Source organism: Pseudorasbora parva, chromosome 6, assembly GCF_024679245.1.
Source record: "Pseudorasbora parva isolate DD20220531a chromosome 6, ASM2467924v1, whole genome shotgun sequence".
Lineage (NCBI taxonomy): Eukaryota > Metazoa > Chordata > Actinopteri > Cypriniformes > Gobionidae > Pseudorasbora > Pseudorasbora parva.
In genome coordinates, this window is record NC_090177.1 from 18,152,853 (window position 1) to 18,297,031 (window position 144,179).

Genomic DNA, 144,179 nt, shown 5'->3' on the forward strand with positions numbered 1-144,179 from the left:
ATTATTAAAAAAAGACTTTTCGGAGATATGCAGGATGCAATGCTACTCTATAGGTACTCAAGATTGACATGACACTGACTGAAACTGAGTGTTTCACCCCCCCTTTAATTTCAAACTATTTTTTTACAGTGAAAAATACATTGCAGAGCAAAGAGGACACTGACAACGCACTGACAGACATAACAGAGCAGGTTACTTTTGGAATGAAAAACTCTTCCCGTTAAAATTGAGCAATTTAAGAAATTCAAACAATACATTTTGTTGCTCTTTTATGGGACCGCTGAAGCACCTCAGTTCAAGTTGTATGTGAACCAATCGTCTCTTCCAACTAGTTATAGCACCAAAATAAATGAATGAACATCAGAAAGTATGTTGTTTCAACCATGGAAAGAGGCCAACGCACATAATTTTCAAGTTCAAGCCCACCAACGTTAATCTAGTAACTCTCCAGTCTGGTTTATTAGTTGACCCAAATGGTGGATTCTGCATTATGATTGATCAGATCGTATGTCAATCAAACTGAATTGGGCTAAACTGTTCACACAGCATTTGTATGATTGACTAAAAATAACTGGTTTTTAAGACTCATAAATTTGGGAATCTAACTACACTGGTTGCACTGCAATAGTTTTAAATCAATAATAAGAGTAATTTGCTCAGGGATCACACATATGAAGCTACTCATAATAAGTTGTTTTGTAATCATACAGCAAGAACATTTAACAGAACTGAAAATCATTTGGTTCTGTTTATTTCTGTTCCCAATGTTCAGAAAGATCTCAAACTCAAACAGTTCACGTTCAATACCAAACAACAAATATGCCAATATTTAATGATTGTTTAAATATTAATGATTGTTTCATTAGTTTCTACTTCTCATAGGAATTTTTGAGACAAACATCTAAGAAATGTTTAAAGGTCACATCTGAGATATGACGGTGCCATTTATGTTGTATAACAAAACAATAGTGTCTTTGAGTAACATTAACCACAAATTTAATTTTTAATCATTAATCAAACACAGTCACTCTAAAAACCCATTCAAAGTTCCTTAGGGAACACACAGCAAAATAGCCCTTCGGGTTGGCCTACTAACAACAGACGTCATGACTGAACAGCACTATACAGCATCTTTACTTTTTTTTTTTTTTTTTTTGTACTACAGTGCCCTCCAGTAATATTGGCACCCTTGGTAAATATGTGCAAAGGCTACTGTTAAAATAAATCTGCATTGTTAATCTTTTATTCAAAAAATTCTAAACTTCCATTGAAGTAAAACAATTGAATGGGTGGGGAAAGTCTCAATATGAAATAAATGTTTCTCTAGTGGCCACATTTATTGGCACCCAATTATTGCTACATCCTTTTCCCAAGATAACAGCTTTGTGTCTTCTCCTATAATGCCTAATCAGCTTGGAGAACATCTGACAAGAGATCCTTCAGATTCGCATCTCCATGTTGGTGCTTCTTCTCTTCAGGTCACCCCACTCATTTTCTATAGGGTTCTGGTTCAGGAAACTGGGACGGCCATGGCAGAAGCTTTATTTTGTGTTCAATGGCTCAATTTTGTGTTCAATGACTCAATTTTGATGTTCGTTTTGGATTGTTATCATGATAGAAGATCAAACTATGGCCCATAATGAGATTTCTAGCTGTCAGGTTGATTTTTTTATCTGTTGGTATTTGCTAGAATAAATGATACATCTGAATAAGATGTCCAGGACCTCCATAAAAAAAATAGGCCGACATCATTAAAGATCCAGAAGTCTATTTAACCCTGGGCATGAGGTACTTCTTATCCACGTTTTCACCAAACCCATCCCGTCTTTTTTTATCTGCCCACAGAACCAGGTCCCGTTTGAAGGTCCAGTCATGTCTGAATATTCAGGAGTTTGTTTTTGGATAAGTGAGGAGGATTTTTCTTGAAACCCTCCCAAACAACTTGTAGTTATGTAGGTGTTGTTTGATCTTTTTTTAGACTTTCTGACTCCAAGACTAATCTCTGCAATTCTCCACCTGTGACCCTTGTAGTCTTTGGCCAATTTAACTTTCCCACTGGCTTTTGTGTTCTCATATTTATACTCCGGTGAAACAGGAAGTCATGGCTGGATAATTCCATGAATGTGAATATACTTCAGAGATATTTTACTCATAAGAATTTCTAGGGGTGCCAATAATTGTGGCCAATGTGCATTGTATATATTTTATAATGTGATTTCCCCTCACTTTCAACTATTTGACTTTAATTAAAGGTTTGAATTTTGTTAATTTTTTTAACAAAAGATCAAAAAAAATAAACAATGCAGAATTATTTTTACAGCAGACTTTACTCTTATTTGCCAAGGGTGCCAAAATAAGTGTAGTATCAAACCATTTTAAATGTTATTAACAAACAATTTTTACCAAGGGTACCAATATTAGTGAATTTTATTATCTCTGTATTAGAATTTAAAATTGTATTATCTAAAAATTTTAGAACTTTGTATCACATAACTTTTTTATTGTCTCTTTAAGATGAACTGCTTGTGTTGCAGCATTCCTTTGAATCCCCATTGTATTAAAGCATCTGCTAAATGAATAAATGTAGCCTAGATGCAATATCAGTAATTATATTTCAATTATAACTTTGTGCACTACTAAAATGTGTTCACAGAGAGTTATGACTTGAGAAATACCAGCAAATTATAATGTCTTCCTCTTTGCTCCTCCAGAACTTCCAGGTCACATCACCAACACAGCTGTGAGACTGAGGAGGTGAATTGAATGGGACTGAAGGATGATGATAACAACATGGTCTTGTGGAAAGAGTAACAAAACAAGGAGAGTTTCAGCAGGCTGTTCGAGCGTCCTGAGCCCAGCACAGGAAACTGGGGTGTAACTCTAGTCATGGGTAGGAAGTGTTCGTGTCCTCTCAAGAGGTCTTTAAAATATACAGCAACATACAGCGAGGACTGTGGGGGTGGCCTTAAGGAAGTGTGGTCTGTCCAAACTCACAAAGAAAGGTAACACCTTTGGTTACACTGGAGTAATCTGTTCTTTGGAGTTGACATTGACCTAACACAGAATAATTTGACGCCATCTAACAAAGTTTCTTATAAAGTCAGTTCTCAGTCATTATTTGCTCACCCTCATGTTGTTCCAAACCCGTATGACTTACTTTCTTCTGTGGAACACAAAATATGTTTCTTTCCTTTTTTTTGTCCATGCAATGAAAAGCAAATGCTGTTTGGGATGGACCCCACTGAATTCAAATGCATTAATTTATTTTTAAATACAATTTTTTTTTATCTTTGTTGCTCTGAAGAAGGTCATAACTGTTTGGAAGAACATGAGTGTGAGTAAATGATGACTACATTTTGGGGTGAATATCCATTTAAAGCTAGCCTGACAAGCCAGACCCACATCAAGATGTTTGGTCTGGAAACTCACCATAGACAGCTCAATCCGAGGGGCAGGATAAACGGTTGTCTTTCAAACTCCGGGGTAGCGGGGTAGCGCTACACCAACCAGAGCAATGAAGGTGAAGCAGAGCTCGCTGACTGATTAAACATTCGCCGTATCCAGTCGGCTAAACTACGAACACATCTTTCCTTTTTAAGAAAGACTTCAGTGCCGTTCTTTGTTCTTTTCTCAGAGAAAAGCTTAACTCCAAGTCTTCCAGAGTCGCGGTCAGAGATGATTCGAAAGACCGCCGCCGTTTGCCAGTTTCTGTGTTTACTAGAAGCACGCAAACGCAACTCGGCCATCGTCAGTTCCTAGACGACACTTGCGGGCAAATTAAATTTGCTGCCGCTAGGGTGCGTCTAGATTTCTAGTCTAATTTAAAGCAGCACTTGGCAACTTTTGCTCTCGGAGTCCCCCTACAGTTGGGAAAAAAGTAATGTCCTCAACTACTGTCGTAAGCTCTGTCATCCTACAACAGGGGATGCCATCGCGTGTGCATTTGTTGACATGACAACCCTGATAGCCCTGAACCAGTAATGCGCGGGTCGTCTCATAACCCTCGGACCCCGTATGTCTATTTAATGGTCGCGGGTGCGGGGCGGGTTGTAAAAATATATACAGTGGTGCGGCGCGGGCCAAATAACTTCATAAAAGCGGCCCACGGGTTGGTGCAGCACTAACAGTTCCCCTGAACACTGCAGGAGGAGTTTACATGCAGGTGTTCTTCTGGCGGCGCGTGTGAAATGTCTTCATCCCAGGTACAGTCAGTGGCATATGTTTCAGCATGTCATATGAATATAATTTCATGGGTTTTATTTTTTTCAAACGCCAAATAATCACGATGCTCACGTTTACAAGCCAGCTTCATTATATTAGTCTATTGGTTACCCTCAGCTCACGCCAACGAGCAAACGCTGGTCACATGTTGATCCTCGTCCTGCCTTTAATCCCATAACTTTTTTGTTTCCTCTTATTGCTTTCCTCCAACAAAACCTTTTCTTTCTTATTTGTCTGTGCTGCTTCGGACATGACTATATTATCCGACGAACAAAGTTGGGCTCGCACGTCTGAATTAAGTAACGTGTTGGTGGAAGTGACGTATATGCTGTAAAGCAGTCGAATTTTGTAGTTCTTTTTGTTCTCTGGGTACTACCCGAAACCCAAAGTTTAAAAGTACGATTTAAAACGATACAGACCCCATCAAGCTATGGCAGACGTGTCATTCAACCTATTGTAAGTCGATGTATCATTACAAGAGTCTTGAAAATATATTATGAAGGTTGAAAAGTTACCTAGTGCTGATTTAAGCAAGCAATAAAATCCGAATGAAACTAAACCAAGATTTGAATTATCTGAAGAAAATGCGAGTGCTTCTAGCCCATGCAAAAGTCATCACCATGATGCTATTATGATATGGATGGTTGCCAGAGAATTGCTATGTGGTTACTAAGGTGTATGTAGTAAAGAAAATATTAAGCAAGCAGAAACATTACACTGTAAAAAAAAATCAGGTCTCCAATTGAAAATTTTCTAGTGACTGATCACATCTAAATTCAGTTGGCCAAATTTAATTACTGTGAATTAAATTTCATCAATTCACAGAAATTCAATTTGGCCAACTGAAAAATTTTAGATGGATGTGATCAGTCACTAGGAAAAAAAACACAGTGTAGAATAATAAAATAATAAACAACAGAAGCACATAGTAAAACTTAAATTAAAGGTGGTGTAAGTGCTTTCTGGTAACTAACTTATGTTGATATTTCAAATCACCAAAACATACACAACCCTATTTTTATAGCTCCTCCCCACACATACATAACCCAGGCAACAACTATGACAGAAAATGTATGTTACTATGGTAAACCAGGCCGAATATTCAATGAAAAAGTCATCCCTAAATAATTTTTCAGAAAAATGCCACACAAATCCATGTAGACTGCAATTTTGGATGTATTATTTGTGTCCCCTTCAAAAATTGCTTGAGATATTTTTTGTTTACTGTCTCCCCCAACTAATAGATGAAATTTATGCCCATGCATTGGCCGATGCTGTTCACGTGAGCTCGACACGTGTGTGATGCTGCTGACGCAGGAGCTGACCAACTTAAACTGCATAGGAGACTGACACAGATGTTAAGGCACATAATGAATCATCACATTAAGATCTAGCAGATGAAAATCAATATATGACCATGCACACGGCCTCATTCAGAAATCTATAGGGCTTTTCTGACTAGCAACCACTTGGTCATGATATCATATCTACTTCATGGATTTCCTGTCTCGTGGGACTGGTCCATATTTGAGCTGCGGCCCAGCTCAGTGTGATACTAAATAACCAGGGCTGAAACAAGAGCCAACTCAATCCGATTAATGCCTGATAATCAGTCAGTAAATGAGACCATGAGATTATTCACCTACATGCTGTTAAGTACAGAGTGGCATATCACTTCCAGTCAAACGGCAACCACATCCTTCCGCACAACACACGCGACAGCAGCGCTTTTAAAAATTTAACACAACTGAAATCTTTCTGTGAAATCAATGGGGGTCTGATAAAAAATACATCAACCTGGCCTGACACAGAGGAATCCATTACCGGGTAACCATTAGTTAAAACACAAGTGCTCTGTATGCAACGTGTGCTGAGGGTACTTAAAAGTGAATTCAATCCATCTGGAGCATTATTCCCAGTCTTCATTCATACGCTCCACTGACATCTTGTTAAACACATTAGGCTCATTTAATTTAAGATTAGGTTATCCAACAATCACACGCAGAAGCAGCAGTGCAGCAGAGGTAACTGGCACAAATTGGCCCTCAGAGAGATAGTGTTTGGGTGTCTGCCGCTGCTGCCGGTCCTCTAAGCTTTGAGCAAAGGTTTACAGGGGTATTAACGGACTGTGGCGGATGATATCAGAAGATATTATCAGAAGCAGCAGAATGTTGTTTATTATTATGGAGGACACACACAGTGGGGATCTATGGCAGTAATAGTGGGATTAGCGATGTTTATGTTGGACGGTGTAGGGCTAGTTATGATGTGATAATAAGAGGTGTGTCTCACCGTCCCAAAGTTCATAGGTTCATCTCATCACTAATCTGTAAATGTAAATGTTGACTAGCCCTCATTACAGAGGCCTAAGATAATTTCTTATGCATTTGAGATCTCGCAAGACTTGTGCTGGTTGGATTTCTTCCTGCTTCATGAATGGCTGAAGAATGAACAATGCAAGGCTGTCTAAAAATAATGTTTGCCGCATTTAGCTGCACACAAAATAAATCAACTCCCGCTGGGATGCATTTATGGTTCTGAAATGTGTCCAGATCCAAGTTGTGACTCATAATTTTGTAGTCTGCTCTGCATGCTAAAAGTCAAAGTATCATAGTTGCACTGTAAAGAAAAATGTGTTATATTTAATATTAGATATTTAAGTTGTAAATAAAACAAATAGGCTATTACTGGAGTGAAATATGTTTAAGTTAGCTAAAACATGCACACAACGCATTAAACATGCATGCTAGATCATGCTAGCAAAAATGTTAAGACATGCTAGCAAAGCATTTAAGATGCTAAATAATACTAGCAACATGTTAAATCATGCTAAAACATAAAAAATGCTTAAGTGCTAATTCATGTTAAAACATGATAGCAACACAACACAGTAATAAAAATGATAGCAACATGCTAACTTGACTAACTACTTCAAATTGAAAACCTTCAAACTTCAAGCTTTTAATTCTTTTTCAAACTATCTGGCTAGGCTTTTTCAAGCCAACTTAAAAGTTTGTCTAGGAACTTTACTGTCTAGTTATTTGCATAACATTTCTAGACATTTCGGAGTTAAAAGTAAACTGTTTGCTGCTTCACATTTTAACACAGAGCAGTCACAGAGAGCTTAGTAAATCATAGTAGCCTGGCTTTGAAGGTCAAACGTTGTTGTTCTCACAATCTGCTTCATGGATAGGTCACCGGGGCAAACTGAACACTCAATGCTCAGGTGTGACAAGAAAGCAACACTGTTAGTAAACTATCCTATGTTAACAGGAAAAGCAAGTTTTTTTGGAAGGTCATGCTAGAACACCAACATGTGTTGTGGTGTATATGGGAATTTAAAAGTCTGATGGAGGTGGCAGATCAATAGCCTCAGCTTTGTAGGATTAAAATGGCCTTCAAACTGAAATGGTGAAAAATGACCACAATCCCTTCTGCAGTGGAGCATCTCCATCCAAGACACATCACTAAACATCTGTGCCTATTTGTGTGTGTCTTTTGAGATCAAATGAGACAGTCATCTCTGAACCTCAATTAGGAATCCAAATACGCCTTATAACATGACATGGGAAGCCTAGATCAAATCCATCTATTTATCCATCCATGACATTGCACATAAGCAGATAATACAGCCGAACACTCTTTAAAGTCAACAAGGAATACCATTTACAAACCCTTTTACTTTCATAATGTAATGTTTTTCTGAACTAAGCAGGATATTAAGCGGGAAAAAAGAAATGCAGGGTGGAACTTGATTTTATCCATCAGGAAGTGATTGGATTGTGATAAGTATAGACGTTGCGTATTGAATGAAACCAAACCAAATGTTTGCTAAAATAATGCTATGCAGCTGTTTGGCTACTGGTTACCATTATGACTCTCTAATCATTTCAGAAGGAGAATTATAAAACCAAACCCTTTTTTTTTAATTTATTTTTTTATAAACAGCAACAATTTATAATGTCAAATAAATACAAAAATGTGCAATAAGAAACTGTAAAAAATAAGGATTGTTGCAAAGTTTTACACTAGACTTAATGATAAACAAAACAGAGGAAAGAAACATTGTTGGAAACAAAATTTCTTTCTCTAGATTTTTCCAGCCAATCAGAATCCACCGGATTTTAAAGACCTTGAAAAATTAAGCAACTAATCCATTCATGTTGGATGTCACTCACAAATAAGAAAGTGACAGTTCTGCCTGACAGCTGCAGGTTCACGGTCTTTCACTTCCCCTCAACTAACCTCAGTCTATTACTGGAGATTTTGAAGTGACAGAAAATGACTGAAACTTTGCTATACTAATGAGTTTGCAGTCTGAACAAATTAGGACCTGTGAGATGTTCATTGGATTTAAAGATTATGTTTGATGTCTTCCTTTGAACTGGTCAATACTGGTCAGTGTATGAGCACACATACCTGTCTAACATGGCAATCAATTTAATTAACGTAATTCTCCCCTCTGGGTGATAGGAGTGTGTGTTTGTTTTAGGTGCTGTCACCTTTTGAAAGATCAGACTGGCTTTGTCATGTCATGTTTTCTGTTACAATGCATCTGAAGACCAGGCCTTTCCTTCAAAAGGTTCAAACTCGAGGGAAACCAGAGCACAAATCACTGTCATGGAGTTACAACACAACACACTGTATTAGGAAACAACCATGATATATTTGCACCATGTGGGAGCATGCGACTCGAAGCATGCAACTGGAGTTGACCAAATTAGCTCTGTTGCAGTGCATGTGTGGTGCTATGGCAAGCCCTTTAACATTTATTCATTAAAACTAATATTTATTATGCTACTAGTACTTATTTTTAAATCTCTAGTACGTCATGAAAAATGACTGGTATCTTTTTCAATTTGACAAATAATTAGACACTAGTACTTTAATTATGACGAATTCATATATTAGTGGCGATCCTTTTTGCTGCCATTCATCTTAGTGATAAGTAACTCTTTCACTGTTATGGTTAAAAAGAAAACTGTTAATATTGAATTATATGGTCAGATGTGGTTCAGATAGGATAATTTAAAAGGTAAAGGAATAAATAGCAGTATGTAATCATTACAAGTGACTGATTTAAGAAATACTAGTCACTAGTATCAAATAAATAATATAATTCACACTTAAAATTGATAAATATATTAGACAATATTGGATTACTTACTACTAATTACTTACTAATTTAATTTAAGTACTTTTAACCATGAAAAGGCTAGTTAATTAGGATGCCGCCTTCAAGTGGACAAATAATTATATTGTGAACAGTAAAGACAAATAACTACACATCAATTCAAAATGATGAATAATTTTAATTTCTTAATCATGGTATTTATACATATCACATGGTAAACTATTTATGTACATAAATAAATCTGGGAAAGGTGGGTGTTTAATTTTAAACTATTCACGACAGACTTGTTTTCTGCAAATGATACATACATATTAATTTTAGATATTCATAGGCTATACAATATTATTTTCAGATCAATATTCCTTGCCATGTTTCAAATCCTGTTTCAAGTAGAATGTCCACTTGTAAATACAGCTACACATGATCATTCTGTGCTCGGAACTCGATATTTCCGACTAAGGGCACATAAATGTTATTACGGCTTGCCACAGCGGTGGTGGGTTCTGAGTCGAGCACACGCACCCGCGCAGGAACGCGCACTTCAGTACACTACACGGGTTCAAAGCAGGTGCCAGCAGCAACAATATAACAATGTAGCAACGTCACAACGAACACTCCAACGTTCTAAACGCTTTCCAGGTTTGACAGAGTATATAAGGCATGTGGCTGCCATAATGCTGAGTCGATGATGGGTGTGATCCCGGTTGTTGAGTAGCCTACTAACACACACTACAATATGAGAAAATCATAATTCCCCCTACTTACCCGAAATCCTGATCCATAGATTTGAAAAAGAATTTATAACTGTTGATCGGACGGTTGTTGAGGACATTTTTAAAATCCGCCAACGTGACTTTTTCTGGAGAAATCGTCAATTTCACTAAATAAGGGGTTTCTTCTTCGTCGATATGGTATATAATTTTGGTCTCCGCCATGAGTAGGCTTATATGGGTAGGACAATCATTGACAGAAGAAAGAGCAAGGGTTGCAGCAGCGCGATACAAAATATATTTGTAGACTATAACTCGTCAAGTGTCATATATGCGCTATAAGGCGACATTGCTGGTTGCCGGTTTCACGTAGGCAAACAAAAATCCTGGTCGTGGACGGAGCGAGCGGTTCCAGACATAATCGAAGCTTGCGCGTCTCTATCACGGCGTCAATGTTTCTCTGATCGCCAGTAAAACAGGAAGGGACGGTTCACATCCCTATGAGTTGGAGTTCAGGATATTTTACCATTTCAGGTTTCTCGTGGAGGTAGGCTGCTCTCTAGCGGTTGTCAGAGTCCGCGACAGTCAATTGACTGAGCTGCTGTGGCCTCTGCTGAGACAACAGCTGTTAAAACACTGGACTGTTACCTCATATTTCTTGTAAATAAGTTTGTAGGCCTACAACAGGGTTTTCAAACTCCTTAGTAAACAAAATTGCTGTCTGTATGGGACGGCACACTATTATAGATTTAGATAGCACCGAAAAAATTTTGTTTATTTATTTATTTTTGAGAGCCAAGCAAATTGTACAAAGAATACCCCAGGGGCTATAAATTGTACATTTCAAACAGGTGCATAGATTGTACGTTTTTCATATTGTTTTTCAAATATTTGTTGGTTTGTTTGTCAGTTATAAATTGGTTTTCCATTCCATTTGACTTTACATGAATATAATAAACGATTATAATAATTCAATCGAATATAAATACACTGTATTGTTGGTTTAACTTAAAAAAGTAAGTAACCTGGTTGCCTTAAAATGTTCAATTTATTGAAATAAAAATTTGAGTTGATACAATGAAGGAAATTGGTTAAATAAATAGAAACTCAAAATATTAATGTAGGCTTTATGAACCACATAAAAAAGTTATAAATCATTAAAATAGCACAATTTGGCATGTTGCATTCCGTTTTCACAAATAAAACACACACAATTACCCAATATGCTTACAACATCTTTTAATAATATTTGAAAAAAGGTTGTCAATTCTCAAACATTTTCATTGTATTAATTCAAATTTTTAATTTTAATGAACTCAAAATTTTACAGCAACCAGGTAACTTATTTTTGAAATAATGTTTTACAGTGTACTACATTTATATTACCATCTGATGAGAAAAACCTTATCATCTCATCAGCTTTATAAAATTAACAGCACACAAGACAATTGTGCATCTTAGAACATTCTCAAGATAAATGACTAATATAGTCTCAAAAGCATTTTTACAAAAAACAAAGAAATCTTTGTTTTACACATTAACTTTATTTTTATTTTATTTTATTACAATTTTAACACTATATTTGAATAGAACATAGAGCATAAAATTGATTAAAATAAAATATTATAAAATAAATATATAACTATTATAAGCATTTTAGAAAATATTTTTATAAATTTAAAATAGCTTGACCTGCCGAGGATGGTAATTAAGCCTCTTTTCACTTAACATTTGTTGAGAAAAGTAATTTCAGGGTCTATTTTGTACCCAGTATGTTAGCCACATCATTAATCTAATACAACCAATATACGATATACAGTACATTTAGCATTAGGCTTTATAAAGAAGCACTGAAACACATCAGACAGTATATTCTGTAGTTTTAATAAATGTGGCAAATCAGCAGCCTCAAATAAAAGACGTTTGCATACATAAAGAAGGAAAAAGAAATAGTAAATGAACACTAGTATTATCCAATATTTTGGCTAATTTATTGCATGCTGTCACAACCACCTTCTAGAATGTCCTTATAAAAACATACTCAGAAGACAGGAAAGTGTATAAAACTACACAAAATTACAATGTTCTGTAGTTTTGCAAGCCTGAAAGCATCTCCAGTTTCAGACATTTGAGATATTTTTTAACAGCAGGGGGCAGCACTCTCCTTCTCGATACTTCTTGTATTGTATTCCTGAAGTCATTTTTTATTTTAGGAAACGGATACAAAACAAGCCTACAAAAAGTAATGCAAACCAGACCCGAGTCCGAGTCAATTAGAATGAAATAATCCAACTGAACTCAATGCTCACACTTTGCCTCAATGCACATGAAACCTAGTGGAGTTCAGCAGCTATTTTAACACCACTGGCTGTGTCGTGGATTTCAGTCAAAAGATCTTTTTGCAAGGGACATTCTTTCACTTTGCTCAGTTTGTGCATAAATATTTGCCTCCTGAAACGCACTTCTCAACATAACTTAATTGTGGGTTGGAAGCCCTTGTGGGCTTTATAATAAACTTCCTATTGCAGTCAAATTTCTTAGTGTTCCACAATATTTTAGTATTATAAATGTTTTATATATATATATATATATATATATATATATATATATATATATATATATATATATAGATAGATAGATAGATAGATAGATAGATAGATAGATAGATAGATAGATAGATAGATAGATAGATAGATAGATAGATAGATAGATAGATAGATAGATAGATAGATAGATAGAGATATATATAGAGAGAGATATATATATAGAGATATATACACTTTAAAAAATTGTGGTTGTTTTTTTTTTTGGTTTAACTTAAAAAAGTAAGTAACCTGGTTGCCTTAAAATTTTGAGTTTATTGAAATTAAAATTTTGAGTTAATACAATGAAAGAAATTTGTTTAATAAATAGAAACTCAAAATATTATTGTATCTGAACCACATAAAAAAATTGATAAATCATGAAAATAGCACTATTTGCCATGTTTCACTGCGTCATCAGAAATAAAACACACACAATTACCCAATATGCTTAAAAAATCGTTTAATAATATTTTAATAAAGGTTGTCGAATCTCAAAAAATGTTCATTGTATTAACTCAAAAATTCAATTTCAATGAACTTAAAATTTTAAGGCAACCAGGTAACTTTTTTTCTAAATAACTTTTTACAGTGTATATATATACCGGTATTACATAAATTACATAAGACTGGTAAAACAAAAGTTTTTACTAAAAATATTAATATATTAGTAAAATGTTACTAGACAGACAGACAGACAGATAGACAGATAGATACAAAATATTTCATAATTAACTTTATTATATTTGTACATTGATTCTCTATACAAACATGATAATGTACTTCCATTTTAAAGATAAATGTACACTCCAGATCAAATAAATTTACTGCATAAATGCTTCATAACCTATGTAAATAAGAATTACTGACCAAAGAATATTGTTAGTAAGATGAAGAAAAATGCTAATATTACAAAAACAAATAAACTGCAACAGTGCCCTCTACATAATGCTGTGAATTATGCTGTGAATCAAAATATGAAAAAAGTCAATGGACCAAAAAAAGCCCTGGTCAATAGAACTCAAAATTCATAGGAAAAGCAACATATAGATACACATCAGAATAGCACAAACAATACATTTAATTGCCTTTGAAGTTCACTTGTTTATCATCTTTGAGTATTTAGACCTGAAGCTACAGCTATTTGTTTGCTTCCTGAGTTTTATAAGTAATTTCCATTGAGATTCAGACACTTACAGTGGTTTCTACCACACAGAATTTTAGAGTACCACCAAATGCTGAATTCAGCAAATTAACTTGCCACATTTTACATTTGTGTAACTTTAATTCAATAGATTACCCTTTTGAAACAATTATGGTACAATGTGGTTATGACAAGAAAATAATTTCAGTTTAATTGATTTTATAAAATCATGTAAGAAAGACAGTAATTGTAAATGTAACATCCTTGAATCTCTTCTCAATAAGTACACTCTGGACCAGCCAGCAGCGCAATACGAATCACTTCCATGACATTCTCTCCATTTCTTTAGGTGAGAGGAAGGAAGAAAGAGAAAGTGTGTGTAAATACATCACAATTTATCCGTCCAGAATGAGATTCACTAATTAAGACCACATTACCTCTGTTGAGATCAATATGTTTTGGAGAGTGATAGTTTGCCTCTGCTCTTCCTTTCATTATGTTGTTCTTGTAGTCTAAAGCAGCAGAAAAAAAAACAAGGTTTTCATCAATAAAAGCTGATGCAAATATGAGGCTATTATGAAAAAGTATATAATAAATCAGACTTGTTAATGCAGCCATAAACTGAGAAATCAAAATTTCCTTAAGCTTTTGAAATATATGAGATCATCAGACGACACTATAAGAATATCCTGTAAGTTTCAGAGCTGAAAACTTCCTTGTTCGCCCAAAACAGCTTTTATTGTTACCAAGCCCAGATAATGACTCATTGTGGTATGTGCCTATAGGCGAAAGACAACTTCTGCTGAAAAATGTACGTCTACTTCATTATTGCAACTTTGGCCCTGCCCACTGTCGTGTTAGTGACATGTCGAGGAGAGAAGAGTGATACAGGAGGAATACAAATAACATTATCTTCCAAATGTCTTATTTTATTTATTTTCAACAATGTGAATGTCTCAGTTGAGCATTATGTATTTGTATGCTGTACATTTCACCATGGATTGTTTGGTAAATCAGTCGCAGTTTTGGCACAGACTTTGCAAACCGACTTTTATGAGTCTACAGTAATGCAACAATATGTAAGTAACCGTGTTAATTCTAATGCCTGATCTATGACCAGTTATTTAATATAAGTAATGATTCATGTACAGTCAGATTATACAAAGAAAGCACACGCCCTTTACAATCACTGGAGCTGTCAATCAAACCGTGTGAGTTTATCAGTGACTGAATTATGGATTGTCACCAAAACTCCCGCTATAATCAACAAATCTCTGATTTACTTTGTTTTTGCACTTATGATTAAAGTATTTCGTTAGTGTGTAGAAATGAAGTTGTAATGACGAGATCGCTGCATTCATGCGCTCAACCTTTCATGCCACAAACTGAATATAATGCTATAATCAACACTTTTCACGATTAGTTAACCTTAAGAGCTGTTAAATAGTAAAAACGTGCTAAACGGTTTTGAGAGAGTTCCATATAATGCTTAGCTATTTCATATGCACAGATGTTAGACAATCACTACAGTGGGTGTTTAGACTGAAGTCTCACAGCAGACACACCCCTTCAAACAAAGCATCAAATCAGAGGGCTAAAATCAGAGTAGGAAAAATGCCTTTTATTTCTAAATTATGACAATTGATGTACAAATCATACTAACATTATAAATGCACCACAGGAAATATTATTAAACAATAATACAATGCAGTTCATGACCGCTTTAATAAATCATGCATTTGTCAGATCTGCGACACTCAGCTCTGAAAACGGATATTTTACTGGAAAAGGGAAACTCTTATTAAAAAACAATAATCAACCAATAAAAAAATCAGTCCGATGTCAACGTAGTGGTTGTTCTTGAGAATTTGATTTTAAAATATTTTCCTGGCAAAATATCAGCTCACATTCCTCAAAACTGTATAAAGTAACAGTATCTGTTATGGTTATTTTGCAAGTATTCATAAAGTTTAGATTCTTAAATGACCTACTTTAGCTTTAAAGGGGTAGTTCACCCAAATATTTAAATTCTGTCATCATTCACTCACCCTCCAGTTGTTCAAAACCTCAATGAATTTCTTCTGCTGAACACAAAAGATAATATTTTGAATAATTTCGGTAACCGTCATAACAGTTGATGGGCCATAGTATTTTTTTCCATGCTATGGAGGTCAATGGGGCCCGTAAACTGTTTGGTTACCGACATTGTTTAAAATATATATTTTTGAATTTAGCAGAAGAAAGAAATTCAGATAGGTTTTGAACAACTTGACAGTGAGTAAATGATGACAGAATTTTCCGTTTTTGGATGAACGATCCCTTTAAGTGAAACAGTTTGAAAAATTATGGAAAAAATGTGGTCACACTTACCCAGTCGCACATCTTCCTGATTGTAGGGTTGTAGTTCTGTGGCATCGAGCTCAATGGATGTCCTGCGACTACTTTCAAGTAAAACAAAAGTTTAGCTTTTCATGTATTAGTGTAAAATGACTATTGTGGGTCTTACTTTACTTAAAAACACTGGTGAACTTTAATAGTCTATTTTTAATCCTTACCTCTCATACCTTCGAACCTCAAACTCAAGCCCTAAAACAGATATAACATCCATTTTATTCAGGCAGTTTGCAGTTGGACTAAAAAGCCACACTAGTTCAATTTTCTTGTTTATAAACTCATCCACATGATCCTACCTTTCTTTCTGCAGTGCTTTGTGATCATAATGATGCCAAAGAGCATTAATAGAAGCAGCAGGAAGATTGCCAGGATGTAGCCCACTTGGTGCAGGAGATGAGTTTGATTCTCAGGCAGGATTACATTCAGGACGTGAGGTGCTTCCACCATGTTTGTACCTGCTCACCAAGGGCAAAAAGGAACACGAGAGGACCAGATGAATAAGAACTCTTAAATATTTGATATTAAAACACTTTATTAATTATTGCTGAACTAAAAGCCAAGAAACAAACCAGAAAAGCCAAAATGACTTGTTTGTTTTTCCCTTTTCACCCAGGACTAGCAGGCAAGGGGGAGAGGGACAAGATTTCAAGCTAGAATGGCCAAAACAGGCGTAATGAGTTCCAGACCTGATGTCATGCCGCAGCAATGGAGAAAAAACACAAACCACCAGAACTGGAAGCGATAGTGCAGGCGGAGAGAAATACCAGCACTTCATGGTCAGTCTGTCTGGAGACATTTTCCACTTATTTAGTGCCCCAAAACAACAGGGAAAATTCTCTGGGATTGCAAATCAGTAGTGCTCTTATGACAAAATAAACCAAACAAACTAACTGAATACCGCTGTTTGTGTATTACATGGCATTGGGAGTATTGTTTTTTGGCTTAACAACACAAAAAAAATCTTCACCTCAAAACTAACATTATGATTAATTCATGAGTCAGTATGTCTCATTGAAATAAGTCACATATGCTAAGACTGATCATAGGGTGAATTCAAGGTGGTTTGGGACACATTTTTCAAGTCACCTCAATGGCAAAAAGTGTCCCAATCAAACTGAATTCACTCTATTTGTGTAATAAGTGTTTAACATTTAACAATGCGAAATGTATCACAATACAACACATTAACAAATCAAAGACTGATTTTTTGGTAATTATTTATAGGACAACCAGAAAATAAAATTAAAAAAATTGGTAGAAGTGGGATTAGGATTCAACATGAGCCAAATTCAGAAGCTGCAATCCAATTTAAAGACATCATCCATTTGGCAAAATGCTTCACAACAGCGCAACAAAGGCTGTCCCAATCCGATGCCTCCTTCGAATGTGGCCTACAAATGCATCCTTTGGTTCCAGTGCCATGAAGGATAGAACGAGTGGATCCTTTGAAGCCTAACATACCCAAAACTCATATCCAAACTGGATTTTTTTTAGATAGAATGCTGGATTACACTTTTAAATGTATTGGGTTTCAAATTACGAATATCTAACAATACAAATGTTAAAAAACAAATAAATAAAAACTTAAAAGCAGTTTAAATGTTGACCTGTATCTCATAAAGATTCAATGTTATAGATCACAGACCACTGTGTTTGTTTTTAGACAGCTTAATATGACTTTCAAAAAAGTCCAGTACAAATGTTTCTGGCACTCGTCAACAGCAGTTGTCACAGTTGCTATAGATAAAGATAGCAATTCTTTGTAGGCTGGGTCCCATTAACGATGTTCGATTTTCATGGACTTCGAAGGCATGGCCTTTAAAGTCTGCGTCCTTTGAATGATGCAGTCACTGAATCAGGACACATCAAAAGCCATCAGTTAAATTGCTGCATGTGCAATAACTTCTTGATTACAGGTTGAAAAAAGAAAAATATTTTTTGCAGATTTTTAACCTATGCAGTGCCGCTTTGGAAAGTTTTCTTCACCACATCTTGTTATGCAGAAGACTTCTTAAATGTATTCAGAGTTTTATTTAAATTATTTTAAAATATGCCTTATTTAATTATGGTATTTTCACTAAAAATCCTGTGTTGGAAATGATTTGTTAATAAAAGGATGTGGAAAAAAACACCTGTTGTCTGTGTTCTGTATTTTGCTTAATGTATTTATGTTATGTTTTATGTCTTGAACTGTCACCTTATCGTGGTGGAGGGGTTTGAGAACCTGAATGATCCTAGGAGCTATGTTGTCCTGGGCTATATGCCCCTGGTAGGGTCTCCCAAGGCAAACGGGTCAGACTAAGAGCGGTTCAGAAGCCCACTATGATTAATATAACATCAATGACAGAGACGTTGCATGGAATGGTGTAGTGGGGGCCCCACCCTGGAGCAAGGCCTGGAGTAGAGGCTCGTATGTGAGCGCCTAGTGGCCGGGCTTTCACCCATGGGGCCCGGCCGGGCTCAGCCAGAATGAGTGACGTGGGGCCACCCTCCCGTGGCCTCACCACCTGAAGGAGGGATCATAAGGGGCCAGTACATAGTGGATGGGGGGACAGTCGAAGGGGAGGCCCCTGACGACCCGATCTCTGGACACGGAAACTGGCTTTAGGGACATGGAATGTCACCTCGCTGGCCAGGAAGGAGTCTGAGCTTGTGCGGGAGGTCGAGAGATACAGAGTAGAAATAGTCGGGGTCACCTCCACACATAGCTTGGGCTCTGGAACCACAGAGAGAGAGAGGTTGGACTCTCTACCACTCTGGAGTTGCCCATGGTGAGAGGTGGGCTGGAGTGGGTTTGTTTATAGACCCCAGCTCAGCCACCATGTGTTGGAGTTCACCCTGGTGAACAAGAGGGTCGCTTCCCTGCGCCTTCGAGTCGGGGTTAGGTCTCTCACTGTCGTATGTGCCTATGGGCCGAACGGCAGTGCAGAGTACCCAGCCCTCTTGGGGTCTCTGGGAGGGTTGCTGGAAAGTGCTCCGACTAGAGATTCCATTGAAATACTGGGGGACTTCAACGCCCACATGGGCAGTGACAGAGACACCTGGAGGGGTGTGATTGGGAGGAACGGCCCCCCTGATCTGAACCCGAGCGGTGTTCTGTTATTGGACTTCTGTGCTAACCATGGCTTGTCCATAACAAACACCATGTTCAAGCATAAGGGTGTCCATTAGTGCACATGGCACCAGGACACCTTAGGCAGAAGGTCGATGATCAACTTTGTGGTCATCTCATCTGACCTACGGCCATATGTCTTGGACACTCGGGTGAAGAGAGGAGCAGAGCTGTCAATCGATCACTACCTGGTGGTGTGTTGGAAGCTGGACAGACTAGGCAGACCCAAACATACTGTGAGGGTCTGTTGGGAACCTTTGGCTGAACCCCCTGTCAGAGAGATCTTCAACTCCCACCTCCAGCAGAGCTTCGACTGGATCCTGAGGCAGTCTGGAGATATTGAGTCCAAATAGACCATGTTCTCCACCTCCATTGTCGACACGGCCACTCTGAGCTGTGGCCATAAGTTCTACGATCCCTGAACCCGATCCCTGGAAATCGGAAGTAAGGAATAACGTCAAGCTGAAGAAGGAGTCATATCAGGCCTGGCTGGCTTGTGGGATTCCTGAAGCAACTGGCAGGTACCGGCAGGCCAAGCGGGCTGCAGCCCGGATAGTTGTGAAGGCAACAAAAAAAAATCGGGCCTGGGAGGAATTCGGTGGGGCCATGGAGAAAGACTATCAGTTGGCCTCAAAGAGATTCTGGCAAACCGTTTGATGCTTCAGGAGGGGGAAGCAATGCCCTACCAACATTGTCTACAGTGGAGATGGGCAGCTGTTGACCTCAACTGGGGATATTCTTGGACGGTGGAAGGAATACTTTGAAGATCTCCTCAATCCCACCAACACGTCTTCCTTTGAGGAAGCAGTGGCTGAGGACTCAGAGGGGGACTCGTCCATCAACCGGGCTGAAGTCATCCTCTGTGGCAAGGCTCCGGGGGTGGATGAGATTCGCCATGAGTACCTTAAGTCTCTGGATGTTGTCGGGCTGTCTTGGCTGACACGCCTCTGCAGCATCGCGTGGCGGTTAGGGACAGTACCTATGGACTGGCAGACCGGGGTGGTGGTCTTTTCAAGAAGGGGGACAGGAGAGCGTGTTCCAACTACAGGGAAAGTGTCAGGAAAACTTCTCAGCCTCCCCAGGAAAGTCTATGCCAGGGAACTGGAGAGGAGAATTCAGCCGATAGTGGAACTTCAGATTCAGGAGAAACAGTGTGGTTTTTCGCCCCGGTCGTGGAACACTGGACCAGCTCTATATCCTTTCCAGGGTGCTGGAGGGTTCATGGGAGTTTGCCCATCCAGTCCACATGTGTTTGTGGATATGGAGAAGGCATTGGACTGTGTTCCTCGTGGCACCCTATGAAGGGTGCTCTGGGAGTATGGGGTCCGGGGCCCCCTGCTTAGGGCTGTTCGGTCCCTTTACAACCGGAGCAGGAGCTTGGTCTGCATTGTCGGCAGTAAGTCAAATTTGTTCCCGGTGCAAGTTGGTCTCCGGCAGGGCTGCCCTTTGTCACTAGTTCTGTTCATAATTTTTATTGACAGAATTTCTAGACGCAGCCAAGGGCCGGAGAGTGTCCGGTTTGGGGACCACACGATTTCGTCGCTGCTCTTTGCAGATGATGTTGTCATGTTGGCAACCTCAGACCAAGACCTTCAGCATGCACTGGGGATGGTTTGCAGTCGAGTGTGAAGTGCCTGGGATGAGAATCAGCATCATGACCGCAAGGACAAGATCCTGGATACAGGCAGCTGAAATGAGCTTACTCCGCAGGGTGGCTGGGTGCTCCCTTAGAGATAGGGTGAGAAGCTTGGTCACTCAGGAGGAGCTCAGAGTAGAGCGGTTGCTCCTCCATATCAAGAGGAGCCAGCTTAGGTGGCTCGGGCATCTACTTCGGATGCCTCCTGGATGCCTTCCCAGGGAGCTGTTCCGGGCACGTCCCACCGGGAGGAGGCCCCGGGGAAGACCTAAGACACGCTGTAGGGATTATGTCTCCCGGCTGGCCTGGGAAGGCCTCGTGGTTTCCCCGGAGGAGCTGGAGGAAGTGGCTAGGGAGAGGGAAGTCTAGGTATCTCTGCTTAGACTGTTGCCTCCGCGACCCGGCCCCGGATAAGTGGAAGAAGATGGATGGATGGATGATAGGGACAGTGAGAAATAAACTGCTAAATTATTAAATTGCTACTACAATTTTTTTTTAAATCACCAACAATACAGTTTGGTAAACTAACATATTCAATTGACTCAACATATTATTTCTGATAGAGACAATGTTAGCAGACTGTTGCCACAACTGAAAAAATTTAATTCACAGAAATTCTAATTGCTTTTAGATGTGATCAGTCTCTAGAACATTTTGGGTTGAAGAGGTCTGACATTTTTTACAGTGTATAATTCAGAAATTAAATTTAATATTTAAGGGTATTTCATAAATTTTAAGTAAAATACATAGCATAATATGAAATAGTAATATATTTCCAAATATTTGAAAAGTTCTTTTTTACATTTAAGAACAAGGCCACATTCAGACAATATACTACATCTATAAGATAAATGAATGGCACTGTGGCATCTTTTTCTACTTAAAGTGGACTGGGGCAAAATGCTCACAGACATGAGAAGATGTAAATCTAACACGACCATTCCCCCTTTGTGCTTTCATGTTACAGATGTTTACATTGGCCAGATGTTGAACAGATGTTGCTTTTCATGTCGGAAAAAAGCCCATTGCCAATACAAGATGGGAAATATTGTCTGAGAAATGATTGTAAAAGCTGCACACACCAGGAGAAAGTGAGACATTGTTGTGACCTTTTGTGGGGCTGTAATAGTTTATAAAGTGAGCTCAGCTATTGCTAAGCGAAGGAAATATGAAGCAGTCTTCCAATAAAACCTCCCCCACCTCCTTTACGACTTATTCACTACATTTCTGTTGAAAACATTCACGCATAGAAACTCATCTTCATCTAAGTGTTTTGTAACACAGACGGCAGGGACAGGGCCAACATTACTGGAGTGAGTTGATCTGAACAAAGACTAAAGGACAAAGCCATTTAAGAAAAATAAAAAACTGAGAAAGACAGACGGAGAGACTGCTGTAAAATTCCCACTGCAGCCTGGAAAAGACCAAGAAGCAAAAGTTAAACAAAGAGAAAAAGGCAGGAAGTAAATATAGCCCAGTTCTCAAACTACATTCCTCCCCCAAACCCAAATATGCGTGTAAATATTCTTCCCCCAAACACAAATATGCAATGTAAAGGGAGGAGCAATGGAGCTTATTAGGAGAACACAGATATCGTGCAAGCCTACAAGCTAGGAAAAGGAAAAGTGCTTTGTCTAACAGAAATGCAATTTATTTATTTTCTTAATCTGGATTGCAACACCAAAGGAAAGGATGCAGAATTATTAAACAATCATCAAGCAATCAGATCCAGATGTATGCAACCAAACAACTACTGACTATAATGACCAAAAATGACAAGAAACAATCATAAAAGTGATCCATACAGCTTGTGCATTATATCCCTGTGTTGGCTACTGAAGCCATATACAGTGGGACAAAAAAGTATTTAGTCAGCCACCAATTGTGCAAGTTCTCCCACTTAAAAAGACGAGAGAGGCCTGTAGTTTTCATCATAGGTACACTTCAACTATGAGAGAAAGAATGAGAAAAAAACCCAGAAAATCACATTTGGCCAAGATGGCTAAGACCAAAGTTTGCTAAAGAGCATTTGGATGATCCAGAAGAGGGTTGGGAGAATGTTGTGTTTGGAGGAGAAAGAATGCTGAGTTGCAATGGGGATGTTAAGCATGGGGGTAGAAACATCATGCTCTGCAAAGGGACCAGGACGACTGATCGGTGTAAAGGAAAGAATGAATGGGGCCAGGTATCGTGAGATTTTGAGTAAAAACCTCCTTCCATCAGCAAGGGCATTGAAGATGAAACGCGGCTGGGTCATTCAGCATGACAATGATCCCAAACACACTGCCCGGGCAACAAAGGAGTAGCTTCCTAAGAAGCATTTCAAGGTCCTGGAGTGGCCTAGCCAGTCTCCAGATCTCAACCCCATAGAAAATCTTTGGAGGGAGTTGAAATTCTGTGTTGACCAGCAACAGCCCCAAGACATCACTGCTCTAGAAGAGATCTGCATGGAGGAATGGGCCAAACTACCAGAAACAGTGTTAAAAAACCGTGGCGACGTACAGAAAACGTTTGACCTCTGTCATTGCCAACAATTGGTATATAAAGTATTGAGATTAACTTTTGTTATTTGACCAAATACTTATTTTCCACCATAATTTTCAAAAACATTCTTTAAAAATCAGACAATGTGATCTTCTGGACTTTTTTTCTCCTTCTGTCTCTAATAGTTGAAGTGTACCTATGATGAAAATTACAGGCCTCTCTCTTTTTTTTTTTTTTTAAAGTAGGAGAACTTGCACATATGGTGGCTGACTAAATACTTTTTGTGCCCCAGATTTTTGCAGTTGTTTCCTTTGTGTAGAAAACAGCTCAAAATGTAAGTCTTTAATCACTGATAAATTATCACCTCAAAACTAAAAAAAAAAATGTGTAAAGAATGCAGAACTTCCGAGTTCTACGGCAGAATGAAGCCTCACCATTGGCTAGCTCCTGCCTCAGCATCACATGCATGTGTCGTGGTGCTCACGTGAACAGAGAGCTCTCGGATTTCATCAGTTTGGAGTTTGGAGCAACATGAGGGTGAGTAATTAACATAATCACGTATAAATATTCTCTTACTTGGGTCATCAGCAGGCAGGACAGGATGAAAAGGAGTTTTTGGTTCTTCAGTAGAGTAGCGTGCTGGGGGCAAGGGCTGGACAGAAGGCTCAAGGATCACCCTGAAGATTCGTCTTTCGTGTAGGCCACAGTAGTGATGGTGAAGGTGGCAGGAATATAGGCCTTTATCAGAGGGCTGAATGTTACGGACGCTCAGGGAGAAATCCCCAATGGAGAAGGCATCAGTTGAGATGTTCATCTTATTCCGGAGAAAGAGCGGGCCATACTGCCGATTCTCTCCGGAGGCGTACATATCGATGAGGCGGTCTGCTCGGTCACGGGTGACTCCTGGAGCCTGCCAGTCCCAGTGGACCACCTGCTGCTGGCCCTCGTCCCTCTGATTGTCCGTCCACAACTGTCTACGGTTCACACATGGAAGCACCACACTCTTCCCCACCAGAACCACAAACACTGATTTTTCACCATCCCAGACACGCTTTTCCTTTCGAGCTGCAGAGATTGACATTTTTATGAATTTAACAATAGATTTTTTTATTAATTTATATACATTTAACAATATCAATTATATGTTTATTCCATATATGCTTTTCCAAAACTCAAGGTTACATCAGCAAAACTATCATTTTTTCAATGTTAGAATGCTTAAAATTGAAAAGGAGAAGTCCTGCACACTATCAACTTGCAATTAAAAAGATTTATTGTTTCATAGCAACGTTTCGATCTTGCGATCTTCCTCAGGCATGAAAAAGTTTTTTCATGCCTGAGGAAGATCGCAAGATCGAAACGTTGCTATGAAACAATAAATCTTTTTAATTGCAAGTTGATAGTGTGCGGGACTTCTCCTTTTCAATTGATGATAATAGGACTTATTTGTCCTGCTCTCCTACGCACCTATCACACACAGGTGTGCGACGTTTATGTGATTGAGAATGCTTAAAATACCTCCTATTTCAGTTAATGCAGACACAATTCTGTGTATAGTCACATTGTGAGATAAAAGTCATAATTGTGAGAGATACAGTCACACTTTGAGATACAAAGCAACACTATGAGATATAAATCACCACAACTGAGAAATAAAATATTAAATGTGTGTAATAAAGTCACAATCACTTTTGTTTTAATGGTTTACTTTGAGGCAGAAACCACTCTAGTGTTTTTCTGTATATTTCAGGATTACTCTCTTACGTGATTTAGTGATGTTGAGCTGGATTTGAACGGATTGGTGGACCTTGCAATAGTGGTGATGTAGGTTGCAGGTGTAGATACCTTTATCATTCACATCCACATCTGCACAAACAAAACAGCGAAACAAGAATGGCAGGTATTAAATATCACAATTGATAAAAATCAAAAGTGACATAGACGTGGTCTAAAAGGATGAACCTACTATTAATAACTAGCGAGAAGTTTCCATCACTGAAAGCATCTTTCGAAATAGTAATTCGGCCCTTGTTGTAGTCATTGTACAAGCGCTCTGTTCCCCCTGAGAACATATCTAAAATACGCTCCACAGTGTAATCGGGTTGGTTCCGGATCAGGTCCCAGTGCACGACGCGTTGGCGGTCCCGCAGGCGATCCTGCCTCCAAACCATCCGCTGGTTATGACACGGCAGAACAATATCTGACCCGGCTGGAACAGTAAGGTTCCTCGCCTCCACAACCACACTCTGCATGCTGTTTTGTGCCCAGGCTAAAAAAAAGCACACGTTGCATTGCTTTATACATTTTTGTTTATATGAATAATATTGGAGCACTGCTATCAAGTAATGTCCATGTTTTGTTGCTCACTCACCACATGGTAAGATCAAGGTAGTGCAGACTGAAATGAGAACAAATATACAAGCCTTAGAATTATGGAAGGTGTCATATTTCAACAATTTACTGAGATCATCTTCAGATGGAAATTTGACATTTGTCCTGTTGGCATTTCAACCACCAAAATCTGGCCTAAAACTGCATAGACCGTGCTCTTATTGTGAATACAGACATGTTAAAACTTAGTTCGGAAGCATAAAAAACGTATTACTAGTTTTATTTGCTGCTTTGCCAACACAAAGACATTTTGCAGAAAAAGCAGCACAGAGGATCCATTCATTCCCTTTCAGTCAGGCCTGTAATGTAGAAGATAAATACTGACTTTCTGAAGGCCTCTGAACAACCACCACTAAAAGTACACAGCAAAAAGTTGTCTATCTATCCATCCATTAAAAAATAGAAAAGGTCAATGTATGTGCTATACACCATTCAACGCTAGATGTGTGATCATGTGAAGACCACAAAAGTTGAATTAGTGAATTGCTAGTTCATTTCTAATAAATCAATGCATCTAAAAAAATATCTAACAGGAATAGTCAATAAACAGAGAGAGAGAGAGAGAGAGAGAGAGAGAGAGAGAGAGAGAGAGAGAGAGAGAGAGAGAGAGAGAGAGAGAGAGAGAGAGAGAGAGAGAGAGAAAGAGAGAGAGAGACATCATCGTTTACTATTGCTGATGCTGCAGAATCAGTGAGTCACTGACTCTTTCATTACTAAAATATGACAGACTTAAGCTAGTTAACCCTCATTTACCATTGCACAATAACACAATGTTTAAATCAGACCGTGTTGTATCATTTAAAGAGATAAGGGGAGGGAGGTGGGTTACAAATGTTACGAAAATATTAATCACAAACACACCCGACCAAACAAAACAAAAAAAACTAAGTGAAAAATAGTTGGCATGACGCCAGCACGAGACATTCTGCAAGACTTCAAATTAAAAATATAATACATAAAATTTGATGCACAAAACCACATTTAATGTGAAGGATGCAACACAGAAGATAATATTCAGTGTTGTGTAGGTGAAATTACCGTCGGAAAACAGCGTGAATAAGCAAAAACAACAAACTACAACAAAGTTAGTTACTTACTCAATGTCACAAGAAACATGTCCGAAAAGTGGTGAAGATAATTGTTAAATCTGGTGCACGATGAAAGCGTGTTTCTGTCGAAGGACTGTCACCTCACCTCATATGTTCGTCGACCAGCGACAGAAAACAGAATCTTCTGCTCGTCTGGATCATGTATGTATCGTCTGGACCACCGACATGCGCCTCCTCCAGAATATTAAACATCATGAAATACTAAACTCTCTCACATTACCTGCACATATTTCTTGAAATTACACCGATTTTAACTATTTTTGCAATAAATAAATAAATAAATAAATAAAAACGTTGAAAAAAAAAACATTAAACACACTGTTTTTGAAACATACAAGTTAAAAAAAAAAAATGTAAACAACTATTTAATTATATCGGCAGCATTTACAACCTCATATTACTTGGAATGTTTTCACTTTCATTTATTATTTATAAAATGCTTAAACTATTTAAAACATATAAAAAGGCACGTTAAACACAAAAACATACATAAAAATGGTGAGAAACTATTTACCTATTATATAATAAAGTAGTAATTAATTGAAATAAAAGCCTGTAAAAGTATATCTAAACATTTAACAAAAGTAATCAAGTTTTAAATATTTTGTTTATTATTATTTTAGTTGTTAAGGCCTGTCCTGACACTCAGGACAAAAAACATTGGAAAAAAAAAAAAAAAAAAAATACTGGAATAGACAGGGATGATTTGCTTCACTCTAGTGGTGACTTAAGAATATGGTGTCCAAAAAAAAAAAATAAAAAAAAGATTTGCTTCACTCTAGTGGTGATTTGAAAATATAAAAAAAATGCTCAAAAACATGTTATTAGACTATACACTAAAACAATACACAACACTAGGAGGTGAGGCCTTTTATTGCAGTAATCAGTACATATGCATGACGAGTCAATGTTTCACTCCAGATGCAGTATTGGTAGACTGAACAGTATTATGAAAAGACAAGTCAAAAATATTAAAATCACAAGGATGTTAATTACATATTTCTTTTAGACTGACTCAGTCTGACATAGACTTTGGGTGCTGTCCATTCATCTGCAGCTTTCTTCAGTCCAGCTCGTCTAACGATTCGGGCAAGATCTCTTTCAAATTTAACCTGTAAAAAATTATGCATTTATAATAATAGCACTTAAAAATGTAAAAGTTGAAAGTTAATTATTTAACTTTCATTATAACATGATTATATTATTATAACAGACTCTAATTTTATAATATAAATTCTAATTGTAATATACAGTGGGCCAAAAAAGAATTTAGTAAGCCACCAATTGTGCAAGTTCTCACACTTAAAAAGATAAGAGGCCTGTACTTTTCAATCATAGGTACACTTCAACTAAGAGACAGAATGAGAAGGGAAAAAAAACTGAAAAATCACATGGTCTAATTTTTAAAGGGGGGTTAAAACATTCAGTTTCAGTCAATCGCATGTCAATCTTGAGTACCTATAGAGTAGTATTGCATCCTTCATATCTCCAAAAAGTCTTTAGTTTTATTATACTTACGCGACGATAGCCAAAAACATAGACATTTGAAGCAGTTTTACTGCATACCACTCATGCTCCATTGATAAATTAACTGTAACGTTACACGATCGTGTTGTTTACTGATGTTTACTTACGCGACGTTATCCAACAACACAGACATTTGAAGCAGTTTTACTCACCGCCTGCTTCCAAAGCAGGACCGTGAACCTTTATCGCAGGGACCGCTCCGTCAAAAACACATTTCTTTGGTAACTGTTGATTTCCTGAAGTCCTGTGACAGCAATGACTGTGGAGATCCACTTTTGCGACACGACTTAAGCGTGATATTATGAAGCTTCCCGTCATTTCTGCGTTCAAATCGGTTCAAATGCAGCGCTGCCTTCCCGAAATACTGTGCTGAAGCGTTGAAGTCGCTTGATGTCACCCATAGGAATAAAGTGGAGCGCGGCGCAACCATCGGGCGCGTCAGACTGTGTTCACGAATGACTGGATCTGCACCTTGAGAGCAGTGTTTATGGGCATGCATTTCCTCTCTCGCTCTAGTCACGCACGCGTGCGCGCAGCCATCCGGGAGAAGAGCCCGTACGGCCCATACAAGGACCGCTCTGTCAACGTCAAGCCGACCCATACTCGAAAAAAACTCTCCGATACTTGTGAGAAACCGGAAGGAGTATTTTTAACACAGAAATACTCCATCAAATGTCCAACATTAGTTTTTGAAACTTTGTCTATGTTTAGGATGGAAATCCAAGTCTTTAACAGTGTAAAAAGTTCAGTATGCATGAAACAGCATTTCATGTTGGCAATGATAGAAGTCAAACATTTACACACTATTAGTGGTAGTTTGGCCCATTTCTCTATGCAAATCTCCCCTAGAGCAGTGATGTTTTGGGGCTGTCGCTGGGCAACATGGATTTTCAACTCCCTCCCTCTGGAGACTGGCTAGGCCACTCCAGGACGTTGAAATGCTTCTTATGAAAGCCACTCCTTCGTTGCCCGGGCAGTGCGTTTGGGATCATTGTCATGCTGATAGAACAAGCCATGTTTCATCTTCAATGCCCTTGCTGATGGAAGAAGGTTTTTACTCAAATTCTCATGATACATGGCCCCATTTATTCTTTCCTTTACGGATCAGTCGTCCTGTTCCCTTTGCAGAAAAACAGCCCTAAAGCATGATGTTTCCACCCCCATGCTTCACAGTAGGTAAGGTGCAACTCAGCATTCATTCTCCTCCAAACACGACAAGTTGAGTTTTTACCAAAAAGTTCTATTTTACTTTCATCTGACCATAAGATATTCTCCCAATCCTCTTCTGGATCATCCAAATGCTCTATAGCAAACTTCAGACGGGCCTGGACAAGTACTGGCTTATGCAGGGGGACACATCTGGCACTGCAAGATTTGAGTCACTATGCAGCGTAGTAGATGGTAGCCTTTGTTACTTTGTTTATTATCATTCGGTCTCAAGTGTACCTCTGATGAAAATCTCATGTTTTTAAGTGAGAGAACTAGCACAATTGGTGGCTGACTAAATACTTTTTTTGCCCCACTGTATTTATATAATACTGTGCATGTATGTGTATATGTATATATGTCTATTTGTGTGTGTTAACTGACCTGTTTTTTTCTCCTTCTGACATCTTTCACCCTCCTCCTAAGGAACTTGGTCCGTTTTAGCAGCTTCTTGTACTTGTGCCTGTTCATCTTCCTTCGTCGGATTTCCAGCACATTCTTGCAGTTCAGTGGTGTTGACCTTTCCCCATCCTCCAGTAATGGCACCATACAAGGAGGCAACACCAAGGATTTTCCCACAATCTCAACTTCTTCCAAAGGCGGAGACGCCTCCAGCAAAGGGGGGAGAGAGTAGCGCAGAGAAAGCCAGCTTTCCAAGGGTGAAACTGATAGTTTACGGGGCACAAGAACCTCCTCTAACTCTGGCTCAAGAGGTGTCCATAGTTTGGGTGGAAGTTTGTTATCAGCAGCTGAAGTGAAGCATCTGTTTGTATAATGAAGCGCTCTGAAATGGGTAGAACGACAGCGTTGCACGGCACTGAATAACACCTGGCACGGGTTGGGCAATGAACCTAGAAAAAAGAAACAGTATAGGACATTGTACAACAATTATCTAAAAAAAAAAAGTTAATGTAATGCATTAATAGCACAAAATGTAATACGCTTACCAGACACAAGCAGGTTCAGCCGTGAAACCACCCTTGGAAGAAACATGGTTTACAGTCCTATGGCTGTTGCAGCCTCAAGACCATCATGGACTGAAAATATAAAAAACAAACACTTTACATCTCTAAAACACTTTTTTAATACTAAGAATACATCATAGTTGTATTAAGATTTAAAACTATAATAATCTAAACACATTTGCAAATTATTTCTAATATTGTTTTACAGAAATTATGACAATCCATCAGTTTTGCCACAAACAGTCTTTTTCTTACCAACGAAACAATAATGCATACTTTAGATGAAATATGAAACGTGTGGGAAAAATAATGAAAAATTCTAGTAAATATAATAAGGTCATTTGCTGCATTTCTAACCGATCTTGGAAAAAATGTAAAGCGTGAAATACCTAAGTTAGCATTAGCAACAGCAAACACTACAATTAGTGTAAAATTAATAAACTGACTGAACGTTTTTTTTTTGTCTCTAAAGAGTCAAAACTGATATGCTGACAGGAATGTCACAATACACTCTACATAACACTATACAGTTCACACTCGAGGAAGGCCTTTCATTCAAACCAGTAGCAACTGTTAGCTGGCTTCATAGCTTAACATGATAACTGTTAGTATCGCTGAAAAATATGTAAGCAACGAAAACCTAATAAGTAGATAGATATGAAATACATATGTAAACAAGTAGGCACCGCTTGTGCTCGTGTTTAAATAAAAAAAAGACCATCGGATCACTACATAACTCACCAGTTAAAAATGTTCAATGTGACTCTGTCTACTTCCGGTCCATTGAATTATGGTGGTTCCTGCTACAACAAATTTAACCTTCAAAGGGTTCCGACCGTTCCGACCCAGATCTGAGAGTCGAATCAGCTATTTATTCATTTCAAGACTGAAGTCTGTTATCAGATCCGTATCAGATCATTACGGTTGTTGTGCGAACCTTAAACAAAATCACATCAAAAGATGGAAAAATATGAACGGAAATGTTTAATTGTCATTGCTTAGCGTGGATAATGAAATATCCCAATATATGTAAAAAATAAATACAATTGTTTTCACAAAGTATTTTCTGAAACAATGTAGCAGTTATAGGCCTAAATATCGTGTTATGATTAAACATTCATCATTCATTCACATGATTTATGTTCTTGAAAAATGCATATATATATATATATATATATATATATATATATATATATATATATATATATATATATATATATATATATATATATATATATATACACACACACATATATATACATATATATATATATATAAATTATTTTGGGGGGAAAATAAATTATATATATGTTTTTTTTTTTTTCAAAAATAATGAATTCACTTTCTTGAAAATATATTGTCACGTGTGTCATATAAACATGAGGCTCATTTGTGTATCACTTTGGCTGATGGGACCATAGCACATTCCAAGCTTATGCAATAACAATCTGCTGGAATTTGGAGTAGAATCAAGGACCATGATATCTGAGTCCATTTATATTTGATATTCGCCTGGCGAGATAAACAGCGAATGTGTAGCTAATTTTAGATCCACGCTGTCTCATCCGTGAATAGTTTAGGTTAACATTAATCTGTGAGAGAAATATTACTTTACTATTTTTATTAATTTCTATGTAAAGCACTTTGACTTGCAATTGGGCATGAAATGTGCTAAATAAACTTTCCTTGCCTTGCCTAAGTAAAGTGTTTTGCCAAGACTGTCTGTCATTACAATTTGTCAGGCCAAAAAAACAGGATGTGACCAGAAACACCCACAGAACTGTCATAACTGTAAAGTAACTATAATAAAAGTCTTATGGCTTAAATTTAGTACATTAAATGTCCATCATTGCAATGAGATTTGAAAGATAAAAAAGTGAATACATATAATAATATAATTTAACAAAAAAATAGCAGACATGGTGTTAGTTTTGCTATCTGTAAAGGTTTAATCATCTGGAATAACTAGTCCTACAGGATGTACATGAGTCTGCAATGGGTATTTACTGTTGAAAACAACAGAGAACTTTAGTTGTTTTTTTCAGGTGGGTTTATTATTAACCAGTGGGTATCTTCAACAAGGTGGTGTTTTTTTTCTTTCTTTCTTTTCAAGACAGGATAATTAACAAAAATACCAGTGTCAACAACCCTCAATGATCCACTTATCAGTACGTAGTCAAAAGGTGAGTGGTTAAAATGTCATACCTCCCTCCTCTCACACACCCCCTCTTCTCATAGGCTGCTCTGCTCATAGCAGCTTGTCTGTCCAATTACTTTTGTACGTGCCTGAGGGGACATGGTATCATATTCACTCCAAAATTAACTAAATATATCACAGGAGTCACCATCATTGTAGCTTGTCTATTTAGGCAAATTAAGCATTATGCATTTTATATAACATTTTCCAACACATATTTATGTTCATTTTCTGATTTTTTTCAGAGGATGATCAACAAGCATGTTTTCCTATATTTCTTCATTTTGAAGAACTGAAGGTTAGGTGAATATTACTTAATGGTAACTTAATGACTTCATGTAGCTGTATTGGCTGCATTGAGCTGTCAATAATTCACTGGAATTTGAAATAACCACATAGCGATTCATTTTAAAAGTTTACAATTTACATGGCTCATTGACACCCAATAAAATTGTCTATTATATAAATATTTAAATATTACCTGTTTGAGTATTTCAAAAACACTGATAAACAACCTTTAGAACATACTACAATAAAATATAAAAGCATGATAAATTGCCTCTGCATTTTATAAAGTAGGCTATTGTTAATATAAACTAAATAAAAATAAATAAATAAACTATTTAGTTTATTTATTAGTTTATTTTCATTTAAATGAAAATAAAATCACTAAAAAAATCTTGTCTTCGTGATTTTTTTGGCGTAGGCTACCTTTTATATTGTATCATGATATGCATGATATATTATGAAGCAGTTTAATTTTGCAGGTTTGTTTGTGGATGGACCGATGGCGTGACGTCATGGACGACACCCCCGTCCAGCCCCTATGACGTGTTCCAGAGTACTTCTCAGGTTCTGCGTTATCCGGGTTTTTAAAGCTAGAGAAGCCGGTGGTGGATCATCATCAGGCCGCTGGCCCAAGTGACTGCATTTTCTGTATTTATTTAAAGTCTAACGGTTTGTGAGGTACAATGGCACTTTGAAATGGCGCAGAAAGATACGTTGTTACATCTCTTCGCAGGGGGGTGAGTGCAAATTATAACTGATGTATCCATATGAAATCATTTTGTATTCATATGATGACGGCTGCCAGGCAGGAAGGTTGAAACCAACTTAAAGCGGACTGCAGTGGCTTTTACTGAATGTCGCACTCATATCAGAAGATAAACCAATTTTAAGACCGTGTTTCTGTTATTAATATATCATATGTGATAATTCGGAGACTATAGTTTAAATGAAGACAGCTCTTGTTAGCGTTTAGCTAGCGGCGAAACTAGCCTAAGCAGCATCTATTCACGCGACCGACGCAAATTTAAATAGCTACGCGAACAGGATTAGTACTCAAGGCACATTAATATAATAATATTTCATTAACCGTTTTAAAATAATGGCTGAAGGTTATAAACTTTATCTCGGTCTAGGCTGTCAAATATGGAAAAGCACGCGTTACGTAATTATGACAGGATACACGAGACGAGATGAGAACATATCTCGCGAGCTCTTCACGTGCTACTGTTAAAATGTGAAATATGTGCATGTGCTTGTAAAGTGTAGTGTACAAATAACTAAGTTATCGTCCTTTTTTGCTTTAGCAACCTTTGAATAATTAAATGGAAGCGCCTTGCTTTACAATGAACATATCCAAGGTCGTTCCGCAATTATTTAGATTAACGTAACGTTACGTCCTACAACAAACCGTATTTAATATCATCACTCATCTACTCGTATACGACTGATGGATTTATTGTTATTTTTCACTCGTCCATGTATGTGTCGCTTTCTCAATGGTATGAGAACGTGTTCTATGAGAAATGTCTGTGTTTTAAGCGCATTTAAATGCGTTGTATTTGCGCAGGCAGCTCAATGTCACTTGGGCTAAGTAAAATGTGTCTGGGGAAGTGCTTGGCTCTTTCAAGGACAGAGAGAATAATACCCATGTCAAGCATGTATTCTATCTAGAGTCATGAATGTAGGACCGTTAACGTGTGACAGCTGTTTAAAAGCACAGTTGAAGTCCACATGGCTACTGGCTAAAGATCTACAAAAATATCCAGCTGCAGAACTGTATCAGCAGTGAGACACGTTACAACATGTTACACATATGTATTTATATTTTTTTAAATAAAAAAAAGCTCTCTAGTTGTAGCCTATATAGTTGAACTAACTAAGTTATTCTGGTTGTATCCTTTAACATTAAACAGGATTAATAGTGTATGTTTTAAAATATTGCTCATTGAACATCATGGTATCTCTGCAAGTATATGAACAGAAAAGTGACTATTTAAAAGTATTGTTAAATATTTAAGATATCAATCCAATCAAAATCCATGAACACATCTCATAGTCAATAAAAAACATTACATCTGAAACTATTGGCACTTAAAGGTTTTTGATTGATTTGTTTCATGTTTTCATAAGTATTTTTATATTATGCAGCAAAGAGATGAACAAGGAGCCAAGGTGTCAAAAAATGTAATGTTGACAATCCCAAAATATTATGATTCCTCCCTAAAATATGAATGCAGCTCATATATATATATATATATATATATATATATATATATATATATATATATATATATATATATATATATATATATATATATATATATATATTTTTTTTTTTTTTTTTTTCATTTATGCAGAGACATTTATACAGTTTGTAAACCGTTTAAGTCAATATTGCTCCAGAATAAAAATATTATTGGCTTTTATTGTACTGAAGGCAAACAATTTGATTTAAAAAAAAAAATGTTTTCAAAGTATTTTAATTTATTTCTATTATATTGAGTGTATTTTGTTTTCAATTTAGACTATTATGGCTAATATAATTTATTATGAAAATAAATACAACAGCTTTACAGAATATAGTACTTTTTGATTAAGCAAGCCAAAGGTGATGGTGGTGAATAAAAAGTTAGGTTACAGCACAAATACAGCTATTCTAATTTGTGAATGTTGAAAAGAAGCAGATATGGCTATTTTAAATGTATAATATTTGTCGTCTTCTTGCTGTTAAAATGCTATTAAACATGTCCAATGAGCTTGATAAGGATATAGATTTTACCACATCTGGTTTTTGCATGATGGCACTTATTTAATTTATATAACTTAAGAATACGTTAATAATTTTAGTGGCATTTAGTTAACGAACTGACAAAGTTTTCCGCTCAATTACACATTGATTCATGGGACTTGTTGTAAAGGGCACAGACATCTGCGTGTTTGTTTTATTCAAACAGCTATACCACGTTGTGGGCATTATGTAATCATGCCCCAGGCTTTTCTTTTTTTTCTTTTCTTTTTTTTGTGTGTTACAAAACAGTCTGTTATAAAAACATTACCCTTGGTGTTCTGCGAGCTGGATCACTTTATGAGAAGGCAAGCTGTGTAAAAGAGACTTGCATCAATGCTGGGCTTAGCGCTTTTGTTGAGGACGTCTGCCCTTGTAACTGAATGTGCTTCTCAGACAGATTTGTGGTTAATCTGTTCCTTACTTTCTGTCTTGAGGTCAGAGGCATTGTGCTCTCTTTACATGTCTTGTACTTCTCTAGCACAACCAGTGTGGGACCTGCCAACATGTTGTGACTTCCCTGAAACAGGATCTGTAATTACAATTTATTTGCCTCGAGTCTCACTAGAAATAAACAAGCTACACAGCAGGTTATTAAGTGTAATTAATGTGCACATTTTTTTGTTTATGAAAGCCTTACAGGTTGGACAGGATTTTTCCTGCTTTATTGTCTAAAGTTTTCTTTAATTTCTCATTTATTTACATGGTCAGGCTCATCTCAGTTTTCTTTGATTTGATTTTAAAACCAGAGAAATATAGGTCCAAGTTCAGCTCTCCAGTTGTTTAACTTTGTAATGTGAATTACGATCAATGTCACCTGCGTCACACTTTATCATTTTGATGAAGTTGAAGTTTGTTTTCCTTGACCTCACTCTGACTGCAGCAAGGAAGGTTGTCCACAAGCGTTGCTGACACGCACACATATATTTGCGTCTAAAGTTTAGTTTGAACTGGATTTGTTGCCTCAAACAGCAAGTGTAATGCAGGCTTTATCAAATTTTGTAATTGCAGAAGTAGATTTGGTCTCTTTATCTAATCTCGAGGTCCTCAACCTTTTTTGGTCTACTACCCAATTTGTATGTTCCAAAAATCATCTGCACTTACATTATTATTTAATAAATCTTAAATCTATAAATATACAGTACTGTTCAAAAGATTGGAATGGGTAAAATGCTCACCAAGGCTGCATTTGTTTAATCAAAAACAGTAAAATAACAGTATTCTATTTGAATACATTTTAAAATGTAATTTATTCCTGTGAAGCTTTGTTAAGAACAGTTGCTGCATGCCCCCCCCCCCCCCCCCCATGATTCTAGGATGAATAGAAAGTTGAAGTATACAACATTTATTTGAAATGGCAATCTTTTGTAACATAACAAGTGTCTAAATTTCTTAAGACAATTAAAGAAATGTAGAGACAAAATACAAAATATTGCTTTTATATAGAACTAGCAGTGACGGTTGTTTTGCTTTTGTTTACAGATGTGGTGGAACTGTAGGTGCTATCATGACCTGCCCCCTGGAGGTGATAAAAACCAGGCTACAGTCATCTGGCCTCACCCTCAGACCTGTTTTTCAGGTCCATTTGGGCACATTTAACGGTGCTGGCGTCATTAGGCCGGGACCTGTCACCCCTGGTTTGCTACAGGTGCTACGGTAAGCAAGAAAGTACAAACAATATGACATCACTGTCCACACTGAACATGAATGTGCCAACATGAGTGTGTAGATCCAGATCCTGAAGTCCATTATCTGAATGTATTTAGCACTGGATTTGATCTTCTACATGAAAGCAGATTAAAGCAGCTCTTAGCCTGGTGTTAGCTGCTGCTGCTGCTGCTGTTGATGATGATGATGATGATGATGATGAGGGGGTGTTTAACTGCCAGTTGTAGGTGGCCTTATATAAAGGCAGAAGAGTTCACAAGTGTTCTCTGTGAATGTCTATTTTGAGTAGTTGGGCACAGCATGGTTTTCAGGATGTCACATGATGCCGTCTTGCTGTGCTCGGATTACTACCCTCAAACACAAGGTGTCCCTTACTAGTGTCTCTGAGTAAATATACTACGTGACTCCAAACTTCAAGAGAGACATGTCAATTTACTTGGTTCAATATCTACCTTGCGTAAAAGGAGACAATGTCTGGCCTTTTATTTTTCACGAGGAAGCATTTGCCTTGTGACTCATTTTTCATTGTTTTCAGTTTAAGTCCAAGTGATGAAGTAAATACGGGCTGTTTGAACGTTTTTTTCCTTTCAGGAAATAATACATTATCAACCTGTGATGAGAAACAGCACTTTGGGATTTCAACTTTGTGATAAATGTTACTTCACTTCTGTCCGCATTCAGTATTTAGCTGCTAAGGAGGGTTTAGTGTCATATGGGTGGAGCATAAAGGAAATAATTGTGTGAAGAAATGTCACTTCTTTTGCAGCATGATCGCAGTGTTCAAAAACAGATTAAAACCTGGATTATAAACTGATATTGTGCAATCTGACTGATATAATGCACTAATGTGTATCTGTCTATATTTCATCTCTTTGTCCTCATCAGGTCAATCCTAGAGAAAGAGGGACCAAAATCTCTATTCAGAGGATTGGGTCCAAATCTTGTTGGTGTTGCACCCTCAAGGTAATGGTTCAATTCAGTTCAAAAAGATTTAGAATATAGTGTCATGGTTCAATTATATAATTAACCTGTAGAGTGGATTTTTTTTTTCCGTAGTCAGCCTCAGAGGTCACTTTAAATATAAATGACTTCCGTTTCCTGGTACAAGACCGTCCAGTAGTTAGGTTAACATGCAAAATGATTGTCAGTACTGTTTGCCTGATTCTTTGGATTGGAGAAAAAGCGACAAAAGCAATAATAATTATAAATTGGTATTATAAGGGAGAATTATTCTCAAGGACAATAGCCATACATTTCCCATTCTAGCCTACTTAATTAGATTAAAATATTATTTGTAAGCAGGCTAGAAATATTTTTTTTCAGGATTGTATGCTGCTGTTATTAGTCATCGTGTCCCACAGTCATCATGACAGTAGATCTGGGTGCTTATTCAGCTCTTTGCGCTGTCTGTTCCAGACATTCAGCAAAGAGAACAAACTGCACTGTCAGGAACTCACTGCAAGCTGTTTGCCTAGATAAAACATTGGCAGCCTTTCAATGCGAATATCCCTTTTTCATTTGCAATGTCATGCGTGGAGAGAGGAAGCAGGGGTTGTTGAGTTCAACAGAATAAAGGCACTGATGTACTATTTCTGTTGTTCTTCAGGGCAATCTATTTCGCTGCTTATTCAAAGTCAAAGGAGACTTTCAATAGCATCTTTGTGCCGAACAGTGGAGTCGTCCACATGTCCTCTGCAGGCTTTGCAGGTGAGGCCTTGGTGTTGTTGGAACATTTATGCAGCATTGTCCATATTGTTTTCCAGAACTTGAGTGAAATTTATGCAACTGTTTAATGCTTACAAAGATAAGTGAGTGTTCAGATCCCTAATTGCCCTGTTTTACTTTCAGCGTTCATCACAAACTCTCTAATGAATCCCATCTGGATGGTCAAAACACGGATGCAGCTTGAGAGGAAGTATGTTAATGCTGTAGAGTTTCACCCTGCTTTACTTTCAACAGGGAGCCTGCATGAGGGCATGACACATTAATTGTATTAGATCCTTGAGTTGTGGCCCATTTGCATGTGAGATGTAATGTATCCCCAGACACTATGAGGGTAATGAGTTTTTTAGGATGGAGATGTACAACCCATTAGCACCGTATTCCTGTTACGTAAACATCATGATGATTAGCATGTGATCCAATCTGCTCCAGTACATATATCCACTTTGACGCACCAGTCGAGTCTTAGTAGGCATGTTCTATATTTGTGCTATAAAGAGTGCCGGCAGTTGACTGCTAGGTCAGATGGGAGGCTTATATCAGGTGGTACTCTCTGAAAATAGTCTGCCATTAAATTCTCCCTTCACCCTACTAGCCAACCACATTATGCAATGCAAATTAAAATTACAAGTGAACGTTATAAAGTCTTTGACCTTGATGTTATTCATGCTGGATCAATGCCTAAACTAAGGTTTGAAATCAGAACTGTTACCTCAGAGTTAATCAAGTTAAATTTCTTGACCTTTGTAATCCATTTCTTCCTGATCATCTGACCGACTGTCTCTGTCCTCCAGGGCACGTGGGGAGAAGAAAATGAACGCATTACAATGCGCACGCTATGTGTACAAGACGGAGGGTATGCGAGGCTTTTACCGGGGCCTGACGGCATCGTACGCTGGCATCTCTGAGACCATGATCTGCTTCCTCATTTATGAGACGCTGAAGAAGTACCTAGCACAGAGTCGATTCACCACGCCTGCCACCGACACAGAAAAGAGGGCTTCGGATTTCCTGGGCCTCATGCTTGCTGCTGCGTTTGCCAAGGGTTGCGCCTCCTGCATAGCTTATCCACATGGTAGGTTGTTTTTACCTGTCAGCCAGCATAAACCAGCATCAGCCAGTCTGTCTAAATGTATACATGGATTGCTTGGGTACATGAGGTGACGGGGTATGTGAACAAAAAGCTGAGTTTCCATTCATTTAATTCTATCCCACCTTAAAATAACATTAAAACCGATGCGGTGTATAAACGGGAAATTGGGGGTCGTAAAAGGTCAAATACATGACATCCAAAATTGCGGTCAAAACTGCATCCGCACAAGCAGCGTGCACATGATAGGTTTCGTGCAGAAAATAGTAAGTTGTGCTAGATTACTGCTGTTCTCGACAATGTACCTTTGTAAAAGTGTGGTTTTAGCACTTACTCGCATCAAGAACAAATATAGACACAAACGGGATAGTAAGATCGATTGAAGACTTAAATACTCTTTGATACAAAAACATACTCTGTGTTAATTTTATTGTTAATATTGTATGGGCAAGAATGTATTTTTCTTGAATAGCCACAGGATTGCAAATGTGACATTGATTTTGTACAACAGTTTAACTAAATAAAAAGATAATATTAAGTGACATACATTTTAAACAGTATTGTCACTTTCGTTTTCTCTATTTTGTAACAAAATAAGTGCTAACGAAAGCCACAGCAACCTAAATTAGTTTCGTTAGTGAACGAGTCTGCAGCCTTGAATGAATCTGGAGAGTTCATGATTCAATGACCCATTCATAAATACAGCCACAAATGAATACATGAATGAATGAATTAACAAATTAATAACACCTATTGTTGGTTTTAGGTATTTAAAATGTTTATATTTTAAAGTTATAAATTAAATTATAAATATATAAGATATATATTTAGAAATATTACTTTGTTTTACCTTAATTTCTCTGTTGAACTTTTTAATTGAAAGCTAATAACATAATTTGTGCCATTGTAATTGCATTCATCCCATCCACTTTAAAACATTTGGGAACCACTGCTCTATAGCAATAAGGCAGGACATGGAGTGCATGAGGAATGTAGTGAAATAAGATTGTAATTGATAAAAAAACAAACATAAGGATTCAGACCATTTTTATTACAACAACATGCAGTTATTCCTAATGGGATAAATTGATTTAGTGTCCAGGTCATATTTAACTAAAATAAAGAGGGCAAATATTTATTATATAATAATAATAATAATTTAAGTGCGTCCTTGCAGTGTATATATACATGCAGACACACACGTGTTCGAATAAATGCAGTTCTTTTGAACTTTCTATTCAAAGAATCTTAAAAAAAGCACCACACTATACACCGTATTGAGCAGCACAACTGTGACTGCATAAATGATGCTGAAAATTCAGCTTTGCCATCATGAGTTAATAAAGCTTTACAATATTGTTTGTTTGTTTTTACTGTATTTTGATCACATAAATGCAGTCTTGTTGAGCACAAGATACTTCATTATATGTATGTATATATGTATAATATAATATATTGTGTGTGATGACATTTTCTGGAAAATTTAGATTTCTCATTACGTAATGGAAAAACAAGATTTTGCTTTCCTTTGTACTTTTAATGACCAAGCTTTCCTGGTGTGTCTTCCAGAGGTCATTCGGACACGACTCAGAGAAGAGGGAAGCAAATACAAGTACTTCTTTCAGACGGCACGCCTTGTGGCGGTGGAAGAGGGCTACGCTGCTTTTTACAGAGGACTTATTCCGCAGCTTATCAGACAGATCCCCAACACAGCCATAGTGCTGTCTACATATGAGCTCATTGTCCATCTGCTGGGTGAACCCTCCAAATGAAGCTGCACACAACAAGCACACAAAAAAAACTTTGACCTGCAGCTAACGTGAACAAAATAGAATCCATCGTGGACGCAGATGTTCTTTTGAATTGCCCAAAGACTTTAAATAACTTTTTTTATTTTGAAGTTGAATGCATATGTTATCAGAACTGTTTTGCTTGTTTGTGTGTTATGTAAATGCATCATATTGCATAGCTCTTTGTGTATACTGTATCAGTGTACAGAAAAGGTCATCTAAATATACAATTTAAGTTAACTAAATTATTCTTATTATAAGTAGCAGTGCTTAGTTGTAGTCCATTGAGTTCTTTGGATCTATGATATGGTACATGTCCAAAGGTTTTGGAGTTAATCATTAGCGCATCCATGTTTTATGTTCTTGGAAGGAATGGAAATGAGGGCGTAGAATAACTTTTTAGTAGCTGACATGCTCACATTGCAATGTTTTGTAATACTTTCCTGCTTCGTGACACATAGTAGCATTCTGGAGTCTGACCAATTAATTCCATTCACCTCTTTACTAGAAATGTTACATCTGTTTACTGTACATGTAAAGTTGTTCAACTTTTACAGAAAAGCAGGGCCTTGATGCATATGCTACTGTTGGTTTAATTAAATTAATTATGAAAATTGTTTTATTATTTGTTTTTGTTGGAAATACCTAGTTGAAATGAGCCACATAAATAAATGCACCTTTTTAAAGTCTGTCAGGACGAGTTTATGATTGTTAGAAGGAAAGAGTCAATCCCAGCTGTTTATAACATGAGATTCCAAAACAAGAACATGATCTTTGAGCCTGCTAGTAGTAGATGTCTTATCTCATGTGCCACAATGCTGTACACAAAGTGACAAATAGTATGAATCATTTGTAACGTGGAAGATAATGATCAATTAATGTGAATAATGTGTGCTTTTAAGCATGTAATCATGTTATTTACTGAGTATGATACAATACTAAATTTAGACATAAAACTTTAAGGTGACTGAAAGATTACCACACTGTTTGTACGTTTTTAATATGCTGTAATGTCTCTGTAAAGCTTATAGTGGCTGTTACATAAATTGCCTCAAGAGGGCAGTTTCATGCTATTTAAACCTGTTTAAATTCACTTTGTTGAGCAGACAAGAGGCCTGGTCCATTTTATGCACAGCATACAGTAGCAATTATAAACTCCAAAGAAGGAAACAAATCGAGTACAGATAAATCTAATGGTTTAATCTTAATGAAAAATGCTTATTATATATATATATATATATAGTAAAAAAAAAATACTGTGCTGTTATCATTGTAATTGCATCGGTTAATTATATATTTATATTTTAATACTTTTTTATTATTATATAATATACATTTAATTATATAAAATATATAGTTTTAAATCAAGTTTAAAAATAAAGTAAAATAACGTAATTAGTAGTAGTAGTAGTATGTTTGGAATACTTGCACAAAGTCCAACTTTTATTTTGACAGGTTTTGATTCCGGTCTCATGACCTGGATATGACCATGTTGTAGATTGATGCGCGCTTCTGTTGCCGCATGACCTACTCCAGCGTGCGTTTCTTCTAAATAAGTGAATAACACTACTGTCCCGTTTTGCAATGGAGGCCGTTAACCAAATATTACTACAGTACCCGCCATTTGTAGTCGGTGGTGTCGGAGCGACAGCGATTGCTGCTGGAGGAGCGCTGATCTATAGAATTGCAACCAGGTATTGTAACCCTACCCATAAGATGTCGCTGGGCCTCGTATAGAACACAATTATCTAGCTAGGGCAATAAACTACATTGCACTTGAACGATTGCTTTTCACGATTCGCTACAGTTAACATGCCTCGCAGCCGTATTTGTAGATATCAGTCCTGCAAATAAAAGGCGTGTGCACGGCGGCGGTCTCTATACAAACAAGCGCGCGAGATTTCGTTTAATGACATTTATGTCGTTGGTGCTTAGAAGAACAGACTAAAATTCACCGGTATATTAATAGTTTCCGTTAAAATGTCATAAGTACTACTGTTATTGTTACTGCTGTAAAACAACGACACATGAATATACGATCTTCAAAGTTTCAAATCTTTCTGTGTTCTCTTTTTAAATTCGTTTTCTGATGGCACTATTGGTTATTGATGCCTATTCAAAGTAATTCGGAAAACTATTTACCATGGTAAGAGCAACATCCCTGGAAAAGACTGGTGAAATGGATGGAAATTATAGTTGCTATCAAACTGTTAGAAACGATAAAACAATAGTGGAATATCTCATCTTTAATGAGATTTTGTTTGTAATACACAAGTGTTCTGCACTGATATTCATTGAATAAATCATACTTTGTCAAAACTATACCAACTTGGGTATTTATTTACATGTTTTATTTTATATGGAGTTGTAAGATATGTGAGGCTTTTCCTGGATTATAATTCACAAAAAAAAATGGCCATTTCATTCAGAATCATGCAATGACATGACTTGATGTTATTATCACAGGCAATTTAAAAATGAGTCAATGAGTCAAATTAAAATCAATCTAACGACATTCATGCTACTGTTAGGTATTTAGTCTCAGGACCCGAGACACTGATTGTGCTCTTAGGAAAAACACAATTTTTTTCCATTAGTTTCCAATAAATGTCTTGCCTGTCCCATAGAAATGTATGCAACCAAAATAACTGGACTGCGGGACTACTGCTCAACAGCACATGCGCTAAATAAAACAATAGAAAAAAAGTAAATGTATAAATATCAGAAGAAGTGTGATTCATTAGATGAATGCACTACTGTGTAGTTTGATTGGATGCACAGCTTTTAATGTCAGCAAATAAAAATATGGAGAAAAAAAAGCTATTAATGATTATATATTTAGGCTACTTGCTTTTGCCTTTAGGTTTTTAACCCCAGCTATCTGCAGAACAGACCGTAGTGGAAGAACCACTGTTGTGTTCTGTCAGGTCATCTTAATGGAATTATTGTTTTTCTTCTGTTATTAAGGCATAGTAACTTGCAGCACTGCTTCTAAATCAGACCCTTTTTATTCTACAGGAAGAAACCAAGTCATGTCCAAGTGAATTGTTGGTTCTGCAATCAGGACACGATTGTTCCCTATGGGAACAGAAACTGCTGGGACTGTCCATACTGTGACCAGTATAATGGCTTTCAGGAGGTATTGGCATTATGTTATGAGATTTGTTTGTTCTGTGTAAAGGTAATGTTTGTGAAAAGACTGTATTAGATGTGTATATATTTATACACTAAAACATTTATATCATATTAATATTTATATGATGTAATGTTATGAAAGAAACCTCAGCAAAGCTGAATTTATTTGATACTAAAATATAGTAAAAAATGTAAATGGTAGGCTACTATTTAAAATAACTATTTTCTATTTGAATATACTGTTTTTTAAAATGTAATTTATTATTGCGATGTCAAACTAACTTGTCATCAGCCATTACTAGAAATTCCTGATTTGGTGCTTGAGACATTTTTAATTATCCAATTAGTGTAAAAAAAACAGTTAAATATTATTATTATATATCAATATTTTTTGATGACTAGAACGTTTAATTTAAATTTGTTTTGAGTCTTATGAATTCTTAATAGAAATCATATCATAAATGTCTTTACTGAACAATTTAATGCATTCTTGCTATCTATCATGGTTTGCTCACATGACGTTGCCGTGCGGCAACTTCAAAAAAGTTAATCATTTGAATGGGTAAGTAATTTTAAACCATTCAAGCACAATAAGCAGCGAAACCCATTTACACACACTTGTGTGTCAAAGTCAGAGTCTCTTGCAGCATTATATTTCCTCATAAAATTCAATATGGTGTCTAGGGGTGGGCGATATGACCAAAAACTTATATTACGATATGAGTAATTCTGTTTCACGTTAACGCTATATCATAATATAGTTCATTTTGCTTTAGGGTAAATAAAACGCACTGCTATAGAACAAAGACACAAATTAAATAGACCTACCTAATAAATATACATTTATTCTTATTAAAGTTACAAAAGTGATTCAGTCAAGAGCAGTGAGAGATTTTCTCTTTTTAACTTTAACTTTTTTTTAACTCTTTCTTTTATTTTAATTAGCATTAATAATGTCAGCAGGTAAATTTGGATTCTGTCACTTTAAGACTGCTGCATGGATCCAATATACTCGTGTGTTGTTTGATTCTCAGTTTCTCAGTTCTTTCTTAACTGTTTTATGTTCACATAAGACATAAATTACTCTGTTTACTTGCAAATACATGTCACTTTGACACAGGCTTATGTATTTAACTGTTCAAGTGCAATGACATGGCAGAAAGCACTCAGGTCAGTTCTCACCTGCACTAAAAAACAGCCTCTCAGAGAGTGCACGTATACCTGAAATAAGTTGTCTCTCGTTGCTAATTGTGCTTCAGTGGTTTGAAATCACCTGTTTTAAAACTGCATTGTGCAAAACGCATGCAAAGCCACCTTTTGTGACTGCAGCACAGCAACATCACATGAGCGTAACTGTGATGTTAGTCCAAAATCTTTACTGGTTGATACATTTCTAACGGTTACTTGTGTCTACAGGTATATCACACACTCTTAATGGTGTCTATCCTGACTAAGGTCTATAAATGCAAATTTTGTGTCAAGCAAGTGAGTCTTTGTTTTGCACTTTTGTTTGATCTGTAGAACGGGGACTACAACAAACCCATTCCTGCTCAATACATGGAACATCTCAACCATGGCGTTTCTGCCGGTGTCCCTGAGTCACCGAAGACTCTGCAGTGGGTCAATTGCCAGATGCTCCTCTGCAAGAAGTGTAACCACAACCAGACATTAAAGATTAAACAGCTGGCCTCCTTCATCCCCAGGGATGATGTAGGTTTACAATTGACTCCATTTGATTTTTTAATTTCAAGATTTAAAAGCGCTTTTTATACAGGCAAAAATAATTCATAAAAAAATTCAACAGGTATCTATTTGTTTTTGTGCTTCATAGTCATAATTTTTTAGCTAGAATAAGCAACTTCATGTGCTATTATGTTTAAAATCCTTTTAAAAACTTTGTATAATGTGAAAAGCATCGGCTGAAAAACAAGTAACATACATACAACCATTAATATGTAATGCCATATGTTCACCATAATGGCAGGAAAACTATGATGAGGAGATCGAAGTATATAAGCACCACCTCGAGCAGACCTACAAGTTGTGCCGGCCGTGCCAGACGGCAGTGGAGTACTACATCAAACACCAGAACCGACAGCTGCGAGGTCTGCTCTTCAACCACCAGCTCAGACGCAGTCGGGATGCTGATAAAGCCTTTATTAAGGTGCTGATCTCTATATATTTACATGGTTTCAAATCAAGCCACAAGACTTGACATGAAAAATCCAGGAAGATTTCTTTTTTATATATATATCACTCTGAAGTGTATCTTCAAGAATACTATGGGCTTGATTAGGTGCCAGGAGCTTGACATGGAAAAATGCACTGATTTTAGATGTTGCCCAGATAAAAACTGTAAAACCTGGTTTGCGTTTGTAGAATGTTTCAAGTTTGATTAATGAGCAGTCTGTTTCTAGTCTAGTGTTTTCTTAAAACGCAGATAAATGTGTGGAAGTGATTGCTAGAGATAAGGAAAGACCTGTTCTCTCTTGTTTCTTTTGTGTCCTGATTATTTTTTTGTTACAGCTACTGCTGATTCACATTTCGTCTTTAATCAGGCTTAGCATGGAAGTAGCTAGTGCTTTTCCCATATCAAGTGATCCCTGCTTTTGTTTTCACTTTTGTACAGAACACCCACTCCCTCTGCACGCCGGCTTGGTTGATCTTGCTCAGAGTCCTTGCGTTTCTTGCCTGTGCCTTCCTTGTAGCTGTGGCTTTATCTGGATCTGGAGATGTGTCCCCCTCTGTCAATCAGACCTTAAGCGGAGGAGTCGCCCCGCCTAAACGTGCTCTACAAAACGACAGTGAAAGCAAGACTGATGAGGGCAAAATGATGTGGGACGATCTGGTGGGTCTTTTTCCGGAAGAGGCTGTGGAGAACGCTCGACTCATCTGGCAGTCCGGAAGTGACCACCAGATGGCTGTGGCCTCTGTTGGTCTCCTAACTTTCATCACAGGAGTCTTGATGGCAGGACCTGTCAGGTGAACCAATTAAAAATATACATAATTGATTCATTCATATATATGTATATATATCATTCAATATATATATATTAGGGCTGGGATAAACGATTATTTTTTTTTAACGATTAATCTAGCGATTATTTTTTCGATGCATCGATTAATCTAACGATTAATTTTTCCTGCCCGATTCGGTTACAATTCGATTCGATTACCGATTATCTCCCCATTAAATGCCTAATAGCAATTTATACATGTTGATTTAATTATCTGAATGAAAAAACAAATTCCTTAACATTGCAATATATGTTTATTGCTCTTAAAATTCCAAAGTAAGACTATACAAGAGCAATGCATTCAATAAAACCTTGAAAACATAAAGTAGGCTACACACACACACACACACACACACACACACACACACACACACACACAAATAAATAAATAAGTATTAACCTACAACAAAGAAACATAATATACGATTTTTCTATGTATGCAGCTCAGCCTACAGGCTATGCCCATCGATTAAATATCAAAAAGTTGGTTAATCAAATCCGGGGACACACTGCAAGCGTGAGCGTCTCGGCTGCGTGGCGTGTCCGTTTTTGTTTCGGCTCACATGTTAACAGGTTGGAGTTTGCACACTGCCTGTGACGCGCGGAAAACGCGTGCATGCTGGAAATAGAAGAGCGCCTATTTTTCACGCGTGTTGGGAGCGTCTCCAGGCAAAATAGAATAGGAAAAGATGTTTATATAGCATTATGACACGAATACATATTATTAAATTACATTTTCATGTTTGAAAGTCTGTAGGTTTACATAAATGCAGATATAGGCCTAATTGTAATAATAAAAAACGTCAATTATCGATTTTGAAATATTGCAACTGTCAATACAGAACGACATATTCTGTAGCCTATTTTGCCGTCAATACCATAGATATGTGGCTACTCCCGACGTTTTCTTTGCTGTATCAGTAGGCTATTTCTGTTTAACATTAGGAATAGGGCTTCCCTCCGCATCAATAGCAGCAGCAGCGCCGCGTCAGACACGCTTCTAGTGTCCAAAGGCAGAGAAAACGCCACGCAGCCCCGTGGCTGACCCGCAACAGAAACGCCACGCGCATCCGCAGCATGACAGTGAAAACAGTTACATGTAGAGTGCATTACGGGCGCCAATATTCCGTTTAAAACCGGAATAGTCCTGGGATGAAACTGCTCACTTAGAGGATGGATACCCTCGGTCACATCAGCGCGATTAGACAGTGAACATTTTAAATTTAAAACAGCTTATTATGTAGGTAACGTAGCCAATGTGTCCGATGCTTTCACTTGATGCAAACGTTTGTTTTTATGATTAAAATACATAAAATATTACCAAAACATCTGTCTTCCTGTGTGCAGAAATTTGTTTATGTAGTCGTGACAACAAAACGCGTGCGCGCATGCCTGTGATGCTCCGTGCGCACCGCGCGCCAACCCCATAGACTGTGGCCAACCCGCAAGCCTTGCACTTCTGAAAGTCTGAGGAGCCACTCGTGTTGCTACCATAGATATACATAATAAATAATATACTTAATTACATAATATACTTTATTATGTACATCTATGGTTGCTACTACTCTCCGGCGCCGCCATCTTTACTTTGAGTCTGACGAATCGACGCGCATATTTTGCGTCGACGTATTTTTTTCGTCGACGTCATCGATGACGTCGACGCGTTGTCCCAGCCCTAATATATATATATATATATATATATATATATATATATATATATATATATATATATATATATATATATATATATGATTCATTCATATACATATATAATGTATGATATTGAATGTGTATATGTAAAATAATATATACATTTTTATATATTTATTTTAAGTGTTGTAATTATATATATATATATATATATATATATATATATATATATATATATATATATATATATATATATATATATATATGCAGTATAGAATGTAATGCAGTAATAAATTGATAAATGTGCTGATTTTATTATTATTATTTATGTATTAAATATATTATTAAATGTTAAATTATAATTGGCTAAATATATATATATATATTTTTTAAAGGTTGAGGAGGATTGACGCTGTGGCATCTGTGCTTTGGTTCCTCGTCATATGTTTTTACCTGGCCGAGTGTTACCTCAAGACGGACATCCCTGACTGGTTGGAATCTGTCAAGTTTGGCATCACTTCTGTGTGTTGTCTGGTGGGATTCGCTGCCGCTGTGGCAACACACAAATCCACGAGTCGAAGAGCCAGAGGTCGCAGGTCAGAATCTGAGCAGTGACACTAAGCTAAGACATTTTATGGGACACTTTTGGGACGTGTAGAATCAAGGGCTTGATTTTTCTCAGCTTGGTACATTTTCCTCCCAGCTGTCTTCAGTTAATACTAATAAACTAATACACTGAATATAAACCTTCATGGCCTTTAAGATACTTGCTAAATAGGCCTTAGAAATTGATTGATAAAAAAAAGGTTGATTTTTGTTGTGGATGACCTTGCCCAAAATACTAGTAAATGATTTTTTTTGTAGTTTAGCATGTGATTTGCCTAATTTGACAAAGGCAGAGCATCTCAATTTCAGACATTTTGCATTTGGTTTGAAATGACAGTTAATTATTCAGACTGGGTAGCTACTAAAGATAGATTAGTTCTATAAGTGAATGTTTTTTTCATTTTTTTATGCATCTTGCTGTGTATAATGCTGTTATTGCAATATACATTAAGAAATGTAAAGGTGCTTGAGGAATTTTTTCACCCCGTATTAGATACTAAACCCTGATTCATTGCAGCTTAGAAGCGGTGCTTAAAATGTATGATAAATCATCTACAACTTAAAATGCCTTGCTGCGTCAACTATACCCACTATCTAATCAAACTATAAAAAATACTGTATTATGCCAATCTAATAACAAATGCAATATTAGCAGAATTAAGTTGCTAACATACAAATATGTTATACTTTAGCTCAAGTGCTTTTAGTTTTGACATTAGGCTACAGCAACACATTTGAGAGAGTTTATGTCAAATATTTGTGCTTTGAGCATCTCTTTGCTCAGATTCTAAATGAACCTGAATTTCAAGTCATAAAGTCTGACTCCGTCTCTACCACCGGTTCAGAATCATTACAGAATTGATGCAATATTTTATGTTTAAAGACACCAAGTACTTTGAATAGCACTACGCTTATGACATTATTATACTGTAAAATGTAATGAATGCACTACATTGTATTACATGCCATTTTAGCTTGAATACTACTAACCACACTAAACCTCTGTAACATGTAGCCATCTCTTTTGAGTGTCTCTAACAAAGACACATTTTCAAAAGTTTTTACAAACAGCTTTAGAGGGATTGTACTTTAGTGTAATTTTCTCACAATTGTTTTTTTTTGCTGTATTCTAGAAACATGTGACATCATGTGACAGTACAACTGTAGATTGTATGTTTTTGTAGATGTGCATCACTGTATTTCCCAAGTAACTGTATGCATGTGGCATATGCTGTGAAGTTTGTTTTTGCTGTGATCGAACACTTACTAATGTGACTTAGACATTTACCGTCCGCAACTTCTGTTATTTAAATCAAGTGTACTTTAAGCTCATTTCTCTTGGATGTGTATAAACTCATACAGATCTTGTGGTACTTGTCCACATCCAAAATACTGTAACTTTTTTGACATGCTTGTAAGACAAGCTTTCATTTATAATTTTACATTACCAAAAGGTGAGGTGCCTAAATGAAGCTCCATTAAAGGGATAGTTCACCAAAAAGTGATAATTCTGTCATTTACTCTACCTCAAGTTGTTCCAAACCTGTATGAATGTCTTTCTTCTTTTGAACTCGAAAGAAGATATTTTGAAGAATGTTGGTAATCAAACATTTAATAGGCCCCAATGACTTCCATTTTTTTTTTTTTTTTTTTTTTGTCATACTATGGAAGTTAATGGGGTCTATCAACAGTTTGAACATTCTTCAAAATATCATCTTTTGTGTTTGGCAGAAGAAAGAAATTCATACAGCTTTGGAACAACTTGAGAGTGAATAAATGATGACACAATTTTCACTTTTGGCCGAACTATCCCTTTAACAAGGTAACGTTTATGGTAAAGTGTGTGTGGCACATTTCTTCTTTGAATATTTGACTGTAGACATCTGTGTTCTTGAATATTTAGTTTTCTGTATCCTCATTATGATAGTTTTTCTTGCCAAAGGCTGATGGTTGGTAAATACTAATAATAGTGTGTATTTAGACTTGACATTGATACAAGTATCTCAAAACCATGTATAACATTTAATTAGCACAGCGCATTGTAATTTGAGAGTATACTCAATCCTTCATTGACTACCTTTTTTTTTTTACCAGACAGTTTAGATTGTTCGGTAGTATGAGATCTCTCTCCAAAATTTCATGTGATTTTAAAATGTGAGTAAATAAGCTGAATTTATTGTGATAGGACCTGTAAAGGTGAAATCAAGGATCTGGTCGTGTTGTATCAGAAGGCGCATGGTGATGTCAAGAGATTGATTGACTGGAAGGAAAGTTAATTTGTTCAAGGAATTTTATTGGTATTCAGTCAAATTCATTTTTATACTTAGGCAATTTCAAATCTCAAATGGACCTGAATCTGTTGTGGCCTCTGACCACTACAAATTTAAACTGAATATGATGTGGTGTTTTTGGAACTTTTTGATTCTTCATTGCTAGCAGGCTCTAAAGAGTTGTCTGATTTGGAGAAAACTCTAAACTGATGGCTGTGCGGTTTCTGGTATATCATCAACACCTGATCAGTGGTTTCTTGTGATTTTTGACCTGGAATGACCCCAAAGATATAATGTGAAATGAACAAGTGCATTGTTAAATAGTGTGAAACTGTTTCCGTCCAGACACTTAAGCTCAGATTTGTTGTAATAATGTTTTGGAGTTTTGTGCTTTTGAGTAAAGCAGAATTTTGGAGCAATTGCTGTATTGTGGAATTACGTTGTATTGCATTTTTTTATACTTGTATTATTTAATCCTATTACGAAGTGAAATAAAACTGATCAAATTTGAACTGTGTGTGACATTTCTTTAAAACTATTTAATTTTTAGATTAACTTGAAGATAGTTTGAGATGGAAGCTGTTGTGCTTTTATAAATTAGTAAATCATAACCAAAAAATCTGCGTGACTAGAATCTAAACTCAGCATGTGAAAATGGACTGAGATATTACCGATGTATGATTTCAAATGTTTACAGATATACTAGCTTAAATTGCATGATTTTGTTTATATATGCTTTTATCAGCATTGAAATCTTTACTTCACTGAAATCTACATGATCAGATATACATTTTACACAGCATCTGCATAATGTTTTCTTATTTTCTGTATCTTCAGGCTTTTCAATTCTGTGGAAATCAATTTTCTGCAGTTACTTTCTTTAAGTGAAACACAATAGTCTTCAACCATAATAGTAACTAAAGACTTAACTGCTCCATAAAACTCAACGGTGGACCATTTCTGCTCTGTCTGTTGCAGGTATCTGTCTGGCAGTTCTCCAGGGCCATACTACAGTAATCACTGTTCCCTGCTGTCTGCACCTGTGTCTGGATGCTCTACCTTCATTCCAACGCCTCCTCCCAACCTGTCACAGCTGCTCATCCGCCAACAAAGCCATAGAACGCGCAAATCCTCGCCCTCCTCGCTGCCTGGGCGACTGAACAGGGCCCTCTCTCTGGGAACTATCCCCTCCCTCGCACGAGCAGGTGAGTACATGTTTAGGTAAAACATAATATAAATGCTAATTGTCACTTTTGTACGAATTGTTAGAACATAAGTCTGGTAATGTTATATGGATCTATTTTTATTATAGATTTAGCATTTAAATGTATATATTGATTTAAAAAATAAATAAAAATGAATCACATAATATTTCTGTAATTAATCATATCTAATAGTGCAGTTTTTAATATATTATTTGGGCTGTCAATTGATAAAAAATGAACTAATTAAGCACACATTTTTTCTGTAATTATTTGCAATGTAAATTTTTTTGCCATTAATTATAGCCGTTCAACATTACAGTATAATTCAAAGCTTTCAATTTTATCATTTATTAGACTGTTATAACTTCTAATTTAAGTGGACTTTAAACATTTTCACATAAATCTATTGAAATAAGTCACATTTACCTGAGCTTGTCAATATATCCACACTTTGTATTTTTTTCTATTGGCCCAGTCAGACCGGTTAAGATTTTTACTTGCCCTGCAAAAATGCACAAAGTTGTTTTTGACCCATGATGTAAAGATTTTTTTTTAGGTAGGTCTAACAGGTAGAATATATACAGAAATTGAATAAAGTTATCAAACGCTTCAGTCTTCACTGCATAAATTTTAAATTCAATATAGATTAATCCCTATTAAATCTACAAATGTTCTTCAGTCAAGAATGAGTGAGTGATTATTATTATTTTTTTTCCTTTTGTTCTTTGATTAACATTAAAGACAGACAGTATATCAGGGAATCAGATATCAATTAATTATGGACATAAACAAACAAGTAAACAGTTTAGGTGGAATTAACAGGAGTTAACCTTTTCTGCTCTCATTTAAAGTACAACTAACATGTCTTCAGGTTTAATTAACAGTAGGTTACCTGCTACTACTACAAACAAGCGAGCGACTTATTAAGAACATCTCTGTCTTTTCTAAAGTGTTTCCATGCACTAGACTGCAATGGTGACTTGATAATTTCTCGCTCGTTGGCTTCTCCTCTGCCACCCGCCATGCCGCCACGCGTCGTGTATAAACGAGACTTAAAGCTACACTGAAGTTTGATAAACGCAAGTTAATTCTTCAGTTCAATCTTTGTGTGCTAAAAAGGCACATAAGTTCCTGTAAAGATAGCAATACACATTCTCCTTTTTTTGCCAAATAAATGAAAAGCATGTCATCAATGTCTTCTCTCTTGCTGTATCAAAATATCACTTTCCTCAGAGATGGTCAGGTTTAGTTTGTGCATGATTAGGCTATGATATAATTTGTTTTAAATACTGTATCCTAAATTGTGGATAATTAATATATCATATGCTGCAGTACATTTCTGGATAAAAAAATTTAAAAACAAGAACCATACAGAACGGAAAACCCTACAACCGTGATAGGAACCGTACCGTGGGTTTTGTGGCGCCCCTAATATGCTTCTAAAACACAATCATCCGCTGCAGTTTTAATCCATTTTATTTATTGTTTTTGGTACTTATTTAAATGCATTTTTTTAAACAGACTGAGAGTCCATGCTTTTATTGTTTTTGATTTTTTTGTGGTTATTTAAAATGTTTTCCATTTTTAGTGTTAAATAGTCTTTGGAAATTAAAGTTTATTGGTCTTTGAAAAGATGTACCTGCATTTTTATGCCATTATCATTATTTTAGATGAAAATGGTCTCAGAACGACAATATTATCGTTTATTGCAATAATTTCTTGGCCAATTTATCGTCCAGCAAAATTTGTTACCGTGACAGGCCTATGTGTGTGTTGTGTATAATTAGGTTTCTTAAATATATACATGAATGAGTGTGTATTTATATATACATAATAATAATAATGCACAGTACTACACACACATTATGTAAACATAAACTTTTATTTTGGATGCGATTAATCGTTTTGACAGCAGCTTTGCTGTATTCTTATAGTATTTTACATATTTTTCTTAACCATGCATATAGCCTCTGCTGATTATCAATATTTAAATTAAATAACAATTGCAATAAAAATGACAAAAATAAGGACAAATTCACTTTTTACATGTATACTATTAAAATGGGTGTTCTCCTCATGTAATGTAGAAAAAATGTGTTTATGAAGATGAGAGTTGTGCTGGTAGTGAGAGGCCCCAGGTGCTGCTTTGTGGAACTAGTGCAGAGGTGCATGATGGGAAAGATTTGGGTCACTGACTGACTGAATGCGTGGTACAAGAAACTCGGCTCACTCTTCACCCCAGACGGTGCCGCACCTAGCAGGGGAATTTTGCCAACTGCCAAAGAAAACTATGAAGTGTGATTGAGAAATAAGTCTGTACGGTGTCTCCAGCTACCTGCATGTTACTGGGATTTTTCTATCACAGATGGGTTTCGAGTTACAGGAAGTGACTTCTTTACATTGTTTTATTAACAGCTGGTCTGTTTAACCTTATTTAAATTTAAGAACAAATATTTGACCTATAAATAAAATGTCTTTATTTACTGTCATATGGTTCTAAAACCGAATGCTGATATTTCTTCAGTGGACTTTTTTCACTATGCATTATGACAGTTCATGTAATGACTACACGCTATTGTGCGAGGAACATTATTTACTTATAATGTCTTCTGCTTTAGCTCTGGCATCAAATATGATAATATTATCTATTACTGTATGGAAAAACATTTTTAAAAGTTAATAACAAGTTTTTTTTGTTTGTTTTTTTGACTTTTCATAACCTACCAACATATTGTGCATATTAAATATCAAACGGATTGCAGAGACATCAGCTTGGTTTACCATAGCTTTTAACTTTGACTTATCAACGGGACTTTGTAATACACACAGACTTTTAAAGCCCGGGATCAGGATGATGTCGGGAGTGGTGTTTAAATGACTGTTGTGAGACGGCAGAAGAGCATTGGCTTGTTTCATGTGTGTATCTTCAGAAGAGACCAGATGAGATGGCAAATGTCAGCCTCCTGTAATCAGGTGCAGCGGCTCGGCAGGTGCGATTAAAAAAGGCCAGAGTTTGATGTTCATGCTCGTGATTTAATCACACACAGTTGACTGTGAAATCTCATTGCATTATATAGAGGTGGGCATTTTAATTTGAATGTTATTTCATCTTCAACAGCTAACAAAAGTTTTAGTTTGATTCTTATTTAACAGAAATATCAGAGTCCGGTTAGATCTCGTTTAAACAGAATCATTAGCGTATCACTCATCTCCCCATCAGACTTCAATTGGAGATCTTGAAAAGGCTCTTGTGTGAGCAGGGCCGTTACCTGCTCCATCATGTAGCGTCACCCATCTGCTCTGTAATGTTCAGTGGTGGTGCGGCTCCTCTCTACGGCTGCAGCTGTGTTGGAGACATTCCTGGAATGACAGTAGGAGAGCATTAAATGACCCTACTTTACTGTTGGATGCTTTTGTATAATAAATAAAAATTCTAGGAATTTCTGTCAGCCTTATTGTGGTATGGTACCTTGCTTTGACATTTTAAGAAAGTATGGAATGTTATGGCTAATGTGTGTGTGTGTGTGTGTGTGTGTGTGTGTGTGTGTGTGTGTGTGTGTGTGTGTGTGTGTGTGTGTGTGTGTGTGTGTGTGTGTGTGTGTGTGTGTGTGTGTGTGTGTGTGTGTGTGTGTGTGTGTGTGTGTGTGTGTGTGTGTGTGTGTGTGTGTGTGTTACAGTAAAGACATTTAAATGTTAAAATGTTAACATTAAAATGTTAAAAAAGATTTCAGTTTCAAATAAATGCTGTTCTTTTGAACTTTCTATTTATCAAAGAACTCTGGAAAAAGTTTCCCCCAAAAATTAAGCAGCACTTAATTTAATAAAACTTAACTGTTTTCAACACTCATAATTATCCAGAAGTTTCTTAAACAACATATCAGCATATTAGAATGATTTCTGAAGGATCATCATGTGACACACTCAAGACTGGAGTAATGATGCTTTTAAAATATATTCAAATAGAAAACCTTTAAATCTTAATATTTCACAATATTTACTGTTTTAATGATTGTTTTAATAGATTAAAAAGATGAAACATTAGATGGAAGATTAACTACCATTAGTGTTTTTCCCCCACTATGGTAGTCAATGGCTGCCGAGATCTGCTTGGTTACAAACATTCTTCCAAATTTCTTCCATTTGTGTTCAGCAGGACAAAGACGTTTAAACAGGTTTGGACAAAATTGGGTGTGACTAAATGATGACCGAATTATCGCGCGCTTCCATAGATCATGCGCTGAACTTCCACTCCCATTGGCGCTTTTTTGGAATTGCGCTAAATCTGGCCCTTAAACTTAAAAAAAAAAAAGAATTATTTAACACTTTAATGCAATCTTTAGCAAATCTCAAGAGTATACATTTTTCATGCTTTACATTACATTTTTACATTGTTTGTTTTGTGATGATTAAATCAACTTCTAGCATATAGAATTGATTTTAGTTTTTAGTGTTTATTTAAAATGTATTTAAATAAAATATTGAATGGAATTATAATATCTGCAATTTTACCAATTGTCAGCCATAACATGCAAATAATTAATGGCTTATAGGTATAGGACAAAATGGAAACTTTTTCTATGAAGTCCAAAAGCTTATAAATAAGAATAAATGGAGCTATAATGCATAAGTATTACTATTAGACTTATAAGTAATTATATATATATATATATATATATATATATATATATATATATATATATATATATATATATATATATATATATATATATATAAATCTAAATATAACTGTTTTTATAATACTGTTTTGTCTTGATGAGTATATGGATAATAATACTTATAAATAGGGCTGTAATTCATTATAAACATGGAAAATAGAAATTTACTGTTTACTAAGAAATTCAGTATTTTTTCAGGTTGCATATTTTACCAACATGTATGTATGTGTGTGGATATATAATGTTATATTATACACAACAAATCTGGTGTATGTGTGTATAAAATCTTATTTTGCTTATTTTACTTGTAGATTCAGGTTTCCTGTTCAGTGGAAGTAGACCATCTTTACAGTGTAAAGACTCGCCACCTTCAGGTAACTCAAGAAGTGAAGCAATAGCTGTTTACATCTTCATGCCCTGAAATCAGATAAATCATATATTCATTGGTAATTTAATCTTTTCAACAGACTACTACTCCCTAAAATCTGGAAGCCGACCCGCCTCTCCTGGACCGTCTCCAACCCCCTCCGTGGCAGGTTCTGTCACTTCCACCTCCAGCTCCGCCAGGCAGCGTCGGCCGCTCATCAGCCCAGCTAGACTTAACATCAGTGGGCAAAAGCTGCAGCTCTTTACCTCTCCTTTGGAGCCTTTCAGTTTGGCCTCACCACCTCCCTTTCTTTCAGAGCAAAGCCACATGCACAGCAGAGGATTCTTGCCTGATGTTCCTCACTTCCATTCACAGAATCAAGGTATAGGACACATTTGGATGTATTTTTTATTCTAGATTAAAGTCCTTAATGTAGAAAGAGAGTGTCTTCAGTGTGTTTCTGTTGACCATTTGAGCTGATATATATTATACAGTGGCCCTTAAAAGTCACCATGAAATCAAAATTGACACATTATTATTTATGAAATATTGCGATATTATTTAAAAATAATTTATTTAAATTATCTTTTTTTTCATATGTCATTGTAATTTCTAATCAAAGTAATTGCCCCTTATCCAATCAATTGATCCAATCAATTCCTGATGGCCAAAATCAAGTCCCGCTTCACATTTATTCTTATTTGAGAAGCTGTTTCATTCAGATACACCTTACGATAGGGAAGAAAAGACTATCGTAACTTATGCTGACAAAATATTCATTAAAAAATAAATAAAAATAAGTGTCAACGGTTTTTGAAATTATTAGTATTTTTTTCTTAAATGCCTGAATGTTTTCTTTCGGGCCACTGTATGTGAAACCTGCTGTTGATATTTTTAAGGAACATTCTTCAGTCTATTTTAATATAAGTGTTATCCTAATAACAACTGAAGTAATTAATTTAAAACCCTCCACTGAAGTAATTATTTTAAAACCTCATTTAATTCAAATCTGTTGGCTTTTTAGGTAAACGTTTATATGTTCTGTTCTAAAAAAAATTGAATCTTTTGATATTGATATAGATATGATTTTGTTGGGGATTCAGGTTCACTGATCGATGAGGGCAGTGTGTTTGAGCATGTGGAGAAGCGAATGGACAGTTCCTCTTCATCTTCAAACTGCCATGTAGACACGACCACAGGAAATGAAGCCGAGAGCAAGCCTGGATGGAAGGGTAAGAATGGGAATTTTGTCAACAGCAGTGTTCAGACTAATTTCGTTACTCAGTTCTGCATAGTTATTTATTGTTTTTGTGTTTTTCAACAGGCTTTTTGGGCCTGACACTTTGGCCCGGTCTAATGTTTACCAGCCTGACCATCAACCTAACCTTCATAAGCATCTATCTCTATTACAATTGGAGATGAGACTAGGTCAGACATCAGGAGTTCAATGTCAAACTGAGATGTACACTGGTCTTAGTCACCTGTGTGCTCAGTAAATCTGGGTCCTTTACAGGAAACACGTGGATAATGTTTCTCTTGGGTGACAACTACAACTTTATTTTTGCTGCTGCTGAAATAAAAAAGGATTGTTTCCTGGCTCACATAAATGAGAAGACGGTATTCTCTAAACTTCCCTGTTAAATTCACAACAGCTGAAATTCTACATTACGCCGCAAAGTATGATGTGAGCTTTGTAAAACATGTTTTCGGACATGTTCAATCATTTGTTTGTTTTTAAACACTGGATGTGTATCAGAATGAATGATTGTGCCATTTCGTTCAATAGAATGATGGTGGGCATGTGACATCTTTATTAAAAATGAATTTGGCTTCTTTGCCATATTGCTGTACATTAAATGTTTCTGTTTATCCTACTTCCTCAAGGATAATGCCGTCTCATATCATTATCTGAATGATGTGATATTATAAGGTGCAATATGTTTGTGTTGATCTACTTATGTCAACAATGTGACACTGAAATATTGGGTTTAGCAAATGTTTGTTACTGTGTCCACTGAGCCTCTGCTTCTGATTGGCTCATAATGTAAAGAAAAACAGGATAGCGTGGATGTTTTGTACATAAGATAAAGGCTTGTCAATTTCCATACTGAAATAAATCTCCCTCGTAATTGTTACATATTGGTGTGTCTTGTATGTGACATCTATGTCAAGTAAACACTGCTTAAGTAAACACATTCCTTAAACTTTCACTGTATTTGTAAAGTCACTTGTTTAGTGAAAAGGTCAACCGTGAAGATAGATCTGAAGGGCTTTCCATGACCTTCTCCTTGATAAGTTGAAATTATCCATCTTATAATTATCATGATGTTTGAAACACTTCAGGCATGTTGCCTTTTTTGAGTAAATGTGTTAGAGTACAATATAATAATGAACTTTTTTAACAATGGGAACCGAAAGTATATTATGAAAAGTATTCCAGAGTAACAGTTTATCTTTCTCCATCACTGGTTGAGTGGAGACAGTCTGTCTCCTGAAAGAATGATAACAATCTAGATTCTCTCAGTATAGGATGTTTTACTGCTCAGAGTGGTGGTTATTTGAAAGATGACTAGGCTGACGGTGTCCATTTTATTTCCATAATGCAAAATCATTTTAATTATAATCTGTAAATGGGTTTTGAACCCTTTAATAATGGAGGTTTACCACTCAGAACTGCACTGTATTTACTATGACAGTGTAGTGAATGTGCAAACTTTAATGGAGGTAATTGAAGATCTGAGGCACTAGTTGGCAATGAATTTGTCGATGCACATAAGGATGAAACTAGCTGAGTGGGAAATTCCAAAGAAAAGGGGCAAGTTAATACTTGCATCTGGCTGTAAGAATGTTTAATGTTATATTCAGACAAACTCATGTTGGGGGCATATAATCTATGGTCAATTAAATAATCTGTACATCCCATAAATCATTATGATATGGTGAATTTACTAAGTAAATTTTCAGGCGTTGCACTAACGTACAAATTAGCAGATTTAACCGAATTCATGATTTATGTGACGTTTTATATTTAGTAGATCAAACCTGTTGATATTAATGTTAAAAAATGTACTGAGAAATTAATATTAACAATTTAAACAAAAAAAAGTTTGGTAACACCGTTCCACTGTCCCAGTTACTATAGTAATTACTACAAATTGAGCTCAATTACATGGAACTAACCCTTAACCGGTTACACTATATTTAAAATAAAGTGTAACCGGATTAGGTTTAGAGTTAGTTGTGTCATTGTTACAGTGTAATTATATATTAAAGTATTGAGCAACATTAAGTACATGTATTTACTATTGGGTTAGGATAGGAAAAGGATTTCGCTGAGGGTTAGTTGCATTTAATTATGCATCATTTACTGTTATTACTGTGGCAAGTACATGTAACGTGTAACAAGGTCACTAAAATAAAACGTTACCAAATATAATGTATCCAAATGTTTTATTTAATTTTAGGAAAACAAGCTTTCTGAGCTCACAATACATCAAATGACTATGCAGAACATATCACATAGCTATTACATTTTTTTTTTTTTTTTTTTAATTCTGGTTCAATTTAAGTTTACTATACATGCAAGTTAATCTTAACTCTGAATTCACACTACTGTAAACTATGAGTATAATTATTGCTTGTATAATTGAACATCTACAATTCATTCCAGTGCATAAGCACTATCAGAAAAACAGACACTGCACTGCCACTTTTATACTTTCTAAAAGGGTTGATATATTTAGCTATTAAAAAAGATTTTAAATCTTCATTAACAGATAAAGGTATCAAATACATGCTTTACTAGCTAGACGTGTGTTATATTGATAATATAGATGCTAAGACGCCAAGGTCTTAACAAGGCGGTGTGTTTGATGAGATCTCGCTGTCTGTGATTGGACGGGCCATTGGTGGGAAAACAATTGGGCATACCTGAGTTTACAAACCTGATGCTCTTTGTTCTTGAACCATGCGCAGCCCAAAACCTTAGCGATAAACTTAAATGCGTTTGGATGTTATATGATTTGTTAATATTATGTATATTTTATACTTTTAAATACCGATTAAAGGTTATACACATAAACCTTTTAAAACATGACAAATAATGCAGGGGTAGAACAATAGCTGCAATCTGACACTTAAAACTATAGCAGCCTATTTTTTATATATATCCAAACCAATTTTTTTTATTAGGTTGCGCAATAATTCAAATTATTAATAATAAGGATTAAAAGAAAACTGAATTTTATTTCATTGATGTTGGTATTAGCTAGCGAGGGCACACACATCAAACAGATAGGCTATGTTTACTGTAACGTTTACCAAGCAGTCAAAATACGTCTGCGACCCTCGCGACCCTCTTTCATGTTGAATTTGCGAACTTTTGACCTGTAGTTTCAGGATACCGACTGGAGGCAGGGCAGGTAGGTGGAGACTCAAGCAAACCTGAAACACACCTGAGCACTTTTAACTTTACATCTGTGCAGTGCGCTACAGGGGCTCTCAGCGTTTCATTCATCCAAGCCCAACCTTATGGATCGCTGCGCGGGATCTGGGGACCTGCAGTCCCGTGATACCGGAGAGAACGGACCGGGTACCGCTGGGGATGGAGGAGCCGCTCCAGCACCTGAAAAGCCTCCTTATTCGTACGTGGCTCTCATTGCAATGGCCATCAGAGAAAGCGAGAATAACAAGCTCACTCTCAATGACATTTATTCATACATTATATCCAAGTTCCCATACTACGAAAAGAACAAAAAGGGGTGGCAGAACAGCATCAGACACAACCTGAGCCTCAACGAGTGTTTCGTGAAGATTCCCCGGGAGAGCGGCGGGGAGAAAAAGGGGAACTTCTGGACGCTGGATCCGGCTTTTAGCGACATGTTCGAAAAAGGCAACTACAGGCGCAGGAGGCGCGTCAAGAGACCTTACCGAGCACCACCGTTACCTTCTGGATTTAACTTCACCGACTCGTACTGCATGCAACAGGAGCATGTTTACTGGCAGACCCCGTTCGTCAGCACCAGCTCCTGGAGTCACCAGTCTAGTTCTCCGACGCACATCTCCGGCTACCTGCAGCCCATGCTCGGCAACGCACGCCCTCTGTCTCCAAACGATTACGCCAATTCTCCCGTGAGTTATTACCAGGGTCATCACCATCATTTTCATCCTTCCTACAGACCGTACCACCGGCATCCGAACGCTCTGGTGCCTCTGAGCGGCATGACTCCGCCGGTGAGCCCGGGCGGAAGCTCCATCTCCTCCTGCAGCTATCCGCAGCAGAATAGCCACCAGGACTGGTAGTAGGCTACATCATCCATTTGACTGATGGACAGACATGTGAAAACTGAATATAAGTAGGCTAACATTTTACAAAATACACAAATGTTAAATGTGCTGTTTCAAGAAACTAAGTTCAAATGTTGCTTTCGGTTAAATGTGTTGGGATGGTTGCATTAGTTTGATTAATGTAACCTGAATGCAGTAGCCTAATGGGCAGTTGTCTTTTGTGGCTTGTTGTTATTTCGAAGACGATGAGCTGTTCGAACGGTTGGTTATTATTTTCCATAAATTTCAGCAAATGTTAAAAGGAAACATCAAGTTATGCATATTTATTTTTACCATTATGTAGCCTACTGGATTCAATATCCTGTCATAGATGTACAGTTTTGCATAGCAGTTTTCTGTTAAACATATTTTTGCTTTGGAAACTTTGCACAAGTCGTTTACAAGAGTGCTTTACACATGGAATATTGTATTTTCGTTAAAGATGTTTTTGTATATCGAATAGACATGTTTGGTGTCGTGTCATATTCCTGAAGTTATTTTTTATATGTAAATGTTCATAACCTTTTCACTGATAAAATTCAGATAACTGATCGTACAAGTCTCGTTTATTTTGCTTTGCTATTTTAATTTGGTCCAACCTAATTAAACAAATTCAAATATTTTAACATAGCATGCCACTTATTTTGAAAACAAAACAAAACAAAAAACATTTATTGTAGCTGTAGAGTAGGCTACTTACTTAATTGTTTTATTTGAAAAGTGCAAATGCCAATGGAAATCACTCAGAATCTAATTTATATATGTATAAATGCTGTATGCACAGTGCAATAATTCATTATAATGAAAACTTCCTACAATAAAATATGGAGCAAGATCATAATTCTATTAATTCTATAACACATTTTGTAGTTAAATGGCGCCCCCTTCTGGCTTTTGATGTAAGGACGTTTAACTTCCTATAATAACATCATACCGTTAATGTTGACTGACCTCTGCTTATAGATTTATCTAAATATGTTTTATTGTAGTGGGGGTTATTGGTATATATTGATACAGTGCACAATCTCTTGACATGTTTTTATGAATCCGTGCATTTATTGGGTTTATTTGCAGAAAAGGCATGAAATATATAGCACTTTTTATTTATATGTCCATTCTTTTATGTTGATATTAGTCCACTCACTAATTTTGGTTAGTCTAACCAATTTATCCAATTTTGGTTAGTCGTGTCATGTGCAAGACTAAATACTTAAACCTTTTTTTCTTTTCTTTTTTTTTTTTGCTGCCTTTTAACAGAAATATCATGACATCCTTTTATCTTGACATAAGAACGTCATATTCAAACACAAGCTTCTGGTTGAACAAAAGAGATCATTTGTAGTGAAAGACGGAGTGTGAATCCCAAGGAGAGTCAAGGCACTGAAACTGTTGCCATGGAGAGGAAAGACTGTTACTTTTACAGCTTAATTTAATGCAAGATGAAAGACTTACTTTTACAGCTTCATTCAATGCAATTTTTTTAGCATTATAAGTCCAATAGGACTAGACTAGAGCTTGGTCTGAGAAGCAGGGTTGTATATTCATCCATAATTTCCCTTAAAGGCATCTGAGGCCTCTTCCTACAGCTATATTTGATTAGTTTAGAGGCTGTAATGACATTGCATGTGTTTGGTTTTCCCCATCACCTCCAGTAACTTCCCTGCGGTCATCGGTTGTCTGGCAGAGTGGTGCACTTTGGCCTGCAATGACTGGTGGGCAGGGGGTGAAGGTGGGCGGATGCGGGCACAGGGGTCTTTGGCTGTATTTCACTCAAGAGTTTCTGTTCTGCACACACTTCCTGTTTTCACAAGCTGCGAGCTCTCAATGGTGCTTGTTATCATAGCACCACTATGGTCTGCTTTTAGATAGCTGAAAAGAAGACATAAATGTCTGCACAGACACCCTAGATTCTATAGTGTTTTGATAAATGGACTGGAGATTTGGATAATAAGATGTTTTTTTCTTCATATAAATGCATTGCAAATCTTCATCACTTGGGGTTTATCACACTATTTTATGGCACCACCTTTAATGTTCAGTTGATGCAAGTATTTTCTCAGCAATAAAATAATAGCCTTTTACTGGACATCCTTGGTGAAAGCAAGTAGCCTATCCTTATGTATTTTTTTAATCCTTACTGAATGACTGGTGCTTTAAGAGACTTCCCCATGGACCCATAATCGTAATTCGCAGTGGCATCCAAAATTAGAGCTTCCTTAGGCCACTCTCTCACAGGAAGACACGTCTGACCGGTTTTTATTTAAAAATGAGGAAATAATGGGTTCAATTATTCAGCGCGTGATGTACATTTACACATCTCATATCACGTGATAACTGGTGTCGAATAACACTAGTAAAACATGGCTTGCTCTGCACGATATAGTTTATGTTTGGTCAGCTAACCTGTTTTATACTTTTACTGTCTTTGGTTTTATACAGTCCATTTTTGTCGACTCGCGTTACAACGCCTACATTGAAATACTGACTGTATCACGAGCCAATGGTATTCGACTATGGGCTCTGATTAAACATTTAATTGGTTAAACTACTAAATGTTTATGCCCCCTTCAGTCTCTAAACAAGACTCGGCACGTGAATGAACCGTGAACGACTCGGCGAAAAAGATTGAGTTAATGATTCAGTGATTCATTTATAACAGCTGTCCCCGCCTACTGTCGTAAATTGTGTAAGTTGTTGCAGAAAGGGTTACTACTAAACGAATCAGTGAATGAATCTTTTTTTGGTGAACAGGTTAAAATAAACTATTTTGGACTGCACGTGATACTACACATTTGAATTGGGTTTCAGTATTGAGTATCTTCTTATCTTACATGCAGTGAAACAGAATTTAGTGCAAAGGATTTCAAACGAATGCAGCATGTCGCAGTCGCACGCGTGGAGAAACAGACCTCAAGATGAGGAAGCCAGACGGTGATGTTCTGTGGAACACTTAGGGACCGTTACGAATGTTTCGGTCTGTTATGAAAAGTGCAAACATTTATTAAATGTTTACGATGAAAGTTCATTCAAAATCATAATATGTTTTTATGTAGGTCGTATTTTTAATGAAGGTCGTAAATCATTAAACAATTTGGATATTTTGTTATACTGTAACGTTATGCTTTCACACACTTTGTAACACTTAACGTTAACACACTTGGTCCATTTCTCTCTCAAAGAAGGATTTGTACGACACGCAGACGTTATTTATTATCAGTATTATGCCGTGCATGACAACAAGAGAGAGAGAACGAAAGTGAGCAAGAGAGGGCGAGAAAGAGGAAGAGAGCGAGAGACACACACAACTATGTCGATGATCCCTACGAGTTAGGAACGCGCCGCTCAACGCGCAGTGCAGACTGCCACTCTACCACCTCCAATCACTAAAGAATTATCAACACTTCTGTTATTTCAGACCGTTCAAATATTGGCGTCTTAAACGGTGACAGAAATTCACGCCACAGGAATATATCAATTTTCAATGTCAAAGTAAAGGAGCATCGCTGATTCTAAAGATGGAGAAATGAACCACCGGTGAGGCTTAAAGGTAAGTTCACGCTGTCATATTTTCTTTCATGTTTCCCATCACGAGAGTATGAAACGAGGCTTATTCGTGGTGGCTCACGCAAAATGTGTTGACACCTGCCATTTTAAAATGCACCATAAATAATGTGATTTTTTTGGTCGCTACGACATGTACAGCGTATTTTATCTACAGATTCGGAGTGCAAAATAGAGTAACGTTATACAATTTGTGAAATTGTTGTGTTGATGTGAGATGCGCCACGTTTCCTCGGATGTTGGCCCTCCGACCGGCTTTGTAACCCTAGACAGTCCGACAATTCATCACAGAGCTGCAGTGTGCCACAGACATATGCACAGCGTATATGATATTAGATATTGATTAATATGATATAATATAACATCTCGTATGAGGACCATCAATAGTTATTTTTATGATTACATGCATTTTAAATTTGCTTTTAGTTTATTTTTATATTGTCATTGATCATGTAAAGTATCACTGTTGTATTGTAGTGCGTATATAAACTAATGCATGCATATAAATGAACTGTGTGTTTACAAAATATTATGTTGACTGTATTTAGTACATACTCCAGTATGCACTGTTTTCTTTTTCTAAAGCAGATCATTGGGTTCATACATACCATGGCACAGAGGTCTTTAGCATACCTATTATGTTAAAATATATATTGTGAGAAGAGAAAAAGTATAAATACTGCAAATTAAGAAATTATAAACTTGGAACAAAAGCCTTAACAAATATATATTTTAAATTAAATGCAAGTCTCTTATGCTGCATATTTAAATATTTTGCAGTGCAGTATATTCACAGTATAATCATTGTATTTCTTGAGGTATAGTTTTACAGAAACAATTGCGTGCCATTAGATTTTTTTTATTTAATATGACTGCTCTTACGCAATGGATTGCTACTAATCATGATAAATTGATATTAAACATTATCAGTATTATATAATATTTTTCAGTGAGCATGTGCTACACATTTACAAGCAAAGTGTCTTAATAATTATTTATTATGCAGCATATGTTACATGCTTTCTCTCTTCTCACTAAATATTAATTAAGCGTCTTGAGGTCACTCCCTGCCTCTGTGCAACTGGTTCAGTGGGTTGTAACAGCTAGTAAACATTTCATTTATGTTCAGTTTTTGTCTGACTTGATCTGTGCTAAAGTGCCTATCTGTGTTCAGCAGTGGGGTCAGCTGTAGATGAGTTTCCTGCACCATGCCGCCGGGGGTCTATGGCATGCTGGATATGTTGGAGGGGGAGGGTCGGCAACAGGTCAATATGGAGTTCCTCCTCCCCACGGGTATCTACCTCAACTTTCCCGTAGTATACAGTGACACCATTAGTGCCATCAAGAAGGTGAGAAGGAGACCTTCTGATTACATGTAAACACTAAAAATTCAAGTTTGTAGACATTGAAGAAATAGAACATCATGCATAGTTGACAAATAACATGGACTTTTTAAATGAACATCAAGATTTTAGGTTAAAAAAGGACAGAAACACCAGAAATATACAACTTCTAAAGTCTTTCGATACATTAAATAACAAAATTTAAATCATTATTCATTAAACGCCCCTTGGTAAGTTCATGAGACCTAGCAACGTCAAATTTGTGAACAAATCTTTTTTATGAATCATTTGATTCGGTTTACAAATTGGTCTGAATGTTTCATGAGGGTGAGTAAATGTTGAATAACTTAACAAGAGCTCATAAAACGGCATCAATAATAATTAAAATAACACATAATATTAATTTAAAAAAAGGAAAATGCTGTTTAAATATTTTTAGTTTGTTTAAGTGTAACATGTAACTCTGCAGGAAAATTCAAGTACACAAAGTATTTGATTAAACAAATGAGTCACACAATAATGTAATCAATATGCTTAGTAAAACTCAAGTTTAGCTCCTCTCTGCTGAACAGACTGTTTCTGTGCTGGTTACTGCTGGTTTAGCTGGTAGACCGCTATAGGCATGATGTTTGCCATCCTGAAATGCTTGGTTTTTCTTGTGAAGCTGGTTTAATAAGTAAGTATTGCTGGTTAAGCTGGTCAGGGTATCTGCCAGTGCTAGTATCACATGCTGGGTTACATCATTCAAAACACAGCATATGCTGCTATCAGATTCTCTGCAATAAAATGATTGGAACCGACTGTAGTCAAACCAATTGAACGCATTATATCTTGATTTGTGTCTTAGATGGTGTGGAAGAATGCCAAGAACGAGCCTCTGTTCAGTGCCCTAAGTGACCCAGATGCCTACGTCTTTACCTGCATCAACATGACCGCAGAGCGGGAGGAGCTGGAAGACGAGCAGCGTCGCCTGTGTGATGTTCGGCCGTTTATGCCCATTCTCAGGCTGGTGGCCCGGGAAGGAGACCGAGTCGAGAAGCTCATCAACACCCAGATCAGTCTGCTTATAGGGAAAGGTTTGTGTCACACTGGTCCTCAGATGAACTCAGAGCTGTATGGGCGGCTCACAATGGAAGCAGCATTGCATTTACTCAGCACTGCAGCAGAATGATGTGGTTTTGGCAGCTGTCCAGCAATTAAGAAGAATTTATGCTATGAGCGTGAGAGGCTGATTTGGAAAATTTGTTTTTTAAAGATGTCTTGGTTTCGATTATTTCCCAGTTTGTATTTTTTTATCATAGGAAATCATTTTGAGAATGAGGACGTGCCACACAATCTGTGCATGTTGCCTTCTGCCTAATTCGACTAGCTTCTACCAAGTGTTAGATGAATTTGCGCCAAAATACCATAGAGTTGAATTGGTATCGGTGCCAACAAAAGTTATGGGAAGTATTTTCTTCTCTCTTTTAAAAGTCATTCTTTATTTTTCTTTGCTAAATACATTATACAGGGATTGTACGGTTCGTTGGGTTTTGTTATTTGCATTTAGCATTGTTCTTCCCTGGTGTTTTTTCTACAAAACCTTGCAGAACAGATTTGTAGTTTTTTTTTTTTTTTTCACAGAGAGGTCTCACTATATGGTAGTTTTATTATTTGTTGGACTTAAAGGGTTAGTTCACCCAAAAATGAAATTTCTTTCATTAATGACTCCCCCCAATGTCGTTCCACACCCGTAAGACCTCTATTCATCCTTGGAACACAGTTTAAGATCTTTTAGATTTAGTCCAAGGGCTTTCTGTCCTTTGAATGTAAGTGTATGTCCACTTGCTGTCCACGTCCAGAAGGTAATGAAAACATCATCAAAGTAGTCCATATGTGACATCAGTTGGTTAGTTAGACTCTTTTGAAGCTTTGACAATACATGTTGGTCCAAAAATAACAAAAAATACGACTTTATTCAGCATTGTCTTCTCTTCCGTGTTCCTCAAATAAAAGATTCAAACGGTCATGAATCAGCAGATTGATTCATGATTCGGATCGCCAGTGTCACATGATTTCAGCAGTTTGCCAGTTTGACTCGCGATCTGAATCATGAATCAATATGCTGATTCATGACCTTTTGAAGAGAAGACAATGCTGAATAAAGTCATAGTTTTTGCAATTTTTTTGACAAAAATGTATTTTGTTGTACAAAATGTACAATGCTTCAAGATATTCTAATTAACCAACTGATGTCGTCACATATGGACTACTTTGATAATGTTTTCATTACCTTTCTGGACATGGACAGCAAAGTGTACATACACATACATTCAAAGGACAAGCACTCGGACTAAATCTAAAAGATCTTAAACTGTGTTCTGAGGATGAACGGAGGTCTTACGGGTGTGGAACGACATTGGGGGGAGTCATTAATGAAATAAATTTCATTTTTGGGTGAACTAAGCCTTTAATCTCGGAATTCAAAATCAAATGTGGACAGCACCGTTTTAGCATTCTAACTTTCACTTTATTCTAACTGGTTAAAAATCTCATCTCCACAGGTCATCATGAATTTGACTCCCAAAAGAACCACGAGGTGAATGAATTCCGAACAAAAATGCGGACGTTTTGTGAGGAGCGTGCTCAGGTGCGCCAGATGTTGCCATGGTATCAGTGGATGGAGTACAACTTCCCATGTGACTTGGAGCCGTGCACTATAGTCGCACAATCTGGGAAGTCACGCAGTGTCAAAAAGATCCTTGTCAATGTGAAGTTTGAGGGCAGTGAGGTGAGCGCCATATTCATATATAATTCTTTTATGCTACAATTTAACCTTTTTAATAATTCATTACTTCTTTATAATGCTTCTTTCTGTTTGTGTTGATAATGTAAAATTGAGCATGTTATGTAGCCGTTGACAATTTAATCCCCACATGCAAAACATGCAGAAATCTAATTTTAGACTGACATATTTTCTGCCATTGATTTCACAAATCGTAACAATCAGGAGACGTTTGACACGGTGATTATGTCACTGCAGCATCTGCATGCACACATGGGTCTCGCTGACCCAGTTTTCCAAATTGAGGCCTTTGATAGTATTTAAATGTGTTGTGTTGCCTGTCAATCCCCCACCCACTCAACGTGAATGTTATGTACCTATGATCTTTAACTTTGTAATGAGTCTGAACTGTAGCGTACAAAAACTCCAGCAACACTTGTTTTTATAATGCATGACATGGATCAAAAGCCAGACTGTTTCGACATCGCATTTGCAGAGAAAAACAATTGCATTATGAGTAATTAATTGCACTATTGTGAGTGCACATCACTCTATGTGCACCAGTGATTATGAGGGTGTTTTGTTCATTTTTACTATATCAAGAGCATGTTTTTTCCGACTTTTTTGAACCAGGGACCTATTTCATAACACAAACTGTTCAAAGACCCTAGATAAGTCACTGTTACCATGGAAATGAGAATCATGGCTACCATGACCACCCACTCCGATAAAAACATAAAGTCTCCCCACACTCTCAATCAGCTTGGCAGTCCTGCAATCCCAGTTTTTTTTTATTGTGTATATTAAAGCAATAGTTCACCCAAAAACCCAAACCTGTATGAGTTTCTTTTTTTTTTGTTGAACTCAAAATAAGGTATTTTAAAGAATGTTGATGACCAGACAGTTGATGGTAGCCTTTGACTTCCATAGTATTCTTTTTTCCTACTATGGAAGTCATTGGCTATTGTCAACTGTTTTATTACTGATGTTTTTCAAAATATCCTCTTTTGCTCAACAGAAGAAAGAAACTCTCACTAGTTAGGAACAACGTGAGGATAATTATGCTGTAATTTTTGGGTGAACTTTCTCTTTAAGATGCAATTTTTTTTTTTTATTAAAGTTTTTAAAAGTTTGGGGTTGTAAAGTCTCTTATGCTCTTTATGTTGGTATTATCTCTTAAGTCTGCATTATTTAATCAAAATACAGTTAAATAGTAAATTATTATTACAATTTAAAATATCTGTTTTCTATTGTAATATATTTAAAAATGTAATTTATTCCTGTGATGGCAAAACTAATTTTTCAGAATTATTACTCCAGTCTTAAGTGTCACATGATCCTTCAGAAATCATTCTAATGTAGTCTAATCATTCTTATAGTAACTGTTGTGCTGCTTAATTTTTTGTGTGTAAACTAATTTAATGCAATCCTTGCTGAATAAAAATTGTATGCATTTTTTTAAATCAATTTATGATAAATTATCCATTTAGAGTTTTTTGACCTGCTGGTTATGAAATGGAATCCAGTCTGAGAACTGCTCAATATATCTTCTAATTGCCTTTCATATTTTTAATACATAGGAGAGCTTTGTTCTCCAGCAAGATCCACAGGACCTGCCGATGGTTCTGAAACGAAACGCCCTGAGAAAGAAATCCACCGTGTTCCGATCGGCAAAACAGGAGAAGCCAGAAGACTACACTCTGCAGGTTAACGGGAGATTGGAGTTCATTTATGGAACATATCCACTCTACCAGTTTAAAGTAAGTCTTTGAAAATCAACAACATCTTCTCGACTTCACAGTTGCATTGTTTTAAATATTCACCTGAAAGCACCACACTTTCAGACTCCAGCCATTCGTAACTTCTTACTTAAATTTGAATGTAAAGTCCAAACTAGAGGCTAAGTAACTACTAGCTAGTTTGTAACTAACTCTGTTCTTTATTCAGTTTTGCACCATTTTGCACCAGGTTGCACCATTTGTAGTTGTATAAGAATGTAGCTAGTAGGACGTATGCTCTCCGTAAAACAGGGTTCCCACTCATCCTGGAAATCCTGGAACATTTATGATAAATTTTCTAGTCCTGGAAAACACATGAAAAATGAGAGAAAATGGAAAATATTGCTGTTGTCCTGGAACTTTGTTTTTTTCTTTAGCTGAGTACAAAGGGTTTATTACTGGCCCAAACAATTACCTGCAGAAAGTGTGATGTTCAGGAATGAGTTTTGACACGTGCGAGTAGTGAATGATGATGATAAGTCTTGTGTTGCCACTTGCAGCAAGTAGCTAATGTTATTAACAGCTCAAATGTATGCAGTTATTGTTAACTGGTAAGCAGCTACCTAAACACATACAGCTCTGAAAAAAATTAAGAGGCCACTTAACATTGATTTCTTAGTGTTAAGTGGTCTCCATTTTTTCCAGAGCTGTAATTTTGATATAAACTTGCAGTTGTGAGTTATAAATAAGAATTGCGTGATAGAATAAACTCGCAATTGTGTTATAATGTCAGAATTGTTTGATAAACTTACAATTGCATGTGATAAAGCCAGAATTGCAAGATATAAACTCACAATTGTGAATTATAGTGTCTATAAAGTGACAGAGTGGCAATCTACCTGTCACTCAAGTGGCCTCACCCTTAATTATGCAGAACTTTAATAAATTCTATATTTTTCTATAAAAAAATCTGCTAGAGTTGGCCATTTTAACATGGGGAGATACAGATTTGACTCCCTTTTGGAGCCTGTCTCTTATCGGCCAGTTGATGAATTGCAGTTTTAATCACTTTTGTGTTGGCTGCTGCTTGGGCGCAATGCAAAAATATTGAGTAGTGAGTAATTTGTAATTTTCTGCCCATTTACGACCCAGACAAGCACAAAACTCATCTCTCACTGATGCCTGCTTTAGGTCTTTTTATACCTTGTCATTTATTGTTTTGCGAGTCTTATTCCATTTTGCTGCAATGTAAGTTTTGTCAAGCTCTTCAGAGGCCTTGATTTGAATATATAGTAGGACTTCACAGCTCTGAAACAGTTGTTGATTTAGAAACTGCTTGTACCTGCAAAGATGAGTCATACATCTCTACCAGCCTTCAAAACATCAACTACATTGAGGATAATGTGATTTCAGCTGCATTATGCTACCTAAATGAACAGGCCGCAGGATCTGACGATGATTAGTCCAGGAGTACTGGATCTGGTCCAGTCTTTATAGTCTACATTTTGGAAAACAGGAACTGATAAAACCATCTGTACCTCGGCTACCATTTCCGCCCCTTGTCATCTATCTATGTGTGTCTGTTCACAAAAAAAAAAAGAAAACACATTAATCTTGTGCTCTACCTCAATAATTTTTTATTTAAGAATATTTGCCATTTTATTGATTGTGAAAGTGGAGACATGACAAGAAATTATATATATTGTTTTATCTTTATTTTATGTTCTCTCTTTTTTTTTCTCGCAGTATATTTTTGCTTGTTTGCACGGAGGTCTTACCCCACACCTGACTGTGGTGCATCATTCAGCCATCATCAAGTACCAGGAGGAACAGGGTGGCCTAAGTAACCAGGTATCCAGAAGCCGCGCTCAGTCCAAACCACCCCCACTGCCTCTGAAAAGGGTGAGAAGGCACTTTTACACCGGAACACCATCTGTTATTAACAGGGGAACTACTTATCACATTTCTTCTTGTAGATTGTGTTGTAGACTTCAACCTCGGTGAACTCGATTTGCAATGCGACATACTTGCAATAATTTACCCATGGTGACTTTTTGGCAGTCTGTGACCCGTTTCATGGAAGTGCTTTGAATTAATGAGATGGAGCATACATTTTTTTCTGTCCTAGTTGTATAGGCTTCTGGAATTAAAAATAAAATAAAAATTAAATGTATCAACTCTACTAGTTTAATGAATATTTTATTAGCATGACTGTAGCTCAGCTGTTATTAAAACAAGCTACATTTTTACATTTTTATGGCAATTTGTAACTATTTAGTATTTTTGATTTTGGCGAATTGGTGGCTAATTGTTATAAATTTGTGCAATCTCATTCATATGTGTTTTAATATGATCTAAATCTACTGCCCTACTGACAGTTACGTGTAAATCACATCATACAAATTCTTAATGGCACCTTGTAAGATTATTTATAACATTAGATGTGAAGGGTCACAAAACGCTTCATTGATCATTTTTGTCATGTTGTTTTGGGAACTATGATTCTTTGTTAAGCAATGAAACATTAAGCAATGACCACTAATTCATTTGAGTGACTGCACAGACATCATTTAATTAATTAATATAAGATTTGTATTAGATTTAGTGTAAATGTATAAGCTTTGTGTAAACTAATACATTTGATGCAGTCATTTTAATGGAGAACTTGTTCTTGTGGCAAATAAATTCTTTGGTTGTACAAAATAAATTGTAGCCTTTATTATTCGAGTTATGTATTTATTAAGATATTACCCTCCAAAATAGCTTTAATATAGTCTACAATTTGTCAGCAGTTTGTAGCGTAGCTAACAATTTAATTTGCTATCTTTCAAATCAATCAATCTTCAAATCAACTTCCCTAACACTACTAAGGTGGTGCGTTTTTTCCTGTGGTTGCCTGATGTATATGATATTCTGATATTAGATAAAAGAGTGATACTGAGCCAAATTCACTGCTTGGTTTACATTTGCAACATTGGATTCACACACATGTTAGTTCCTCCTTTAGTTTGGTTTTGTTTTCTCTGTAACTGTCAAGCACGCTCAAATGCGTGCACAGACGTACTCCCACACTCACTTTTTTAGTCTGCAATGTAAATACAAAGATATGACGAAGATAATATGTTTAAAATGTAACGTATATATATTTTCTTCTCAACAGCAAAACACATCTTCCCTGTGGTCCATCCAGGAGCCTTTCTATATATACCTTCTACAGGGTAGCCGAGTTAATGCGGATGAGGGCATGAAGGTAAAACTATTTTTGTTTGTTTGTTTGATTGTTTGTCTGCATTTGTATATTGTTGGTTGGTCATGCATTATGTTGTTTAGCGTCTCAACTGTGGCAGGTAGTGAGGGGTGAAATCATGAACACTGTGGTCATGTGACCCTGACCACATATTTCCCATAATTCATCAGAAGCGGTTAAGTGAAACATCAAAACAGGAAGTGGGGAGTGACTATCTGGCTTTACGGCTCTCTCTCTTGGGCCTAGATTCTTAGAAAAGGCCAGCACTGTTGCTTATGTTTACCACTTGCATCTCCTTTTTGCTTGTTAGAGAAGGCAACAGACATTGGCCGGTTGTTTCTATTTAAAAAAATTCATGAGAAATGCATGTAGGCTGATTTTCAACGAAGTACGATTATTGAAGTTGTGCACAATGTTAAATGTATTTGCATGACAAAGCATATTACCATTGCACATGTTGTAATTTGTCTTCAAAGCAAATTAAGAAATAATTTCTGTCTTTCATCAATTTATGAATAAAATATAAAAAAGTTTATGAATATTTTTAAAAAAATTCTGATTAAAAATTGCGTTTAACGTTCATCTTGAACTTTGTTATAGTTGCGTTTGGTCGCTTAAATTACCATAATTTTATTTTGTTCATTGTTTTAATAAAACAGCTCTGAATTTCTATTTATAAATCTCACTTTACCTTATTAAAACTGTAGGCTAACACAGCATTGTTTTCTTGGTGAAATAACGGCCGTTCAGTGGCTGTTATGAGACATTTCTGAAGTAAACTAGCTCAATATTACAATATCATATTAATAAACGCTGGATGACTTGTGTTGCTAAATGGCATGCAATTAATTTTTTTAATATAGCCCATTATATGGCAGAGAAAATGCTGTATTATTGTTCCTACAAATAAAGCTTTTTCTGATTATGCTATGTTAGCCACTTGACAAAATAGTGTTGTCTCTGATGCAAGTAACAAATGTGTTACTCGCAGTAAATTAAGAACCAGATTCAAACAGTAATACTAACTGTTTTAAGCTATATAACAATGTTTAGTAAAATTATTCGATAAAAGTATCCAAACAGTTGCTCATCTGTCTAATAAAACGCATTATGTATTAAAGCATCTTTTGTTTCAGTGGTTGCTATCGAAGTTCAATTAAACGCAGATATGACGTTATTGACAGCTACACTAAATAGCTGATTTCTCTGGATTTAAACATTTGAGATAATGTAATTGTTCTACTGTTTTTTTGAACTGAATTGAAACTGAATTGAATTGCACAAGCCTTTTAAAGGAAGCATTTACACAATTTATTTGTGTTCTGCTGTAGGAAGTTAGTTTCTGTAATTTGTATGGGTATCTTAAAGCCTGTACTACAAAAAAATCTGTTAAATATATCCATTATTATTGCTTACAAAAATATACAGTTTAACTTGTTAACCTATTCTCTCGCTATATTTGGAAGGTTGTCACAATGGGAATAACTATTAAAATGTGCGACAGCTTGACCCAACCAGAATTTTTATTTATTTCTTTGGTTATTTGTTTACCCAACATCTGCGTATATTACAAATATGGTTATATTATAAAGTTAAAGTTTGGAGTTCACAAATGTTCAATTATTATTAAGTATAAATTATAGCTTATCAAAGATTTGAACTAGTTTTTTCAATCAAACAAACAAACAAACAAACAAACAAACAAACAAACAAACGAACGAAACCACTGCTGGAGAAAACATATTCCTTGTGACAACTGACCTGTGTAACAAGTTGCTCTCCTTAACTTGCTTTTCCTGCCAGACACTCATGTACTTCCTCATAACTCATTACATTCATTCATACATTCTTTCATTTTAAAAAAAGAAATGAAAGTAGGTTCCCTTTCCTTAAAACTGTACTCTTTAAGGCAGATTTGAGACTAATTTCTGCAATCATTATCTTTCTCTCAGCTGGTGGTTCAGGCTGGCCTCTTCCATGGCAGCGAGCTCCTGTGCAAAGTGGTGACCAGTAATGAGGTCAGTGTTTGCTCCGAACCTGTATGGGACCAGAAATTAGTGTTCGACATCAGCGTGAGTGACCTGCCTCGTATGAGCCGCCTCTGCTTTGCCCTCTATGGCGTCATCGAGAAGACCAAGAAGCGCCCTACCAAAAAGAAAAACAAAAGAGCGGTACGTTTGTTCATTTCAATAGAAAACAAGTCACTCAGTCACAACAGGCTGTCTGACGAGAGATGAGACACCTTACAGATGCTATACTTGGAGTGGTAGACTTGCATGGATAGCGAACACATTCACAGTGAATGTTGTTTCCAAGTCAAATACACATACAGATCATTGCTAGTATAATCAGTATGATGCAATCCTTTTTAAACCCTGATGGCAGGATGTCGTGGTCTATTGCCTACTTAAAGGGATACTTCACTCAAAAATGAAAATTTTCATTATTTACTTCAAACCTGTATGAGTTTCTTTTTTTGTCAGAAAACTATTTAAGGGGGATTTAAGTAGATAATGACACATTTGTCATGTTTGGTGAACTATCCCTTTAATGTGAGTAACCCAAATTAGTTGTCAAATCAGAAATCATCAGCCCGTCTGTTCCTAGCCCGGTCTCTGAAATATAGCGTGCATTGACAAATGAAGGTACGATGTTGAAATTCCCAGGTGTGTGTGTGTGTGTGTGTGTGTGTGTGTGTGTGTGTGTGTGTGTGTGTGTGTGTGTGTGTGTGTGTGTGTGTGTGTGTGTGTGTGTGTGTGTGTGTGTGTGTGTGTGTGTGTGTGTGTGTGTGTGTGTGTGTATGGTGGGCTGCCGTGGCTCAACGCCAACGCATCCACTTCTGCTTTCAGTGTAACTTCTCTTTCAGCGAACTAGAGAAGAAGTCTGCATGGTTGTGAGACATAAAAAAAAAATGCCACCTTCATTGTTCACGGAAACCCATGTTTGGCTGTACCCGTGTGTTATGTTTGGTTGTTGAATCTTATGGCTTTGAAATGTATGTATCAACAATTTGTATAATTATTTAACTATATAATTCGACAAAATATTTACTTGTAGATAGGATAGGGTTATAGAAATAATAATTATTTTACAAAATTATATTTTAAATTATACTACAATTTATTATGAATTATAAATGAATGCGATTTTATTATAACAAAAATTTCTTCAGAACTACACTTAAGAGTTTAAAATTGTATTTATATACCGGTATGTTGTGTTTGTGTGTGTAGATGTAGGCAATATTGATTTAAATTTTTTGGTTTCATTCATTATTTTTAAGATTTCGACTAAATAATGTAGATGTTGGATTTCAATGATCTTTATTTTATAAATTATTTAATCAAATTCAAATTTACCTAAATAATTTATAAATAATCTGCAAACTTTTTTGTTAAACAAACTTGTTAAAATGGGCAGCTATTTGCAGCAAACCTTTATTTATTTATTTGACCATATTACTTTTTCCCAAATATATATACAATTTTTTGATTTATTAAGAAATTATTTATGACAGACCCCTTCTAAAAATTCTTTAGTGAATGCAGAAATATCTGTCTGCACTAATAGCAGCACTGAACTTGACAATGGAGTATACTTAGAGTCATACACAAGATTTGTTTTATTAGTATATCAGTAATCACTGCTGCTGTGCTGTGGCTGGAACATTTGGTTCTGCTAAATTATCACCTCCCACAACTGAAACATTAGTGTAGTGTTGTTTAGATGACAATGTCACCTCCCACATAAAATGACTATTGTGTTAAGTGCAATGTCAATATGGTGAATTTACCTACAAATCACCCCTTTTTCCACAGGACTGCCCATTGGCTTGGGTTAACACTATGGTGTTTGACTACAAGGACCAGCTAAAGACTGGAGAATTTTCCATGTCCACGTGGCCATCAGTACCAGGTACTTTAAAATGCCCCAGGTACATGCTATTTACAGCTTCTTCTTTTGGTATGACCTTCAATCCCCAAGATATTTTAGGGATTCTGCAGTACAGAGTCACATGTGTGTGATTATATAGTATTGCAGACTACGTCCCCCTATTTTTAATAGTTCTTTTTGGTTTAGGGACCTCAGTTTTAGTCTAAACAGGTCAATGACTTTATTTTCAGATGATAAGGGTGACTTATTGAATCCTATGGGCACCGTGGAGAAAAATCCAAACATCGACAGCACAGCTGGTCTCCTGATTCGCTTTCCCAACATCAGACCACACCCCCTGTATTACCCTCCAATCGAAAAGGTGCTTTTTGTGGTTCTCCTTAATGTTTGTGTTCTTCTTGTAATGTCTTATGTAATATGTGTACTTTTATGAAAATGGTGTATGAATGCTCAGTCATAATCTTCCTATTGTTTTTAGCTAAATGAACTGGGTCTGAATGGTGAAAAAGTTGTTGCTACAAAAGAAGAGGTGAGAAATTGCATTCATTGGTCTGTTCAGAGGCGAATCAAACAGATAGATCAGTCATGCACAAAATGGAAATGGTTAATACATTAGGCCCTTTATGTCTACAGCACTGTTAAGAGGAGATGTGGTTTGCTGAAGCATTGAACATTTTCCAATGATTTATTCATATCGCTATAGATGCTAAAACTACTTTAGTAGTCTTTAATCTCTAACGAAATTGACTGTTTTCTTTTAGAACCTGAAACTGAGAGAGATTGTTGACAATAAAAACTACACAGAGTTCTTTGAAGACGAAAAGGAGCTTCTGTGGAAGTTACGTTTTGAAGTGAGGCAGCGATACCCGGAGAGCCTCTCCAAACTACTTCTCATCACCAAGTGGAACAAACATGAGGATGTGGCTCAGGTAAGATGAACCACTGGTTCCCTGGGATATGATTCTTTTCAGGCAGTGAAAAATAGAAATTTTCAAGGTGTACCATATATAAGTTTTTATATGTTTTTATTTGAGTCATTTAGACATTTAATCTTCGGTAAAGAAGTACTGCAAAAAAGCTAAACCAAAAAAAAAAAAGCTAAACAAAATAATTTTCATAATCATAAAAATATAAATAAACAAGAATTTTAAACCAATCGGCCATTTATTTCTAAAGCACAATAAAAGTTGATGTCATCATTGATAAAAAAAAAAAAAAGCTCATTGTTGAAAAAAAGGAAAAGTACTTCCAAATTAAATTACATTAAAAACACTTCTTAAAGATAACACTGGGGGGATACAATCTATTTGGTGCCTCGGGATTGATTTGCTATTTCTTTACCACCACCCAGAATGCTTTTTTTTCTAACTTCATGGTTTGAGAGGCTTTTGTACACTCCCTCTGCATTTTTTTTCTTTTCTCAGATGGTTGGTTTGTTGAGGAAATGGCCAGAATTGCCAGCTCTACATGCTCTAGAACTTCTAGACTACAGTTTCCCCGACCCTCATGTCCGCTCCTTCACCATCCGCTGCCTCAGGAATTTGAGGTGGGTGGCACCGCCTCTCTAATCATCACCTTCTCTTGAGAGCTCTAAAAAAACTTGGGATATCTGTCTGCATGTCTCTGTCTTGCATACATGTCAAAATTGTAGAAAAAATTATCTTTATTCATATTGCTTTTAACATTTGTAGAGATATTCAAATGACCCTTCCAGGTGTAAATATTGCAACATTTTATATATAAAAGTATTACTTTTATATAATATACTTCACCCTAAAAAAAGTCCTCTCACTTAACTGATTTGTATTGTATTTTATTTTATATAGAAATATATGATCATAAAAAAGATGAAAGTGAAAAATAAACTGAACAATTTTCACAGACATTTGACAAACAGTAATAGAATGGAATAGTCCCTGAACTCTTTTCACGCCGGTGTTTAAAAAAAGTTTAGGTTTTTATAATTTTCACAAAAATGTAATGACCCATAGAATATTTTGTTGTATGAATATCTGAGATGGCTTAAATTTAAAGGCCACCTATTGTGCAAAATTCACTTTTACATGGTGTTTGAACATAAATGTGTGTTTGCAGGGTGTATACACAACCATCCCGCTTATAATGATAACAATCCACCCAGTGCTTTTTTTATCCACATAAATCATAAGCACCGTCTCAGAACAAGCCAGATTCTGGGCAAAGTGACATTACTTTGCACAGGCCCCTCCCATGACTCCCATGTCATTTCAGCATAGGCCTTGAATGAGGGTTCGCTTATGTCTGTGCAAATCATTTCACTCCAGACTGCCTTGTGGATGATAAACAATACAAGTCAGGCTTTGCTAAAAAGTTGTTATTCAAGGATGGATCTGTACCAACTGTTTGTCATCCAGCTTACAGTATCTGGAGTGATAGGCCTCCTTGTCACGGCAGTAATGAAAGGGAGAGTGCACACTTTATTACGCTTCATCTTTTGTGTGAAGCCCGCCACGCGCCCTCCCAGGATTCTCTCACTTTTAAAAAATCACACAAGGCTTCAAGGGGATCGCACACCGGACGCAAAGCTCAGCATCGGGCGTGCACATTATATAGGCCTACGCGCAAGCTCAGCTTTGAATCCACTTCTGACAGGAAGAGCTGCACGCTGTGTGCATCTTGTAACACATGGTGAAATCAGTACATTGGCGCTCTGTGGTGCGGCAGGATTTTGAACAACTTCCTGATTTGCCGCGGACAGGCACCGAATGCTGCCGCCGGTGTGTGTACACTCATTGAAAATAATGTGTTCGAATTTTAAAGACGTGGCACGGTGCTGTAATTAGTTTTGTATGACCTGACAATAAATGTGTAGGCCTATATAATGTTATATGCTAAACTGATTTTATTTCGGGTGCGGGTCGGGTGTCGGTTCTATTTTAAGCAGGTTGGGTCAGGTTGGTTGCGGATTTTAATTAGTGTTCCATGTCAAAAAACGGGTCGGATGCGGTTCAACGCACCGCGGGTGCCGATTTACAAAATTGGACCCGTGCAGGACTCTGACCGGTATTACTGGTGTTGTCACGCACCGATAAAACGGTGGGAAAACACAGCTATTTAGAGTTTCTCTTCTGACATTTTCATTCCATGGGATGAGATTGTTCTGACACCAAGCACATGCTCTTGAAGCTCCGCCCTCTTCTCGCCCTCTTAACATGCTGTACAAAATGATCTATGGGGTATTTTGAGCTAAAACTTCACATACACACTTTGGGGACACATTTACATCTTGTAAAAAAAGCATAATAGGTGCCCTTTAAAATTAATGTTTTTCTTTTTCAACAGGGATAATGAGCTCTTTCAGTACCTCTTGCAACTGGTTCAGGTTCTGAAGTATGAATCCTACCTAGATTGCGACTTGACCTGTTTCTTGCTGGAGAGAGCCTTGGCCAACAAGAAAATAGGTCACTTTTTGTTTTGGCACCTCAGGTATAAATTCATCTTCTTATAGTGCTCTTCAGCGATGCGCCCCCCATTCCTCTCCGTGTAATTTAGGCTTTGTTTTTTGCTTTCGCTAAAGGTCAGAAATGCATGTGCCCTCAGTCAGCTTGAGATTTGGACTTATTCTGGAGGCATACTGCCGCGGGTGCATCTATCACATTAAGATCTTGATGAAGCAGGTTTGTTGCACTCATTCTATATATTCTCTTGCACATGATTTCTTTTTAATTTTTTTGCATATGTGACCAGATGTAATGTTTTTTTGACACTCGGGCCCCAAACTTAACACTTGACTTGTTTTCTCAGTTACTCATTCTGGTAGTTGTCACTGCGTTGTGCCTTTTCTTGCAAGAAACAGCGCCTGTTCTTTCAAGCACATAAATATACATGTATAAATATAGTAAGGGGTACTGGAATACGTTTTTCTCTGTAGCAGCAGTTCCACAGTGACAGTGCTCAGAATTCATCTTCATTTGAATGTTTAATAATAGCCAAACCACTGGAAAGGAAGGGGAACTGTACTATGCTGCTCAAAGTTTGCAGCTGGTTTTACATGCCTTCTCATTATATTGATTATCACATTCCTGTTAAATGTCTGATGCTGTAATTCAGTCTTGTGATAGTCACCAAATTGAATGCATGTTCATATGAATATGCACAGTATATGCTTATTTTCTACTCTGTCTCCTTCAGAACGAGGCTCTGAATAAGATGAAGGCTCTCAATGACTTTGTAAAATCGGGCTGTCAGAAGGCGACCAGGATACAGACTACAGAGGACATGAAAGTGTGCATCAAACAGGACACATACATGGAAGCGCTCTCTGAGGTCGCTTCCCCTCTCAACCCAAGCATCATGCTGTGTGAACTCTGGTACCATTCACATTTTGTTCTGTATAAATATGTTGTATGTTAATAATGCAATATATATACTCGAATCTTATAATATAACATAACACTTTATTTTAGGGTTCAAAACTTGCTATTAACTAGTTGCTTATTAGCATGCATATTACTAGGATATTGGCTGTTTATTAGTACTTATAAAGCACATATTAATACTTATATACCTTATTAATACTTAATACCTTATTCTGCATGACCTTATTCTACATCCCTTAATCCTACCCAACACCTACACATAAATGCTACAAAAGCCTTGCTATAGCCTATTAATACGCTGTAAATTAGTAGTTTGAAGCAAAAGTTGTAGTTAATAGTGTGAATGTGTTCCCCATACTAGAGTGCTTATAATATAATATAATATAATATAATATAATATAATATAATATAATATAACATAATATAACATAATATAATATAATTTATACTGTGTTGAATGCTTAAATCTGATGAATGTTCTGAGGTATGCAATTATTTTCTGGGAAACGCACAGCGAACGTAGTTCCAGGCTGCTCTGGTGACCGCATTACAGTTCCATATCACTTCGCATAGTTAACTGATATTACAAGAGTTAAAAAAAATTAAAGCAACTTAAAGGCTATAAATGACATTTTTTTACTAGCTAGGTAATAACAGCGCTGTTTAGAGACGCACAGAGGTAGCCTAACTCACACAAGCACACAATATATTATCATCATATTATTATCATCACTATAGAGTATTGTTATTTTGTTGTCTTAAGAGATTTTTAGAGGTTGTTGCGTCATCTTAGCAAATTTAATGTCTCTGTTTATAGGGATAGTTCACCTAAAAGTTAAAATTCTGTCATCGTTTACTCACCCTCTAATTGTTCTAAACCTGTATAAGTTTCTTTCTTCTGTTGAACACAAATGTAGATTTTTTTCAAGAACACCCATTTCCGTACCCCTTTGGGTTCCATGGTATTTTTAATTTTTTTTCCATATTATACCAAAATATCTTCTTTTATGTTCAACAGAAGGAATAAACGTGTATGAGGGTGAGTAAATGATGACATAATTACATTTTTTTTGAGAGAACTAACCCTTTAATATGCCACAGATGGCGTGTGATTTTTAGCTGTGTAGATTTTATGATAACTGGAATGATTGTGCAAAACACTCTTTCGAGGTACATCATTCATTTTTAACGTTTTATAGTTTGTTTCAGGTTTCTAAGCTGTAACAGAATCTGCGACATGATTTAATGTTACTAAAGCAATTATGCTTTAAGTAAAGCAATTTTAAGTAAAGCAATTTAATTCAGTAATGCAACTAAAATGTCATATGCGTTGCAGATAAGTCACGTACTGCCAGAAAGCAAAAGTACTATTTTGCAACCATGTGTGGATGTGTGCTGTTTCTTGATACTAATCTTTTTTTGTTTCAGCGCTGACAAATGTAAGTTCATGGACTCAAAGATGAAACCTCTGTGGCTGATGTACAAGGACAAATTTGACACTGTGGGAATTATCTTCAAAAATGGAGACGGTATGATTACAAAGTCATATTGCCTAACTTTTTGGCATTCGGGGGACATATAATTTCTGCTTTTGTAAATTAGTGATTTTGAAAACACTTTGACCCTTTTCTGTGTTTTTTTAGATCTGAGGCAGGATATGCTAACCCTTCAGATGATTCAGCTAATGGATGTTTTATGGAAAACGGAAGGTCTTGATCTCAGGTTTGTATAGTTAACTTTGTTTCGTCAAGCTGGTAATTTGCATAAAAGTGACAGTGTTTATGCAAGGTATAAGCACTTACAAATGACTTTGATTTATGATTTATTTGTTTCTAAATTGTATATATATACAGTATGTATATTTTTAAAATATGTATACATATATAAAAAAATTTTTTTTTACATCTTTAAGACACCACACTGCATCACAAAAAATACTTTCCATGTTCATTTGTTTGGTCTCAGAATGCTGCCTTACGGATGCCTGTCAACCGGGAATAAAACGGGTCTCATCGAGGTGGTGAAAAACTCGGACACTATTGCAAACATCCAGAGAAACAACAGCAACAGTGCAGCCACTGCTGCCTTCAACAAGGACGCTCTTCTCAACTGGCTCAAATCCAAGAACCCAGGGTGAGTAGCAAACCCTCTAACCTTACACCGCTCCACAGCCCGTGTGGGGTGATCGCTGCAACTATGTGTAACATAGCTAACAATTTAGCATAATTTGCGATGATAATTTGAGTTTGCATGAGCTATGAATGCCATTTACTTCTCTCAAACCTCAACTGAGAAGGTTAAGCCTCTCTTGGCTTATTTGACCTTTTGGTTTATGTGAAACTATAGTGTAACATCAATTGTAGTTTGGTTGCAGAAGGTGCAGCATTGGAGTAAATTTACCCTGCATTCTGCTGCGTTTACAATTTGATTTTGTTTTCCACCAAAGTGGCTTGGTGTGCATATGGTTTTGTAATAATAACAGCTAAGGATACACGTTGAGCACCAACATGAAACCACAAAGCATGTCGCATTGTGTAACAGTCTCCTTTTGCAAGTCATAGATCTTGTAAGAATGGGGGTGGGTGACCTTTTCTGGAAGGCACTAGTTTGGGTCTTTTTGGGGTCAAACTAACCCTCGGCATCAGCCTTTATTTATGTAGGTTACTTGCGGACATGACTGACCTTTTAATTTCTCTGATGTTTTCGCATTTAGGAAACTAACAAAGCTAAGTGTATGTGGCTAACCCCCCAAAAAAGAAAGGAAAAAACAGCAACTCACCATGATGCATGCATGATTTTTTCCTCACGAATCCTGTTTATACATGACCTCTTAAATTCCTGAAACTAGTGGGCAATTGACTATAGACACTGATGGCTTGTCTGATACGTATATATGCCCTCTGTGGACATATCCAGTTCTGTTCGCTAGTTGTCCGCTTACTATAAATGTTACGCTATACCACAAGGAATCATTTACATCAAAATATGAATTAAAGTAATAAAATGCATTATTTGATTAGATATTTTCTGAATCTGTATCTAGGGTACAAATGTAACCCTAGATACCGTGTAAATGTTTTTTTATTTAAATTTATTGTATGATTTTCGTGCATATTCATGACTACATAGTGCACAAGTTTAGAGTTTGCATTTGACATTTACTTGCCAGTTTTTCCAGTCGTCATTTACTTGCCAGTTTTTCCTGTCGTCATTTACTTGCCAGTTTTTCCAGTGTTTTTTTTGTCTGTTGTCAAAAGCCATTTAATGACTTTAATGACTGATATGAGAAGGTCAGATTAAAAGTATTTCTAATATGGCTTCTTATGGAATCTGAGTTGATGTGGAAAGAGGGCTCAAAAGGGAGACAAATTATATATTCACCCGGGATATTAATGTTGAATGTTGTGGTTGAGTCATAAATAGACTGAAAAGGATCTGACAGAAGACACTGTGCTATATATATATATATATATATATATATATATATATATATATATATATATATATATATATATATATATATATATATATATATATATATATATATATATATATATATATATATATATATATATATATATATGTATATACACACACACACAAACATATATTTAAGAATTATGTATATATTTAAGAAATATTTGCATGTAATGGTTCTCATGATAGGGTTATGGGCTGGAATATAGTTTGTACAATATAAATTGTAATGGAAATTGTTTGTTAATTGTTTAACATTCTACAGGAAGGCAGCAAGAATGGATTATGAATTAAAATATTATTCTTTCTTTTTTTTTAGGGATAAACTGGATCAAGCCATTGAGGAATTTACCCTCTCCTGTGCAGGCTACTGTGTAGCCACATATGTTCTGGGAATAGGGGACCGTCACAGTGACAATATCATGATTAGGGAAACGGGTCAGGTAAGAATTAACTCAATGCCTCACGAGTGCTGTGCAATCATAAATTATATCACAAGATGGCACCAGTAGCATCCATATGTGCTGTAATATGGGTTGCACTTTTCATTCTATTTCACATACGCAAGGGTTATTGCAATTTTATAAGAGTCTTTTAATTTGGAATTTCATAAATAATTTTGTACGTTTTGAATATTTTTCTGTATTGTTTTCAGTTATTCCATATAGATTTTGGACACTTTTTGGGGAACTTCAAAAGCAAATTCGGGATCAACAGGGAACGTGTGCCTTTCATTCTGACATACGACTTCGTCCATGTAATTCAGGAGGGGCGGACCAACAACAGCGAGAAATTTGAACGGTCAGTGCATGTTTTATAAAATATCTTAATTCTCAAAATTGATGCCACAAAGCTAGTTTGCTTTTTCTGACTTTCATTTAGTTTTTTTCCATTCTAGTCTTTTTCTAGTATAGTTTTAGCCCAGAAATCTAGACGCACACTAGCGGCAGCAAATCTAATCTCTGCCGTGAGTGTCGTCTATCAACTCTCAGTACACTTCTCTGCTGTAAAAACCAAACTCTGGTCAGGCCAATCACATCATGTATAGAGTCGGTGGGTGGGGCTTAACATAATAACGGCAGAGTTTCGCTTGCGTGCTACTAGTTAACACAGAAACTGGCGAACGGCGGTCTTTCGAATCGGCTTTGACCGCGACTCTGGAAGACTTGGAGTTAAGCTTTTCTCTCAGAAAAGAACAAAGAACGCCACTGAAGTCATTCTTAAAAAGAAAAGATGTGTTCGGAGTTTTGCCGACCAGATACGGCGAAAGTTTAATCTGTCAACTAGCTCCACTTTTCGTTGCTCTGGTTGGTTGTAGCACTATCCAATTGTGTGCAGAGGGAGTTTGAAAGACAACCGTTTATCCCGACCCTCAGGTTTAAGCCCTGTCAGTTGTGAGTTTCCAGACCAAACATCTTGATGTGGGTCTGGCTTGTCAGGCTAGTATAGTGAAGTATTTATCACATGTTCAACACATGTAAAACCATCACACAATTTTTTTCTTTTTTTCTTTTTATGCCTGTCATATAAGGAAAACATTGGCTGCTTATATAACCTTGAAGCAGACTACATATATGTCTAACCTAATAATACATAGAAAGGTTTGTTGAAAAAGGGAAAATGTAAAAGTCATAACTAAAAAAGGAAAGAGTTCATGTGTGCTTCTCTTTGCCAGGTTTCGTGAGTGTTGCGAACAAGCCTACAAGATTCTTTGCCGGAATGGGACTCTTTTTGTGAATCTTTTTGCCTTGATGAAAGCTGCAGGACTCCCTGAACTTAGTTCTTCCAAAGACATCCAGTATTTAAAGGTAAGAATTACCTCACGACAGGTCATTTATTACTGCTGATATTTGCAGTTTCTCTAGTGTATGAAATATCAAATTTAAACTGAGGACAACTAGAGGAAACTTTTTTTATTTTAAAGTACAAAACCTGTCCTAATTAAAAGAAATCTAATTGTTAAAAAATATTGAATCCCATTGATTGACTGGGAACACCACAAGTATAAGAAATGCAGGGTATCCGCGGGGTCTTGAAAAGTCTTAAAAGGTGATAAATCAATTTTGGGAAAATTAAGACCCTTATAAAGTATTAAAAAGTCTTATCACGGCTTTATAAAGTCTTAAATTTTGAAAGTATTTTGTTCAAGCTTTGTCAAAAGAGTTTGACTCCAAAAAGTATTTATGAATATATTTATTTTCATCCCCATAAGTATTAAAAAACAACCGGGTACTCAGTCTGAGATCTGCTCGGAGCGTGCGCGCCAGGGATGGAAATTAGCGCCACCACGCCACCAGCCAAATGCGGCTGATTTAGAGTTGTGGCGGGTAAACTCGCTTCACCTACCGAACTGTTTCACCTCTTTGTAAACTTTGTTCAGTGCATGCGAGTGCTGCCGTATGTGCGCATATGACCAGTCGTTTTCTCCGTCATCACTCGCGTGCGCTGTGAGACTCGCGCGCGCTGAGAGAAGATCTGATGCTGTGCATTATCCGAGAGCGCGCGCGAGTCTCACAGCGCGCAAATATTGAGTTCTCTTTCAAGTCTTGCGCTTAAATGGACAAACTCACACAAGAAGTATGTCAACATGTCCATCTTGATGAGTATCCTAGCAGACATCGTCTGAATATGCCTTAAGTGAACTGTATAGTATGCACAGTCGAGAAAGACGAGCATATCCCTGCCTCAGGTCTTAAAGGCGCAGTAGCCTTTACTGCTGCCTGAGGGATGTCCTTATATTTAGTTTGACATTAAACAATGCTCTTGATTGAATAGTTTTTGTAAGTTTAATAAGGATTAATCTTTCATTTAAACAGTTAAATATGCAGTTATTTTACATTTGATTACTTTATTCAATTGCTGTACCTTTCTGCAGGCCAGTAGACCTGTACATTATTATTTAATGAACACATGAGTGAGGTCGAGTTAAACATTCTAGTTTGAATTTTATTTTTCGGTTTTCGGCTTTGGTTTCTTCTTTTTTTGTTTCGGTCAAGAATTTTGATTTCGGTGCATCCCTACTGACAATGTTCTGCTCAGTATGTTGTCAACACGCTTCAAAGATGCCAGAACGAATAGTTTCATTCATGGGACTAAAAACCATAAAACTGGAAGCCATAAAAGACCACAAATCATCGTGAAAATATCAGGAATTCATTGAGACTTGAGATTAAATAAACTGCCCAAGTATTGTAGAGCTTGTAGTATTAATTTGTTAAAAACAAAAAAGTGTCTGGTAAAAACATTGAGTGGTAGACTTTGAAAAAAGTTAATTTCCATCCCTGGCGCGCGCTGTCTACGGGTGACGTCATGTATTTTGCGGAATGCGCAGTTAGGTAATGTGTTGCCCTCCATACGTTGTAAAACAGATATGCAATATAAACAATACAAAATTGGCCTACGATAGAGATTTTAAGTCTACATTCGACTACAACTTAGCTTTAACTGTTTATTAAAGGTTTGTTGCCGATAAGAACTTGAAGTGCGATGAGGTCTTAAAATATTTTGAGAAGGTCTTAAAAAAGTCTTAAAAAGGTATTGAAATTAACTTCAGGATTTTTGCATATACCCTGAAATGGAAAATAGCATGAAATGAATGATCTTCTTTTTTTCTTTTCTTTTTTGTTATATCGTATGTGAGCAAAGTCAAGTTTTTAGTCTCGTGTAGCCAGACCATTAGACTAAGGTCTGGACGCCATTGCAGCTTTCATTAGAAGGCATCTGATCAAGCACAGTTTGTTTTGTTCTGCATAATATATAAAGTGGATGTTGTGCAAGTTTACTGCAACAATGGCGTTGTTGTCACAATCTTCTTTGAAGATTCATCAATCATGAAGATTCCCCCTCATGGAATCTTCTTCCGTGAGGGGATTTGGCGACACTACGGCTTTGTTTCCGGGCGGACCATTAAAAAACGTGACGCGTGTACTGGAAATTTGTATAGAATTCAACCAGATGATGACTTAGAAACTTGTGAAGTGTGTTAATTTTGTGCCTTATGCATCAGACGCTTAACCAAAGTTCTGTTGGTGTCACATCTAAAGCTGAGGCTGTTAAGTTTTCCAATGCGAGAACATTGACGAGTATTTTTACGGGGGGAAATGTCTGGAACTCGATGCGAGGGTTAGGGGGAAAATGTATATAACTTGACAACGTCTTGACATTCCACCTTCATTGTGACTTTGTCCTTACAGGACTCTTTGGCACTGGGGAAATCTGAGGAGGAAGCTCTGAAGAACTTTAAAGTGAAATTTAATGAAGCTCTAAGAGAGAGCTGGAAGACCAAGGTGAACTGGATGATGCACACTTTTGCCAAAGATAACAGATAAATGGAGCTTGATCACAAACTGCTACAGGAGATCCACCGAAACCCTCTTGATGCTGAGTTTTGATTTAAACCGGTGCAGCTTTGAACAGAAAATATATGTTGCACTGCTGTCTGGTATTTATTGCATTATACTACCATGCAAAAGCAAAATGCAGTAGCTAAACTGAGTTATGACCGATATGTGGCCAAATTCAGTGTTTTGCTTTTGCAGGGCAGTACATAAATCAACAGCTGTTTAGCGAATGTTTACATCTGTGGCATAATAGTAAATCGTGCTATACATTTGTTTTAATGAAACCAACTGCTTGAAATAAGAGTAATTTCAGATACACAATGCACTGGGAATTGAAGCTACTAATTTAACAAACTATTGGCGTGCCACTAATTTAACTTGCATCTCTGGTTTGTTTCTGGTTTTCTACACTTGTGTACCTGCACAAAGAGCAAGCAAGATTAATGTATTTATAATTTCTAACTGTAAAGCATAAAATAAGTGACTTGTTTTGAAGAAGAAAGCACTTTGAGTGTTTTCATATCGTTTACATTTTCGTTTCAGGAATTTAATTTTTCCGTTTACATGAACATGTCTTGGTTGTACATATTCTTTTGTGTATCATACACATATTTACATTCCTTTAAACAGTATTTTTTTATTTGAATTATATGTAAAATATGAAAATTGTTCATGAAGAAAGCCTTTGTATAGTGGTGTACATGAGAAGACATTTTGTATGTCACTGTAGAAATGAGCCTTAAATATTTTGTATTTGTGAGGTATTCTGTGCCTTTAGGATGAGACACAAGCCATCTTAAAGATGTGTCCAAAGAGTGTGCTTTTTGTTCAGTGAAATGTATGCCTTGTACTACTGTACTATAAATCAGGGCCAATGTGGAGTATTGTTGCTCTGTCGAAAATTGCGCCTGTTAATTGTGTGCCTATTTTGAATATGGAGTCAGTCGAACGTGTGTTTTCTCTTCCGGTTCAGCCATAACCAGTTCTAGAATGTGATCACCACAGTATTCTGAGTCTACTGCTACTTGTTTTTTCTCATCACATGCACATATGTAGTTTATTTGCAATATTTTAATGTCCTCTAGAATGTGAAGTTTTGAAGAAGAGATAAAGTAAAATCCATATATATATATATATATATATCCCCTATAAACACCCACTGTATACATTTTTAATAATGGCAGGAAAAAAGGAACTTGCACATAGAATGAATCCATGAATTATTAATTTTAGTATTTGTCAAGGTGTTGATTACCATCTATGACTACTAACGGAGTACCTCTCATGCTATGGTCTTGTCCAAATCACCATTTTATTTTTTGATGATCTTTAAGTTTTTTATCCACTTCAACAGTGTGAAACTCTGGGATCTTGGTTTGCTAATGTACTATTTCATTTTTTCCAATATTACTCTTTGTTACAGTTTTTACCAGTATGATTTGAGTGATGAAGAAGTGCTATTCATTCCATTTTCTTTTTTGCCATAAATTATTGATTCTGAAGCCGATTGATTTCTGGGGTATTTTATTGAATATTATATTAACATATAAATTTATATTTATATGAACAGAAGCAGTGGTAATGATCTGTGTATGTGTCTGAGGATTGAAATAATAAATTGGGCCCACAAGGACCAATTTACCCGATTTCACCCGTGTGAATTTCCAGAATTCATGTTAGTTTGGGACAGGAAGTTTAATTTGTCTGATCAGCATTTTAATGTTATTAATGTGTGTGGGGAAAAACAGAAAGATGAAACAGAGATGAAAAGGGGAACTGGAAATGCATGAGTCCTCCATCTTTATTGTGTGATGAATGAGGCTTTCCCAGTGTGAAGAGTACAGTACACAAGACTGCTGGGAATCTCTTAGTAACATGATCTGAGACCAAAGGCCACAGAATACAGTGCTGATGATGATAACTAAAAACAACAAATTCAGTTTAGTTCAATTGAAGGATTTTCTGTAACACAGCATTAGTATTTAATACTGAGAAACATGAATTTTACTGTAGCAACTTAATGGCTTGTTGAAAACGCTTGTACATATCAACAAAGTACTCTGTAATTCTTCATTTGCCCTGTGGAACTGAAGGGGGTTCATTAGTGTACCTGTCATGTTCACTAAACAATCACAAACTACAAGTTATTGAATAGCACTTTATTATAATGCCATCAAGGAGGTAATGTAAGGTTTATGTCAATCATAGGAATATATATGAGTAAACTGTAAAGTCTCATTAAATGTTTCATTTTGACCAGTATAAAGAACAGGATTCAAAACAGCTAATACAATCAATAGAAAGTCAGTAGTTTAGGCTATACGAGATGGCATGAACAATCTGTAAGTAGCCTAATCCTTAGGTACTCAGAGTTATATGTTTTATTCCTCTCAATATAATATAATATAATATAATATAATATAATATAATATAATATAATATAATATAATATAATATAATAGACTGAATAGAACACATTTAATATTTTATTTGACTAAATCTCAAAATGTTAGGACTTTTCACTTTGTATTAATATAATATAATTATATAATACATATGTATTATATAATTATATTATATTAATACAATTTGAAAAGTTTTCAAAATAAAAACATTAAAGTTTTCTATATATTTATATAAATATAATAGCCTATAACATAAATATAATGTCCAGAAAGGGAATAAAAACATCATCAAAGTAGTCCATATGTGACATCAGTTAGTTAGAATCTCTTGAAGCATCGAAAATACATTTTGAACCAATATTTTAATTAATCTCTTTAATGTTTTTTATAAGTTACACAGAATATACAACTTATAAAAAAACATTAAAAAAGGTGCATAAGATGAATACAAATATTGCATTAAGCTACGTAAATAAAAATAAGTGATTTTACTACCAAAATCTACAAACACAAGAAAAAGGTTCATAGAAAAAAAGAAAATAAAATCTTAACAGATTCTTAATTTTTTAAAGTTTATCTGATTGGTCAGACAAAGCTAACATATATATATGTTAGCTTTGTCTGAATTTTTGTTAGCTTTGGTATGAATTTTTGTTACCAGTAGCAACTGCAAATAAAACAAAAACTCATTTCATGCACACATTTAAAGTTAAAGTTTTTATTTTATTTTATTTTATTTATTTATTTTATTGTGAATAGTACTATGTAATTGTTTTGTATGTAGGGCCTATGTCCTACATACAAAACAATTACATAGTACTATTCAAAATAAAAAATAAAATAAAATAAAAACTTTAACTTTAAATGTGTGCATGTAACGAGTTTTTGTTTTATTTGCAGTTGCTACTGGTAACAAAAATTCATACCACCAAAGTGGTAAATAATACTTTGCATTAACTTTGCATTTAACTACATTTTTAAACACTCCCTTTAACATAAGATTTATATATCTATTTTGGACATATTTATGTCAATCATAAGAATATATGATGAAACTGTAAAGTCCCATTGAATGTGTCATTTAGCCTAGTATAGATAAAGTAAGATAAAGTAGATTAAGTAAAGTTTAGATAAAGTAATCTTTAAAAAAAAAACTAAAAAAAACTTTTACATACATTTTTGTATGATTTCTTACATTGGCCTATTTGCGAGTGGTTTCAAAATATATCAATTTAATGTTTGTAGATCAGTGCTTCAAAACCAATTAATTTATTAATTTTATTTTTAATATTTATTGTTAGTGAGTGTATATGATGTTTTATTCCTCTCAATATAATATAATATAAAATAATATAATACAACCTAATATAGCTTAATATAGCTTAATATAGCCTAATATAATATAATATAATATAATGTAATGTAATGTAATGTAATGTAATATAATATAATATAATATAATTAATATAATATAATATAATATAATATAATATAATATAATATAATATAATATAATATAATGTAATGTAATGTAATGTAATGTAATATAATATAATATAATATAATTAATATAATATAATATAATATAATAAAGTTATACAAAACATTTTATATTCTATTTGACTAGATCAAATCAGAATCGGATCTCTCAGAATTTTAAGACTTTTTTACTTTATTATAATATTATATATTTTAATATAATTATATAATATAATACATTAATATAATATAAAATAAATAGGACACTTTTTTTTCGAAAAATCTGCTCCAAATACAAAAATTATGTAAAAAAAATAAAAAATAAAAATTATATTATATATATATATATATATATATATATATATATATATATATATATATATATATATATATATATATATATATATATATATATATATATATATATACATATATATATACATATATATATATATATATATATATATATATATATATATATATATATATATATATATATATATATATATATATATATATAAATTAATATTTATATATAAATTTATATATAAATTAAAACATCTCTTTGCTTGCTCACTGCTCTCTAGTCGGATATTGGCAATGAAGCCAGTGTACGGCAGCGTCACAGCGCCCTCTGGTGGTGAAGGTCGCGTAGCACTCCGGCAGGAACTGATTCAGCAGCGGCGCGTTTACGTTCTTGAGTCACTCCAGCGCTACCGACTGTCGGGATGTGACCCCGGAACAGGACGCCTCCGTATACACAACACAGCTCTCAAATACAACAAAAACGACAGAATCCTGGACCAGGAGAGGTAAGCCATCAAAGTGGAGGTGTTTGAGTTGCATATACAAAATACGCCCCAAAACGAGGCGCGAATCGAAGCGGTGTTCTGTTGCTAGCGAGCTAATGTGTATGTGTGTGTGTATGTGAATGGGAATTGTGGGAACTTCATTCAGGGCTTTGTTACAGCCACACTGTCCGGTGTGCCTATTAAAACACCCTCTGTATCGTACGCACACTAACTTTTCTCCTTCAAACACAATAGTTGTAGACAAAAGAGAGTCTGTTTGACTGACATTCTTAATTTTAAAGATATATGAAAGATATATGCGCACGTTTTGCCACAGGAAGGGAGAAGAGGACTGGAGTGATTCCTCTCTGCTGTACTGTAGTTCAGACTTAGACGGATACTTTGTACGCCTAAAATCGAATGGTAATATCATTTGCACATTAATGACGTCGTTTATTATCTATACACGTTTTACTGTTTATATTCATTGCTTTTAGTTCTCTTTCAGCACACGAATCTGCTGCTGTGAATTCACAGATATGTGTGAATATTAAATTGTGATGGCAGGTTTATGTCTTTGAGTTAATTTGTTTTTAATTGGGGGGAGGGGGTACACTTTTATGCTGACTTCTTGTGTTTGCTTGCATCTGTTTAATATTTATAGGTTTATTTGATCACACTCAGTTCAGAAAGAATCTCAGCCATTTTATCATGTCTTAGTGGCAATGATAGTCTATTTTTAGTTTATCCACACCCTAAACTCATTGTGAATACAGAATACATCTGTCAGCTGCAGTGTGGCTCACATTCGGCTATGAAACTGGCAGTCTGCCTGTAGTGGGCTCTTGAACTACGCCAGGCTTCGAGAGCTGACGGGACAGGACAGGGCAGGGCAGGGCCAGCTACTTGTGAACTTGGAAGTGAAACTGTTTTTCTTCAGTCTTCACATTCTCCTGAGGGATTCTGGCTCTTTGAATCCTAGAGAGATGGTTCCCCTCCTCTATGGCAGGGGGGCAGGTGCGGCTCATGGACCGCTCAACCTCTGCGTCCCGAAGGGAGATCATCAGCTGCCTTTGAGCTACAAGCTTAGGCATGGACTCAGACCTCCTGCCAAGCCAAGCTTCAACACATTTTTTTTTTCCATTTTTTTTTTTGTTGGAGAGCCCAGCCCCCCTGGTGTCGCTTGGCATCCCCCTACCCCCTCTCCTTTCTGTCCGTCAGACACAACACAGGCTGGGTTTATGCCTTACAGGCCTGCTCCTACATGATCAAGGCTGAAATCTAGGCTTAAATCAGCCTCGTTGGCTACAAATGTGGCTTCTTTCTGTTGCAATTAGCAAAATCCTCTTTGGCTCACTTAAGTTTTCATTTGTTGACTTTCTTTGACTTTGAAGAAAAAGCCTTTAGTTTTATTCCTTAGTCTCTTATGCTCATCAAGCCTGCATTTATTTGATAAATACAGAAATTTTTTTTTATTGTGATTTAAAAAATTTAAATAATTTTCTATTTTAATATTCTTTCAAATATAATTTATTTCTGTAATGCAAAGCTGAATTCTCATCACCCATTACTTTAGTCTTAAGTGTCACATGATCCTTCAGAAATCATTCTAATATTATGATTTGATACTCAGGCACTATCAAAGATGAAAACAGTTTTACTTTTTTCAGGATTCATTGATGAATAAAGGTTCAAATGAACAGTATTCATTCCAAATAGAAATCTCTTCTACAATATAAATCTTTACAGTCACTTTTTTTTTAATCAATTTAACAAACCATTGCTAAATAAAAGTATTAATTTATTACAAAAAAATAAATGTTACTACTGACCCCAAACTTCTGAACAGTAGTTTAAATTGTTACAAAATATTTATATTTTAAATAATTTCCAAACTTTTGACCTGACTGTGTATATACTGTGTGTGTGTTTGTGTTTGATGTATAGCTTAAAGTTATGAGGAATATACATTCTTTTTGCTTCTATCTTCGATCCAAGACAAATTACCCACATTCTATGAGCACAGGCTTGACTTTCCTTGAAATCTAGTGTTTGAGCCCATTTAGTTTGTTTTTCCTAAATCGTATTATGGAGAGAATTTTCTTGTCATTTCACGTAGCTGTATATTTCCGACAGCCGGTGCAACAGTGATCCCAAAGGGAGCTTCCCACTGCAGTGGATTTTGTGTTGTGATTCATGACAAGCTCTCTGGTGCATAACAACCATCTTGTGAAACACTTATGCTAGACGGATTTGAATACTGAGATGATGCATTGACTAAATAAGCCTTAGAAATCTTCAGTAATGTTTGAATCATTTCACACCTTGTCATAGAAAAGTTAATGATTTACTTAAAGGGATAGTTTACACATACATTTAACGTACTCACCCTCAAGGTCTCAAGCACCAAAAATTCTACAAAATATCTTATTTGTGTTCAGCAGAAGAAGAAACATTTGTGCAGGTTTGGAACAATTTGAGGGTGAGTAAATGACACAATTTTAATTTTGGGGTGAACTATCCCTTTAATTAATTGAATTGGTTTAATTTTTTACCTAAACTGCATGTGTACTAAACTGAAAAGCTTCCAAATATCATTCCTAGAATGTTTTGATTTGCTTTTTGACCATTTAGAATTGTATTGTTAGCCAAAATTGTGCAAGGAAGTGTAATATTAAACTTATTTTCTGTATTGAATAATTGTGAGTATTCAGGGATTGCATTTAATTGATGGGTTATGACCTAGTTTTCCGTCATCTGGCTGCCTCATCTCTATTGTTATAAAATACAGTAGCTAATTGTTTCCCCACTGTTAATGTAAGCGGCTAGTTTCCCATCATATCTGCTAACAAACATGGCCCAAAAACAACTCAAGCTAGACTTCACATAAAGTCTGTTCTTTGGTTATATTGGCAAAGCATTGAAGTTACACAATATTTTCTTTGAAATCACCTCTATCTGTCTTTTATTTTATTATTTTATCTAAAGTAGACTGGAAAGTCAAGGGAGGGAAGGGGGAACAAGGTGAGGACAGGTCTGGTTGTAATTATAATCTTCATGCACTGGATGCTGATTGGTCTGGTTAGTTTTTGGTCATGTAAAGCCTAGTTCACACTGCCCAATTTTTGCCCCGATTTTGACTCGCTGTCGGGTTTTGTGAAATCGCAGACAAATGCCCGAGATCATAGGCAAATCGGTGCTCGTGCACACGGGTGACAATCATGCAGTGTGAATGATCAAAGAAGCGATCAGAGAGAATCGCCGATGAGTCGCTGACACCTGTGAGATATTTGGCATGCTAAATATCTGGACCTGACGGGGATTGAAACTCCTGCTGTGTGAACTGCATTCTGACTGAAAATTACATCGGCAATGACCGACAGCCAATGAAAGAGTGAGATACAGGGCTGCAGGAGGTTCAGGGAGGAGTTATAGACCAGATTATTCGTTTTTTATATATTTACAATTATTTACATATATTTACAATTCTATCAAACAGAAACAAAGCCCAAACATTTGCACATCCAGCAACAGCACATTACAAAATTATTTATTCATCTCAAACTTTGCTCCCTCTGTCTCTCCAACAATTACAGTGCCTTGCGAAAGTGTTCGACCCCCTTGAACTTTCCGACCTTTTGCCACATTTCAAGGTTCAAACATAAAGATATAAAACTGTTATTTTTTGTGAAGAATCAACAAGTGGGACACAATCATGAAGTGGAACGAAATTTATTGGATATTTCAAACTTTTTTAACAAGTCAAAAACTGAAAAATTGGGCGTGCAAAATTATGCGGCCCCCTTAAGTTAATACTTTGTAGCGTCACCTTTTGCTGCGATTACAGCTGTAAGTCGCTTGGGGTATGTCTCTATCAGTTTTGCACATCGAGAGACTGAAATGTTTGCCCATTCCTCCTTGCAGAACAGCTCGAGCTCAGTGAGATTGGACGGAGGGCATTAATGAACATAAGTTTTCAGTTCTTTCCACAGATTCTCGATTGGATTCAGGTCTGGACTTTGACTTGGCCATTCTAACACCTGGATATGTTTATTTTTGAACCATTCCATTGTAGATTTTGCTTTATGTTTTGGATCATTGTCTTGTTGGAAGACAAATCTCTGTCCCAGTCTCGGGTCTTTTGCAGACTCCATTAGGTTTTCTTCCAGAATTGTCCTGTATTTGGCTCCATCCATCTTGCCATCATTTTAACCATCTTCCCTGTCCCTGCTAAAAAGCAGGCCCAAACCATGATGCTGCCACCACCATGTTTGACAGTGGGATGGTGTGTTCAGGGTGATGGGCTGTGTTGCTTTTACGCCAAACATAACGTTTTGCATTGTTGCCAAAAAGTTAAATTTTAGTTTCATCTGACCAGAGCACCTTCTTCCACATGTTTGGTGTGTCTCCCAGGTGGCTTGTGGCACACTTTAAACAACACTTTTTATGGATATCTTTAAGAAATGGCTTTCCTCTTGCCACTCTTCCATAAAGGCCCGATCTGTTCAGTATACGACTGATTTTTGTCCTATGGACAGAGTCTCCCAACTCAGCTGTAGATCTCTGCAGTTCTTCCAGAGTGATCATGGGCCTCTTGGCTGCATCTCTGATCAGTCTTCTCCTTGTATGAGCTGAAAGTTTAGAGGGACGGCCAGGTCTTGGTAGATTTGCAGTGGTCTGATACTCCTTCCATTTCAATATTATCGCTTGCACAGTGCTCCTTGGGATGTTTAAAGCTTGGGAAATCTTTTTGTATCCAAATCCAGTGTTAATTCTCCAACAACAGTATCTCGGACCTGCCTGGTGTGTTCCTTGTTCTTCATGATGCTCTCTGCGCTTTAAACGGACCTCTGAGACTATCACAGTGCAGGTGCATTTATATGGAGACTTGATTACACACAGGTGTAATCAAGCAATGTGGCAAAAGGTTGCAATGTTCAAGGGGTCAGAATACTTTCGCAAGGCACTGTATCTCTGCCATAATCTTTTTTCTTTTTCTCCACAAATCAGCGCATATACAATTTGAAGCAAACTTTGTGCAGTTTGTAATTTTTAATAACAATTCCATTCTTGTTTACTTGTCACATCGCACGTGTAGTTGGGAAACGTAGTTTGCACACCTGTGAGAGAGAGTTGTCGGCGACTCTTCCTCTTGTTCAGTCATGCAGTGTGAAACCCTCTGTCGCCGATCCATCGGTCAGTGTGAACACAGCAGTGACTGAATGATACCCCAGATAGTCATTCAGTGTGAAAAGAGCAGTGACCCGACGAGTTTGAAAATCGTGCAGTCTGAACTAGGCTTAAATGGATTTCAGTTTAGTCAAAGGTTGGTGGTTGAGCCATAAAACAGATCTTACTACTAGAACAGTGCCCTCTGCTGCTTCACAATTCTTTTAAACAAAAAAATTGGAGAGAAGAAAAAAAACAGAAAAAAAAATGTTCTGATCAGCATGACATTTTTACTAACAGAGGTTCTATTAGTTTTGGGGCTTGGCACAGTTGGTCCCATCCAATAATTCTTCAAGACAGCATTGCTTGTTCTCACTGACAGTAAAAGGTTATGTAACATCTTATGATCCAAAGGAAAACCCACTGTGGCTTGGGATCTGTGTACTATGGAAAACCCTTTGTGCCAATTGTGTTTTAGATGGTGATTGGCTAACTGTTAACATTCTGGCTACAAATACAGCATGTTTTTAGTTTTTTTTTCATAATGTATCAAGTCATGAGTTGAAACTTTAATATTTTGAGGGCATCTTTTTTTAATGAGCTGAATTAGTTCTGGTCAACAGAAGGATTTTGATTGGTTTTCATACAGACCCAAACACCACACCATCTTTTTTTAAATGTGCAGTTCTAGAGGAGTTGGTCCTCCCTATCTTTCACTCTGCTGGGAAGGTTTTCTACTTGATGTTGGAACACCGCTGCAGGGAATTGCTCCCATTTTCAACACGAGCATCAATGATGTTTGACACTGCTTTTTGCATACTATATACAGTAGGGAATTGTGCTTATTCAGATATTTCATACTGACCTAATGCAAAAGATTTTTCTTGAGTTTGAATTCCTGATGCATGATTTCTGTCACATGTTCAAACAATTGAGGAATCTTTCTCTGCTAGCTGTTTGTGAGGATTCAAATGACTTGATGAGTCTATAAATAGAAGCGCTATCTGGATTGTGGATCTCCTTCCAGAGCTTCTGCACCTTCCCTACATGGATAGTGGCAGGAGTCACTGATGAACAGATCTTTTGCAGTATCGTTTTTTTTTGGCTCAATGTTATGACCTTACATCAGTGAGATAACTCCCTGTGATACCAGTGCTAAAACACCTTTGACTTTATCTGCTTTTAAAACAAGTGCTCTATGTTGTGATTTGATTTAAGTTCCAATTAAACTGCAGGAAACCAAATGACACTGATTTGAGCCTCAGTGCAGACTGGGTCATGACTGAAGCAGAGGATAGGTGTTCTATATTTAGCTGTCTGCCCAAAGGACCCATCATCACATGATTTGACATCCTCCACTGTGAAATCAGGCAAAGTCTAAAATAACATGGGGTGGCAATAAAACTGGTTAGATTGATGTTTTTGCTTAGATTCTTTGTGGGGGAAAAAGGATTAGATTTGGGTAACATAAGTGTACAATGTGGAAGTTGTTTTTTTATTTTTTACATTAGTTATTCATACTAATTGGCCTAAATTCAATTAATTAAATTATGGCATATCTTACAGAATCACTACATGATGCCTATATTTATTTTAATTTAAATACTATACTTTTTATTTATTTATTTTTTACCATATTTTAAAAGTGCTAAAAGAGTTATCCATCTTTTCTGCTGTATATTATATTTTGATGCCTGATTTCACTTGAATCATTGTTTCCCAAATGGGTTTGTGATGCCAGTGCTTGAAGTGTTAGTTCACCCAAAAAAGTCTGTCATTAATTACGTACCCTCATCTCGGGTCACCCTCATCAACACCCATAAGACCTTTGTTCATCTTCGGAACACAAATGAAGATATTTTTGTTGAAATCCGATGGCTCAGACAGCCTTCATTGACACCAATGTCATTTCCTCACTCAAGACCCATTAAAGGCACTAAAAGACGTTGTTACAAAGTCCATCTCATTACAGTGATTTTACAGTAATTTTATGAAGCAACGAAAATAGTTTTTGTGCGAAAAAAAACCCAACAACTAAATAACGACTTATATTGTGATGGGCTGATTTCAAAACACATCTTCTTAAAGCCTCGGAGCTTAAAGAATCGGCGTTTATCGAATCAGCGGTTCGGATCATGTGCCAAAGTCACGTGATTTCAGCAGTTTGGCGGTTTGACATGCGATCCAAATCATGAACCGATACGCTGATCCATAATGCTTCATGGCTTCAGAAAGCTGTGTTTTGAAATCGGCCCATCACTCGTTTTTTATTTTTATTTTTTTATTCTCGTCACTTCATAAAATTATTGTAGAATCACTGTAGTGAGATAGACTTTGTAACGACGTCTTGAGTGAGGAAATGACATTGGTGTCAATGAAGGCCTCTCTGAGTCATCGGATTTCAACAAAAATATCTTCATTTCTGTTCAGATGAACAGAAATCTTATGGGTGTCGAATGACATTAGGGTAAGTAATTAATGACAGAATTTTCATTTTTGGGTGAACTAACTAACCCTTTAATAAAATATGTATTATTCCTATTTTGTAAGTTTATTAAATATCGTCTGCTCTCTAGGCTTCTTGCATCCATAACCTTTTCTTTTCCAAATTAGTTTTTGAAAAATGTTGTGTTGTCATGGCTTGATTATCAAAGTTTCTTTATAGTCTGTCATCCACATATTTGATGAAATCTGCAGACTTGCTCAAACAAAACACCTGCTCCATAGCTAGGGTGTGCAACAGATCTAAAGCCTGAAAGATTATGGGGCATTTTTCAGAGATTAGAACCCACAGTCTTGGAAGGGTGAAGTAACGGTGTTTATATGCACAGGCTTTTCTTGGGTGTTTGCGGCTGCAGTGTATCTGCCTGCTGTCTGGCCTGTCTCCTTTCCAGCAGGAAGGACAGACATGATCAAAAGCGAGAGAGGGAGAGTGAACCGTCTCCCCCCTGAAGGTGTGCCTGGTGTCACAGAACTGCCGAGCTGACGCTCCGGTCCCTCTCGTGTCTTTCATCTGCAAGCACTTCTCATCCCCCCACGGCTGCCAGCGAGATGCAGCAGAATAAAGTGCATGCTTTATTGAATATGAAGCCCTTTTGATGGCACGGCCCTTTGGTGACTGATGAGTCTGTGACTGTAGAGGAAATCTGGGTTAGTTATTTTGCCAGCATCACCCATTTCTATACCACTTTCCGCCGTCATTGCTTTCATGGCTTACATTTAAGTGCCTTCAGAAATGTAAGCCATTAACACTCCGGATTGGCCATGCAGAGGTACTGTCATTCTTAAAGTCAAGGCCAGACAAATGTATCTTTCATGCAATGAAGGGTTGGAGCCAGCGTTTCAATTAAAAATAGGCTAACCCCACATCAAAAAAAGCTGTCAACATGTATTAGTGGCTCTTTGTGCAGATAAGAGGGCGTGAGACATCACAGGCTGGATGTCGCCAAAGGATTCAATCTGACAGATTCACAAAACCCTCAGAATATATTTAATGTCATCCATTTTGCTCTATTGTGAGTGCGAGTCTGTGAGTTTTATTTAAAAAAAAATTCTGCATTGATTATGGATTCGATGGTATGACCACAGACTTTCTCTTTGTTTGTGTTCTGATGCTGTTTTCTGGAAAAATAACATTTGAGGCATTGGAACGTTTTGCAAATTCACTGTTGCGCACAAGCTTGTGGTTTTCTTCTGTGATTATATTCCGTCTTTTTTTTTCTTTTTTTTTGCTCCTCAAGGTCCTTAAAATTGTTTCACACTGAGTGCAAGTTTGAAAATAGGTCATTAGGAAGTGAGCAAGACGAGGGAAAGCTGGGAGTGCTGTTAGATCTTCCATTAAATATGCATGAGGGCCATTTATGATGCTGTCAACCTGCTCCATGATCTGAAGTGTGTTCAGACTTCAGACACAGTCATTCTCCTTAATTAGAAGCTTTCTGCTTTCTGCAAAGGTTATGGTGGGTTTGATTTTTAAGCTAAATATGTATGCTAGTTTGTACAGGTTAGTAAGGGGTTTTCTTCTCTATAACTAACTTATTGTTTAGTTTAAATAAATGTTATGGAAATGTTTATTCCAGTTCAGTTTAGGTTTAATAAAAAAAATTGCCCTTATCCATCAAGTAGGAATGTATTCAACTCACGAGTTCTGAAAATAAAATTTGAGATGTTAATAATTGAATACTCTTGCTCTGTGTGCGGTTCCTCAGCAGTGCGTCAGGAGCAGGGGGGATGAACCGAGAGGAAGCCCCTGGCAAGTCTCCTGAGGAGATGTACATCCAGCAGAAGGTGCGGGTGCTGCTCATGCTCAAGAAAATGGGATCAAATGTAAGTGTCAGACCAGTGAGAATAAGACATCTTCTGATCTGCTTTGAACACGTCATGAAATGGCATTCGCTTTTAACATAAGTAATGTGACATTTCTGAGTGAAACTATGTTCTATGAGAAATAATGAGATCAGGACTTGAATGTATCTGTGAGGATTAAAGTACATCATTCTGTCCTGCGCTGATTGATTAATAATTCAAAATAAGTGGATTATTGTTTGGGTATTCATGTTTTCTTTACAATATAGAAACCAGCCATTGTCTTGAACCTGGTGATCATATCATTGTTCATTTAAACTGATTTAGCATATGCCAGTTTAGTACCGTAGTTCTTAACCGGACACTGGATTTTTTTTCACTGGATATGTGAATTTATTTTTTGTCCCCACCCTTACAGCTGACACCAAACGAGGAAGCTTTTCTGCGGAATTATGCAGGCGTGGTGCACAGTCAGATGAGTCAGTTGCCACAACACCCTATTGACCAGGGTAAGTCAACATTTACAGCCTGAACGCAGCAAACCAAAGCGATGACATCACACCTCCACCCTTTACCACTAACACACTTATTACTAAGGTAGCCACTGAAAGGTTAGAAGAGGTACTGTCTTTTCTGATTGTTCAGTTCATTGTTTGAAATGGTGTTGTTAAAATGCCAAAAATGCATTTTGATAAACGTGTGTGTACATATAATAAATGTTCCACAAGGGGGCGCTAGCACAACATAAATATTTCAAGTAGGCAGTTTGAATGGTATTGCAGTTTTTAACTCAGTTTATCTAAAGGTCTAGTGTAAATTACCTTCACTTGGTTGCATCATATGCTATAGTGAGTGGGACTTAATGCTCAGTCTTACTAAAATGCATAACTGAGCACCTTGTCATAGTCCACATGCTCAGTGAAATGTCATGTTTTTGACGGAGAAATGCTAATGTTGTAAATAACATTAACATGCAGTGTTGGGAACGTTACTTAAAAAAAGTAATTAGCTATAGTTACTCACTACTTGTTCCAAAAAGTACCTGAATTACTCTATAATAAAAGTAACTATTTGCGTTACTGTAAAAAAAAAAAAAAAAAAATTGCTATAAGTCATAGAATTCAGATTTTTTTAACCAGTTTTCACAAGTCATTTGAAATGAGTAGAACAGACAAGTGTTTGTACATAACTTTTGATATTTATTGCCAGTGTTGGTCAAGTTACTAAAAAAGTAATACGTTATAGTTACTATTTACTTCTCACAAATAGTAAATTAGTAACTGAGCTGCATCATTATAAAAGTAACTAATTACCAGGAAAAGTAACTACTGTGTGACACATTTTTTTTAAATGTTCAAATATGTAAAATAACTTGGATGCCCCAATATTAAATGTTAAATGAATGAAATGGACACTAAATAGAATAAATTATTATGATAAAACATTGTACACTAAACTAATCAATGTTGCTGTGGGACATTGTGAGAGACACCTATCAAATTCAATACATTATTGTAAATATCAGTGATATAGTGGAACAATAAAACAAAATAGATTGTTTAGAACTGTAATATTTATTGCACAGACACCAACTGGCCATCAAATAAATCTAAAAATAAATGATGCTCCAAAAAAGAAAATAATAATAATAAAAAATGCCTAACTTACATAGCCTAGACTCTTTGCAGTGCACTCTAATATTCTAAAACTGTCACACAACTTCACAACTGGTAGACATACCTTAGCCTGCTTGAAGTATTTTCTTCCTCACAAAAGTAAATAGTTTGACAAGAAGTGCTCTCAAGTCTTTGTATGGGGCTTACCCACTCTTTTGCGGGTATTTTCGCAATGATTATCCAGAAAGAATCCGACTCAACAGCAGCATGTCCTCAACTATATATCTAGATATTATTTTGTTAAATTCTGTCTGGGTGATAAGAGTTTGTGGTGGAGAGAAACCTAGTTTTGGTTGCTTTAATGTTGTGACTCTGTCTCCTCCTTTGGCAGCGGAGCTCACGTTTTCATTTGTGTTCACTGACGTGGAGAGACTCTTCTTGGGCATAATTTGCATCTTACATAAACATTCTTACCTTTCACCTCGACGAGGGAGAAGTAGTACATGCTTCCAGTTTGCGAAAGCTACCTTTGAAGTCATTGCACATGCCATCACTCTGACTCCTGGTCGCTGGCCGCATGCGCGCGCGTGTGTGTGTCTACCTAGGCCAATCATGAATCATCATCAGTTGTGGTTGTCTCCCACCCACCTATCATAATCAGTTATGTGTACAACACCCACCTCCCAACACGTGTACACACAGCTGCATGTCCGCTGACAGAGTGCGCGCCTGTTCGGATGAAAACCGCTTCAGTGAGCTCAATTATAGTAACGCCACATTTTATTCTCAGTAATGGTAACGGGGGAAACAGTAATTTGTTTGATTACTCGTTACTGAAAAAATTAACGCCGTTTATCTATAACGCCGTTATTCCCAATGTATAAAAGAGTGGAACACACATTTTGTTTTCATTAAATATACATATAAAGTGCTCTTTTTTTGGAAGGATCTTTATAAATAATGCAGTAGCCGAAGAAAGATGGATATAGTTGTGTACTGTACTTCAGGGATTTTTCTTGCCCAAAATCCACTTGAGCAGATCTGTGTGTGTGTTTGCTCCAACATTAAAAATGTTCCATCGCTAATGAGTGGTTTTTAAAGGGTAAGTTCACCCAAAAATGAAATGAATGTCATTAATGACTCAGCCTAATGTCGTTCCACACACTCAGTTCATCTTCAGAACGCAGTTTAAGATATTTTATATTTAGTCCGACAGCATATCTTAAGTGTATGCACACTATACTGTCCATGTCCAGAAAGGGAACAAAAACAAAATCAAAGTAGTCCATATGAGACATCAGTTAGTTCATTAGAATCTCTTGATTATCGAAAATAAATTTTGGTCCAAAAATAACAAAAACTACGACTTTATTCAGCATTGTCTTCTCTTCCGCGTTTGTTTTCAAACCTCAAATAAAGATTCAAATGATCATAAATCAGCAGATTGATTCATGATTTTGATCGCGTGTCAAACTGCTGAAATCAGTGACATTGATGATGTTTTTATTCCCTTTCTGGACATGGACAGTATAGTGTGCATACACTTAGATACGCTGTCAGACTAAATATAAAATATCTTAAACTGTGTTCCGAAGATGAACGGAGGTCTTGCGGGTGTGGAACGACATTAGGGTGAGTCATTAATGACATCAATTTCCTTTTTGGGTGAACTAACCCTTTAAGATGTTGTGATGTAATGTTGTTTATAAAATCAGAAATGGAAACGGTAGTCCTAAGATGAAAGTGATCTCTGTCTATCAAGTGCAGTTTAATGAGGCAGAAATGAAAGGAATTTAATGAACAACCCACAATGAAGAACAATAACCTTTGTTTAATGCACAGACGAGGGCCATCAGGAATATGTTAGGGGAGATAAGCCAAGATAAGTCTGTTTCTATTAGGAGAAACTGACATCTCATTTTCTGGGATAGGATCTTTTTCTATGAACCTTTAAATAAAGCCTGAGCTAAAAGTGTTTGAGGTCTGTTGAGGTGAATTGAAATGGGTTTAGTAGTAGTAGTCACTTATTTTAGTTCAAATAAAATGGTTAATGTAGGATCACAATGCAGCTATCTGAGGATTTAGCTAATAAACCTTATTCTATTTTTAGCAGGAAAGAAGGCAAGGGTATGAAATGTAGACATTCATTTCTTCAGTGGGTTGCACTATTATTTATTATAACTATACGTTTTCGGATTGTAATGCTGACGACAAAAAAACTCTGGATAACATGAGCTGTGGAAAATTATACAGCTTTTTACAGCGGATGCCATTGAAAACACAACTATCCTTCACAGCCTTGCTTTCATACCTGTCATGACGCTGTTCTGAATACGTTTTTTGTAATATCAGTGCAAATGTATGGCACTTAACTCTACACACGCTAATGCTTTCTTTTTCACATCAGGCAAAATAGTGCCGCATCTCAGGGGAATATACCACAGTTTGATTAATTATTTACGTATCCAGCATTCTCAGAGGAGCCTGTGTTTGCATCCAACACCTTGGAAAGTGAGTCAACCTGTGACTAGTATAGCTTTGCAGATCTAGCTTAATTTGCTTCTCATAATGTTTACAAAAAAAGATGCTATATGGCTTTATATTTACAAGTATGAATGATGTGTAAGCCTCTCAGATTTCTGGGATAAATTAAAGGGCTGCTGTCTGTACAGTTAGTAAAAACTGTATAAGGATGGGAGTTCATTTGTGTTGGGCACAGTAACATGTCTGTGTGCAGACGAACACAACTGAATATACTCTGTCTATAGACACAGACCACTGAGACTGACCATTACACTTTCTCAATGGCTATTGTTCTCGCATGTGAATAAACACTTCTGTGTTGAATTCTCTTTTTGAGAGGGAAATTGCATGATCATGCTATTCTGAATGCAGTCAGTCAGTTTTGATCTCAGTATTTTTCCCAAGTGGGCCAGGTTTAATTGATTTATCTGACCGTGAAAGTGGGATCCACACCATGTATAACACAAATACTTGGGGATGGGCTCTTGACTACCCAGAACACCTTAGCAACCTAATAGCAACAGCCAAGACCCTAAGCATTGCGATAGTGAGTTTTGCACATGCTAACACAACTCTGATTTTCTAAAGTTGTGTACAAATCTGGTAGGTTTACTCCTTCAGATGCTCCAAACCTGCCACTTTTTCTGTTTACTAGTCTTAAGGATTAAAAAAATTTGCATTTGGGACCATCTAATTGGCTAATTACCATAGATAGATGCATATTCAATATTTTGTAATGCAATTTTAATCTCATCTAAGGCCTTGAAGTTTAGACGATGAAACTGGATGTTGGTGTCTGGGGGAGGATGATGGGCGTTAGAGAACTTTAAGAGTTCATGCAGCTCAAAGCTTCATACCATGCCAAACAGACTCATTAACAGGCCTGAAGAAATAGATGAGGCTGAGATGAAATGATCAGGCAACTCTATTTATACAATAATTATGCAAATGTGTGCATTTTTCCTGTTTGTGCTCCAAAAAAAAAGTGTGTGTGTGTGTATATGTGTGTGTGTGTGTGTGTGTGTGTGTGTGTGTATATGTATATATATATATATATATATATATATATATATATATATATACATACATACATACATACATACACACATATATATATATATACATATATATATATATATATATATATATATATATATATATATATATATATATATATATATATATATATATATATATATATATATATATAATATAAATTGTTTTGATCTAAAAGAAATGGCAGGTCGTGAGTGGCAGGCCTGTCTCTTATTGATTCTCATCATTGGCTGAAAGCCATCAATGAGAAGGAGAGAGAGCCTACCGCCCCTTTAGTGCATGCTTTGGGAACTGAACAACAGAACGACTACAGTAGACAGTTTCCATGGCGATGGAATTGAGTGTCGAGCGGGTTGGACAAGGGCTTTCGTGGTGGTGTGAGTGAGGGAGTGGAGCAGGCTTCATTAAAGGACCTTCAGTCAAGCCGGATTGTTAATTACAGACGGATGGTGTGAGAACATCACACTCACTCTTTTGGTCCTGTCTGTGTGACACTGCATTTAAAAGCATGCTGCTCTTTTACGTCCTCCTTCACAAGCTTTTATTGTTTTTGTTGTGTAAGTGCCTGCCCTTTTAAAGATGAGTTCAAAGCTATGCATTAGTTAGTTGTGTATTATCCATCTTTTAGACTGACGCAGCCGAGTCAACAGTCTTTTGTCTTGTGTCTACTGGTATAATCCTCAGACAGTATAATCCCAGACTGCACTCAATGAGTGGAAGGATGCGTTCTTATGAGCCTTTATCACTAAACCAATGAGAGATTGCCCAAAACACATTTCATAGTGTGTGCAAACTGCAAGCCATTTTTAATTTTATAAATAGATTTGATGGTTTGAATTAATTACGTTTTGCTACATGGCTGAAATTAAAGAGGGTAAAAAAACCTCACATTATTAATTTCCTTTCGGGCTCTGGTATTTTAAGCCTAGCCATTTTTGTTCATTGTAACTGCAATTGATTTGTTTGCCAGCTGTGAAAGTGTTTTTAGGTTGTCCACTAGCACCGCATCATAATGCAGTAGATGTTATTAAAGGGATAGTTCACCCAAAAATGAAAACTTGACGTTTATCTGCTTACCCCCAGGGCATCCAAGATGAAAATAAAATGAAGATTTTTAACTCCAACCGTGGCTCGTATAATGCATGTCAATGTATTTCTATGAGAGTAAAAAACACACAGACATACTGATCCATATTAAACCTTGGCTTGTGGCAACACATTGATGTCTTAAGACATGAAGCGATCAGTTTCTGTAAGAAACCCAACAGTATTTGTTATTTTTTTACCTCATATCAGACGAATCTTATCTAGTATTCCCCAGCGCCATTATATCTCTTGAAGAGGGTAAAAAAAAAACCTGTCATATATAGACAGTTTTTTTTACCTTCTTCAACAGAACTAATGGCACTATTATATACACCTATTATACATTATACGCGCTATTATATGAGTGTATGTGTGTATATATACACACACACATACACTCACCTAAAGGATTATTAGGAACACCTGTTCAATTTCTCATTAATGCAATTATCTAATCAACCAATCACATGGCAGTTGCTTTAATGCATTTAGGGGTGTGGTCCTGGTCAAGCCAATCTCCTGAACTCCAAACTGAATGTCAGAATGGGAAAGAAAGGTGATTTAAGCAATTTTGAGCGTGACCTGTTTGTTGATGCCAGATGAGCCGGTCTGAGTATTTCACAATCTGCTCAGTTACTGGGATTTTCACGCATAACCATTTCAAAGAATGGTGTGAAAAGGAAAAAACATCCAGTATGCAGCTGTCCTATGTGCGAAAATGCCTTGTTGATGCTAAAGGTCAGAGGAGAATGGGCCGACTGATTTAAGCTGATAGAAGAGCACCTTTGACTGAAATAACCACTCGTTAACAACCGAGGTATGCAGCAAAGCATTTGTGAAGCCACAACACGCACAACCTTGAGGCGGATGGGCTACAACAGCAGAAAGCCCCACCGGGTACCACTCATCTCCACTACAAATAAGAGGCTACAATTTGCACAAGCTCCCCAAAATTGCCACGGCTTAGCTGAGCATTGTTTCTGACCATGTCCATCCCTTTATGACCACCATGTACCCATCCTCTGATGGCTACTTCCAGCAGGAAAATGCACCATGTCACAAAGCTCGAATCATTTCAAATTTGTTTCTTGAACATGAAAATGAGTTCACTGTACTAAAATGGCCCCCACAGTCGCCAGATCTCAACCCAATAGAGCATCTTTGTGATGTGGTGGAATGGGAGTATCGTGCCCTGGATGTGCATCCCACAAATCTCCATCAACTGCAAGATGCTATCCTATCAATATGGGCCAACATTTCTAAAGAATGCTTTCAGCACCTTTTTAAATCAATGCCACGTAGAATTAAGCCAGTTCTGAAGGCTCTTCAATTTTTTACTCTCATAGAAATGCACCCAATTGACATGCATTATTATTGACATAAAAGCAACGGCGGTTGGAGTTAAAAATCTTAATTTGTGTTCTACTGAAGAAACAAACACACCTACATCTTGGACGCCCTGGGGGTAAGCAGATAAAAATCAAATTTTCATTTTTGGGTGAACTATCCCTTTAAACAGCCCTGCTGCCATCCTGCTGTTCACATCATTATCCTCTTCTGCTGTAGCAGATTGTGACCCGTTTCTAATTGCAGTAGTAAGGGTTTAAATGTCTACTTCCCCCGATAAGCAAATTAATGAGCCGCAGAGCCTGCTTTAAAGAAATTTCACTTGTAAGTGGAACCAGGAAAGTAACAGAGAAAAATGTATTTGATTTATTAAATAATATATTACTTAATGTCTGTTAATGATTAAATGGCTACAAACCCTAATCCTACTCTTACCCAATAAGTATATGTTGTTGATTAATATTACTCAGTACTTAAATATACTGTATAACTACACTGTAACAATGATACCTTAAAATAAAGGCGTGCAATTATGCTACTGAGTAATATTAATTAACATGTATTTATAAGTGTAAGGGACTGGTTTAGGTTAGTTTCATGTAATGATGGATAATTTACTACAGTAAATACATGTAACATTTGTAATAAGGACACTGTAAAATAAAGTGTTGGGGGATTATAGTTAAACCACATAAACATGACCTTTGACACAGTTGTCTGTCTTGTCTCATCCAGCTATCATGAGAGGACCAGAATAAAGTAAAGAACAAACTGGCAACTCTTTCTACAAGATAAAATTATTGATTCATTTGGTTATAAGCAAATTATTTAATTAAAAAACAAGTACATATGTATTCTCTGGAAGCCAGGCTTAATGAGTAAACCCTGTTACTGGATTCCTGACATGAGTTAGACCCTCAGTCGTCTCTCAGATTCCAAATATAGACATTGGCTGTTACATTACATAAATACCTGAATAGATATACTGGTTTAAAAAACAGTATACATACAGTATATATGTATGAATGTCACTTAAGTAAATCAGTCTAATTGACGATTATCCCCCCAGCTACATCTCAAGCACTGAAAGGGGAAAAAAACTTTAGAGAAATAGCTGGGATTGTGACTCAACTTTTGGCTAGCTTGAGTTATAGTACGGTAGATGTAAAAGTGTCTTGCGTGATCTGCACAGAAGGGTGCGGGGGTGTATGTGTGGTTGTGTGTCAGTCCCACACACTCACTGCTCATGATCTATCACTGCTGGCCATGTTTAACCACATTTCCTGAAATGGCCAGTAATACCTGCTATCTGAATGCCATATCCTTGAATCATGGGTGCCCTGTCTGGTGTCATTATTATATTACCATTATCAGATGATTCATAGGTGACAGACTTACTATAGCTGTTAAACAGGGAAGATTAAGGAAATCATATCTCTAATCATACAGTGGCTTTGAGGGTCTTTGATTAAAGGTGTCATGAACTGGCGTTTTTTTTGTTTGTTTTTTTTAATACTGTTGTATTAATACTGAAAAAAACATCATAACTAATAAGTAATAGGCTATTTTCTACAGTGGTTTTGAGGCTCTCTCCTGAACGCTGAGTTTTGATAGACGTGCCGCACTGGATACTTAGAAGTAAACGCCCATATTATATGCATATTTAATGAGCTTCAGCTCACCTGTCAATTCAGTTCACATGAGAGAGGGATTGCCTTGAAAGCGGCAACCGGAATACCGTTAAATCGTACCGTTAAAAATCCCAGGATGTCCTTCGATAAAGAATAGGGGTGTAACCCTGGCATCCTGGCCAAATTTGCCCATTGGCTCCTGTCCATCATGGCCTCCTAATAATCCCCAAATAATGATTGGTTTAATCACTAGGTCTCCTCTCCACCAATCAGCTGATGTGTGGTGAGCATTCTGGCGCAATATGGCTGCCGCCGCATCATCCAGGTGGTGCTGCACATTGGTGATGGTTGAGGAGATTCCCCCTTCTATGTAAAGCACTTTAAGTGCCTAGAAAAGCGCTATATAAATTTAACAAATTATTATTATTATTACTTTTAGTGTTTGTTATTATTTTTATTTTTAGTGAACTCTTACTTTTATTATTATTTTATAGTGTTTAAGTATTTTTCTTTTACACTGAGACAAACCTCACCATGAAACAGCTTTTATTTATTGATGTTGTTGTTATTATTATATAAAATTCATATTATTGTATGAATTTTGGCAGTTTATTTTTCAAGGCAACAGCATTTTGGAGGCATGAAAACGCAAGGTTTCAAAAACAATGCCTTTGTCTTAGCCTGACCCACATCAAGATGTTTGGTCTGGAAACTCACCATTGGCAGGGCTCAATCCGAGGGGTGGGATAAACGGTTGTCTTTCAAACTCCCTCTGCACACAATAGGATAGTGCTACAACCAACCAGAGCAACGTGAAGCGGAGCTCGTTGATAGATTAAACATTCGCCGTATCCGGTCGGCAAAACTCTGAGCACATCATGTCTTTTTCAGAATGACTTCAGTGCCGTTCTTTTCTCAGAGAAAAGCTTAACTCCAAGTCTTCCAGAGTCTCGGTCAAAGCCGATTCGAAAGACCGCCGTTCTTCTGTGTTCGCCAGCTTCTGTGTTTACTTGTAGGACGCAAGTGCAACTCTGCCGTCACTGTTATTCCACGCCCACCGACTCTATACATGGGATTGGCCTGACCAGAGGTTGGTTTTTACAGCTCGGGAGGTATTGAGAGTTGCTAAACGACCCTCGCGGCAGATTAGATTTGCTGCCGCTAGGGTGAGTCTAGATTTCTAGGCTACCTTTGTATCCATGTAAAACAACAATATGGTGATATCATGTACATACTAACTACATGTTCGCAGGTGTGACAAAGTGACATCACCAACTACTGGCATGCATAATACAGTCTAATGAATTTGTTTGCACCTTTACAGTTAAATAATCACACTTTATAGTGGCTTATTGTCACGACAGCCAGTGAAAAATGGCAAGCGTTTCCCTGGTTAGCACCTGCTTTTGTACAGGAGGTTTAGAAATGTGGAGAAATCAAGAGTAGAATGGCATTTTGTTAAAAAAAAAAAGTCATTTTGTGAGCTCAATCTAATCCAAGTGCTAATGTAGCGTCACAATGAATTACTAGCTAAATAACGGCTCATGGTGAAACCGCCATTGCAAGAGATGCAATGAAGCCCCACGCTGAGAAAATGATCACTTCAGTATCATAAACCACGGGTGTCTGGTGATATGGTTATGGATTACGGTGAGTATATTCCTCCAGGATTGTGGTTGGAGGTTAAACAGGGCAGTATTGGAGAGATGCAGTGATATGGGGAGGCAGACAGCTGCTGTTTGTTCATAGGTGTTTGCTGCCTGCCGGACTGTGATGCAATCTGATTTTGAGCTGTTGCTAGGCGACGGCTCCTTAGGGTTCTGACGTCTGCGGCGCGTTGGCATGTGCTCCTGTGACACAGCCAGCGTGCGTCGCAGGGAGTGGCGCGATCATAACGAAGGCAGGCGGAAGATGCAAAGGGACATTTTCTTCCACGGCCTCTTCATCCTCCCTTCCGCTTAAACGCTCTTTGAGGATTTTGAGCGCAGACTGTCAGTTGTTATAAAGCTTCGTCCCTGTCTTTGCCCCCTCCTCATCATGATCGGGCCGTTACGCAAGCATTACACAACACTAAGATGATACAGGATCAAAGACATGCCGTTGACGGTTTAGTAGTTGCAATACTCGGCATCAGTCTCATTATCATCATCACAGTTTGGTTTGCATCATGATAAGTGGAGTCTTTACACTTTACTCTTTTTTTTGAGGGGATGTGTTCATTAGGATGTACATTTTTTTCTTATATTCCAGATTTTGAAGACATTTCCCCTAACAAGTATAAGCACTGATTCTATGATGCTATCAAAACATTGCTTTTTTATTAAGATTTTTTTGTTTTGTTCTGCTGTAAGCTAAAGCATCAGGAAGACTGAAATAATACGCACTTTCAGTAGAATCAGTCGGCATGCAGCCTGTGAACAGAGTGTGAACCTTCAGTGTTTTCAGTAAGGTGCTAACACACTCAGCTGAAACTGTCTGAAACTAAAGAGTATCTTCAGTTGAGTGTTAAAGGCCAACAACCACGATAAAAAAGACTTATAATTTGTCTTGTAGATTGCCTAGTTGTCTAGATTTTCAGTACAATATTTTTTGTATGTTTTTTAGTATAGATTAGTTTGATAAAATATCCTAATATTGCCAAGGATATTCAAAGTAAAGAACATTACCAAAATACACAGACCTTCCGTAAGGTAAATGGCACCTTTGATGTTGAATGCGTTCTGCTTTATAAGAAGTCCTGGAGAATAAATCTGGTAATTTTACATTAAGGCAGTGGAGTGTCTGATTTGTGGGCTAGAAGTAGATGAAAGGCAGAGGAAATGACCATGCCGACGTTCTGCTTTCGGCTTATTAAGCTTCAGATAGTTCAGTCAAAATACTACTTTTCTTTCAAATAAGTTTAAAATAAATAAAAATTGTCCATTGCCAAACATATGATATTGGACTACATCGGCCCGTTCCGTGCCGCGAACTGCCTTTGACCTTGAGACGTCCACCTGACCTAAAATAATCTGGCCAGAGCTAAAGTTTTGCTGTTTATTTACAACTGTTTACACTGTTTGTGGTGTTGTTATTAATCCGTGTTCATCTAGGGACAGCCGGACCTAGAAATCCTGTTTACCTGGTTTGCAGGGGTTTGTTTTCTCCATCCCCGGGCGGGATCGTTAATTCAGGATTGGAATTGATTAGAGCCTTCCCTCGCTGAGAGCCCGAACCTGACTGAAATCACAAACACTCTCACTGCTTCTTTAAATGCCCCGCAGTCTTCCCGCAATCCGCTGGTGACATTTTCATGTCTTTAGAGGACATCTCTTGCAGTGTTTGTTTTGGCTCTTTACTCTTAGAGTCCGTATTTCAGATACGGCTAGTATTAGATTTGGTTTATAGAGGCTTTTAGCTGCATTTCTTATCAGTGTGGCACAGAAAATCCTAAGCAGTGGTTGGTAATGTGGGTGTTGTGTGTCTCATGCCACATGCTACACAAACAGATGCTGATTTGACCTTGACGTTAAACTGTTTATGTGAGAACAAACTGAGGTCTATGTATCTGCTCTGTATTCACAATGAATATGATCTAATTTGACTCTTATGAATGGACTCATTATTATATACTGTATGAACATCCCTCCCCACAGTTCTCCAGGGCAGAAGTCAGGGCATCTGGGGTATGAATGTGGGAAATATTGATTTTGGGGTCAGTGCTGTTAAAAGAAGGCTCATCATTCTGTACAACAGACTTCAGATACCTTGTCACTGTTAGAAATAATACTAACATTCTCAAAGACTTTATATAAAGGAAAACAGTGCTCTCCGATTACTTGTGAATGGGAGAAAGTGCAACGACAAATATGGCGAATTAGCCCCGCCTTCTAAATGAAGGAACCAATCGTTTTTTTTTTTTTAAAGTTATCGCATCACTGCTGCTGTTAGAAGCTTTGACTGCTATAGAAACAGGCAGTGTTCTGAGACTTGCATTTAGAATCGTGCATACGCATTAGTGTTTTTATCATGTTTCAAGCGTTTAGAAACCAAATTTATGATACAGTTGTCAGATTTCATTGGTGATTTCAAATATGAAATTTAATCGTAAGCTTGGCGAACAGTTTTGGAGAATTTAATGTTACTCCATTCAAAGAGATAGGAGCTGCACTTAAATGCCTGAGAGGCATTTCAAAGATGGCCGCTGACTGAAATGTGTTGTCTTAAAGCATTGGTTCTCAAACTCCCACACTATTTCACCTTTTGTGTGTCTCCCTCATCAGACACCAAATTTAAATCTTGCAGATTCTACTAATAGGCTGATAAATTGAATCAGATGTGTTAGGTGAGGGAGACATGCAAAACGAGCAGTGGTGAGGGGTCTCCAGGACAGGTTTGAGAACCAGTGTCTTAAAGGGATTTTCTGTACTGAATACATCACCCACAAAACATTGGCCAAAAAAAGCACACGGGTATGGTTTTCCACTAGCCTGACGTGGTCATACTCAATTCTAGTCAGAATATGAGTCTGATACTGCTCCATTGGGCTGTGATTATGGGGCGTGTTTCAACCGAACCAGGAAAGACCTCAATTGGATAGACCTACAACCAATCAGAGCAGCGAAGGGACGCATTGTCAAATGTCCTGTGATGCCAAGTCCGCGTTTTTTCCTCGGGTTCTTTTCTATGTCTGCGGGTTGAAGCGACTATTATGTGATATATAGACCCATGAGTGCGAATTTTAGCAGGCAACCTTGCCAAAATAACACATTTTACCCCCCAAATGCCATTTTTTCACTGGAGAACCCCCCTAGTAGTTGCCGCGTTTTGTTGTAAAAACTTGGCAACCCTGTCTGCACACGCGCTGAAATCAGTCTGGAACACACGATCTTTGCCAGTGTTGTAAAATAATTTAATGATACACAGAGTACTTACCCAACATGATCATCATTTCTGAGGGAAATTGTGAAGGTGAATGCATATACAAACAAGCTCTCCGTTTAGGATTCGTAAAAATATAATCCAAGCCCCTTTGATGACGTGCATGATTACGTTACTGTTGATCATCTGTCCATCATCGTCTAAAGCCCGCCCTGATGATTTCATTGGTCCGAACAGTTTCTGTTCCGGGATAATTACTCCTCTATGGAGCAAGGCCAGACCGAACTGCCCGACCTAAAAAAATTGTGGGCGGGGCTAAGTTCGGCTGGCATCCAGGCTAGTTTTCCACAATACATTTATGCATTTGGTAGCCGCTTTTATCACATTCAAGATATACTTTTTTTCCAGGGCTTTTTAAGGTAAACATCTTTATCTCAATATTTAATTAGATTTTATTAGAACTTTTAAGAAAAATATCAGATTTTAGAAATGTGGAACTTGTAGAATTGAGTAACCAACATTTGTGTTACACTGTACTGTTCTAAATGTTTACTGTTGCATATTTTGTTGCCAGTTTTAAATACTATTTAAAGAAATAGTATGCAGTATTTAGTCTTTTCTGCGCTGTATGCCTCCATTCGAAACATAGCCCTAGATTGCTTTTGGAATGTAAGGCATTGTCTGAGTTTAATTACACAGCACACAGCCCGTTTGCTCTTCAGCCATTATAATGATATTTGTTCCCATTGGACGAGCTCATGTAATTTGCTCTGTTGTGAAGATTACATTTTCCCTGGCTAATAAAGCTGTTAGGATAATGTCTGGAGAGTGGCTGTATGCAGTTATATGTGCAAATAGTCGTCTTCTTACAGCATTACGCATTTCATTTTGGACTGGAATTTCGTTATATAGTCTTACTTTATTTAGAAAGTAGATTTGCTTTCATTTTGTAAATCTGTCATATAATCTGTAAATATGGAAGTCATCTAATGCAAATCATATCCCTCGTGTTGATTGTGTTGTCCTTTTCCCAGGAGCTGAAGACGTGGTGATGGCCTTCTCAAGATCAGAGACCGAGGACAGGAGACAGTGACCTCTCGCCATGCCAAGTCACTACAGCTGAACACAACACAACACTGTTGACTGATGGAGAGGGCGGAGCCTGAGACGGGAGAGGTGAGAGGGGCGGGGCTCTGCTGCATGCCAGTTGCCCCACTTCCCTTCTCTTCCCCCTCACACTAACTGTTACACTATCGGGCCCTGCGGCCGCACTACCTGGTGACTTACAGCAAACCAGTCAGAAAGAGTCCTGGCGGGTAAATATTTGATTTGGGTTTAAGTTTTTTTTGTTTTTTGCCATCATGTTTCCATAAAAGTGGCGTTTTATATTTGTTCCCATGAGAGACTTAATGGACCAAGAGCTTCATTTGTCTGGTCAAACTACGAAAAAATATAAATCGCCTTATGGGTTGTTGTTATTACAGACAATTTTCTTTTTTGTGTGTGTGTGTATGTAGTTTCTTGTTTTACTGTCTACAGGATCATGCAGGTAGATTTTCTTTGTTTGTTTACTTTATTTTTTCAGGGTTTTTGATTGTTTTGTAATTGTTCGCATTATAATTTCATCCAAATAACATTCATGTTGTTGTGGAGGATACCGAGGCCCATACACAAGCACACACTCACAGAACGATGTACACGAATTACCTGACGTTTCATGATCTGTTTTTTCGATGTTTGGATTAATGTGAAATTTCATAGATTTTTTTGTACAGAACGTGAGAAAAAAGTAGAAAAGTGAACGAGTTGTGCCAACTGTGTTTTTATGTAAAATATTTCTAAAGGTATCTAATGAATGTCTTAGGTCCTTATTTATTTTTTCAATGTCTTAAAATGTAGACAAACACAAACCCCTTTTAAACCTCAATTCTGATTTGTGACCGCATGTTTTTAATACGAATGATTTTAGAAACCTTAATAACCACAAATTTACACGTCAAGTGGAAATCTCAGCCTTAAGCGCCGTAACGGGATGTGCCGTGCTCAGACAGGAGTATGCGGCACTGTATATTTGACTGTCTGATTCAGTGGTGCTAGTGAAACACGTTTTTAGTTAATCTAATTGAAGTCAAAGATGAACATGAGCTTGTGTTAATTCAGAGGATGCTAAATGTCCCACGATAACATCACTAAAAACCAAATTTTTCAATTTGATTTAGATTTTGCCTCTGACCTTTTTGGTAACATTGTTTCATGTTCAGTATTTAATGCGTATTCATGTTTTGTTAACTTGCTTCACATAATTAATTGTATCTTAGTGTTTTGAAATGACGCATGCCTGCATTGTGGTCTACGGTGTATATGTTCAAGTAGCTCTGTAATGGTCACAAGAGCCTCAATGTACACCTCTTTTTAATCTGTGGATGTAAGTCCTTTTATGGAAATGGCTTTTATAGTTCTCGCTTGTATCAGCAATAAGTATTTGATTGAATGTGTTCAGTCATCAAGGCTACTTATCCATGTGACAGCCGCATTATCTCCCCAATGACAGGAACGTGCATCTGGTTGCTTTTAACTGTAAAACCTTTTTTGTCTATGCATTGTTTCATAACATCATACAACCGTGTCTTACATGCACTCGTTCCAGGTTGGGTTTGTTGCCTTTCAGCTTTGCATCCATATGAGTGTCACTCTTGTTTCTTTTTTAAATCATTGACTTCATTGCATGTTGTCCCTACTCGCTTGAGCTGTTAAACTATTTAATGTGAATTGTTTTTTTTTGTTTGTTTTTATTGTTTTAAAATTTAATTGAATGGGTTTTTTTTTTTTTTGTTTTTTTTTGCCGTATGGCCATCGACCTCGTCCCTTGACTTAAATGCGTCCAAAATCTATACCAACTGAACCATTAAAGAAGTTGAAAACTGTCTGTTGTGTTGATTGTTTTTGCTTCCAGTGTGATTTATTCAGAAATCATGAGGTATGAAAAACTGAGGCGTGTTTCGACCCTTCTGTCTGCGAGATAAGAACTAAGCTGGAGGAAGATCTCATAATAAGGGCATATTTTGCTCTACTTTAAAGGGTTACTTCAGCGATTAGCATATGGCTTTGTATCAGTAGAAACCCTGGGGTATATTTAAATGATCGTTTTTAATTGTAGTGTCTGTTCTCTAACTGAACTGATTTTATGAAAATGAACACGGTCATGGTGGGAAAGTGACAGTGATCCAGTAGCGGTGGCTTTGGGAGTGGCCTCATAGGGCAGCAAAGCATTCTGGGAATTGTTGTCTTTCATCCCCATGAGACAAAAATACATTTTCTGTCTTTTCTCAGTCTAGAAAGCACCAAATTAAAAAAATAATTTCACATTTCTACTACATTAATGACCCAGTTTAAATACAGATTCATCTCCCCAGCGCTGAAGTACCCCTTTAATGAAAGTCTCTGGAATCTGCTTTGGGATCTGATAACAGTACAAGACAGACATAAGCAAGGACAACAGTTTACGGATAAGCAACAAAAACATGTGTAAATACACATGCAGATTGTTATGCAATTTGATTGTAACTTGAAATAAAACACAAATAGATCTGCTGAATTAAACCTGTGGTGCATAATGTCCAGTAAATAAAAGTTAATATTAACTATTGTAATACAAAAAATTGCAATTATTTATTTGATTACTGAGTGCACTAATTCAATCCCACATTGCACGGGAATAAGGCATGTACAGCTGATGTATGCTCTACGGCTGTCCGACTTCACACACTCGCTTTCATTCACTCCTTCAAGTGAACTGTATTAGAGGACTAAAGTAGGGATGGTGATTAAAGGTTTAGGGGGCCATTTCGATTTCGGCCTTAGTTCAAAAGAAGACAAAAAAAAATTGTGAGCAGGACAGCTATATTGAGGTATCCAGGGTAATGCCAGCACATAGGACGAACCACATCCAACAGGAGTTACTGTTGACGCAAGAGGAAGCTGTCTGAAAGGGATGTCCAGTTCAGCTACTAACCCGGATTGTATTCAAAAATCATCAAGCATGTATTGTTCTCTGAGGAGTCCATATTCACTGTCTTTCCCCCGTCCAGGAGAGTTACAGTGTATAGAATCCCCAAAGGAGGTGTAAAACCCGAACTGTTGTGTGCCCAGAGTGAAGCATGGTGGTGGATCAGTGGTGGGTGGTTTAAGCTGCAATATCATGGCATTCCCTACTGTGCTTGATGTGTCAATGCCAAAGACTGCTGAACCGTTCTGGAGGAGCATGTGAACCCGATGGCTCAAACATTGCACCCTGAAGGGGGTGCCCTGCATCAGAATTCACCAATACACACAGCAAGACTTGTGACAGAATAGGTTGACAAACATAAAATTGAAGTTTAATAGAGGGGAAAACTAAGATTGGGAATCTTGTTTCAGAGTAAAAATAGACATTTGTGATCTGCCATTACAGTGAATTTGTCCTTGAGTACATGCACTAACTATTGTATTTTGGTACAGTATACAGGCTGCTGCTAACTGCAGATTGTGGTCTGTTTCCCCATTCTGATTACATGGATTCCCCATATAATAACCAACATCTGTTCAGTGTACTTCTCTAGCCATCTTCCACAGATGGTCAAATCCTGTGATTTAGAGGAGGCTGGCTGTGGGAATGAAGCGCCAGCTGTTGAGGAATTTAAATGGGTATGCATCATCCTAAATTGGATAACCATTTTCAGAGCATGACACTGATACACAGCTCCATCACCTGACTAGATGAATGTGTTCCCATCCCAGATCCATTAGACGCAAAATGTTTTACCCCTCGGCCCCTTTCCCTCTGCCTGAAACTGTACGTGCATCTCAGATCTGTAAAATATGAACCCCTAAAACATAACTTGTCTTTTCTTGAATATTTATGTCTGTTTTGAAAGATGGCTTGGTTTGAATGCTGTATGCTCGGAATGGGGCCCAGTCTTTTGGATGATTTGAAAAGCTGTCCTGATACTGTCTGGTGAGATATGAGTGCACAATACTGTCTATAACCATGCATCTTTGAACGTTTTAAATAACTTAGGAGAAGTTATCTGAGAAACTGACAAAAGGAAACCCATAAGCAGTGTTGGATGTACTAGTAAACAAATAGGCAAGCATCATGATAAAATCCAAAGGTATGGTAAATTTATGTTCTATAACTTTATAAGTAAAAACTAATTCGCTAGCTTACATTTAAATGTATTTAACTATGCTTACCTTTTATTTTATTCTTTGCTTTATAGTCCATTATTATGTCCATTCACAAATGAGAGTTTAAAAAGTATATGTACTCGAGGTATTAATCGAGGACCATATTACTTCCGGTTCGTGGCTCGTTTTGAGTCGGATCCTTGAATCAAGTGAATCATCAATGCTATTTGTGAATAGTGAACCGGTTCATTGAAAAGTATCGATTCAAAAGAACAATTTGTTCACTACCATGTCTCGATATCTTCACTTCCCAATAACGATGAACTGCGCGATTATATTAAATGTTTTGAAGTAAAAAGTAAGATATGATATGCTGAGAATGTAAAAGTAAATCTGTAAAGATACAAACATTTGTAAAAATCTACTTAAAGGGATAGTTCAAATATTTCAAAAATAGGGATAGGTCACCCAAACATGACCATTGAATATACCATAGTAGCCTACTTATTCCTCCAGTAACCCCATCATAAAGGTAAATAAATGGCATAATTTAATAAATCGTATGCAGTTGAAACTAAGTTGCAATCGCCAGAGGTTTAAATAAAAGTGTTTATCTATTGAAAAACATTATCATGAAAACTTAGGCTTAGGCCAGTGCAAAATGTCATTTAAGAGCTGGGTCAGGGTGAATATCTGTCCACTGACTGAGCTTATTTAATAAGCATGCCTTATGAACAGGAATGTGTTAGCTGAAAGAGCTCCTTCTGGCTATAATTGCACCACTTAATTCAAAGACACTTTAAACCAATCTGAAAATGCTGACATGCTCAGACTACTCCAGATTCCGGCTCATATGTTAACACTATCCAGTGATAATATTCAAACAATATAATGCTCACAGTCAGTGTTGGGGAAAGTTTGTTTTAAAAGTAATGCATTACAATATTGCATTCTCTCTCTCTCTCTCTCTCTCTCTCTCTCTCTCTCTCTCTCTCTCTCTCTCTCTCTCTCTCTCTCTCTCTCTCTCTCTCTCTTAAAAAAAAAAAAAAAACAACAACAACACACAAATTGTGTTACTTAGTTACTTTTTATGGAAAGTAATGTGCTACACTACTTTTTCTCATCTGGGCTGGGTTTGCTTGCTTGTTTTTTTAGTACGGATATTTTGTTGTAAAAAAAAAAGTGATGTGTACTTTACTAGTTCCTTGAAAAGGTAATCTTATTAATGCACATTTATTGTAATGCATTACTCCCAACACATGTAAATCACATCTAAAGCTTTCTGTGATGAGTTAAACATTGCTTCTTTCACTCCATCCTCTTCCTGCACGCCTCTTCATTGTTCCCAGCCATATACTTTACAGATTTGGCTGATATTAATGAATCATATGTAGGTGGAGAGCCACTGTTTTTTCGCTCAGAAGCTCCTGTCCTCATACTGCTCTCTGTTTAAATGAGTAGCCAGAATTTAACCTATACTGATTAATGTTGGGTGCGTCTCATCTCACTCAACCAGAGACGTCTCCATTCATTTGTGTCGGATCACAAAGAGAACATTATATCTGACCATCTGCTGCTTAAGTTCTTTTCTTCAGTAATTAACAGGAAAACTTGACTGTTTTTACATAATAATCATTATGCCGCCTTTAATTACATGCTTTCTATTTAACTTCAGTTACCAGTTTTATTTTTGTCATTCAGGTCTTAGAAAACAACTTATTATTAGTTATACTGTAGAATTAGAATGATAGAAATAATGATATCACAATAGACATTTTGTTTTGTCAACAAGCATATCTCGAATAAGCATATCCAACGAAAAGAGAAAGGATACTTTCACAATGCATTAGCTTATCATTTATAATTTTTTCTTCATATTGGTGCCATTCACCCTTAACACCCAGAATCCCTCCGGCTCACTACCTGCACTGCACCCATTCATCAATCTCCGGCACCTGCAAGTCATCACCTTCGTTGTCACTCACCAGCACTCTCTGGTTGAATCCGAAATCATCTCCTAAACTCTCAATCACTATCCCTACTTTAGTCCACTAATACAGTTCACTTGAAGGAGTGAAATGAAAACGAGTGTGTGAAGTCAGACAGCCGTTAAGCATACATCAACTGTACACTCGTTATTGCGGTGCAATGTAGGATAAGTACACTCAAATAAGTCCACTATGGTTCAGGCACCACTACAAACGGCTGTCCCATCAAATAATGCTATATTTGAGGGTATAGGGGATGATTTCGGATTCAGCCCTTAGTATCAGCATTCCCCATCTTCAACCCAGTTGTTCGATCTCTGTTATGTTTAGTGTGTTGCGTCTGCCTGTGTAATAGCTTCTTGTTGAAAAATAGCCCCCTATACCCTCAAACAGGGCATTAGGGGACAGCCATTTGTAGTGGACATTATTGAGTGTGTTTTCTAAAATGGTAAAATATCATCAGTTGAGGAATATTTCCTTGTCCCAGGTGGAAATGTTTTTATGCGTGTTATATTTATAATAAAAAATATATAAATAGGCCTGTATAAATAAATTATTTAAATGAATTATTTTACACGCTTTTTGATCCTCACTCAGCAGAAACTGTGCACGTGATAAAGAAACAGCTTTCCAATCATTTTTTTTGACAGCGTCCAATTTAGAAACTGTCACAGAAGTGACGTACACATGAGCTCATGCCATTACAGGCTCATTTTAGCACATCCTATTTATATACAGATGATATTATAAGCAATTATATGAAGCATTCAGGATGGTGTCCATCATTTCTGGTGTTTTCATAATGAGTCCTGTCCACCTATGGTCTCATACAGCCATCTGTCTCCTGTTTTTGCAGGATGTCCTCCTACCTCTACCGGAGGTTTGAATGTGTGTGGGAAAATATTGCAAAATAGGAAAAACAGTGGATAGGAGATAGTTGAGGTTATTCCATATGGCCACATAAAACAAAGCTTCCTTTGAAAACTTTTCGCACATATCAGTTATATCGCTTATATGAGCATTAATAGAAAAGAATGTGTTGATATTTGTCAGGGCCAGTAACATCTCATTTATCTTGTCTCTGCAGTTGCCATAGATACAGCACATTGCATGCTAATTATACAGCGGTCAGACAGCAGCCGAAGGTTTGAGTTTTTATTAACCTGAATTTTTGTTCCAGGAACTCCACAGAGACACACTTCGGCACGATCAGCTCTGGTAATGCATGTTGATGGATGCAGCATAACATGAGATATCCTCATTAATATGAGCTGATAGGAGTATATGTTAGATCACACATATTTACAGCTATTATAAGATCCAGTGTGTGCGTTACTAGGCAATCTTTATATAGCCTTGAACATTTGGAGCTTCCGGCACAAGAAGATAGTGTTATGCCATCAGTGTCTGTCAAGATGACTAAATGAGACCCGTGCTCTTATACGGATTAAAATAATCAGATAATCATGAGTAGCTACATTACATCAGGATTCAGAAATCATTGAGACATTTGTGCCTCGATTTGAGGTGGGATATCTCTTTATGGGATTACGTTTCTGCTTTGTGGCTCCTTGAGGGACGAGTTGAGTCTGGAAACTGTTTTTAAGAGAAACTTCAGGCTGGAAAAAAAATCCTTAGTGTGTGTGTGTGTGTGTGTGTGTGTGTGTGTGTGTGTGTGTGTGTGTGTGTGTGTGCGCACACACATTCATAAATATACAAATACATACATACATAAATACACACACACACACACACACACACACACACACACACACACACACACACACACACACACACACACACACACACACACACACACACACATTCATAAATATACAAATACATACATACATACATACATACATAGATACATACATACAAACATACATACATACACACATAGTACCGGTCAAAAGTATCAAAAATCGCGATTGACAGCCCTATTTTTAATAGGCTTTTTGATTATCACAAACACAATTTTTTGATACTTACACGTTTTGTCCATTGAGATCATTTTCACAAAAGAACACAACTTTTATGAATTTTGAAATACAGTCGCCAACTGCAGAAATAAAAAATGAATGAAGGAATAAGTAAATCTATTAATAAATCAATAAATATAAATAGATAAATAAATGTGATAATAGGAAAATAAATAACAGAATAAATTACTTGATTAAATAAATATGATTCATTTTTAATTAAATACAATTTTGTATAATCTTACCCATAATTTATTATTTTCTGCTTTTATACAAAATTTAATATGTTTTCTTTTTAAATGTCTTTTTATATTTATTAATTAATGTATGCATTCATTAATTTAAAATTTTATTTTTTTACTTTTCCGTGTGCAACACGGAAATGAGAAAGGCGGTCCTTGTGTAGCTTAATTCAGCGCATCATTGGTTGAGACCTCAAGCACAGAATTGTCAGTCAGGAGAGTTATCAGTAAATGACGGCCGGATAGTTCTTTCACAACGTATCAATGTTTCCAGCAGTTTGACCTATTGAGAGATAAGTTTCAATGGTAGGCTACTTATCGGAAGAAATGATGGTCGTCTCACCTTAGTATTATCTGACTCGCACAGATTTTGAATGTGCTGGGAAATATTTTGCAGAGTGCCTGTGAATTATTGCGGTAACATTTCAGTCTGTACTTCCACATTCATATCGGAATATAACCTTAAACATTTATACACACATCTAATTTTAACAACAGTAATTTGCATTGTTTTCAACTTCATTCACTAAGAGGCGCAACTCTCTAACGCCATTTGTGAAACGTCTACATAGTATACACATGCAAGAGCTGTGCGAGTCAGATGGCACTACTATAAGGACCATTGAAACGTATCTCTCAATGGGTCAAACTGCTGGAAACCTTGCTAAGTTGTTTGGTGTCTGTGAAAGAACTATCCGGCCATCAATTACTTGAACTCTCCTCCATTGCTCTATCGATTCTAAGCGTGAGCTCTCAACCAATGATGCACTGAAGCTACACAAGGACCGCCCTCGTTTCCATGTTGCACACAGAACTAAGTTTCAGTCAATCTCACGTCAATCTTGAGTACCTATAGAGAAGTATTGCATCCTTCATATCTCCGAAAAGTCTTTAGTTTTATTATATTTATAAAAGAAATTTAGGCTGTACCGAGTCTTTCCGGAAAAAACCGAGCGCCTGGAGGCGTATCGAGTGGGCGGAGCTAAAGAATGACGAGCGCGCAGCTGCAGCACGAGAGCTTCTGAAAGCTGACATCGTCAAGCGTGGAGATGGAAACGTTACCCTAAATAAACCATGGCTATCAGATTCAACTAATACAGATATGATCCAGAATCAGATCCGGAGGCTGAAATAAATTGAACAGGAGAAGCAACAACAGCAGGGCGTCCATCTGGTATGTACTATATTTAGTGTCCTGTAAAATTATGTGTGTGTTTACTCGCAGTTTATGAGGACATGATTCGGTTTATGGACTATTGTATGTGACTAAACCTTAGCAGTAGCAAGCAAAACGGTTTTGCACGTCAGACTAGTGTAACGTTATACATAGAACAACTATGGAGTAACCGTTAGCGCATTCAAATGAAGAAGCAGGCTTTGTGAGAACGCTAGGTTTATGTTTGGGTGGTTTTACAATAAACAAACTGACACATAGTGGTCAGTTAAACAAATGTATTTAAACACACCATAGATCGCATGCTCTATTGATAAATTAACTAACCTTACGATCGTGTTTTTTACTGATGTTTACTTACGCAACGATAGCCAACAACATAGACATTTGAAGCAGTTTCACTCACCGCCTGCTTCCTTTGGTAACTGTTGATTTCCTGAAGTCCTGTGACAGCAGTGACTGTGGAGATCCACTTTTGCAACGCGACTGTAGCGTGATGTTGTGCTGCTTCCCGTCATTTCTGCGTTCATATCGGTTCAAATGCAGCGCTGCCTTCCCGAAATGCTGTGCTGAAGCGTTGAAGTCGCTTGATGTCACCCATAGGAATAAAGTGGAGCGCGGCGCAACAGAAGGGTTGCATGGACAGCTGGATCTACACCTGAGAGAGTGTTTATGGGCGTGCATTTCCTCTCTCGCTCTAGTCGCGCGCACACGCACTGTACCGGGAGAAGAGCCCGTACGGCCCATACAAGGACCTTCCGCTCTGTCGACGTCAAGCCGACCCATTCTCGAAAAAAACTCTCCGAAACTTGTGAGAAACCGGAAGGAGTATTTTTGACACAGAAATACTCCATCAAATGTCCAACTTAGTTTTTGAAACTTTGTCTATGTTTAGGATGGGAATCCAAGTCTTTTACAGTGTAAAAAGCTCAGTATGGATGAAACAGCACCCCCCCCCAAAAATAAATAAATAAATAAATGAATCAATAAATCTAAAAATAAATACATGTTGGAATAAATAAATATTAAAATACATATATAAATATTAAAATAAATATTATAATCAATTAACAAATAAAGAAAAGTTTAAAATATTTGTAAAAAAAATATATAAATGGAGAAAATAATAAATTAAGGGAAAGATAATATAAAATTGAATTTAATAAAAAAAAAATATTTTATTTTATCAAATTGTTTATTCTGTCATTTATTTCCCTATTATCACATTTATTTTTCTGTTTATTCATTTGCATATGTGTATTTTTATTTATTTATTCATTTATTTACTTATTCATTTATTTATTTATTTATTTTTAATTTCTGCAGGTTTGGTCCTCCATAGTCACCAGAAGTAAAAAGCTAAAGGCTATAAACAAATTACACCACAGTCACTGGACTTCAACGTCACAAAACTATGCTTCCAACTCTTTCAGTTTTTATCTAAAACCATTTTCCTAAGAAGTTTTAATTAAGACTAGCTTATAAGAGCACAATTATGAGCATAATAAGGCTTTAAAAGCGGACTGAGCTTACCTTTTCAGTGTGATTAAGTTTATTCTCCTCAACCATGTCCTCAACAGCCTCTGTATGAAGAGTGTAAACAAAGGTATAGGGGGAGAATCAGTTCTGAGTTGTACGGTGCAAATTAAGTGATGCAGAAAATGCTCCAGTGAATGCTAGCAAGCAGATTGCAGTTATGCCCGTGAATGTGTACGTTACCGTTTCCACTGTTAGGAATAAAGCCCGAGTTCATTGCTGAAACCTACGTCTCACTGTTTGCTTCGGCTCTGTTAGCCCGGACCACTAGATGCAAGTTACCTGCCGCGAGCCAAGTTATTATATTGAAACCAGCTAGCACCCAACTACGATTCGGTGCACGGAAGCTGAGAAGGTAACACATGTTAACAATGCGTGGCTATCGAGTCTATCTTTGGTAGATAGACAGCAGCTTGTATACAGCGTGCTACATCACATTGGTCTAACATATAGAACTGACCTTAGAACTTCGAACTATAGGCCTCCCTATAGAGTGATTCATGGTGAGGGTATAGGATGGGCATGCAGTGACTCAGCAGACTCAGCATAGCCTGGCAAAGCATCCATCTCACCACAGGCAGCGAGCGCTGGGAAACCTGCTGTTCTTTTGACTCTTGGCTGATGATCTCCTGCTGGGCACAGCCACAGTGCTGCTGAACTCTGTCTGACAGCTTCCTCCAAAACGCTTTCTTGTTGCATTCCTGTGCATCGATGTTTTTGGCATAGAATGAACACAGCCCCTTTTGAATCCATGAAGCGTGTGGATGGGTAAATAATTCATCCAACTGGCCACTTGTATCTTCTCCTGAGTAAATAAAGGTGCAGCTCTGCCTGTTGACCATTAGTGGTATTTTTTCTTAACCTATAGCAGACAAAGTTCAGAGTTGGTCTTGAATGAAATGAGACAGCCCACCCGGAGTATTTACTCTATGACCTTCGGATGTTGGTACAGTATGTTTTTAATACCATATGTCCCAGTGTGTAGGGCCTGTTGCATTGAGGTAAATGGGCGGAGGTGAATTAGGGTGGTTAGGGGCCCCTATAGGCTGCTCTTTGTGTATGGCTCCCTTTAATCATTACGCTTTACTGGAAACATGTATTTACTACCATCTACATGGTCCACACGCAAATGTGGTGAACTGGCATACACACACACACACACACACACACACACACAAACATTGATACAGCCAACAGTGTTTCCTCAACATTCCTTCAAAAGGTGGACCACCGCAGTACAAAAATGAACACCACAACACATAGGTAAAATGAAAAAATGTAACATTAAAAAACAAAACACCAAGCAAGCACAAGGCCCAGAGCTAGAAGCAGTCCTTTAATTACCAGAGATAATGAAAAAATTTTACCCTCTGCCACCACAGCCACAAAACAATTACAAATGAAATATGTAACTATAAATATAGCAAAGTAACAAAATTCCCTGCATTCACAGTTCAACTGCAGGCTGGTTTAGCTTTATAACCCAACAGGTAGGCTACAGCATCTGCATCAGTGCAGAACTGCATGTTTTACTGAGGCTCAAACCACTGTGCAATACGCTAAACTGTGTATAAAACAAAGCCATAATAAAAATGTCAGGATTCCCTCCATCTCTGCTGAGGGTGCGGGCGTGGCTGGTCCACGAACAGGTGAACAATAACTTTTCCACCGTCAGGCCGAACGTTTCTTAGAATGGTAAGCAACAGCTCCAGTTGTCTTTCCAGGATTACAAACCGTTCTCGGCCTGGAATTCTCAGGCTCGGCATGCTTAGCTAGAACCGTAGAATGTTTGTAGTGATGTCACCAATCAGGATTTGCTTATCTGTTGCCTGGCAACCACTTTCTCCGTAGCTGGCTAACCAAGCTATTTGATCGATGTAAAATACAGATTAATAATAAAATTAAAAGAAATACCTGATCGCCCTCCATAACCTGGAAAAAAAAGAACCAGCCTTAAATGGTTAGTTCACCCAAAATTTTAAATTTTGTCATTAATTACTTACCCTAATGTCGTTAGACAACCATAAGACCTCGGTTTATCTTCGGAACACAAATGAAGATATTTTTGTTAGAATCTGATGGCTCAGACAGGCCTTTATTGACACCAATGTCATTTCCTCTCTCAAGACCTATAAAAGGCACTAAAAGACGTCGTTATAAAGTCTCACTACAGTGGTTCTGCAATCATTTTATGAAACAACAAGAATTATTTTGTTCGCAAAAAATCAACAACAACAACTAAAAAACAACAAATATAGTGATGGGCCAATTATTGACAGAATTTTCATTTTTGGGTGAGCTAACCCTTTAATAAGCCGATGCTAGCTGGCAGCAATCCTGCTGTGGATCTAGTCTTCGCCTGGATGAAGATTAAGCAGTCTTGAAGTATCCAGTCAATTTAGTTTCTTTGTCAAAAATTTTTTTTCTGGTTACGTCGTTCTTTTTTAACTTTGTATTTGTTTTTGTGCTCCACTATCGCACTTTCTTTTGGACATAGCCGTCTTGCCCGTCAAGCAATTGCAGTGACATAAATGAAAATTATTTACATGATTTGACCAGCAGCTCATATATCCAAGCACAAGCCTTTAATATATTTCTTACAGGCCAATGAGGGTATTTATTCTGTTTGCGCTGAGGTAAAAAATAAATAAAAAATAATAATAAAATAAATTAATTAATAATTAGCCAATCCGGGGTCCCGGTCTGCACACGTGGCTTTGAGACGTGTTAATCCGCGCCTCAGCATCTCACCTGGCGAAGTAAAGATGCCTAGGGTGATTATTTTTGAAATGGGTATGTTGATGTGCTATTCTACACTATTTAAGTACTGTGTACTAGCATTGGATTGGGGATCATTTTCATATTACCCAGATCCTCAGACACTAAACTTAAAATTAACCAGCAGCTGTTCTCACGCTATCTTATCCTACTGCAGATTCCTAAAATACTTCTGTGCTTGGTACAAGAGTGCAACTGGAGACTTTTTGAGACTGGGCTATTCTGGAAAGGTCTGTCCACAGTTCCCATGTGGCGGTGTGACTGCAGAACTAAGAGAGTTGCAAATAATGAGAAATGATGACATTTTTAATAGAGCAGACTATTTATGGTGAGTATTGGAAGATCCAACAGGAAATGCACTAATAGTTTCCTGTGGGTGTAGGATTGACATCAGAATGATTATACAGATTAATATAAGTGTAAATATATTAATATAAGAAGCCTTTCGTGTGACTATTTAATAATATGTTGGCAACTAGCTAAAATAAAATATGCCTAATAAGTAAAATGCATATATATATATATATATATATATATATATATATATATATATATATATATATATAATTAGTATGATGTATCAATTTTAGTTTTTGACAAAAATATCCATTATAATTGTCATAATTTAAATAATTTTCACAAAAAGGGCCTACATATTTCAAAGATTTATGTTTATTTTGCTCTGATATACCATACTTTTTTAATGCAAGAGTTAATATTTTAATGATGGATTGTAATATTTTAAATTTGAATGCTTGGTTTTGGGACTAGATTAAAATAATAAAATGCATGATGACACTTCGTAATTTTTCTCACAATGGCTTCATCAACGGCTGCAACATAAAAGTTGATGTAAATGATGAAGCACAGGCAGTAATTCGTTCGCTCTGTCTAGATGTGATTTACAGAGAATGACTATGACATATGAGCATATCTCTGCTGCTCCTCAGTGTGAGTTATAATGTTTCTCTGTTTTTTTGGTAGGGAAATATCCTCTCAACCCGCGCTGTGCTGACAGCCTCAGATGAATCACCCTCATTTTTTCTGCTGATGCTGCAGGTATACGAGAGCCAGGAATTTAATATGCGGCCAGTGGGAGAGAGGAACTACGGGTGCTGGAGAGGATCAATAATTGAAAGGTCATAGAGAGTGGCTGAACTGCTGTGTTTGAGCTATATGAGGAGCTCATTTTGTGTGCGTGTGCGTGTGTGTGTGTGTTTTCAGGTACAACCTACATTATGAGGACAAAATCTGAATCTGAATCTGTTTTTTGTGGTCCCCATCAGGAAAACAGCTTATAAATCATACTAAATTGTGACTGTGATTGGTAGGTAAGGGGATAGAATATAATATTTGTACTACAGTATATAATATTATGCCTATGGAATGTCCTCATAATGATAGGAATACTAGTGTGTGTGTGTGCGTGTGTGTGTTTCAGCATGGCGACAGCTAAGATGAGGTGGCATGTGTGGATGGTGACACATAGAACACAATGTTCTTATTTGCTGTGCCACATTATTCAATTAATTCAATGTATCAACTATATGATATATGACAGACGGCGAAATATAATAATCTAAAAATCAAATAAACAAACAATCAAATCTGATAAAAAACCTCTGGGGATGTTGTGATGGGGATGTCTTCCTTATTCTCTCACAGAGGAACATTTGCAATGATGCTGTTTTGTCTGGAAACCTCAATTGTCTTTCATTTTGGTATCAAATGTATATATATTAATTATTAATTAATTATTAATTATGAATTTTCAGTATCATTCCTCCAGTCTTCAGTGTCACATGATCCTTCAGAAATCATTCTATTATAATGATTAATTTTCAAAGTTGGAAACAGTTCTGCTGCTTAATATTTTTTCATACCTGTGATACTTTTTTTATAATACTTTGATGAATAAAAAGTAAAACAAAAATACAAATACAAATTGAAAAAATAAGAAAATGTTTTAAAAATAGAATTTTTTTGTACCAACAATATACACTACTGGTAAGTAATTTGAGGTCAGTCATTTTTTTTCTTTTTTCTTTTTTAAATGAATCAAAAAAATTATTCAGCAAGGATGTGTTAAATTAATAAAAATTGATAGTAACAGAGAATATGTTTTTATTTTGAATAAATGCAGTTCTTTTGAACCATTTATTCATCAAATATATTAGGCAGCAGAACTGTTTCCAACACTCAGAATAAATCAGAATATTAGAATGATTTCTGAAGGATCATGTGACACTGAAGACTGGAGGAACGATCCTGAAAATTCAGCTCTGCATCACAAAAATAAATTATCATTTAAAGTATAATAAATTGAAAACCAAATATTTTAAATTGTAATAATATATCACAATTTTAAAAAAATGTTTCTGTATTTTTGATCAAATAAATGCAGGCTTGATGAGCAGAAGAAACTTCTTTTAAAAACATTACAAATAGTAATGTGTCCAAACTCTTGGCCTGTACTGTATGTATATATATATATATATATTAAGCAGCACAACTGTTTTCAACATTGATAATAATAAATATTTCTGTAGATCAGGATATATGAATGATTTCTGAAGGATTATGTGACATGAAGACTGATGCTGAAAATTCAGCTTCGGTATCACAGAAATAAATTACATTTTAAAATATATTAAAATATATTACATTTTTTAAATTAGAAAAAAGTTATTTTAAAATGAAATCATATTTACAATTAAAAATGTTACTGTATTTTTCATCAAATTAAAGCAGCTTGGTGAGCATAAGATACTTTTTTTCAAAAACATTAACATATATTACCAACCCCAAAATTTGAAACAGTATGATTTTTATAAATATTTATATTGTTTATATTTTCTACTTCTTTCTATTTCTGCTTGGTTAGTGTCTCCTCAACGTACTCACCTTCTCAAATTAGTCTTGCTGTTTTCACCTCTCCACCCAATATAGCTGTTATAGTGATATTAATAGTATTCTACCTCTTCAAACATGTTTTCACCAGAGCCTGCATGAAAGCCTTTGAACAAGAAACTGGTCTTTTTGTATCACCGTGAAGCTTTTTAACTTTCGGTGAGTGTTCAGACTTGCAGCTGATATGTCTAGAGGCTGAGCATCTCACCCGATTATACCGTGACCATCTTTACTGATAAAACCCTGCATAAATCTTACTTCAGTCACATTATGGTCTACTAGCCGCCAGGAAAAAGCTCCATATTGCTTCCACAGGAAGCTGTAACAAATCCAGCCACCCCTAAACATGAATGAGGTGTAAATCAACAGATTCCTGTGTATGGGCAGAAGGCTTTCTTATATTTCCCTTTGATTTTGAGGAAATATAGAGGAATTAAAAATGTGTCTCAGTTTCCACAAAAAAATAAAAAAAATATTAGGCACAACTGTTATAAAAATTGATAATTTGTTTCTTGAGTGCAAAATCAGCATAGCATGATTTTTGAAGGATAATGTGAAAGAATTTGCAAATGACCAGTTGCAAATGTTTAAATGGATGGTGTATGCCACAGAATTTTAGACCTAAATAGTACTTGGTTATCAAAGATACAAACTTTTTTTTGTGGACGATGCATTCAAAATCCACTTAACGCATCCATTCTAAAATGATTTCTGTAAGTGTGTACTGTAGCTCTGTTCTAGTACCATTCTGTGTGTTTGTGGTTTGTGCTGGTCTCATTCCAGAATTGCAGTGACCCTTGCAGAGCTGCAGTTGCAGTAATGGGCTCTAACCCGTTAAGGGCCTAACCTCAGTGTCTCTTGGGACGGGTGTCTGCAGGTGAGCGATGGCGTCTGTGTGTTCGTGAGTATGTGATGTGATATGAGACATTGCCCCTGTTTGCTCTCTGTTGTGAGGCAGAAGGGCATGAAGGGGGCTTTTACTTCAAAAGGCATGCTTTTGTGGGGGTCAGAGGTCAGTGTCTTTTAAACTCAGTTGCCAGTCCTCTTTATAAGCAGACTGCACTCATCAAATGCTTCTCGTATAAGGAAATTCCCACTTGCAGCCTGCACAAATGAATAAAATAGGGATGGTCATTTTAAAAAATGTGACTATTCTCTTAACGTTTCTTTTTTTAAAATGGTTATATTGAATAAAAAGAACTGCGCATAACAGTAATTTGGTCGACAGTCAGGTTTAACTGATCACGCTGTGCTGTTATTAATAAATAATCATTAAATAAATAATCTTTAATTAAGATTAATAGTTCACAAATCGGACTTGATTTTGATTTGTTAAAAAATGACTTGTTCATAAAGGCCCAAAATCGAAGCGAAATCAAAGAATGAATTGGTTCGACAAAATTTAAAACAAAATCAGGCCAAAATGAAGTTCATTTTTGTTTGTTTCAGGAGTTTAAAACAGCTTTCCATAAAAGTTCACTCGCCGTCATTTCACCATCTTGGTTAACTAAAGAGCCAATAAAGTTTAGCTATAAGTAACCCACTTCTAGCCAAAAATAACCTTGAATTTGGTTACATGTTGTTTTTGACATAATAACTTGCTAGATGAATGTATGAAAATCCATAATGTAAGCAAAGTCAACAGTGATTACAATGTGTTTGGTTTAATTTCTTTGGTTAGACGTCTATTAAATTTTCACTGACGGTCAAAATTTTGCCTCGTTTTAGTCTAGACATCAAGGCTGTGTTTGGATGACTATGCTGGGTAAACACCTTATATAGTAATTATTATGGAAATTAAAACTTCAGTGATCCCACAATTTGTTTTTGGTTTGCTAAAAAAAACAAAATTGCTCCTAAATGTGCAGTCACAAATTTTGGTGGCAAAAAGATCCATTTGCTCATAAAAAAAGTACATTTTGGCAAATTTGCGTGCTAAACTTGAACCTGTTCCAAAATCTGTGTGTAATGTTTCGCCCTGATGCAAAATTCCTGATCGCGTGGATTCCAATTGAATGGACTGAATTTTGTTCAACAAATTTGAAAAACAATGATCAATTTGATCGTAACTCTATTAATTTGTTTGAGAATCTTGTCGGTATGTGTCGTATTGAATGGCTGTGTTTTATCTGCACATGTTGAAGATCCACGTGCAAGAACCATTGTGTACATTTCAAAACCATCCCAATTGCTATTCAAAACCCGCCAAATAGCAGCCAAAACCAGCCCAATTGCTAGTCAAAACCCGCCCATTAGCAGCCAAAAACAGCCCAATTGCTAGCAAAACTAGCCATAACCAGCCCAATTTCTAGTCAAAAGTCACCCAATAGCAGTCAAAACCAGCCCAATTGCTAGTCAAAACCCGCCCAAAACATAATTGCTAGCCAAAACCCACCCAAAACCAGCCAAAACCAGCAAAATTGCTAGTCAAAACCAGCCCAATTGCTGATCAAAACCAGCCCAATTGCTAGTCAAAACCCGCCCATTAGCAGCCAAAACCAGCCCAATTGCTAGCAAAACTAGCCATAACCGGCCCAATTTCTAGTCAAAAGTCACCCAATAGCAGCCAAAACCAGCCCAATTGCTAGTCAAAACCCACCCAATAACAGCCAAAACCAGCCCAATTTCTAGTCAAAACCCACCCAATAACAGCCAAAACCAGCCCAATTGCTAGTCAAAACCCTCCCAAAACCAGCCCAGTTGCTAGTCAAAACCCTTCCAAAACCAGCCCAATTGCTAGTCAAAACCCTTCCAAAACCAGCCCAATTACTAGTCAAAACCAGCCCAATTGCTAGTCAAAACCAGCCCAATTGCTAGTCAAAACCAGCCCAATTACTAGTCAAAACCAGCCCAATTGCTAGTCAAAACCAGCCCAATTACTAGTCAAAACCAGCCCAATTACTAGTCAAAACCAGCCCAATTGCTAGTCAAAACCAGCCCAATTGCTAGTCAAAACTCTCCCAATACCAGCCCAATTGCTAGTCAAAACCATCCCAAAACCAGCCCAAATGCTAGTCAAAACCCTCCCAAAACCAGCCCAATTACTAGTCAAAACCAGCCAAATTGCTAGTCAAAACCAGCCCAAAACCAGCCCAATTGCTGGTCAAAAGTGCCCAAAACCAGCCCAATTGCTAGTCAAAAGCCGCCCAAAACCAGCCTAATTGCTAGTCAAAAGCCGCCCAAAACCAGCCCAATTGCTAGTCAAAAGCCGCCCAAAACCAGCCCAATTGCTAGTCAAAAGCCGCCCAAAACCAGCCCAATTGCTAGTCAAAAGCCGCCCAAAACCAGCCCAATTGCTAGTCAAAAGCCGCCCAAAACCAGCCCAATTGCTAGTCAAAAGCCGCCCAAAACCAGCCTAATTGCTAGTCAAAAGCCGCCCAAAACCAGCCTAATTGCTAGTCAAAAGCCGCCCAAAACCAGCCCAATTGCTAGTCAAAAGCCGCCCAAAACCAGCCCAATTGCTAGTCAAAAGCCGCCCAAAACCAGCCTAATTGCTAGTCAAAAGCCGCCCAAAACCAGCCCAATTGCTAGTCAAAAGCCGCCCAAAACCAGCCCAATTGCTAGTCAAAAGCCGCCCAAAACCAGCCTAATTGCTAGTCAAAAGCCGCCCAAAACCAGCCTAATTGCTAGTCAAAAGCCGCCCAAAACCAGCCCAATTGCTAGTCAAAAGCCGCCCAAAACCAGCCCAATTGCTAGTCAAAAGCCGCCCAAAACCAGCCTAATTGCTAGTCAAAAGCCGCCCAAAACCAGCCTAATTGCTAGTCAAAAGCCACCCAATAGCAGCCAAAACCCAATTACCCAATTGCTAGTCACAACCCGTCCAAAACCAGCAAAATTGCTAGTCAAAACTGTCCAATAGCAGCCAAAACAAGCCCAATCACGTTCTGGGAAAGGGGGGCTAAAAAACTTGCAGACTAAAAAAAACCCTGCGGCAACAGTGTAACAAATCTGTGAGAAAAACGCAGACTTGGCAAAACTGCATTAAGGCAACGGAACAGAACGGAATCTAAATAAGATGACATTAAAATACAAAATTGCTATTGCTGCCTTCATTTAAAAACATATACAGTGAAGAAAGTGACGTTTCAGTCAAAATTTTATACTGATGTGATATAATTTTCAATGACAAAAAGCCCACATCTTTTACTAGTATTGTCGTGTTGGCAGTGGATATTCTTCACATAATAAACAAGTCAGAGCACATTACAAAATATTAGGGCAGGTCTAATGTAGGTCATATTCCAGTTAGACTTTTCTCCAGGGGAAGCAATCTTTTTTTCCCCTTCCAGATTTAAGCAGCAGACTTTGAGCTTCGTCCTAATAAGACCTTGTGGTTTTAAAGACTACAGCTCCTGTCTTCAGTTTCGTTTGACTCTGACGCACTCCGTCGTGTCTCTGAGGACACCTCTGCCAGGCAACAGATGAAAATGTTCTTCACAGTAGAGTAGCAACACCTCAGAAAAGAGGATCTCAATAATTGACAGGCCTCTGACAGCTCTGTCTCTCCCAGGTTGTGAGCGTGTGACATGTTTTTACGAGAAGATCTCTTTAGCTGCAACAAAACCTTTGAAATGCTGTAGGCCTATAATTTGAGCGTGATGGTTTAAATAAGCAATCAGCAATCAAAATCAGCCTATATGTATACGTACACTGCTGTTCAAAAATGTGAAATCGGTAAGATTTTAAAAATGTTTTAAAAGAAGTCTTCTGTTTACAAAGGCTACATTCATTTGATTAAAAATGACGATTCATTTAATTAAAAAATGATTTATTTTAAAACACAAAATCAAACGTATTTTTTAATATTTAAATATTAAAAGTATTAAATAATATTTAACAACATAATAATATTTAACAACATTTATGTTTTTTTAATTAATCAAATAAAATTTTATTTTCTCTTTTAATATATTTTAAAAAGTAATTTATTTCTGTGATGTCAAAGCTGAATTATCAGCATCATTACACCATTCTTCAGTGTCACATGATCCTTCAGAAATCATTCTAATGTCTTGATTTGCTACTTC

The 144,179-nt window shown here is 36.7% G+C and overlaps 8 protein-coding genes and 1 long non-coding RNA gene across 13 annotated transcripts in view; 5 read left to right on the forward strand and 4 right to left on the reverse strand.

Moving 5' to 3' along the window:
• Window positions 1-10,582, reverse strand: part of dvl1a (dishevelled segment polarity protein 1a) — a 41,739-nt gene extending 31,157 nt beyond the window's left edge. Inside the window, exon 1 of the mRNA XM_067445928.1 lies at window positions 10,121-10,582. Within this exon, the coding sequence (XP_067302029.1) occupies window positions 10,121-10,290 (170 nt within the window). The 5' untranslated portion in view covers window positions 10,291-10,582. The remainder of the gene's footprint in view (window positions 1-10,120) is intronic.
• A 2,758-nt stretch (window positions 10,583-13,340) lies between these two features.
• Window positions 13,341-27,092, reverse strand: mxra8b (matrix-remodelling associated 8b). Of its 3 annotated transcripts, none has more exons than XM_067445931.1 (10): window positions 27,003-27,092; window positions 25,789-25,815; window positions 25,384-25,686; window positions 25,182-25,283; window positions 23,994-24,482; window positions 16,482-16,640; window positions 16,347-16,377; window positions 16,162-16,232; window positions 14,229-14,303; window positions 13,341-14,134 (listed from the first exon to the last, which is right to left on the reverse strand). In XM_067445931.1, the coding sequence occupies exons 3-10, from the start codon at window positions 25,667-25,669 to the stop codon at window positions 14,109-14,111; spliced, it is 1,239 nt and encodes a 412-aa protein (XP_067302032.1). In that variant the 5' UTR covers window positions 25,670-25,686; window positions 25,789-25,815; window positions 27,003-27,092; the 3' UTR covers window positions 13,341-14,108. The 3 variants fall into 3 exon arrangements, with proteins under 3 accessions (XP_067302032.1, XP_067302031.1, XP_067302030.1); XM_067445930.1 differs by having other exon boundaries at window positions 16,162-16,229; window positions 26,906-27,057; XM_067445929.1 differs by having other exon boundaries at window positions 26,906-27,057.
• Window positions 27,093-27,775: 683 nt separating this feature from the next.
• On the reverse strand, window positions 27,776-31,456 carry aurkaip1 (aurora kinase A interacting protein 1). Its single transcript, XM_067447237.1, has 4 exons — window positions 31,357-31,456; window positions 30,598-30,687; window positions 30,035-30,501; window positions 27,776-28,029 (listed from the first exon to the last, which is right to left on the reverse strand). The coding sequence occupies exons 2-4, from the start codon at window positions 30,641-30,643 to the stop codon at window positions 27,910-27,912; spliced, it is 633 nt and encodes a 210-aa protein (XP_067303338.1). The 5' UTR covers window positions 30,644-30,687; window positions 31,357-31,456; the 3' UTR covers window positions 27,776-27,909.
• Window positions 31,457-33,678: 2,222 nt separating this feature from the next.
• Window positions 33,679-43,131, forward strand: slc25a33 (solute carrier family 25 member 33). Its single transcript, XM_067445932.1, has 7 exons — window positions 33,679-33,837; window positions 37,368-37,541; window positions 38,439-38,516; window positions 39,160-39,260; window positions 39,402-39,468; window positions 40,070-40,350; window positions 41,935-43,131. Exons 1-7 carry the CDS (start codon window positions 33,797-33,799, stop codon window positions 42,135-42,137), a joined length of 945 nt encoding a protein of 314 aa, XP_067302033.1. The 5' UTR covers window positions 33,679-33,796; the 3' UTR covers window positions 42,138-43,131.
• A 496-nt stretch (window positions 43,132-43,627) lies between these two features.
• On the forward strand, window positions 43,628-61,288 carry tmem201 (transmembrane protein 201). 2 transcript variants are annotated; one of them, XM_067445935.1, is made up of 12 exons: window positions 43,628-43,849; window positions 45,174-45,294; window positions 46,812-47,000; window positions 47,275-47,454; window positions 47,920-48,272; window positions 50,353-50,553; window positions 53,812-54,038; window positions 59,026-59,088; window positions 59,182-59,322; window positions 59,398-59,463; window positions 60,185-60,313; window positions 60,406-61,288. In XM_067445935.1, the coding sequence occupies exons 1-12, from the start codon at window positions 43,740-43,742 to the stop codon at window positions 60,501-60,503; spliced, it is 1,878 nt and encodes a 625-aa protein (XP_067302036.1). In that variant the 5' UTR covers window positions 43,628-43,739; the 3' UTR covers window positions 60,504-61,288. The 2 variants fall into 2 exon arrangements, with proteins under 2 accessions (XP_067302036.1, XP_067302034.1); XM_067445933.1 differs by having other exon boundaries at window positions 43,629-43,849; window positions 59,182-59,463.
• A 2,137-nt stretch (window positions 61,289-63,425) lies between these two features.
• On the forward strand, window positions 63,426-64,989 carry foxl2l (forkhead box L2-like). Its single transcript, XM_067447238.1, has one exon. It carries the CDS (start codon window positions 63,612-63,614, stop codon window positions 64,380-64,382), a length of 771 nt encoding a protein of 256 aa, XP_067303339.1. The 5' UTR covers window positions 63,426-63,611; the 3' UTR covers window positions 64,383-64,989.
• A 2,505-nt stretch (window positions 64,990-67,494) lies between these two features.
• pik3cd (phosphatidylinositol-4,5-bisphosphate 3-kinase, catalytic subunit delta) lies at window positions 67,495-94,615 on the forward strand. 2 transcript variants are annotated; one of them, XM_067445937.1, is made up of 23 exons: window positions 67,495-67,953; window positions 69,145-69,316; window positions 70,158-70,386; window positions 71,854-72,080; window positions 73,655-73,834; window positions 75,539-75,694; window positions 76,953-77,042; window positions 78,992-79,210; window positions 80,858-80,954; window positions 81,164-81,294; window positions 81,412-81,462; window positions 81,695-81,862; window positions 82,358-82,479; window positions 84,255-84,398; window positions 84,490-84,589; window positions 85,104-85,282; window positions 86,720-86,820; window positions 86,935-87,013; window positions 87,257-87,424; window positions 89,088-89,211; window positions 89,424-89,569; window positions 90,444-90,576; window positions 92,962-94,615. In XM_067445937.1, exons 2-23 carry the CDS (start codon window positions 69,176-69,178, stop codon window positions 93,094-93,096), a joined length of 3,120 nt encoding a protein of 1,039 aa, XP_067302038.1. In that variant the 5' UTR covers window positions 67,495-67,953; window positions 69,145-69,175; the 3' UTR covers window positions 93,097-94,615. The 2 variants fall into 2 exon arrangements, with proteins under 2 accessions (XP_067302038.1, XP_067302037.1); XM_067445936.1 differs by having other exon boundaries at window positions 67,496-67,953; window positions 69,142-69,316.
• Window positions 94,616-97,651: 3,036 nt separating this feature from the next.
• Window positions 97,652-124,179, forward strand: ctnnbip1 (catenin, beta interacting protein 1). Its single transcript, XM_067447239.1, has 4 exons — window positions 97,652-97,804; window positions 107,161-107,278; window positions 107,676-107,766; window positions 122,411-124,179. The coding sequence occupies exons 2-4, from the start codon at window positions 107,183-107,185 to the stop codon at window positions 122,467-122,469; spliced, it is 246 nt and encodes an 81-aa protein (XP_067303340.1). The 5' UTR covers window positions 97,652-97,804; window positions 107,161-107,182; the 3' UTR covers window positions 122,470-124,179.
• Window positions 124,180-125,910: 1,731 nt separating this feature from the next.
• On the reverse strand, window positions 125,911-126,734 carry LOC137079269 (uncharacterized). The gene is made up of 3 exons (XR_010905441.1): window positions 126,609-126,734; window positions 126,124-126,224; window positions 125,911-126,039 (listed from the first exon to the last, which is right to left on the reverse strand). It is a non-coding gene; the product is annotated as an uncharacterized lncRNA (long non-coding RNA).
• Between the last annotated feature and the right edge of the window lie 17,445 nt (window positions 126,735-144,179).

Coding starts and splice junctions, on each gene's coding strand:
- slc25a33 (XM_067445932.1), top strand. CDS start 33,797: ATGGCGCAGAAAGATACGTTGTTACATCTCTTCGCAGGGGG. Junction 37,542..38,438: donor GGTTTGCTACAGGTGCTACG/GTAAGCAAGAAA, acceptor TGTCCTCATCAG/GTCAATCCTAGAGAAAGAGG. Junction 39,469..40,069: donor CGGATGCAGCTTGAGAGGAA/GTATGTTAATGC, acceptor TCTGTCCTCCAG/GGCACGTGGGGAGAAGAAAA.
- aurkaip1 (XM_067447237.1), bottom strand. CDS start 30,643: ATGTTTCTTCCAAGGGTGGTTTCACGGCTGAACCTGCTTGTGTCTG. Junction 30,502..30,597: donor GCTGAACCTGCTTGTGTCTG/GTAAGCGTATTA, acceptor TCTTTTTTCTAG/GTTCATTGCCCAACCCGTGC. Junction 28,030..30,034: donor TCAGAAGGAGAAAAAAACAG/GTCAGTTAACAC, acceptor AATTTTTTACAG/GTTAAATTTGAAAGAGATCT.
- pik3cd (XM_067445937.1), top strand. CDS start 69,176: ATGCCGCCGGGGGTCTATGGCATGCTGGATATGTTGGAGGGGGAGGGT. Junction 80,955..81,163: donor CACGTGGCCATCAGTACCAG/GTACTTTAAAAT, acceptor CTTTATTTTCAG/ATGATAAGGGTGACTTATTG. Junction 84,399..84,489: donor TTTTTGTTTTGGCACCTCAG/GTATAAATTCAT, acceptor CTTTCGCTAAAG/GTCAGAAATGCATGTGCCCT.
- tmem201 (XM_067445933.1), top strand. CDS start 43,740: ATGGAGGCCGTTAACCAAATATTACTACAGTACCCGCCATTTGTAGTC. Junction 43,850..45,173: donor ATCTATAGAATTGCAACCAG/GTATTGTAACCC, acceptor TTTATTCTACAG/GAAGAAACCAAGTCATGTCC. Junction 54,039..59,025: donor CCCCTCCCTCGCACGAGCAG/GTGAGTACATGT, acceptor TTTTACTTGTAG/ATTCAGGTTTCCTGTTCAGT.
- foxl2l (XM_067447238.1), top strand. CDS start 63,612: ATGGATCGCTGCGCGGGATCTGGGGACCTGCAGTCCCGTGATACCGGA.
- mxra8b (XM_067445929.1), bottom strand. Junction 16,641..23,993: donor CCTGCCTGCTGATGACCCAA/GTAAGAGAATAT, acceptor CTTGGTGAGCAG/GTACAAACATGGTGGAAGCA. Junction 16,378..16,481: donor AAAGCACTGCAGAAAGAAAG/GTAGGATCATGT, acceptor TATCTGTTTTAG/GGCTTGAGTTTGAGGTTCGA.
- ctnnbip1 (XM_067447239.1), top strand. CDS start 107,183: ATGAACCGAGAGGAAGCCCCTGGCAAGTCTCCTGAGGAGATGTACATC. Junction 107,279..107,675: donor TCAAGAAAATGGGATCAAAT/GTAAGTGTCAGA, acceptor CCACCCTTACAG/CTGACACCAAACGAGGAAGC. Junction 107,767..122,410: donor ACAACACCCTATTGACCAGG/GTAAGTCAACAT, acceptor TCCTTTTCCCAG/GAGCTGAAGACGTGGTGATG.